This window comes from Mobula birostris, chromosome X (assembly GCF_030028105.1).
Source record: "Mobula birostris isolate sMobBir1 chromosome X, sMobBir1.hap1, whole genome shotgun sequence".
Classification (NCBI taxonomy): Eukaryota; Metazoa; Chordata; class Chondrichthyes; order Myliobatiformes; family Myliobatidae; genus Mobula; species Mobula birostris.
In genome coordinates, this window is record NC_092402.1 from 65,337,473 (window position 1) to 65,481,651 (window position 144,179).

General features: G+C 42.4%; 2 protein-coding genes across 3 annotated transcripts in view; both read left to right on the forward strand.

Moving 5' to 3' along the window:
* The first annotated feature begins 42,502 nt into the window (after positions 1–42,502).
* On the forward strand, positions 42,503–118,311 carry eif4ba (eukaryotic translation initiation factor 4Ba). 2 transcript variants are annotated; one of them, XM_072249646.1, is made up of 15 exons: positions 42,503–42,542; positions 55,344–55,481; positions 73,314–73,519; positions 74,829–74,945; positions 77,753–77,807; positions 83,090–83,224; positions 85,885–85,983; positions 87,778–87,975; positions 99,502–99,745; positions 108,541–108,635; positions 112,141–112,375; positions 112,900–112,937; positions 114,059–114,182; positions 114,603–114,672; positions 115,426–118,311. In XM_072249646.1, exons 1-15 carry the CDS (start codon positions 42,530–42,532, stop codon positions 115,495–115,497), a joined length of 1,839 nt encoding a protein of 612 aa, XP_072105747.1. In that variant the 5' UTR covers positions 42,503–42,529; the 3' UTR covers positions 115,498–118,311. The 2 variants fall into 2 exon arrangements, with proteins under 2 accessions (XP_072105747.1, XP_072105748.1); XM_072249647.1 differs by lacking the exons at positions 42,503–42,542; positions 55,344–55,481 and adding an exon at positions 65,317–65,476.
* A 21,734-nt stretch (positions 118,312–140,045) lies between these two features.
* pym1 (PYM homolog 1, exon junction complex associated factor) overlaps positions 140,046–144,179 on the forward strand; it is a 9,841-nt gene continuing 5,707 nt past the window's right edge. The window contains 3 exon segments of the mRNA XM_072249439.1: positions 140,046–140,069; positions 140,071–140,179; positions 142,602–142,695. Coding sequence (XP_072105540.1) covers positions 140,046–140,069; positions 140,071–140,179; positions 142,602–142,695 — 227 coding nt within the window.

Below are 144,179 nucleotides of genomic sequence, written 5' to 3' on the forward strand. Positions count from 1 at the left end.
AGGATCAGGACAGTGGAAACGATGGCAGTGAATTCCTGTAGACAGACTTCTCTGAAACCTACGAGGAGTATCTCGCAGAGAGACTGCAGAACACGAGTGAGCAGAAAATGATCAGTATAAATAGAAAAATAAATTGTTGGTAAATGATTGAAACAGGAAATTTGGTTACAAATCTGTAACCACAATATTTTCAGTCTGTACAGATTCCAGATTTGTCTTGGATTCTCTGTTGTATATTTGACACAAATTGGCTTATTTTGAAGTCTAGGTTGGGACAACCTCTTTTTTTCCCCCTTTTAACATTTTTAGCATCTGCTTTTGCAGAAAGTTGGAACTAACTTTAACTGGTGTTTTATACAAGTCTTTCCCTGCCACATTTTGCTACGTGTGTAATCTGAAACAAATCTATAGGCAGATAGTTCTGTAGTATTCTCCACACTTTTTGATAAAATGGGTTTGATTTTGGGGGTGTGATTTGCCTTTTTTTAAACCAATATTTTGTGTTCTTTCTGTCAGTTTATTGTCAATGTGATTCTCTGAAATGTTGTCAAATGTATAATGCCTCTGGTACACAGTCCTCAGCTTAGAGGAAGACCTGTCCCAAACTATTGAACTTGACGGTCTGGCATCCTAAAGCTGCTCGAGGTGACTGAGAGAGGTAAACACAGCCTCTGTCGTTCTGAGTTTCTTCATGTGGCAATGCTGCCCTCTGCTGTTTACATCGTGTCATTACCAGTTTGAAAGGAGCAGGACAATGCCTTGGTTCCAGGTTGTTGCCTCTAAGAAAACATGACAGTGCCTCTATTTTCTTGGAAGTTTGCAAAGATTTGGTATGTCATCTAAAACTTTGACAAATTTCGAAAGATGCACAGTGACCGGAAACAGTCATGCTCTTGAGCCGAAAAGCCTATAAAAAGGCTTTTCCATCACAAGTAAAACCCACCCAACCTTTGAGTACATCTTGAAGGAGTGTTGTCACGGGAAAACAGCATCCATCATCATAGATACACTCCAGTCCAGGCGTAGTTGTAGCTTGAAGGTGGTTTTATTGCTCTCCCGTACACAAGGAGTGAGTAAAAAGACAGTGCTTCATGGTGTTCTCAGGAGAGATGGATTCAAATATTAATTAAAATTAAATCACTTCAAATTGCAACAAAGTGCTTCTGACCAATGGCAAATGAATAAAATATACAAACAAGAGAAAATTTGCAGATGTTGGAAATCCAAGCAACACACACAAAATGTTGGAGGAACTCAGCAGGCCAGGCAGCGTCTATGGAAAAGAGAACAGTCGGCGTTTCAGGCCCAGACCCTTTGGCAGGACTGGAGGAAAAGCGATGAGGAGTTAGAGTTAGAGTTAGAATGCAGGGGGAGGGGAGAGGTAAACCAGGAGGAGAGGGGGCAGGAGTGAAGTAAAGAACTGGGAAGCTCATTGCTGAAGGAGATAAGAGCTGGAGAAGGGGGAATCTGAGAGGAGAGGACAGACCATGGAAGAAAGGGAAGGGGGAGGAGCACCAGAGGGAGGTGATGAGCAGGTAAGGAGATGGGCTGAGAGAGGGAAATGGGAATGGGAATGGTGAAGGAGAAGTTGGGGGCAATTACTGGAAGTTCAAGAATATAAGGTGTTGCTCCTTCAGCCTGAGTGTGGTCTCATTGTCACAATAGAGGAGGCCATGGACCGACATGTCGGAATGGGAATGGGAAGTTGAAATGGGTGACCACCGGGAGATCCCACTTTTTCTAGCGAATGGAACGTAGGTGCTCAGCGAAACAGTCTCCCAATCTACGCCGGGTCTCACCGATATACAGGAGACCACACTGGGAGCACCGGACACAGTATATGACCTCAACAGACTCACAGATGAGGTATCACCTCACCTGGAAGGACTGTCTGGGGCCCTGAATGGTAGTGAGGGAGGAGGTGTAGGGGCAGGTGCAGCACTTGTTCCACTTGCAAGGATAAGTGCCAGGAGAGAGATCAGTGGGGAGGGACGAATGGACAAGGGAGTCCTGTCGGGAGCGATCCCTGCGGAAAGCAGAGAGTGGAGGGGAGGGAAAGATGTGCTTGGCGGTGCAATCCCGTTGGAGATAGAGAGTTGATGTTATGGAGAATTATGTGCTGGACGCTGAGGCTGGTGGGGTGGTAGGTGAGGACAAGAGGAACCCTACCCCTGGTGGGGTGGCGGGAGGATGGGATGAAGGCAGGCATGCATGAAATGGAAGAGATGTGTTTCAGGGCAGCATTGGTGGTGGTGGAAGGAAAGCCTCTTTCTTTGACGAAGGAGGACATCTCCTTTGTTCTGGAATGAAAAGCCTCATCCTGAGAGCAGATGCGGCAGAGACAGAGGAATTGAGAGAAGGGGATGGCATTTTCACAAGTAACAGGGTGTGAAAAGGTATTGTCCATTTAGCTGTCAGTCAGTTATAATAAACATCTGTAGATAAGCTGTCTCCAGAGATAGAGACAGTGAGATTGAGAAAGGGGAGGGAGGTGTCGGAAATAGACCAGGTAAACTTGGTGAACAATAAAACCACCCTCAAACTACAACTGTGCCTGGACTGGAGTTTACCAATCTCCTTAGCTAAAGAAAATGGGGAAAAATCTTGAGTGAGGGCAGAATATTGAAAAGACACTCAACGGCTCCCGCATGACAGAAAGCTAAAATGTCGGCAACAGAGAAGAGAACCCATGAAACCAGGTCTGTGGTTTGTTTCATTCATCGAGATCATGGAGACAGACCAGCAGATCAGCAGCAAGCATGGCAGCACTGGAAACCCGTGCTGGGGCCAAAGCTGCACGAACCAGGGTGTCATTTGCACAAAGAGAGATTGATGTTAAAGTGAGACAGGCTGAATTGGAAGTGAAAAAATTCAACGCTGCTCTCAGCCGCATCTCTTCCATTTTGCACGTGTAAGGGGTTTCTTCTTTTATGTTACTGCTGAGGCTAATCAAAATGGCTTCTTTGCTATGTTAGAATAAAATGACTTCTTTGTTATGTTAACTGCTGAGAAAGTTCTCTCTCTAGCAGCTTGTTTGGGTTATATTACTGATAAGAGCATTGTATTCATTTGCTGACCAATTGGGATAGATGTTATTCTTTCTTGTGTGTCTGTAAGCTATTGTTTTCGTGGGCTTTGGTTCAGAAGGCGCGAAGGGGACAGAGAGAGGAGACACGATGCTGTAAGCTGGGTGGCGGGACGGATCCTGAGCGGGAGTCCAAGGCCTAGGGTCTTCGGCGAGGAGAGGAGATGAAGACAGACTCGTGTGGAGCGTCTGGTCGACCACCATGGTTGGTCCGAGACGGCGGGTCAAGGGGGTTGGAGGGGATCGAATGGTGGAAAGAAGACTCCATTAATTGAGCTCCAATTGTTGTGCATGAAGTGGTTGAACTTTGATAAGTTTGGTGCCTTTTACTTTCCTTTTATATTTTATCTCTATTAATTACATAGTTCCAGTAAGATCTATAAAGTGTAATCATTTAACCGCATATGGTGTATTGTCTGTTATTTGGTGTGGTGGGGTACATCACACAGCATCCACACAAACCTGATTACCCAGTTTGGCGGGGCCGGAGGCTGCTCCCCTAGACGAAAGCGAGCTGAGTGAGCCTGAGGCTTACCGGGGGGCAACATACACATGTGCCCTTACCCCACCCTCCCATCACCCTACCAGGGATAAGGTTCCCACCACCCCACCAGCTTCTACATCTAGCACCTAATTCTCCGTAACATCCTGCTACCTCCAACGGGATCCCACCACCAAGCACATCTTTCCCTTCCCACCCCCTCCCGACTTTCTGCTTTCTGCAGGGATCATTCCCTACACAACTCTCCGCACTATCCTTGCAAGTGGAACAAGTGCTGCACCTGCCCCTACACCTCCTCCCTCACTACCATTCAGGGCCCCAGATAGTCCTTCCAGGTGAGGCGACACTTCACCTGTGAGTCTGTTAGGGTCACCTACTGTGTTCAGCGCTCCTGGTGTGGCCTCTTGTGTATCTGTGAGACCCAACATAGATTGGGAGACCGCTTCGCTGAGCACTTACACTCCATCCGCCAGAAAAAGCAGGGTTGCCCAGTGGCCACCCATTTTAATTCCACTTCCAATTCCCATTCCGTTATGTCTGGCCTTGGCTCCCTCTCCTGTCACAATGAGGCCACACTCAGGTTAGAAGAACAACACCTTGTATTCTGTCTGGGTAGACTTCAACCTGATGGCATGAACATTGATTTCTCGAAATACACCGCTTGCCCCCCCTTCACTATTCCCCATCCCCTTTTCATTCTCTCACATTATCTCCTTCTGTGCTCCTCCCCCCTTTTCTTTCTTGCATGGCCTTCTGTCCTCTCATATCAGGCACCACCCCTCCCCCCCTTCTCCAGCCCTGTATCTCCAAACATCCCACCCTGCAAAAACTCATTTCAGGGAGGTAGCACCATCAATTTGCGGGAGACTCTCAAAACTTCCGGGTGAGGTGGGATGTCTGCAATAGAGTAGCTCCTTAGCAGCCAGCCAGCTAGTTTAAATAACGTTAGCTATGCTAATGAACGAATGACACCTGTTAAACTCACCTCAACATGTCTTTTACAGTCTTAACCCACCATGGGCAATAGAAAAGTCACTGTTGCAAACAGTGCAGCGAGCAACACTGTCATTATTTTCACCCCTATTAGGCAGGGGTACACTTTAGTGTAGTCTGGGGTGAAGTGCGTTTTATATTTTCTTTTTTTGGAACACTCTGCCATGGCGTGCGCTCTCTCTCTCTCTCTCTCTCTCGTGGTCAATCGCGTGCTCTCAAGCGCTCTTGCTTGCTTTCTCTCTCACTTGCCTGCTTGCTCTCGATTGCGGTCTCTCTCGTGGTCACTCTCGCGCTCTCTCTTGCTTTCTCTTGCTCGCTCTCAAAAAATTGGTTTCTGGGACATTGTATATAATTTGCGGGCATCAGGGAGCCACTATTAATATACGGGAGACTCCCGGAACTTCCGGGAGGGGTGGGATGTCTGCCTTTACAGATACAGGCGGGGAGTGTTGTGTCTCTCCTGGTTTGCTTTGCTATTTTATTTCTGGCCACTAGATGTCACTTGTGAGTTTACAGCTGTTGTTCATCACTTGTTGTTGTGTTACTTAGCAACTGACCTTCAACATCAGGTTGGCCATTTTATGATCATTTATTCATTTGCTATCGGTCAGAAGCACTTTGTTATGAGTCGATATTTGAATTCATCTCTCCTGAGAACACCATGAAACACTGTCTTTTCACTCAGCTCCTTGTGTACACGTTGGTGAGATGGATTCAAATATTGACTTGTAACAAAATGCTTCTGACCGACAGCAAATGAATAAGTGATCATAAAATGGCCGACCTGATGGCGAAGGTCAGTTGCTTAGCAACACAACAACTGTAAACTTACAAGTGACATCTAGTGGCCAGAAATAAAATAGCAAAGCAAACCAGGAGAGACACAACACTCCCGGCCTGTATCTGTAAAGGATGTCACCAACTGAACACAATCTTCTCCAATGATATCTTAGACAACAGTCTGTTGTAGTCAGCCTCTGGAACTATAGATAAAGCTGAACCTGTATCCAGCTCCATTTTCAGTTTTACACCAGACATCTATTGTGATATGTTGTCTGATTCTGTTTTGCATTTGGTAACTTTATGCATCTGCTTAGTTTTGTGTTTGAGACTTTTTGTCTGCCTTGCACATTCTCTCTATGACCTTGTCTGTAACACTTCCTGCGGTCTTTTTCCTTGAACCAACAGTCACTTGCATCATGAGAGGATTTGCCACATTGATAACACTTTTGGCTTTTTGCACCATTCAGGGATATTTTGTAGACTGGGCTGTATCTATTACTTTTTGTAGGATTTTCCATTCAAGGACATTGGTGTTTCCACACTAGACTGTGATGCAAACAGTCAATATTCTCTCCACTACTTTCCTCTTGCTTTCTTCATAATTGCACCTTGGTGTCTGGGCCCAGGAGAAGTACTCTGAAATAATAACACCCAGCAGTTTAAAGTTACTGACCCTCATCACATCTGATGAAGACCCGTTCATGGACCTCTGGTGTCCTTCCCCTGAAGTCAATGATCAGCTCCTTGGTCTTGTTGACACTGAGTGAGAGGTTGTTATTGTGGCACCTCTCAGCCAGGTTTTCAATCTCCCTCCTGTACACTGATTCATCACCACCTTCGATTCAGCAAACTTGAATATGACATTGGAGTTGTGCTCAGCCACACAGTCACAAGTGTACAGCGAGAAGAGCAGGGTCTATGCACACAGACTTGTCTTGTACCTGTGCTGATGGAGATCATGGAGGAGATGTTGTTGCCAATTCGAACTGCAAGTGAGGAGATCAGGGATCCAATTGCAGAAGGAGCTGTTGAGGGCAAGGTCTCAAATCTTATTGATTGGATTTGTGGGGGCAATGGTAATGAATGCCAAGGACTCTACAATTTCATTTCTCAATATTACTTATTGTGATTATTTTGTTTTTCTTTTTGTGTTTGCACAATTCGTCACTCTTTGCACAATGGTTCTTTGTCCGTCTTTTTTGCATTTTTTTTTCATTGTAGTGTTTCATGGTGTTCTCAGGAGAGATGGATTCAAATATCGACTTGTAACAGAGTGCTTCTGACCGACAGCAAATGAATAAAATATACTGTACAAGTGATTATAAAATGGTCGACCTGATGTCAAAGGATCTGTGGCCATGAACATCTGAACTTGTCCTCGGCTCTATTTCATTGCCCGATCTTTGACTCCTCTGTAATACAAAAAGAGGGTTATCTCCACATCTGGGGGTAGAGAAACCCAAAGATTCGCATTAACCTTAGCACATGAGGAGGCTGTTTGGCCCTTTGCCAGTTGATAAAGGAATGCCCATCTCCTTCACAATACTCATCACTATGACTATGGTCTGCAGGTCACAGCTTTAAGCCCTGTTTAAATGTGGGAGGGTTATGCCTCTCCCACTCATTTTAGACAGTTGAGATTCAGACCTTGCACATTCTGTGTAAAATTGGTTTTTAATTCTTCAAACAAATTTTTGCCACTTGGTTTTGGACTCTTCTGCCAAGATATAAAACACTGGTTAGGCCACATCTGGACAATTGCATTCCATTCTGGTTGTTCCATCACAGGAAGGATGTGGAGACTATTGATGGGATGCAGAAGAGGATTACCAGGATGCTGCCTGGATCAGGGGATATGATCCAGAAGGAGAGATTAGACAAACTTGGGATGTTTTCTCTGCTGTTGTAGAGGGTCAGGTGAGACCTGATAGAGATTTATAAGATGACGAGAGGCATAGATGGTGCAGACAGCTGGTATCTATTTCCCAGGATTGAAGTGTCTAATACAAACGGGCATGCATTTAGGGTGAAGGGGGCAAGTACAAAGGAGATTTGCAGGACAAGTTTTTTACACAGAGATCAGTAGATGCCTGGAATGTGATGACAGGGTTGGTGGTGGAGACAAATACGATAAAGGTGTTTAGGTGATTGAATGTGCAAAGAGCGGTGGGATATGGAGTGACTAGTTTAGTTGGACATGTAATTAACAGTTTAACTGGTTCAATACAACACGATGGGCAGAAGGGCCTGTTCCTGTTCCTGTATCGTTCTGTGTTCTATGTAAGTGCTGGTAAATGGGTTTAGTGTAGGTGGGTACTTGATGGTCAGTATGGACATGTTGGGCCGAACAGCCTGTTTCTGTCCTGTAGGGCTCTCTGACAGTGAGAAATAGACCACTGAGTCTGTGCTGGGTAACAGAGCAATCTCATTCCTGTGATCTACTCTCCCCACCCAGATTGTTCCCCTCACCTACACATTAGGGACAATTTACAGCGTTCAACTAACCCAGGTCTGGAGGCTGAAGCACCAGGGGAAAATCCACATGGTCACGGGGAGAACGTGCAAACTCCACACAGATAGTACCTGAGGACAGGATTGAATCTGGGTCTCTGGAACTCCTTGATTTTGCTAACGTTACAATGCAGAGCAAACATACACGGTGTTTGTGATTATCGTATTATTAATTATTATTTCAGAGGACCCGTCCTGTGCCCAGTTTGTACGTGCACTGATGAAGAAAGCGTGGCAGTGTCTCTATTAATTAGGATCTTGTGAAGATTCAGCATGACAGCTAAAAGTTAGACCAACTACTATTGATGTATAGAGGAGAGTGTATTGACTGTCTATATCACAGCCTGGAATGGAAGCACCAATGTTCTGCCCTTGCTCAGGAGTTTCCCCCATTTTCTCAAGCTCGGGAGAGAGGCAAACTCCAGTCCAGGCGGAGTTGTAGTTTGAAGGTGGTTTTATTGTTCACCAATGTGTTACAGTACACAAGGAGCTGAGTGAAAAGACAGTGTTTCATGGTGTTCTCAGGAGAGATGGATTCAAATATCAACTCGTAACAAAGTGTTTCTGACCGACAGCAAATGATTGTAAAATGGCCGACCTGATGTCGAAGGTCAGTTGCTTAGCAACGCAACAACAAGTGATGAACAACAGCTGTAAACTTACATGTGACATCTAGTGGCCAGAAATAAAATAGCAAAGCAAACCAGGAGAGACACAACACTCCCCGCCTGTATCTGTAAAGCAGGGGTCCCCAACGTTTTTTGCAACGCGGACCGGTTTATTATTGACAATATTCTTGCGGACCGGCCGACCCGGGGGGTGGGGGCATGGGGGGGGGGGGGGTTGCCAACGGACAAGAGTAGCAGTCAAATATGTTGTGCTTACCCCGAGAAAGACTACAATGATCATGAAGCCTTGCGCGGGCACCTGTGTGCGCATGAGTGTACGTGCCAATTTTTTTCTACAAATCGTTTTTGGCGATTCTGTTCGGAGGGGGGTGTTAATCACCACCGGAATATAGGTGATAAGTGGCTAATACACTACATTTCGTTTCTAAAAGGGTTTATCTAATGAATTTAATATTAAACACACAGCGCATATTTTCCTCGCATGAATATAGTGATAAGTCAATTATCAGTGGAGGACAGGGGAGCTTGAAGTAAGCGTTGAACGAACTTCCAGTAGAAGTGGTAGAGGCAGGTTCGATATTATCATTTAAAGAAAAATTGGATCGCTATATGGACAGGAAAGGAACGGAGGGTTATGTGCTGAGTGCAGGTTGGTGGGACTAGGTGAGAGTAGCGTTCAGCACAGACTAGAAGGGCCGAGATCGCCTGTTTCCGTGCTGTAATTGTTATATGGTTATATAAGTCACTTATAAGTCAATAGCATCATAACATTTTAAGTAACGTTTGGATATTAAACACACAGGACATGTTTTCCCCGTATGAACATATAAAATCATTGTACCACACCAATATCGCTGAATCAGTGGGAGCCCTGGGCTTGTTTCCCTGCAACAAGGTGGTGCCATCGAGGGGTGATGGGAGACAGCGATACTCGAAGGGAGTTCCTTATGTCCAGTCTATTCCGCAATTTAGTTTTCGTTGCATTCATTGTAGAGATATGTTGGAAATGGAAGCAACGTTTTCAGTGCTTTTGTGGCTATCTCAGGATATTTAGCCTTGACTTTGATCCAGAATGCTGGCAGAGATAGTATGTCAAGCATACTTCTCGGCCCGCCGTCATTTGCAAGCTCGAGGAGTTGATCTCCTTCCCGCGCTGACACGAATGATGCGCGGGTAATGACCTCGCATGCGTAATGGCTCAACAGTAGGTGTGACAAGGAATGAGGAAAGGTGCAGCTGACTCCTATCGCCAAATCATATCGTTTCTTCGCGGCCCGGTAGCACATGCTTTGCGGCCCGGTGGTGGTCCACAGCCCGGTGGTTGGGGACCACTGCTGTAAAGGATGCCACCAACTGAACGCAGGACATTCACAAAATAAACATTAAACAGAATTAGAGTTAATGCTCCTGATCAATTGAATAATGCAGTCAAATCCTAAAAACTGATAAAACCACTAATGAGATTTGAAACACAGGAGTAAAATTCTGTCCTTCAAGAGGGATCAACTACCCACTGGTTATAACAGCTGTTGGAAATACATGCACTTTAAAAAATAGTCACAGTTTAATGGTTTGAAACAGGCCTTCTTCTAAACTGAGGACTGTGTATCAGAGGCATTGTACATTTGGCAACATTTCAGAGAATCACATTTACAATAAACTGACAGAAAGAACACAAAATATTGGTTAAAAAAGGCAAAATCAAACCCATTTTATCAAAAAGTGTAGAGAATACTATAGAACTACCTACCTATAGATTTGTTTCAGATTACACACGTAGCAAAATGTGGCAGGGAAAGACTTGTATAAAACACCAGTTAAAGTTAGTTCCAACTTTCTGCAAAGGCAGATGCTAAAAGTGTAAAAAGGGGGAAGAAAAGAGGTTATCCCAACCCAAACTTTAAAATAAGCCAGTCTGTGTCAAATATACAACAGAGAATCCAAGACAAATCTGGAATCTGTACAGACTGAAAATATTGTGTTTACAGATTTGTAATCAAATTTCCTGTTTCAATCATTTACCAACAATTTATTTTTCTATTTATACTGATCATTTTCTGCTCACTCGTGTTCTGCAGGCTCTCTGCGTGATACTCCTCGTAGGTTTCAGAGAAGTCTGTCTACAGGAATTCACTGCCATCGTTTCCACTGTCCTGATCCTCCTCGTCCAGCTCTTCCTCCTTGTCCGTCTTGTCCGACTTGTTGACACTCTTGGGGCAGACGCTGGTGTTGAGGTCGGGCTCCTCCTGGTAGTGTTCATCTCCTCACCTTGCAGACCGAGAGTGATGATGCCCTTGGCTTGACCAAAGTCGCCCAGGGAGCAGGGACCCTTGTAGACGTGCCATCCCTTACAGTCGCTCTTTCCTGCCAATGATTCAACGATATGTGTGAGCCTTGCTGTGGCCTGTGACAGCGTCTGCCAACTTGAGAACCTCTGAAAGCATTTGTGTTCTAACCAGCTGCTGGAGATGTTAGTAGCACGGCTTGTGACCTGTGGGCTCAGATTCTGGGTCAATCAGGTCAAATTGTGGAACAGTGGCGTCCGTCTCAGCTGATCTGAACAAGACGCTGGACCTGTTAACCATGTGCCGTGAGCTAGATCACTGGCTGGAGCTGATCAGCATGTTCTGGTCAGTAGAGATGAATTTCCACTGCTCTGGACCAGCTGATCTCCTTACACACTGCCCCCTGTTGTTCACATAGATGTAGAAGCATCAGGATTCATTGTGACTCTACCCCAGGACCACCCTGGAATCAGAGTGGAGTGTCACGGCATCACGTTTGTCATCGATTTCATCAGTGATCACTTCTGCCACCTCTACCACTCAGACAGTGGCACAGAGTTCGAGCTGTGGGACTGTAATTTCGGGACACGGGGCAAGCTTGGCCATGCCAAATATAAAACCAAGATCCGAGCTGCCATCCTCATCAGGTAAACTGTGGCAATGATGGTGATCGTGGATGCTTCACGGAAATGCACATTTCCTTTCTGTGTGCTCGCCTGAGAGACACGGAGGTATACTGCGTGGATTAACTTGTTCAAGCTCCACTCCCTGACCCTTTCATCTGCCAGAGGAGCATCCCAATCACTGGTCTCCAGGGAAGTTCTGTAAGGAAGCTGAGTCCCTGAATGATTACTGGGGCAGCGAATCGAAACGGATCAAACTGTCGACTAAACTCCACGTCTGGTGTAGGGCTTCTCCACTGAAGAGGCAAAGTATCTTGTAACCGTCGTGTCTGTGCACAACTACATATCAATGAGATAAAAGCACGCACACGGGATATGGCTTGATCTGGTGTATTCACATTGCACAGAGAGAGAGAGAGAGAGAGCAGTGCGCATGCATTGACAACAGCGCTTCGCAAACAACAGTTTAGTATGTAGTGCTTAGTGGGGGTGTCATTGCTCTGAAGGAAATATACTCTGACATTACATTTCCTCCCCCTTTAGATTAATGCAACAGAAAACTGTGTATGTACAAAATGTTCAAATTCCCTTTTATAAACCCACATTCCAAATAAACAGGCTTTCACATCAGGTTTGGCTGGTGTCTTGCCAGCAAAACTTTCTCGTTGTGCTTCTGGACCTGTGCCTTCTTTATGACTACATCGATATGTTGGGACCAGGTTAGATCCTCAGAGATCTTGACACCCAGGAACTTGAAGCTGCTCACTCTCTCCACTTCTGATCCCTCTATGAGGATTGGTATGTGTTCCTTCATCTTACCCTTCCTGAAGTCCACAATCAGCCCTTTCATCTTGCTGACATTGAGTGCCAGGTTGTTGCTGTGGCACCACTCCACTAGTTGGCATATCTCACTCCTGTATGCCCTCTCGTCACCACCTGAGATTCTACCAACAATGGTTGTATTGTCAGCAAATTTATAGATGGTATTTGAGCTATGCCTAGCCACACAGTCATGTGTATATAGAGAGTAGAGCAGTGGGCTAAGCACACACCCCTGAGGTGCGCCAGTGTTGAATGTCAGCGAGGAGGATATGTTATCACCAATCCGCACAGATTGTGGTCTTCCGGTCATGAATTCGAGGATCCAATTGCAGAGGGAGGTACAGAGGCCCAGGTTCTGCAACTTCACAATCAGGCTTGTGGGAATGATAGTATTAAATGCTGAGCTATAGTCAATGAACAGCATCCTGACGTAGGTGTTTGTGTTGTTCAAGTGGTCTAAAGCCGTGTGGAGAGCCATTGAGATTGTGTCTGCCGTTGACCTATTGTGACGATAGGCAAATTGCAATGGATCCAGGTCTTTGCTGAAGCAGGAGTTCAGTCTAGTCATAACCAACCTCTCAAAGCATTTCATCACTGTCGATGTGAGTGCTACCGGGCGATAGTCATTAAGACAGTCCACATTATTCTTCTTTGGCCCTTTTGAAGCCAGTGGGAACTTCCGACTGTAGCAGTGAGAGGTTGAAAATGTTTCTGAACACACTTCCCAGTTGGTTGGCACAGGTTTTCAGAGCCCTACCAGGTACTCCATTGGGGCCTGCCACCTTGCAATGGTTCACTCTCTTGAAAGACAGCCTGACGTTGGCCTCTGAGACGGAGACCACAGGGTCACCGGGTGCTGCATACACCCTCATGGCTGTAGCATTATTCTCCCTTTCAGAGCCAGCATAAAAGGCATTGGGCTCTTCTGGGAATGAAGCATCACTGACAGTCATGATGTTAGGTTTCACTTTGTAGGAAGTAATGGCCTGCAAACCCTGCCTGTGTTAATGTACATCCAATTAGTAAATGCCTGGAATGTGATGACAGGGTTGGTGGTGGAGACAAATACGATAAAGGTGTTCAGGTGATTGAATGCCCAGAGAACAGTGGGATATGGAGTGACTAGTTTAGTTGGACATGTAATTAATAGTTTAACTGGTTCAATACAACACGATGGGCAGAAGGGCCTGTTCCTGTTCCTGTATCGTTCTGTGTTCTATGTAAGTGCTGGTAAATGGGTTTAGTGTAGTGGGTACTTGATGGTCAGTATGGACATGTTGGGCTGAATGGCCTGTTTCTGTCCTGTAGGGCTCTCTGACAGTGAGAAATAGACCATTGAGTCTGTGCTGGGTAACAGAGCAATCTCATTCCTGTGATCTACTCTCTCCACCCAGATTGTTCCCCTCACCTTCACATTAGGGACAATTTACAGTGTCCAATTAACCCAGGTCTGGAAACCGGAGCACCAGGGGAAAATCCACATGGTCACAGGGAGAACGTGCAAACTCCACACAGACAGTACCTGAGGACAGGATTGAATCTGGGTCTCTGGAGGTGCCCTGCTGTGCCACTGAACTCCCTCATCTCAACACCTATTTCCTGAATCTCTGTCCCACCAGGATGTTAGGGGAGGGGGTGAGACTGAGAGACAGACTTGTGGTCCCAGGAAAGGAACCGATCGTGATCTGGGTTGTCTCAGGATTGTTATTGACCCCATTGGGCAAATCCAAATCGATGCAAAGTCTGTCAACAATGGAAACAGGTAAAAACATAGCGGCCTCTGTCTCTGGCAGCTTTAAGTGACTGATTTACCCTGCAAAGCTGGGTGTTCATGAACCAGCTGTCAAAAGTTTAATTATTTAAGAGCACCAAACCATCAAATACTCCACGTCATCAATGAAAACATCCACCAGAATGTGAAATTGCCAGCAGCCAGGGAATTATCAACCTGCTTACATTAAATGTTTCCTCACCTTTATTGTATCAGCAAAGAAAATAAATTAATCTGAATACATTAGTGTTTTATTCACTTGCTCTAACTCCTGGGCTAATTTGACAGTCTGGCATCCCAGAGCTGATGGAGGTGACTGAGAGAGGAAAACACAATCTTTTACTGCCGGCTGCAGGGAAGATTTCAGCTCGTTCTGAGTTTCTTCATGTGGCAATGCTGCCCTCTGTCGTTCAAATCCTGTCATTACCAGCACAATGCCTTGGTTCCAGGTTGTTGCCTCAAAGTTGAAAGTAAATTTATTATCAAAGTACATTTCTATCACCATAAATTACCCTCAGATTACAATGTACATTACAATGATGGTGAGGCAGCCCCTCTACTTTGTTAGGAATTTGCGAAGTTTTGGCATATCACCTAAAACTTCGAGAGATGCACAATGGTGAGTCGACTGGTTGAATCAGTGCCTGGTATGGAAATACTAATGCCCTTGAATGGAAATTCCTACAAAAGTAGAGGATACAACCCAGTCCATCATAGGCAAAGCCCTCCCCACCATTGAGCACATCTACATGCGACGCTGTTGCAGGAAAGCAGCATCCGTCATCAGGGACGCCCACCTTCCAGACCTGATCTCTTCTCACTGCTGACATTGGGAAGGAGGTACAGGAGCCTCAGGACTCACGCCCCAGGTTCAGGAACAGGTATTACCCCTCAATCATCAAGCTCTGGAACCAACGTGCTTTCCCAGTGTACATGATGAAGAAACTCTTTTTGGGCTTCCAGTGATGAAGATGGCACAGTTTGCCATCAAAATGTCAATTAAAATCAATACCTGTACCCACCTGGAAGCCCAAGAAGAGTTTATTCAGAGTGGATAACTTCACTCACTCCAACGCTGAACTGATTCCACAACCTATGGGCTCACTTTCAAAGTTCAAAAAAATCTTAATATCAATGTGCAGATATCTCACCATTTACAATCCCAAGATTCATTTTCTTGCAAGCATCCTCAATAAATCCATAATAGAAAAACAGAATCAATGAAAGACGGTGTGCAAAATCAATCAATCAGTGTGCAAAAGACAGCAAACTGTGCAAATACAAAAATAAATAATAAATAAGCAATAAATATCGAGAACATGAGATGAAGAGTCCTTGAAAGTGAGTCAATAGGAACATTTCAATGCTGGGGCAAGTGAAGTTGATTTGTTTCAATGCCTGATAGATAAGGGGTTCCTGAACCTGGTGGTGCGGGTCCTGAGGCTCCTGGACCTTCTTCCAGACGGCAGCAGTGAGAAGAGAGCGTGTCCTGGGTGGTGGGACTCCCTGATGATGGATGCTGCTTTCCTGTGACAGCGCTCCATGTAGATGTGCTCAATGGCAGGGAGGGCTTTACCTGTGATAGACCGGGCCAAATCCACTACTTCTTGTAGGATTTTCTGTTCAACAGCATTGGTGTTTCTCTACCAGACTATGACGGAACCAGTCATTATACTCTCCTCTACACATCTATAAAATTCTGTCTAAATTTTAGGTGACACACCGATTCTTCACAAACTCCTAAGGAAGTAGAGGCATTGCCATGCTTTCTTCATAATTGCACTTGCGTGCTGGGCCCAGACAGGTCCTCTGAAATGATAACACCAAGGAAGTTACAGCTGCTGACCCTCTCCACCTCTGACCTTCTGATGAGATCCTAACCATAAGACCACAATCTGTGCAGATTGGAAATAACATCTCCACTTCGCTGGCAATCAACACTGGCGTACCTCAGGGGTGTGTGCTTAGCCCATTGCTCTACTCTCTCTACACCCATGACTGTGTGGCTAGGCATACCTCAAATACCATCTATAAATTTGCTGACGATACAACCATTGTTGGCAGAATCTCAGGTGGTGACTAGAGGGCGTATGTTAGAGTGGATTTCTTTTTGGGTAGATGATTTGTTAACACTTTAATGACTTTGGCCACCAGACTTCTATTTTAACTGTTTGACAAAGGACTATGGATTGAGTCCACCACAATGGGCTTCCTAAAAGGTGTGAATACCAGATGCTTCTGGTAGCTTGACCTGATGCTGTAGTTTCAAAGGCAGTATCATCTATACATTATAAATATTAATTGTCTTCTAAGTTAGCACGGGAAATGCCAAATAAATGTATCATAGACTTAACTTACATTCCGAAAGGCTGTAGATACCAACCCAGACATGTTGGTGTCAGGAGGAAAGGATGGTGTGAGATTTTGTATGTAACTTCAATAGGAAGCATTGTCTATGCATTGTCTATAACTTTTTAAGTAGCGATTGCCTTTGTGTTTAGCATATAAATATCGAGCCCACATTGGACTAGCAGACCTTTCTGCGGAAAGCGTCTCCATCCGTATGATGCCTGCTGTACCTTGTTGTGTCGAATAAAGAAGTTGCTTTGTATCTACCAGTGACTCTGTCTCTCTGTGATTTCATCCACGCTACAATAGTGTACAGGAGTGAGATATGCCAACTAGTAGAGTGGTGCCGCAGCAACAACCTGGCACTCAACATCAGTGAGACATAAGAGCTGATTGTGGACTTCAGGAAGGGTAAGACGAAGGAACACGTACTAATCACAGCACATTTGGAAAGTGGTGAAATCATCGGACAAAGTCAGCATGGATTTGTGAAAGGAAAATCATGTCTGATGAATCTCATAGAATTTTTTGAGGATGTAACTAGTAGAGTGGATAGGGGAGAACCAGTGGATGTGGTATATTTGGATTTTCAAAAGGCTTTTGACAAGGTCCCACACAGGTGATTAGCGTGCAAACTTAAAGCACATGGTATTGGGGGTAAGGTATCGATGTAGATAGAGAATTGGTTGGCAGACAGGAAGCAAAGAGTGGGAATAAACGGGACTTTTTCAGAATGGCAGGCAGTGACTAGTGGGGTACCGCAAGGCTCAGTGCTGGGACCCCAGTGTTTACAATATATATTAATGACTTAGACGAGGGAATTAAATGCACCATCTCCAAGTTTGCGGATGATACGAAGCTGGGTGGCAGTGTTAGCTGTGAGGAGGATGCTAAGAGGATGCAGGTTGACTTGGACAGGTTAGGTGAGTGGGCAACTTCATGGCAGATGCAATTTAATGTGGATAAATGTGAGGTTATCCACTTTGGTGGCAAGAACAGGAAAACAGATTATTATCTGAATGGTGGCCGATTAGGAAAAGGGGAGGTGCAACGAGATCTGGGTGTCATTATACACCAGTCATTGAAAGTGGGCATGCAGGTACAGCAGGCAGTGAAAAAGGCGAATGGTATGCTGGCATTTATAGCAAGAGGATTCGAGTACAGGAGCAGGGAGGTACTACTGCAGTTGTACAAGGCCTTGGTGAGACCACACCTGGAGTATTGTGTGCAGTTTTGGTCCCCTAATCTGAGGAAAGACATCCTTGCCATAGAGGGAGTACAAAGAAGGTTCACCAGATTGATTCCTGGGATGGCAGGACTTTCATATGATGACTAGGCTTATACTCGTTGGAATTTAGAAGATTGAGGTGGGATCTTATTGAAACGTATAAAATCCTAAAGGGATTGGACAGGCTAGATGCAGGAAGATTGTTCCCAATGTTGGGGAAATCCAGAATGAGGGGTCACAGTTTGAGGATAAAGGGGAAGCCTTTTAGGACCGAGATGAGGAAAAACTTCTTCACCCAGAGAGTGGTGAATCTGTGGAATTCTCTGCCACAGGAAACAATTGAGGCCAGTTCATTGGCTATATTTAAGAGGGAGTTAGATATGGCCCTTGTGGCTAAAGGGATCAGGGGTATGGTGGGAAGGCTGGTACAGGGTTCTGAGTTGGATGATCAGCCATGATCATACTGAATGGCGGTGCAGGCTTGAAGGGCCGAATGGCCTACTCCTGCACCTATTTTCTATGTTTCTATGTTTCAATGTAATCCTCATAGAGGGATCAGAAGTGGAGAGAGTGAGCAGCTTCAAGTTCCTCGGTGTCAAGATCTCTGAGGATCTAACCTGGTCCCAGCATATTGATGTAGTTATAAAGAAGGCAAGACAGCGGCTATACTTTATTAGGAGTTTGAAGAGATTTGGCATGTCAACAAATACACTCAAAAACTTCTATAGATGTACCATGGAGAGCATTCTGACAGGCTGCATCACCGTGGGGGGTGGGGAGGGGCTACTGCACAAGATCAAAGTAAGTTGCAGAAACTTGTAGAATTAGTCAGCTCCATTATGGATACTAGCCTCCGTAGTGTTCAAGACATCTTCAAGGAGCGGTGCCTTAGGAAGGTGGCGTCCATCACTAAGGATCCTCACTACCCAGGACATGGCCCCTTCACAATGTTACCATCGGGTAGGAGGTACAGAAGCCTGAAGGCACAAACTCAGCGATTCAGGAACAGTTTCTTCCCCTCTGCCATCCGATTTCTGAATGGACATTGAATCCCTCAACACTACCTCCTCGCTTTTTAAAAAAATGTGTTTTTTTAAAACTACTTATTTAACTGTTTACACTATATATATATACTTACTGTAAATCACAGTTTGTTTTCTCTCTATTATTATGTATTGTATCGTGCTGCTGCCGTAATGTTAACAAATTTCATGACCTATGCTGGTGATATTAAACCTGATTGTGATTCTGACTTTACTGCCGGCTGCAGGGAAGATTTCAGCTCGTTCTGAGTTTCTTCATGTGGCAATGCTGCCCTCTGTCGTTCAAATCCTGTCATTACCAGTTTGAAAGGGGCACGACAATGAGCAACACACAAATTGCTGGAGGAGCTCAGCAGGCCAGGCAGCGTCCATGGAAAAAAGTACAGTCGATATTTTAGGCATTTTGTGTGTGCTGCTCGGATTTCCAGTATCTGCAGATTTTCTCTTGTTTCGGAGCAGAACAACGTCTTGGTTCCACCTTGTTGCCTCAAAGTTCAAAATTCAAAGCAAGTTTATTATCAAAGTACATATATGTCACCATATACAACCCTGAGATTCATTTTCTTGCGGGCATACTCAGTAAATTGATAATAGAATAATAACCATAATGGAATCAATGAAAGGCGGCACCAGCCTGGGTGTTCAACCAGTGTACAAAAGACAGCAAACTGTGTAAATACAAAAAGAAAGAAATAACAAATAAACAAACAAACAAACAACAAAATATCAAGAACATAAGATGAAGAGTCCTTGGAAGTGAGTCCATAGGTTGTGGGAACATTTCAATGACGGGTCAAGTGAAGTTGAGTGACCTACTTGGTTCAAGAGCTGATGGTTGAGGGATAATAACTGTTCCTGAACCTGGTGATGTGAGTCCTGAGGCTCCTGTACATTCTTCCTGATGGCAGCAGTGAGAAGAGAGCATGACCTGGGTGGTGGGGGTGTTTGATGATAGATGCTGCTTTCCTGTGACAGCATTTCATGTTGTCCCCTTTATCTCCACATCTACAGGTGTCTCAGGGCCAAAGAGGATTACCAGGATGCTGCCTGGATCAGGGGATATGATCCAGAAGGAGAGATTAGACAAACTTGGGATGTTTTCTCTGCTGTTGTAGAGGGTCAGGTGAGACCTGATAGAGATTTATAAGATGACAAGAGGCATAGATGGTGCAGACAGCTGGTATCTATTTCCCAGGATTGAAGTGTCTAATACAAACGGACATGCACTTAGGGTGAAGGGGGAAAGTACAAAGGAGATGTGCAGGACAAGTTTTTTACACAGAGATCAGTAGATGCCTGGAATGTGATGACAGGGTTGGTGGTAGAGACAAATACGATAAAGGTGTTTAGGTGATTGAATGTGCAAAGAGCGGTGGGATATGGAGTGACTAGTTTAGTTGGACATGTAATTAACAGTTTAACTGGTTCAATACAACACGATGGGCAGAAGGGCCTGTTCCTGTTCCTGTATCGTTCTGTGTTCTATGTAAGTGCTGGTAAATGGGTTTAGTGTAGGTGGGTACTTGATGGTCAGTATGGACATGTTGGGCTGAATGGCCTGTTTCTGTCCTGTAGGGCTCTCTGACAGTGAGAAATAGACCATTGAGTCTGTGCTGGGTAACAGAACAATCTCATTCCTGTGATCTACTCTCCCCACCCAGATTGTTCCCCTCACCTTCACATTAGGGACAATTTACAGCGTTCAACTAACCCAGGTCTGGAGGCTGAAGCACCAGGGGAAAATCCACATGGTCACGGGGAGAACGTGCAAACTCCACACAGACAGTACCTGAGGACAGGTTTGAATCTTTGTCTCCGGAGGTGCCCTGCTGTGCCACTGAACTCCCTCATCTCAACACCTATTTCCTGAATCTCTGTCCCACCAGGATGTTAGGGGAGGGGGTGACACTGAGAGACAGACTTGTGGTCCCAGGAAAGGAACCGATCGTGATCTGGGTTGTCTCAGGATTGTTATTGACCCCATTGGGCAAATCCAAATCGATGCAAAGTCTGTCAACTGTGGAAATAGGTAAAAACATAGCAGCCTCTGTTTCTGGCAGCTTTAAGTGACTGATTTACCTTGCAAAGCTGGGTGTTCATGAACTAACTGTCAAAAGTTTAATTATTTAAGAGCAGCAAACCATCAAATACTGCATGTCATCAATGAAAACATCCACCAGAATGTGAAATTGTCGGCAGCCAGGGAATTATCAACCTGCTTACATTAAATGTTTCCTCACCTTTACCAGCACATGGAGATGTCCGTGGGAGAATGCTGCCGACTGGCACATTCTCGGCTGCAGGAGTATGTGCTGAGGGACGCACTGAAACTCAGTGCAGTCACCGCAAGGGCCCGGTGGGGAAGGACCACAGTATAGGGTTCTTCACCCGCAGGTGTGGGAGGGGTCGGGTGGTGGGGAGTATACCCCTCAACAATGGTATGGTAAGCTGAACAACAGAATGCCACATGAGTGGCTGAAAGTGCGGAAAGGTATAGACCGTAATGGAAACGTTGGTAAAGGAATGAGAGTAAACGACTAGTTTATTGTAAATAACTTTATTCTTGACTAAGGACTGAGAGTCAACGAATGATTTATTGTAAATAACTTTATTTTTGAATAAGGACTGAGAGGCAACGAATGGTTTTTGTAAGTAATTTATTTTGGAATATTTCTGAATAAAGTATATTTTTGAAAAGAAAATCAGCAAGGACAATAAATTAATCTGATACATTAGTGTTTTATTCACTTGTTCTAACTTCTGGTCTAATTTGACGGTCTGGCATCCCAGAGCTGATGGAGGTGACTGAGAGAGGAAAACACAATCTTTTACTGCCGGCTGCAGGGAAGATTTCAGCTCGTTCTGAGTTTCTTCATGTGGCAATGCTGCCCTCTGTCGTTCAAATCCTGTCATTACCAGCACAATGCCTTGGTTCCAGGTTGTTGCCTCAGATTTCAAAGTAAATTTGTTATCAAAATTAAATATATTACCCTCAGATTAACATTTTCATTACAATGATGACACAGTAGCATTCTATTTTCTTAGGAGTTTGTGAAGATTTGGCATGCCACCGAAAACTTTGTCAAACTTCTGTAGATACACAGTGGATATTAGACTGTTTGCATTACAGCCTAGTATGGCACTCGTCAGAAAAACAGCACCAAGACAACACTGGAGGACAGCGCCTTCAAGTGCAGTCGCTGCAGCGAGACTGTCACTCCCGTGTGGGACTCTACAGCCACAACAGACGCTGCTCTAACACAGACTGAAGCAAGACTTCCCAGGCGCAGATCCATGGTCTCGCCAGACTAACGGATGTCACCACCATTTAGTATGGAAATACCAATGTCCTTGAATGGCAAAGCCTATAAAAAGTATTGGATACGGTCCAGTCCATCACAGTTAAAGCCCTCCCCACCATTGAGCACATGTACAAGGAGAGCTTATCAAAGTACATATATGTCACCATTTACAACCCTGAAATTCATTGTTTTAGATGTGACAGAGCAGGAGGGATTGAAGGGGGAGGGGTGACGTTACTAGTCAGGGAAAATGTCACGGCAGTATTCATTCAGCACAGACAGGAAAACTCGTCCAGTGAGGTGTTATGGGTGGAACTGAGTAATAAGACAGGTATGACCACATTAATGGGACATATTACAGACCACCCAACAGTCCGAGGGATTTAGAGGAACAAATTTGTGGAGAGATCGCAGACTGTTGCAAGGAACATAAGGCTGTTGTAGTAGGTGATTTTCACTTTCCACATATTGACTGGGAATCCAATACTGTAAAAGGACTAGATGGGATAGAGTTTGTCAAATGTGTTCGGGAAAGTTTCCTTCATCAGTGCATAGAATTCCCAACAAGAGAGCGTGTGATACTGGATCTGCAATTAGGGAATGAGACGGGGCAGATGTCAGAAGTATGTGTAGGGGTACACTTTGAACCTTGTGGCCACAATACCATTAGTTACAAAGTAAGCATGCAAAAAGAAAGTTCTGGTCCGTGGGTTGAGATTCTAAATTGGAGAAAGGCTAATTTTGATGGACACAGAAATGATCTGGTAAGTGTGGATTGGGACAGGTTGGTTTCTGGCAAAGGTGTACGTCAAAAGTGGGAAGTTTTCAAAAGTGAAGTTTTGAGAGTACGAAGCTTGTATGTGCCTGTCAGAATAAAAGTTAAAGATAATGGCTTTAGGGAACCTTGGTTTACAAGAGATATTGAGACCTGGTTAAGAGCGAAAAGGAGGTGCATAGCGGGTATAGGCACACAGGAACAAATGAAATGCTTATGGAGTATAAGAAATACAAGAGAACACTTCAGAAAGAAATCAGGAGGGCTAAAAGAAGGCATGAGGTTGCTCTAGCAGACAAGGTGAAGGAGAATCTTTAGCTATTCTGCAGATATATTGAGAGCAAAGGGAATGCAGGGGACAAAATTGGTCCTCTGGAAGACCAGAATGGCAATTCATGTGTGAGCCAAAGCAGAAAATTATAGGCCGGTGAGTCTGACATTAGTTGTGGGAAAGTTATTGGAAAGTATTTGGATAGACAGGCACTGATTAAGGACAGTCAGCATGGCTTCGTGCGTGGTAGGTCGTGTCTAACCAATCCTCTAGAGTTTTTCGAGGAAGTTCCCATTAAAGTGGATGAAGGCAAGGCAGTGGATGTTGTCTACATGGACTTTAGCAAGGCACTTGACAAGGTCCCACATGGGAGGCTGGTCAAGAAGGTTCAGTCGCTCAGCATTCAAGATTAGGTTGTAAATTGAATTAGATATTAGCTTTGTGTGAGAAGCCAGAGAGTGTAGTAGATGGTTGCCTCTCTGACTGGAGGCCTGTGACTGGTGGAGAGCCACAGGGTTTGATGCTGGGTCCTTTGTTATTTGCCATCTCTATCAATGATCTGGGTGATAATGTGGTTAACTGGATCAGACACCAAGATTGGCGGTGTGGTGGACGGTGGGGAAAGCTGTCATGGTTTGCAGAGGGACCTGGACCAGCTGGAAGAATCGCTGAAAAACGGCAGATGAAAAGAAGTGTGAGATGTTGCATTTCGTAAGGACCAACCAGGGTAGGCCTTATACGGTGAATGTGGTAGAACAGGGGGATCTGGGAACACAGATCCATAATTCATTGAAAGTGGCATCACAGGGAGACAGGGTTGTAAAGAAAGCTTTTGGCATATCGGCTTTCATAAATCAATGTACTGAGTACAGAAGATGTGATGTTAGGTTGTATAAGACGTTGGTGAGGCCTAATTTGGAGTATAGTGTGCAGTTTTGGTCACCTACCTACGGGAAAGACGTAAACAAGGTTGAAAGAGTGCAGAGAACGTTTAGAAGGATGTCGTCGGGTCTGGGGGACCTGAGATATAAGCATAGATTGAATAGGTTAGAACTGTATTCCCTAGAATGTGGAAGATTGAGAGGAGATTTGATAGAGCTATACAAAATTATGTGCAGTATAGATAGGGTAAATGCAAGCTGGGTTTTTCCACTGAAACCAGAGGTCATGGGTTAAGGGTGAAAGGTGAGTGGTTTAAAGGGAACATTAGGTTAAATTTCCTGACTCAGAGGGTTGTGAGAGTGTGGAACAAGCTGCCAGTAGAAATGGTACATGCGAGCTTGATTTCAACGTTTAAGAGAACTCTGGATGGGTACATGGATAGCAGGAGCATGGAAGATTATGGTCGATGGGAGTGCGAAGTGTACATGGTCTTGGCATGGACTAGGTGGGCTGAAGGGCCTGTTTCTGTGCTGTACTTTTCTATGACTCTACAGTCCACCACTGGTGAATGCCTCCCCACCACTGAGCAGATCTACTAGGAGCACCGTCGCAGGAAAGCAGCTCTCATGATGAAGGATCCCCACCACCCAGACCATGCTCTCTTCTCACTACTGCCATTGGGAAGGAGGCAGAGGAGCCTCAGGTCCCACACCACCAGATTCAATCATCAGGCTCCTGAACCAGGGTGGATAACGCCACTCACCCCAACACTGAACTGATTCCACAACCTATGGACTCAATTCCAAAGTTCACAGTTCAAAATACATTTATTATCAGTGTACATATATGTCACCATATACAACCCTGAGATTTGTTTTCTTGTGGCAAACTCGGTGAATCTAAATTAGCGCAATAACCATAATGGAATCAACGAAAGACCGCACAAACTGGGGTGTTCAATCAGTGTGCAAATGACAACTAACTGTGCAAATACAAAAAGAAAGAAATAATAATAATAAATAAATAAGCAATAAATATCAGGAATATGAGATGAAGTGGCCTTGAAAGGGAGTCCATAGGTTGTGGGAACATTTCAATGCTGGGGCAAGTGAAGTTGAGTGACCCATTTGGTTTAAGACCCTGATGGTTGAGGGGTAATAACTGTTCCTGAACCTGGTGGTGTGAGTCCTGAGGCTCCTGTGCCTTCTTCCTGATGGCAGCAGCGAGAAGAGAGCGTGTCCTGGGCGGGGGAGGGGTCCATGATGATAGATGCTGCTTTCCTGTGACAACGTTTCATGTGGATGTGCTCAGTGATGGGGAGGGCTTTTTCTCAGCTCGGAAGCCTCTGTCGTTCTGAGTTTCTTCATGTGGCAATGCTGCCCTCTGGCGTTCAAATCGTGTCAATACCAGTTTGACAGGAGCAGGACAAAGCGTTGGTTATGGGTTGTTCTCTCAAAGTTGAAAGTAAATTTATCATCAAACTATGTACTGTATATGTCACCAGATGATAACCCTGAAAATCACTTTTTGTGGGCATTCACAGTAGATACAAAGAAATTCAATGCAACCTCTGAAATACTACATACAAAGACAGACGAACAACCAATATGTGCAAAAGATAAACTGAAAATACAAAAAAAAACAAAAAGCACATAACAATAATAATCATAATCATAAATAAGTGAAAAATAATACTGAGGACATGAGGTGTAGAGTCCATAGGTACATTCTTTGTTCATAAATGTACTTCAATCTTGAGTCTTGAATGGTCCGCATTCAGTACTTTTTGTAGGATTTTCCGTCCAAGGGCATTGGTGTTTCCATACCAGGCTGTGATGCAACTTGTCAATATACTCTCTATTGTATATACATAGAAGTCCAGCAAAGATTTAGATGAAATGCCAAACCTTTGCAAACTTCCAACAAAGTGGAGGTGCTGCCATGTTTTCATTGCAATGGCACTTATTGCTGGTCCCAGGACAGATGGTCTGAAATGATAACACCAAGGAATTTAAAGTTACTGATCTTCTCCTGCTCTGATCCCGATGAGGACTGGCTCATCGACCTCCGATTTCCTCCTCCTCTCGTCAATGATCATCTCTGTGGTTTTGCTAACGTTACAATGCGGAGCAAACCTGCACGGTGATTGTGATCATCCAGGCTTACAGAGACATGATGGTCCTGATGCAGGGTCAAGTTCAAAGCCAAGTTTATTGTCGCATGCCGAGTGCAGGTGTGTGCCGGTGTAATGAAGATCTTACTTGTAGCAGCAGCAGATAAGCAGCACTCACAGAAATAACATAAATTGTAAAAAATGCACTGCACACACATAAGAACAAGCACAATTGTAACAAAAACAAAGTCCATTGTGGTCATAGTGGTCGCAGTGTTTCTATACTGAGGGAGTCATTATCACTGTGCAAGTTGGTTCAGGAACTGAATGATTGAAGGGAAGTGGCTGTTCCTGAACCTGGTGGTGTGGGACTTCAGGCTTCTGTACCTCCTGCCCGATGGTAGCAGTGAGATGTTGGCATGGCTCGGATGGTAAGATGCTTGATAATACTAGTATTCTATGGATTTGCTGAGTATGCCTCAGGAAAAAGAATCTCAGGGTTGTATCTGCTGATATATATGTAATCTGATAATAATTTTAAATTGAACTTTGAATTATCAGCCTGCTTACACTACGTTTCCTCACCTCTATTGTATCAGCAAGGAAAATAAATTAATCTGATACATTAATGTTTCATTCACGTGTTCTAACTCCTGGTCTAATTTGACGGTCTGGCATCCCAGAGCTGATGGAGGTGACTGAGAGAGGAAAACACAATCTTTTACTGCTGGCTGCAGGGAAGATTTCAGCTCGTTCTGAGTTTCTTCATGTGGCAATGCTGCCCTCTGTCGTTCAAATCCTGTCATTACCAGCACAATGCCTTGGTTCCAGGTTGTTATGTCAAAATTCAAAGTTCAAATTTCAATGTAAATTATTATCAATGTACCTATATGCCACCATATATTTTAACTTAAGATTATTTTTTTAGGGCTGTCACATTAGATAGAAGGAAATCCAATACAACCACTGAAAAACTACGCACAATTAAAGGTAGACAACCAACCAATATGTGAATAAAATTAACTGTCAACATACAAATAATAATAATAATAATAAATAAGTGAAAAAAATGGAGATCATGAGGTGCAGAGTCTTTGAAAGTGAGCCCATAGGTTGTGAAATCTGTTCAGTGTTGGAATGAATGAATTTAGAACATAGAAACATAGAAAACTTACAGCACAATACAGGCCCTTCAGCCCACAAAGCTGTGCCAAACATTCCTTACCTTAGAAATTACCTAGGGTTACCCATTGTCCTCTATTTTTCTGAGTTCCATGAGACTCTGAAAAGACCCTATCACTTCCACCTCCACCACAGGCTCTGGCAGCCCATTCCACGCACTCATCACTCTCTGTGTAAAAAACTTATCCCTGATATCTCCTCTGTACCTGCTTCCAAGCACCTTAAAACTGTGCCCTCTCGTGCTAGCCATTTCAGCCCTGGGAAAAAGCCTCTGACTATCTACATGATCAATGCCTCTCATCATCTTGTACACCTCTATCAGGTCACCTCTCATCCTCCGTCGCTCCAATAAATAAAGGCTGAGTTCACTCAACCTAGTCTCATAAGGCATGCTCCCCAATCCAGGCAACATCCTTGTAAATCTGTAAACTGCCGATGGTGTGGAGCGATGTGCCCACGATGAGTCCATGACTCTCTGCAGCTTCTTAAATACCTGAACATTCAAATTCCTGTACCAGACCATGGTGAAATTCGTCAGGATACTGTTCTATTCTGAGAAATAGACCACTGAGTCTGTGCTGGGTAGCAGAGCAATCTCATTCCTGTGATCTATTCTCCCCACCCAGATTGTTCCCCTCACCTTCACATTAGGGACAATTTACAGCGTTCAACTAACCCAGGTCTGGAGGCCGGAGCACCAGGGGAAAATCCACATGGTCACGGGGAGAACGTGCAAACTCCACACAGACAGTACCTGAGGACAGGATTGAATCTGGGTCTCTGGAGGTGCCCTGCTGTGCCACTGAACTCCCTCATCTCAACACCTATTTCCTGAATCTCTGTCCTGACCAGGATGTTAGGGGAGGGGGTGAGACTGAGAGACAGACTTGTGGTCCCAGGAAAGGAACCGATCGTGATCTGGGTTGTCTCAGGATTGTTATTGACCCCATTGGGCAAATCCAAATCGATGCAAAGTCTGTCAACAATGGAAACAGGTAAAAACATAGCGGCCTCTATCTCTGGCAGCTTTAAGTGACTGATTTACCCTGCAAAGCTGGGTGTTCATGAACCAGCTGTCAAAAGTTTAATTACTTAAGAGCACCAAACCATCAAATACTCCACGTCATCAATGAAAACATCCACCAGAATGTGAAATTGCCAGCAGCCAGGGCATTATCAACCTGCTTACATTAAATGTTTCCTCACCTTTATTGTATCAGCAAAGAAAATAAATTAATCTGAATACATTAGTGTTTTATTCACTTGCTCTAACATCTGGTCTAATTTGACGGTCTGGCATCCCAGAGCTGATGGAGGTGACTGAGAGAGGAAAACACAATCTTTTACTGCCGGCTGCAGGGAAGATTTCAGCTCGTTCTGAGTTTCTTCATGTGGCAATGCTGCCCTCTGTCGTTCAAATCCTGTCATTACCAGCACAATGCCTTGGTTCCAGGTTGTTGCCTCAAAGTTGAAAGTTCAAAGTAAATTTACTATCACTGTAAGTGTATGTCACCAGATGTTACCCTGAGATTCATTCACAGTCGATACAAAGAAACAGAATGGAATCACTGAAAAACTACACATGAAGTTAGACAATCAACCAATATGTGCAAAAGAAGATAAACAGGCAGGTAGATCATCCCCACTTTCTCAAGGGCAATTAGAGATGGACAATAAATGTTGGTCTCAGCTGAAAGTGAATGGTATCAGGAACATACACCCCACTACTGGCCAGGCCTGTTCCCAATCAGCAAGCTGTTTAAATAGAGTTAAATTAATCAGGATCACAATTATTCTGAGGAATCTTAATAAGCAAATTCAAGGTGCTGCTGTTTTAATTTCTGCAAAATTTCACTGGGGAAACTCCCATTTATGTGGCACCCTAAACATAACAAAGCATCCCAAAGCACTTCGTAACAGGGATTTGTCAAAATAAAACTACAAATATTACATAAGGGTCACAGATTGAGGTTTAATGAGGATAAAGGACATACGAGAGGTTCTGAAAGGGAGCTCCAGAGCTGATGGCACCGATGTAGTGAGGAGGAGGCTTTACCAAGACCAAAATCGAGGGAATGGACAGTCATTGAAGGTTTGGAGTGAAATCAATCAGGGGCAGTCATTGAGCTTGGAAACAAGGTTGAGGAAAAAGGTCCAGAGAAGATCTGTGGGTCTGCACTGGATCTTTTTCAAAGGGCAAATGAGGGGTGAATGGGACCAGTGTGGGTTAGAACAGAGTGGACAGCAGAGTTTTGAATTATCTCAAGTGTACGTAGAAGAGAAGAGTCAGCCAGGAGAGTTTCAGAATAATTGAGCATGGTTGATTTGCATTGGGTCTCAAGGTAACCAGAACATGGATGAGAGTTTCAGCAGCTAATGGATTGAGATGGGGCAATGACATGTAAGTGAAGTAAGTCAGGATAGCAGTGTAAGGAAGAGTCCAATGCCTGAGATAATGGCTGCAGGTAGAGATAGTGACGGAGCAGGTACCAGGAGAATCGAGTGTGGGTTAGAGAGTCATTGAACATTACAGCACAGAAACAGGTCTTTCTGCCCATCTAGTCTGCACCAAACTATTAATCTGTCTCGACCCATCCACCTGTACCTTGACCATAGCTCTCCACACCCCTCCCATCCCTGTAGCTATTTAAATTTCTCTTAAATGTTCAAACTGACTCCACATCCACCTCTTGCACCGGCAGCTGGTTCCACTCTCTCACCACCCTCTGAGTGAAGGAGTTCCCCCTCATGTTCTCCTTAAACATTTCACCTTTCACCCTTAACCCATGACCTCCAGTCGTAGTCTCACTCAATCTCAGTGAAAAAACCCTGCTTACATTTATCCTCTCTACACTGATCATAATTTATCAAATTTCCACTCATTCATCTACGCTGTAGTCCTAACCAATTCTACCTTTACCTTTGACTCGAGTTCTGGCAACCTCCTTGTAAATTTTCTCTGCACTCTTTCAATATTACTTACATCCTTCCTGTAGGTAGGTGTCCAAAACTGCACACAATACTACAAATTAGTTCTCACGCATGTCTTATACAACTTCATCATAACATCCCAGCTCCTGTACTCAATACATTGATTTATGAAGGCCAATGTGACAAAAGATTTCTGTACAACCCTGTCTACCTGTGATAGTAAATACAGTATTGTCCTGGTGTTATCATTTCAGACTATCTGTCCTGGGACCAGCAATAAGTGCCAGTACAATGAAAACATGACAGTGCCTCCACTTTGTTAGATGTTTGTGAAGGTTCGGAATATCATCCAAAATTTTGACAAACTTCTATAGATGCACAGTGGAGAATATACTGACTTGTTGCATCATGGCCTGGTATGGAAACACCAACACCCTTGTATAAAAAAGCCTCCAAAAAGTAGTGGATATAGCCCAGTCCATCGTGAGTAAAGCCCTCTCCACCACTGAGCACATCCACATGGAGCACTGTCACAGGAAAGCAGCATCCATCATCAGGGACCCCAACCATCCAGGCCATGCTCTCTTCTTGCAGCTGCCATCAGGAAAAAGGTACAGGAGTCCCAGGACCCATACCGCCAGGTTCATGAACAGTTATTACCCCTCAACCAGCAGGCTTTTACACCAGATGGGATCACATCACTCAACTTCAACTGATCCCTCAAATGTTCCCACAACCACAATGTCCCAGTTTCAAGGATTCTTCTTGATCCTCAATTTATTTATGATCTCTGTATTTGCACGGGTTGTTGGGGTTGGGGTTGCATTGCTTCCATTCTGTTTCTTGCATTTACTGTGAATGCCTGCAAGGAAATGAATTTCAGGGTTGTAAGTGGTGACATAAATGTACTTTGATAATAAACCAACTTACAAATCGAGGCATAAATAGAGTCAGTGCTTTCCCCTGGGTGGATATATACAGGACATGCATTTAAGGTGAGAGGGGAAATGTTCAAAGGGGATGTACAGGACAAGAGTAGTGGGTGCCCGGAATGCACAGAGAGGGGTGGTGGTACGACAGAGACATTTAAGAGGCTCTTAGATAGGCTCATGAATGTACAGAGAATGGATGGATCTGAACTATTTGGGATTAGGTGTCGCTATCTTAAAATGTTTGGTACAACATTGTGGGCCAAAGAGCCTATTCCTGTACTGTGCCGGTCTATGCTTTATGAATCAACTGAGCATTGCTGATCAGCAGCACCCACCACAAAACATGAGAACTCCACAGCTCTTGGTGTTGAACTTTTCCAGGGTACCTCAATGCACAGAATGATCTGTCAGTATGGCATGCAAAACGCAAGCTTTTCGCTGTATCTCGATAGTAATAAACCAATACCAAGTGAGTTGGCAGCAGCAACTAAAATAAAACACAGTGACTGCCTGCAGTTACCACAACAGCACCAGTGTACGTAAAAACCGAGTAAAACCTACATTCAGTTCAGCACTAAATTGAACTTTTTCACTCGCTCATCAATTTTATTTTGTTCTCACTCAACCACCAGAGGGAGCCAAAAACAATAAAATGAAGTTGCCTTCAGGATTACATCTTCTCTATAGTATGGTCAAAACTTACAAAAATGTAAAATAAAGTCAAAAAAAATATACAATGCTACTACATTTACATGTACAATATACCTACAAATAATGCAGTTGGATTTACCATGGCATGTAGTCAGAGTTGACATTATCTTAAATGGAAGTCACTTGTACTGTAACAGTTCAAAGTGCATCTTAATCATTGAATTGGCCTTTGAACCTTTGTCTGACTCAGTGTGCTGACAAGCATGTGGCATGTCAAGAGTTATAAAGGTCTCAACTTCCACTAGCGTCGATCAGAAGGAAGGGGTATCTATTGATCCCTTCTTCTCTGTTCATTGCCATCTTCTAATCTCCACAGCTCATCCATTTTGTTTTGCCGATGCTGATGGTGCTATCTATTTGTATGGCAGAGCAGGCTGACAGGAAACTCAATCGGCTCGATGATACCCACTTCCTGCGGGCTCATCGGTGCTTCCCCAACCGTTTCCTTCAAGCCCAGGCTGTGCTTTGAATAACCAAGGCATAACCTTTCCTTTCAGGTGAATGCAAACACGAAGAAATCTGCAGGTGCTGGAACTTCAAGCAACACACACAAAAAATGCTGGTGAACGCAGCAGGCCAGGCAGCACCTCTAGGAAGAGGTGCAGTCAACGTTTCAGGCCGAGACCCTTCGTCCGGGCAGACCTGACGAAGGATCTCGGCCTGAAACATCGACTGTACCTCTTCCTAGAGATGCTGCCTGGCCTGCTGCGTTCACCAGCATTTTTTGTGTGTGTTGCTTCAGGTGAATGTTGGCTTTCATGCCTTGAGTGCTTCTAATGTTGTGATGTTCGAAGGTTCTAGTGATGTTGTGGGGATGGAACTGGACTCTCTGACAGTGGTATCTGAAAAGAGGATGCTGTCCAAGTTGCATGCCATCTTGGACAATGTCTCCCATCCACTACATAATGTACTGGTTGGGCACAGGAGTACATTCAGCCAGAGACTCATTCCACCGAGATGCAGCACAGAGCGTCATAGGAAGTCATTCCTGCCTGCGGCCATCAAAAGTTACAACTCCTCCCTTAGAGGGTCAGATACCCTGAGCCAATAGGCTGGTCCTGGACTTATTTCCTGGCATAATTTACAGATTACTATTTAATTATTTATCGTGCAACTGTAACGAAACCCAATTTCCCTGGAGATCAATAAAGTATGACTATGACTATGACTAAGTTCATTATAAACTTTTCCAGCCACTCAGGACTGATTCTACATGCTCACAATCTCTTGCCTTCCTGGCTGCTGGTTCCAAGCTATCAAATTTGGTGTTTGACCTGAGGACAATCAAAGAGGGAGCTTTGCTAATCAATCCTAATCGCTACCTCAGCACAGTAACACTATAATCACTTTGCTCTGAAATAGATTTAATTTGTTTTAATTGTCTTCTTTCTTGTAAAACTTGTTTGTTTTTTCTTGTGAATGTTGAACATCTAAGTGCATATGATGCTGCTGCAAGTATTTTTTTGCACTTGTGCACACATGTACTTAAGCACGTGATGATTAACTTGACTTTGACTTTGCTTCTCTTTCACCACTTTTCACTTCAACCTCACACATGTTGATCACCTTGAACCTTTCCTGGTAAACACTGGTGACATTGTCCCATCTGACATAGTCTCATACTTACATTCTGAAGCACCTTCTGTTGACACTTAAACATTTGTTTCTTAAATTTTCTTATGATCTAGGAGGCCTTTCAGCCCATCAAGTCTGTTAAATCTCAGAGTTAACCAGCCATTCTTATTTCTCCATTAATATACGAGAAATGCCTTCCTTCTCATACAACCATTAACTCTCTCAAATTCTACCAACATACACTGAGGTTAACTCACAGTGACCAATTAATCAGGGAGAATGTGCAAACTCCACACAGAGTTTGTGTGGAGGTCAGGTTCAAACCCAAGACACTGGTGTTGTGAGGCACTACTTGCTATACCACTGTTCCATTCAGAAATGCAGAAAAGCTCACTATAATTCCCAACAGTCTATACAATCCATCCAGGATCACCACCTTCTCTGCTCAGTTCGTGAGCTCACTGCTGCATATGGAAAGGAAAGATACATCGCATCCGGAGTTTCTCTGGTTGGCGGACGATTTCCCTCCACGCCTCTCTGACGTAGTGAGGAACCGCATACCAGGCAAGTTACAGCGGTGGTTTGCCATTGCCTTCTGCCAGGTGAGTTTCCACAGAGATCACCAGCTCGTAACCCAGCACGGATGGAAAGCGTGCAGGGGAACGGCTGGCTGGACGCTTTCGTCCCGAAGTCCGACGCTGATGCCACTGCGCCACCAGCCGGGTCACGCTGCTATGTATATTCCTCCCAGTAGACATTGCACTGCTTGATTGCCAGAGTTTGCCTCTATCTTGTTTTGCTCTCAAGCAGACTGTTGACAAATGTCCCTTGACACCACAGTTGTGGCAAACAAGTTGTGTTTGCAGTCACAGCTCACTGTCACATACTGCCACAGTGATAATACCAGCCTTACAGCTGGTGTCTGCCTTTAGCCAAAGATGTAGAAGACCTTAACCTCACTTACACTGCAGGCCTTTATTGGAAGATGTTGTTTCATTGACTGATGTCTCTATTATCCAGACAATAATAAATGCCTGCTTGAAATTCAGTCTCTTCTCACTGAGCAAAAGTCAAAGTAAAGTAAATTTATTATTGAAGCATATACATGTCAACATATACAACCCCAAGATTCATTTTCTTGCAGTCATTTTACAGGAAAATAAAGAAATACGATAGAATTTATGAAGAACTATACATAAATAAAGCCTGACAAACAAGCAACGTGATAAAGAGGATAGACTGTGCAAATAAATAAAATAAATAATACTGAGAACATGAGTTGTAGAGTCCTTGACGGTGAGTCTCTAAGCCGCGTGGGTACATGGCCGGTAGCAAGCTTTACATCTGTAAAAAAAAAAGTGTTGGTCTGTAGGTTGTGGAATCAGTTCAGTATTGAGGTGAATGAAGTTATCCACACCGGTTCAGGAGCCTGATGGTTGTAGGGTAATAGCTGTTCCCAAACCTCATGGTGTGGGACCCAAGGCTTTTGTACTTCCTAACTGATGGTAGCAGTGAGAAGACAGCATGGCCTGGATGGTGGGGTCCTTGATGATGGATGCTGCTTTCCTGTAGATGTGCTCCATAGTGAAGTGGGGCGGCTTTGCCTGTGGTGCACTGAACTGTTTCTTTATTAACACACACATCATGAATTCCACCAACTGGTGATCCCATATCATCTGCAAACTTGCACTATGTTCCCATTGTTCAACAGTTCATGTCAAACCTGCCTCAGACACTGCAATAGCTTCAATGGGGTGCTGGTCTCATCTGCTACACTGAAACCAGGGAGAACTAGAGAGAGACACTCACACTGTCCCAGTTTAAATAACATATCAAATGCCTTGTCTCCTGGCATGAAGAAGATAGCAATTCCGATAAGCACAAACAACAGGAATTCTGCAGATGCTGGAAATTCAAGCAACACACATAAAAGTTGCTGGTGAACGCAGCAGGCCAGGCAGCATCTCTAGGAAGAGGTACAGTCGACGTTTCAGGCCGAGACCCTTCGTCAGGACTAACTGAAGGAAGAGTGAGTAAGGGATTTGAAAGTTGGAGGGGGAGGGGGAGATCCAAAATGATAGGAGAAGACAGGAGGGGGAGGGATGGAGCCAAGAGCTGGACAGGTGATTGGCAAAAGGGATACGAGAGGATCATGGGACAGGAGGGCCAGGGAGAAAGACAAGGGGGGGGGGGACCCAGAGGATGGGCAAGGGGTATATTCAGAGGGACAGAGGGAGAAAAAGGAGAGTGAGAGAAAGAATGTGTGTATATAAATAAATAACGGATGGGGTACGAGGGGGAGGTGGGGCATTAGCGGAAGTTAGAGAAGTCGATTTTCATGCCATCAGGTTGGAGGCTACCCAGACGGAATATAAGGTGTTGTTCCTCCAACCTGAGTGTGGCTTCATCTTTACAGTAGAGGAGGCCGTGGATAGACATATCAGAATGGGAATGGGATGTGGAATTAAAATGTGTGGCCACTGGGAGATCCTGCTTTCTCTGGCGGACAGAGCATAGGTGTTCAGCGAAATGATCTCCCAGTCTGCGTCGGGTCTCGCCAATATATAGAAGGTTACATCGGGAGCACCGGACACAGTATATCACCCCAGACGACTCACAGGTGAAGTGTTGTCTCACCTGGAAGGACTGTCTGGGGCCCTGAATGGTGGTGACAGAGGAAGTGTAAGGGCATGTGTAGCACTTGTTCCACTTACACGGATAAGTGCCAGGAGGGAGATCAGTGGGGAGGGATGGGGGGGACAAATGGACAAGGGAGTCTCGTAGGGAGCGATCCCTGCAGAAAGCAGAGAGGGGAGGAGGGAAAGATGTGCTTAGTGGTGGGATCCCGTTGGAGGTGGTGGAAGTTACAGAGAATAATATGTTGGACCTGGAGGCTGGTGGGGTGGTAGGTGAGGACCAGGGGAACCCTATTCCTAGTGGGGTGGCGGGAGGATGGAGTGAGAGCAGATGTGCGTGAAATGGGGGAGATGCATTTGAGAGCAGAGTTGATGGTGGAGGAAGGGAAGCCCCTTTCTTTAAAAAAGGAGGACATCTCCCTTGTCCTGGAAGGAAAAGCCTTGATAAGCATGTATTTCATTACCTCTGTGCAAGCAAAATGGGCTTCTTCTCCCCTCTGCATTGTCATTTGCAGAGAAGTGTGTTCCATTCTTTCTACATATTCAATCCACAGCTACTTCCAGGACAACGGCGACATGTGGCGCATGTGGAAGGGCATTCAGGACATCACCAACTACAGGACAACACCACCTGCCTGTGCTAGCGATGCGTTGAATAACTTCTACACTTGTTTTGAGGCGGAAAATGACGTGGCGGCAAGGAAGACCACCCCTCCTCCAAACAACCAGGTGCTGTGTCTTACTTTATACTTTATACTTCAGTGTTGCCAAACAATTGATACCAGAACGTACAATCATCACAGCGATATTTGATTCTGCGCTTCGCGCTCCCTGGAGTACAAATCGATAGTATATATTAAAAATTTAAATTATAGATCATAAATAGAAAATAGAAAATGGAAAGTAAGGTAGTGCAAAAAACCGAGAGGCAGGTCCGGATATTTGGAGGGTACGGACCAGATCGGGTCAGGATCTGTTCAGCAGACTTATCGCAGTTGGAAAGAAGCTGTTCCCAAATCTGGCCGTACTAGTCTTCAAGCTCCTGAGCCTTCTCCCGTAGGGAAGAGGGATGAAAAGTGTGTTGGCTGGGTGGGTCGTGTCCTTGATTATCCTGGCAGCACTGCTCCAACAGCGTGCGGTGTAAAGTGAGTCCAAGGACGGAAGATTGGTTTGTGTGATGTGCTGCGCTGTGTTCACGATCTTCTGCAGCTTCTTCTGGTGTTGGACAGGACAACTTCCATACCAGGTTGTGATGCACCCTAGAAGAATGCTTTCTACAGTGCATCTATAAAAATTAGTGGCCGATGTGAGGAGAACCCTGTGCAGGGTCAACCCACGGAAAGCTGCTGGACCAGACAATATTCCTGGCAGAGTGCTTAGAGGATGTGCAGACCAGCTAGCTGAGATTCTCACTGACATCTTCAACATCTCCCTGAGCAGCGTCGTCGTTCCTACGTGCTTCAAGGCTGCCACCATCGTCCCCGTGCCGAAGAAGTCTTCAGTGTCCTACCTCAACGACTACCGTCCTGTTGCACTCACGTCCATCATCATGAAGTGTTTCGAGAGGCTCGTCATGAGGCACATCAAGACCCTGCTGCCCCCCTCACTGGACCCCCTGTAGTTCACATACTGTCCCAACTGTTCCACAGACGCCATTGCCGATCACTCTCCACCTGGCCCTCATCCACGTGGACAAAAAAGACACATGTGTTCGAATGCTGTTCATAGACTTCAGTTCAGCATTCAACACAATCATTTCTCAGAAACTGATCGGAAAGCTGAGCCTACTGGGCCTGAACACCTCCCTCTGCAACTGGATCCTAGACTTCCTGACTGGGAGACCTCAGTCAGTCCGGATTGGAAGCAGCATCTCCAAAGCCATCACACTGAGCGAGGGGCCCCCCAGGGCTGGGTGCTCAGTCCACTGCTGTTCACTCTGCTGACCCACGACTGTGCTGCAACACACAACTCGAACCACGTCATCAATTTCACCGATGACACGACCGTGGTGGATCTCATCAGCAAGAATGATGGGTCAGCATACAGAGAGGAGGTGCAGCGGCTAACGGACTGGTGCAGAGCCAACAACCTGTCTCTGAATGTGAACAAAACAGAAGAGATGGTTGTTGACTTCAGGAGGACACGGAGCGACCACTCTCCGCTGAACATCGACGACTCCTCTGTAGGGATCGTTAAGAGCACCAAATTTCTTGTTGTTCACCTGGCAGAGAATCTCACCTGATCCCTCAACACCAGTTCCATAGCAAAGAAAGCCCAGCAGCGTCTCTACTTTCTGCAAAGGCTGAGAAAAGTCCATCTCCCACCCCCCATCCTCACCACGTTCAACAGAGGTTGTATTGAGAGCATCCTGAGCAGCTGCATCACTGCCTGGTTCGGAAATTGCACCATCTCGGATCGCAAGACCCTGCAGTGGATAGTGAGGTCAGCTGAGAAGATCATCTGTAATGCCATTACAGACATTTATACCACACGCTGCATCCGTAAAGCAAACAGCATTATGAAGAACCCCATGCACCCCTCATACAAACTCTTCTCCCTCCTGCCATCTGGCAAAAGGCACTGAAGTATTCAGGCTCTCACGACCAGACTATGTAACAGTTTCTTCCCCCAAGCCATCAGACTCCTCAATACCCAGAGCCTGGCTTGACACCAACCTACTATACCCTCTACTGTGCCTATTGTCTTGTTTATTATTTATTGTAATGCCTGCACTGTTTTGTGCACTTTATGCAGCCTTGGGTAGGTCTGTAGTCTAGTGTAGTTTTGTGTAGTTTTACATAGTTCAGTGTAGTTTTTGTATAGTTCATGTAGCACCATGGTCCTGAAAAACATTGTCTCGTTTTTACTGTGTACTGTACCAGCAGTTATGGTCGAAATGACAATAAAAAGTGACTTGACTTGACTCGACAATTGCTATTGACATGACCTAAAGTAATGACTGGTCATTCCTAGTTGTTACATAAAGTCATAAGAAGCAGGAGTAGACCATTCAGCCTCTCAAATCTACATGCTATTCAATAATACCATAGCTGTTACATCAACTCAGTGCCATTTTCTGCATAGGACTAGAATACCATAAAGCATAGGAGCAGAATTAGGCCATTCCATCCATTGAGTCTGCTCCATCATTCCATCATGGCAGAATTATTCTCCGCCTGAACCTCATTCTCCTGCCTTTTCCTCATAACCTTTGACACCCTGACTACTCAAGAATCTATCAACCTCCACTTTAAATATACCCAATGACTTGGCCTCCACAGCCATCTGTTCACCACCCTCATCTCTTGATATCCCAGGATGTGGGGATATTCATGATCCGCATATCCCTTGATTCCTTTGAAACCTCAAATGGCAGAACGGAGAGAGCCTCATGGCATGGTGTCAAGGCAACAATCTTTCCCTTGATGTTGGCAAAACAGAGGAGTTGGCCATTAACTTTAGGAAGTGGGGTGGAGGACATGCTGCAGTCTGAGGTGCTGAGGTGAAAATGGTTGAAGATGACAGACAGCTTCAAATACCTAGGTGTAAGTATCACTAATACCTTGACCTGGTCCAGCCACGTAGACTCTATGGCCAAGAAAGCTCGCCAGCACCTTTACCTCCTGAGAAGCCTCAGGAAGTTCAGCATGTCCACGATAACCATCACCAATTTTCACAGGTGTATCCTAGAAAGTACCTAACTCGAATGCCCAATTGGTACGGCTAATGCTCTGCCCAAGATGGGAAGAAAATGTACACAGTCATAAACACAGCCCAGATCATCACGCAAACCAGCAATTCAGTCTACACTTCCTGCTGCCTCACTAATACTTTCTTAATGACCTGCACTTGTTTGCAAGACCGGCATTTATTTCCCATCCCTAATTGGCATTGACCGGCTAATGTATTTCCGGGGAAAGTGTTTCCACAATGCTGTTGCTGAATTGTGTTTGGGGGGGGGGGGCTGTAGAGTGTGGGTGTTTCAGGATTTACAATGTTGGAATGAAGACTATGTTCTATAATACAATGGTTTCAGTCCAGCAGATGGAATCAGTACCCCATTGAAGCTATTGCAGCCTCTGAAGCAGGTTTGAGGCAAACTGTTGAACAATGGGAACATAGGCAAAGCCCCCCCCCCCCCCCACTATGGAGCACATCTACAGGAAAGCAGCATCCATCCTCAAGGACCCCACCATTCAGGCCATGCTCTCTTCTCACTGCTACCATTGGTCAGGAGGTACAAAAGTTTTGGTTACTACACCATGAGGTTCGGGAACAGTTATTACCCTACAACCATCAGGCTCCTGAATCGGTGTGGATAACTTCATTCACCTCAATACTGAACTGATTCCACAACCTACAGACCAACACTTCCTCAAATTTTTTTTTTACAGATGTGCGGACCAACCGTTGCTCTGAGCAGGTAATTTTTACACGGCCTGAAAACTGCGCAGCACTTTACTAAGATATTATATCAGGAAAATTCCAGCAGTGCAGCAACAAAGGCTATGTGCGGAGGAGCATTTGACCAATTAACCTATGGACCCTCATGTCTTTGGGATGTCGGAGGAAATACTTTATACTTTATTGTTGCCAAACAATTGATACTAGAGCGTACAATCAGCACAACGATATTTGATTCTGCGCTTCGCACTCCCTGGAGTGCAAATCGTTAGTAAATAGTAAAAATTTAAATTATAAATCATAAACAGAAAATAGAAAAGGGAAAGTAAGATAGTGCAAAAATTCCGAGAGGCGGGTCCAGATATTTGGAGGGTACGGCCCAGATCCGGGTCAGGATCCGTTCAGCAGCCTTATCACAGTTGGAAAGAAGCTGTTCCCAAATCTGGCTGTACGAGTCTTCAAGCTCCTGAACCTTCTCCCGGAAGGAAGAGGGATGAAAAGTGTGTTGGCTGGGTGGGTCGTGTCCTTGATTATCCTGGCAGCACTGCTCCAACAGCGTGTGGTGTAAAGTGAGTCCAAGGACGGAAGATTGGTTTGTGCGATGTGCTGGGCTGTGTTCATGATCTTCTGCAGCTTCTTCCGGTCTTGGACAGGACAACTTCCACACCAGGTTGTGATGCACCCCAGAAGAATGCTCCTGGGGGAAACCCACATGGTGACAGAGATGTAACCGCCACACAGACAATCCAGAGGTCAGGTTCGAACCTGGGTCTTTGGTGCTGTGAGGGCACAGCTCTACCAGCTGTACCACTGTGCTACCCAGTCATTTGGAATGGCAAAGAATTAAATGTATGGCAAAAGGAATCATGGAGCTGGATAAATATGCAACTTTGGTGATTTCTTAAACCATGCATTGCAGGGTAGAGTTATGTGTGGTTTAAATAATGAATGGATGCACAAACAGCCCTACATTTGGCCTGGCTTGCAAAATTAAAACCTCGGTGAAAATGCCAGCAAAAAATACCAGAGATGAGTGATGAATTTGTTCCAGAAGTGGAGAATAGAACCAGCCATGAAGAGGAGACATGTGTCAATGGTGAGTTGTGTCAGAATGTTACAGACTAAGAGATAACCTCAACACCAGAGACACAAAGATGGATCAGAAAGTCCACATATCTGACAAAGCTAGCAAACAGCCTGAATTGTGCATATGTGAAACATCCTTTCAACAATGGAAAACAATGTGATATGTAAACAGGTCAGTTGGGTGTGATGCCATAGTAATGTTGGAAATAAGGAAACTGAAGCAGAAGTCGTCATTCATTCCTTTGGTCTGAGCCACCATTCAACGTGATCATGACTGATCTCCCACTTCTGAACTCCAATGAACATGAGCCTACTTAACTCAATCTCTCCTAATATATCAGCTCAGCTATCCCAGGAATCAGTTTGATAAACCTTTCTTGCACTTAAGCATATTTAGTAGCTAGTTAGTCTCCAACAAAAAAAGTAAAAGCATGGTTTGAATCTCCAGGTGTATCCTTATCATTCCCAATGATGGTAAATGTCAGCTGAGGTGAGGGAGAATTTCTTCTCTCAGAGGTTCAGGAGTCTTTGGAATTCCTTGCCACAAAGCAGTGTTTAGGCAGAGTATTTGCCCTCTATATTTGAGAGGAATGGATTAAGGGTTCTAGAGAAAGGGCAGTAAAGTGAGCTTGAAGAGAGTTGAAGCAGCAATTCTTATTGAATGGCGGAGCAGGCACGACGTGCTGAATGGCCGAACCCTTCTTATGCTTTCTGTGCTGGCCCTATCTACCTGACTCGACAGTTTCTTCTGCCAGCTCGTTCCCATTACCCTTTCACCTTAAACCCGTATCCCCTAGCTTTAGACTCCCCTATCCAGGGAAAAAGATTGTGATTATGAAAAAGAGAAAATAAAATGCTGTAAATATTAACTGGCCACGTTTCTTCAAAAACCTTCTGAGTATCTCGAGTTGAACATTTCCAGTTATCTGAATCGGTAAAACAATTGTAATATAACAGCACATTTCAGGTAATTTCGAAGAAAAAAAATGAGCGCTTTTTTTGCGGAATACAAAAACGCGAACCACAAGATACATTTCCCAACCACTGTGAAGCGGGGTGTCACGTGATTTCGATATCCGGGTCCTGTCAATGGTCATTCTCCAACATGGCGTCTTCAGGTAAGCGGTTGGGAGCGCGGAGTGGGGCGGGAGAAAAGAAACAGATCGGTGGCGGTTTCTGTTGGTATAAGCCGGGTTTTGTGGGAACGGGCTTGATGAATTCCGGGGGGATGATGTGATGGGCGCGTGGTTGGCCGGCTGGCTAGTCGGCCTTTCAGCCGACGGCGGCGTGTAGTGCGAAAGGGAACGACCGAGCGAGCGGGAGGGAGGCGTGCGGTGAGCCGGCGGGCTGGGGGGCGCACTGAGGCGGCCTTCCCCACTCACTGAACATGCTGCGTCCCGTTCAGCCGGGGGGGGGGGGTGGGGGAGGCGCGGCATGGGGCGACCATGAGAGAAACTTCACATTTCCAGCAGTACTTCCAACTCCTGAACCAGCATTTTGGCCTGCATTCGTCACGTTGTACGTGGCGTCTGCCAGAACTTTTGCCAGTAGCAGTGGCGTTGTACCTGCCATCAAACAACGTCGCATATCGTGAAAACGGAAATTCTGGAGATCTGCATGTTCTGTGATTCGGCAACTCGAAATTACACCTGTAGCTTATGAGCTTGAAACGGATCATTTGTTATGTGATGTAAATCTAACCCATGCTTACGGTCATCATCTTCATCCTCCCATCTTGATTGTTTTCTCTACTACTATTGCCTCACACGTAACAAGGTCATCTCTCTGATCAGTTTGTCCTCTGTTGTAATACTTATGCACATACAAATTGATGATCCCAGTAGAATCCCTTTTCTTTTTCTCTTTCTCCCCCCCCCCCCAAATGATCGCAATACCACAGCAATAAATGTTGTAAGGAAAATGGGCTTGAATATATGTGGAATATTACATTAAGCACAATTTTTGTGTTCCCTTGACTTTTGAAAGCTTTAACAAGTTATCTAATTAAGTTGCTTTAAAGTTGAAGGAGACTTGTACAAAGATGCATTGAAACTTTCTGCTGATGGGTAACCATGAACAAAAGTATATTATGTTAAACTTTTCCTCCTAGGGAGGTAATCTACAATTCTTTATTCTAGAAATCAGGCTTCTCCGTTAAAAGCTTTTTGATGCTATAATTGGAGTTCTCATGGCTGTCATGTGTATTTGTATGAAGAGATAGGAGCCGATCAGGTAAATTGAGTCGAGATGCAGATCAACCTTGATTTCATTAAACGAGGGAGCAGGTTCCTGATCCTTTATACAACCCGAGATTGGTCATCCTTATTGGTCAGCCTTCTTCTCCTACCACCTTCACCTGTGTCAAGAATTGTCACTTCAAAAATGGACTGTCCATTCAACGATCTCTCTGGTGTTCTTTTCTATTGCTTGCCTGTCTTAATAAAGCTAAGCATTCATGTCTCTTTTTCTTTTCGCCGCCTTTTTCTCTGTAAGCTCATGTTTGTGAGGTTCATGGTTCACTTTCTGCTTATTGGGCATTTTTAGCAAACTGTTGACCACCCAACTCCTCTTTAGTTTCTCTGCTCTTTTTTTAAATAAGTTTTTTTCCTCTTGCTACATCAGCCCCCCCCCCCCAGCTGCCATCATGCCTCTCCTAGGAAATATACATCTGCAGTCATTCTCTCCTTGCAACCTAACTTCACTTCTCCAAAGGTCTCAAATTTTCACCTTGCACTTCTGTGTATTTGAACCTTCTCTGTTTGAGATTTCCCCATGCCACTACACTGAATGGACTTGTACAAAGTCACAAATGTCACATCACAAATATCATCTTCGTGATCAAACCCTCCTCTGCGCTCCAGACTGTTCTTGTCTGCTTCCATAGTGACTTCATATTTTAAAAAGAGTGTGACATTATCTTGTGTGGTTGGTTAAACAATTGGTTTGGGTTTGAGTATTTGATCTTCCACGATATTCCACGTGGGAATTTAAACTGGAGGTGGCAGTGTTTTTTTATGAGGTCGTGTTGTGAGCGTGACACCAACCCAGCACGGATGAAGAGTGCGTTCGGGAGTGGTCTGTCACTGGATCGAACTCAGGAACCTCCGTACTCGAGCCCGGTGCTGATCTCACTGAGCCACCAGCCGACGGTTGAATGTGAACTGGTCAAAGCTGGTATGGGGTTGGAAGGAGAAATTCAAGTCCAACAAATCAAATTAAGATTTCAATTATTGTATTAGATCAAGCCATGTTATTTATCTGATGAAGGACTTGGTGATAAATAAAATGCATGGAATTGGAGGCAACATCAATTTGGGCACGGAAATGTGTATGTGATAATGGACAGAGAAAGGGGATAATAGTTGTACATTCCAGTTGATAGGGTGTGACTAGTGCTTCAACTTTTCATTAGTTTATACATAAGGGAATAAAAAGCTGTGTAAATCTGAATTTTCTAACAATAATTAGGTGGTCAAATTTGAATCAATGAAGGATGCTTTGACAGTTGTGGCAGACCTTGAATGCTATCACCTCTTACTAAGTTAAATCAAGCAAAGCAATGTTTTAATCTTCAAAACATCGAGGAACCATCACAAACTCCCACCCGTCCCAATGATCTTGTGATTTCAGTCTCAGAAGCCAACGTGCTAGCGGCCTTCAGGAGGGTGAATCCATGAAAAGCATCCAGCCCAGATGGGTTACCTGGCCAAAAACTAAAGACCTGTGTTGATCAGCTGGCTGGAGTGTTCATTGAGATCATTAACCCCTTGCTTTAGTAGTGTGTGGAACCCACATGCTTCAAGCAGATTTGACTTACCCGGTGCCTAAGAAGAGCACGATGACCTGCCTCAATAACAATCACCCAGTAGCACTAACATCCACAATGAAGAAGTGTTTTGAGAGCTCGGTGATGAAACATATCAACTCCTGCCTGAGAAGTGACTTGGATCCACTCCAATTTGCCTACCGGAGCAACAGGTCCACAGCAAATGCCATTTCATTGACTCTTCATTCAACCCTAGAACATCTGGACAGCAAAACTGCATACGTCAGGATGCTCTTTATCAACTATAGCTCGGCATTCAATACCATCATCATCTCAGAACAAATCAATAAGCTCCAAGACCTTGGCTTTAATACCTCATTGTGCAATTGGATCCTGCATTTCCTCACTTGCAGACATCAGTCATTTTCGATTAACAACAACATCTCCACGATCTCCATCAACACAGATGCGCCGCAAGGCTGTGTACTTAGTTCCCTGCTCTACTCACTTTACGCTTATGACTGTGTGGCTAAGAACAGCTCCAATGCATACTCAAGTTTGCTGAATCAAAAGGTGGTGCTGAATCAGTATATACAAGGGAGATTAAAAATCTGGCTATATGGGGTGTCCGAACAACTACTTTGTACTCAATGTCAACAAGGCCAAGGAGCTGATCCTAGACTTCAGGAGAAGGAAAGCAGGAGTCCATGAGCTAGACCTCTTCGGAGGTTCAGAGGTGGAGAGGGTCAGCAGTTTTAAATTCCTTGATACTATTTCGAAGGACCTGTCCTGGCCCCGGCCTGTAAGAGCAATAATGAAGAAAGCATGGCAGTGCCTCTATTTAGGAGTTTGGTATGACATCTAAAACTTTGGCAGATTTCTATAGGTGTATAGTAGAGTGGGTATAGAAACACCAACGTCCTTGAAAGGAAAATCCTGTGAAAGGTAGATTATTACGGCCCTGTCCATCACGGTAAAGCCCTCCCAACCATTGAGCACATCTACATGAAACGCACCATCAGGGACCCCCATCACCTAGGATATGCTCTCTTCTCACTGCTGCTATCACGAGGAAGGTACAGGAGCCTCAGGACTCACACCACCAGGTTCAGGAACAATTGTTACCCCTCAACTATAAGGCTCTTGAACTAAAGGGGATAACCACTCAACTTCATTTGCCCCAGCATTGAAATATTCCCACAACCTATGGACTCACTTTCAGGGACTCTTCATCTCATGTTTGATATTTATTGCTTATTTATTTATTATTATTTCTTCTTTTTGTACTTGCACATTTTGTTGTCTTGTGCACTCTGGTTGAGCGCTCAAGTTTGGTGGTGTTTCATTGATTCTGTTGTGGTTATTCTCTAGATTTACTGAGTATGCTCGCAAGACAGTGAATCTCAGGGTTGTATATGGTGACATATATGTACTTTGATAATAAAATTTGCTTTGAACTTTGGCACTGTAAATTGTGTTGAGAATGGTTGCATATGGATGAAATAGTGGCAATGCAGAATCACGCAGATAAAATTGAAGCTAGAAGCATTAAATCAGCTTGGGACCCACAGATTCTTGTATTCCTTAAATGGAGAAGCTTAATACTGGTTCATTTGAGCTGTGCAAAGTGATTTAAACAATTTGGTAGGTCCAGTAAAACTCTCTTAACCCAGCATGCTCACGAATTCAGTCCCAGAAGAGCAGGTCTTCAGACTTTTTTTTGTCTGTCCCTTGCCCACTCCATCCCTCAATTAATGATCTAAACACATTTAATTTACTTTGTTTTTATGAAGTTATACAGAATGAAATTTCCAGTGAACCTGGTAAGTCTCAAGGCAGCACAGGATACAGAACTAGGTAAGTTTCAAGGGCAGTAACCAAGGTCCAATGTGTGCAAGGGAGAATGGAAGTTGCACCAGGTCCCAGTGAGGCCTAACCATCAGAATTTCCAAATAATTGGTTAGCATGTTATTGGTGTTTTATTGTAGATGGAAGCTTTCCTGTGACAGTAGTGTCCAGAACACTGGCTCTGACAACGTGCCAGTGGGAAAACCTTGGGCACTAGACTTGTATCTGCTCTTTCATGAAGCTAATCTAGTTCCAATTCTGCAATATCATTTGTCTTCAATGTTGTATTAGCTCATCTGAATGATTCAGCCATGCCTTCTTTACTTACAGATTCTATTATTCCAATGTTTTTGTTAGCATTCATTTTATGCCCTCTACAAATTTGAAGAGAGCAGAAACACTGCAGTCCAAATCCTGTATTTGCCCTCAATCTTGTTCTTGCTCACCTATCTTGGCTCCCAGTGTACAATGTCTTTATTTTAAGTGTCATACTTGGGTCCAAATTCTTCTTATTTCCCCACCCTTTCAATTCTTCCAACTTTGGTTTTTAGATTCAAAAGGGCAAGTTCCAAATGACCAGGAAATTTCAGTGAAAATTGCTTAGAATTACAGCTTAAACATACAGAAGTTTTCAATTTCAATATCAACATATGTGTGTTTATGAAACTTGCCTTTTTTATTGTGCCATCATGTTCATAATGCCATGAGCTGTTTGAAATAGAAATGTTTGATGTATGTCCATTACCAACACTTTAAGCCGGTGGGGAGTCTGAGCTGATAAGCATTCTGAAAAGATGTTGAATGGGTTTTACCCTTGTGATTATTCTGATGTTTACCTCTTTCACAAGGCTGCAGGGGACCAAAGTCAGACTTGCTGAAACCATCTTTGTTGTTATTAACTTTTATCTGTGGGCTCAGATAATGTGGGTAGTTAAATTGTAACAGTATGAACGAGCAGCTTCTTCGTGTCCTTTCAGTTTACGGCCTGTTTTAAATGTTCACTTGAGTTCCTCGTGGCATGCTGGGATAGAAATTACTGGCAGCGCAAGAGTCCATGGCCTGGAGAATTGAATTGACGGGCAATAGGAAGCTTGGGCTCAGCCCTGTTGACTGAACATGGGTGCTCCACAAAGCAGTCTCTCATCTGTTTTGCCTTCTTTTCATTGTAGAAGAGAGCATGTTGTGAGCACTATGGTCACAATGTCTGTGGCTAACCCTGTTGGTATGGGTATGTTATTTAAATTTAAAACTCCTAATATTGGAGCTAATCTAGGAGTAGACATTTTGTGAAGTGTTGTCAGAAATGTGTAACATACAGTGGGGATCTGCAGTGAAATGAGTGATTACGGACCACTGCAGTAGAACTCATTGACAATAGATTAGGGAAATTTTGTATAATGTCTGTCCCCAAAATATCTGTAGTTAAGACTTTTTAACGCTGTTTGTATATAACATTGCAAGTTGTTAATTCAGTATAATAAACATAATGGTAGGGTTGAGTTTAAGTGCAACTCTTAGCCAGACTTGCATGAACATTGTTCTTAGCATCTACAGAGCAGTAAGTCTTGCTTTATAGTTCCACAGATTTCTGGTACTAAACTTGAATGTGAGTTAAAGTTGAGTACAAGCTCAAAAGTAAGATTGCTCCAGCAGTCCTTCGGAATGAAATTATAATTTCTTGTTTGTTAGAATGTTACTGCAGCTGGTGACCCTTTCCAAAAGGGCAATGGCAGCAGAGTCTAAATATTTTAAAGCAGAGATGGATTGATACTAGATGTGCAAGAGGGTGAAAAATTGCCACAAGTAGACAAGAATGCAGCCATGATATTATTAAATGATGGGTCTGAGGGACCAAGTGACCAACTCTTAATTCTTAACTATGTGTCAATTTATTAGTGCATTACAAAATGTAAAATGCTAAAAACACACCGTTACATCTTTGCCCAGTGTCAACATTGAAACAGCTCTGATCAGTAAATAATACTGCCTTCTGAATATCACTGGATTAACTTCCTGGAACTTTCCGCACCCTTTGTGGTTGACACAACCATCAACATTTACTATTGTACGTATTGTAATTCCATTCCTAACTATTAATTTTTATACATGATTCTATGCCCATGCCCTCCAAAGTTTGACCTTCAGATGCATTGATTAAAGTGCGCAAAATTTCTTTGGTTTTACTGTATTCACTTAAGATTTTTAGCATGGGTAGATTCTTTTTTTCTGCTATGTGTTTATTGCATAGTTTTTCAACTGTTTTGAAAATTTGGCCTTTGTGACATGCTCCTTTAAATTCCAAACGAATCTGAATGGCTAAAGAGGGTGACTAGCTGATCACAGAAGTGGATCAATGTATTTTTCTTCCATTTCACCAGTATATTTGGGGCAGTAAAAATCAGTGTACAATGGTGAATGTTCTATTAGTGAGAATTGATAAAAGCAGCTACTGTTAAGTCCAGATGATTATTTTGAGAGAAATAATGTGTTTAAAACTTTCAGTTGTAAAAATAAAATGCCTAAATTTTATCAATATTCAGTACTTATTTCTTAATGCTACTTTTTCAAATAGCCATAATTTGAACTGAGGAAGCTTGCCTGGCTAAACCACAAGCAGCTATATTCAATAAGTCTGCTGAGAATTCATTATTAGCATTTTAGTAGCTGGTTGGTTATTCTGTTAAAATTCAAGACTTCCAAAAAGTTTAAAAACGCAAACAACAGGAATTCTGTAGATGCTGGAAATTCAAGCAACACACATCAAAGTTGCTGGTGAACGCAGCAGGCCAGGCAGCATCTCTAGGAAGAGGTACAGTCGACGTTTCGGGCCGAGACCCTTCGTCAGGACTAACTGAAGGAAGAGCTAGTAAGAGATTTGAATCTGGAGTGATGTTAATTTTCCCAGGTAATAAAAGCTGTCCAAAATTCTATATAATAACACTGGTCCCGTTGTATTAGTGTTCTAACGTTCTCTTTTTATGTCATAAGTGCTTATCCTAGAACAGCAGTTCCCAACCTGGGGTCCACAGGCCCCTCAGTTAATGGTAAGACTCCCATGGCATAAAGAAGGTTGGGAATCCCTGTTGTAGAGGAACAGGTATGAGGTTTAATATTCATTCTCATAATATAACTCATTTATCTAGTATCTTTTATGATCTCAAGATGTCCCAATGCACTTTCCAGCTAATTAAATTCAAAGGATTCAAAGTATGTATAAGTAATGCAACCTAGACATTCGTCTGCTTACAGGCAGCCACAAAGTAAGAAACCTGCAAGAATGATCAGAGAAAGCGGGGGGGAGGGGGGGGGAACACAAGTCGTGTAAACAATAAAAGCACTAACAATAACAGCATTCCAAACCAAATTGAGTCTGTAGACCTGAATCCTGGAGTAGGCCCATAGCCTCTGTCTCAGTTCATCATGTAATGGGGTGAATTGCCACAGAACTCGCAGACACAAAGCGTGTAGTAGCCAGAGCAGTCTCAGCCTCAGTGCCAAGGACAGTGGAGTAAAATGTCATGGAGCAGAGCTAGATGGACCCTCGCATCCTCTCCCAACATCCTGCCCTTTCAGTTGATCTCGCCCGGCACTTAAATTGTCCAAACACCAGGTCGTCCCCCACACTCAGACGCGGGCCCCTTACTGAAGTGCAGTCACTAATAATGAGCATGATTTAGCAGACAATTTAAAGACAGCATGTTCCTCCAACAACAAAATAATAACCCCATTTGTTTTGATGCTTATTAAGGGGTAGATATTATCCAACCCACTTGGGAAAATTCCCTGCTATTTTGAAATAATGCTGTGGGATCTGTAACATCCACTTGAGCAGATGTAGGGATTGGCTGAATGAGTCCTCCAATATGCAATCCCTTATGATCAGTGCAGCACCAGAGGAGAGCTGCACTGAGTGTCAACTTGGATTTTTGTGTTATCTGTGGAGGCCTTTTAAACTAACAACCTTATGACTGGAGTGAGAATATCATTCTAAGCATGAATTACATTCATTTTGTTCTTTAGTTACTTGATCCAAATGGAGCTTTTTAAGTGTTTTACTTTATTTTAAAAGAAGGAAATCTTATTTAATACTCAAGGGGAATTGGAACCTTTAAAAATTGAGAAACTGAAGTAGTAAATTCTATACACACCTTTCCTATTGGCAACTTTACAGGAGTTGGTTTGCAGTTTGTGGTGAATTGTGTTTTAAACACTGCCATGAGGGTCACTGGGCACTCATGGGGAAATGTGACTTAGCAGGTTTGTTATCTGTTAGGCTGTGAAAGGACGATGCACCTGGGGTACTATGCAGTGAATGTGATTTTCTTTTTATTTGCTATCTGTTAACATGTAATTTTGAGTCTTGGATTACTGTATAAGAGAATGCATATTGCTATAATGTAAGTGACATTTTTTTTAAACTGCAGATAGGGTGGTGGCTTCAGCTGCCTTAAGTTGCCATCTTTCACTCTATTGAACAGCTTTCTGAGTGATTTGGAACTCCATTTGTTTATTGTTTGCATGATATTTAATTTGGAGAAAAATAAACATTTTGACATTATTAAAGTAAACATGTATGTTTATTGGTTTGTACGTGTCAAATTTAATGTTTAAAGTTATGGAAGTGATTTTGTGATTGTATGGTATTGATCACAGTTGCAAACTAGTCCCTTGAGCATTCTGTTTTGCAGCAGAACTGGTTTGGATTAGATTTGTTCATTTCATTTCCTGGCTTTTATTTCTAAATGTGAATCTTATTCAATCCTGAATCTCCAATCATCTCTTCCTTGCTTTCCAATTATGGCATACTTATGACCTTTCACTTGATGTGAAGTTTGCATATAAGCTGGTTAAACCCAACCTTAATGACTGAAATTAATTATTAGTCATGATCTCCATTAAAGTTTTACTCTTTCAGTTTATATGTAATTGTCTGTATATTGATATTGAGTTGGACTTGTCTTTTAATGGTCATATCTGACATTGATATCATTATAAACCCTCTGGCAGAAAAAACAAAGTATTGTGATCTTCGGAAGAACATACAACACGAGTATGACCTCTTCCCAATTTAGAAGAAAGGCCAAGTACCCAAAGCCAGTCTGATGACATTTGTTGCCCAAAGCATGTTGCTTTAATAAGTTACAGTGCTTGAAGGAGGGGAAATTACCTTTATAGCTTGGTACAATCAAACATTTCTATGTGCTTTAATATGGGAGTGTACCAAAGCAGAGAGCCCTGGGGAGTGGTGTATAGTGTGCCAAGTTTTCATTATTGAATCTCTGTGACTTGGGTCTTTTCCTTTCATGGTGGCTTTAAACTGAAGTTCCTCCATCTTTAGAAGCCTGGTTTAAACTGATAGTGTTGGCAGATGTGCTATTTTTCTGAGAAATTGGGAGTGGGTGGGGAAATGATTCTCATTTTCTGTACAGTGCAAAGAAAGATGTGGTAATTTTCTTATCACAGTTCATGCATGCATTTTCCTGAATTCTATGGATGCAAACCTATCCAATAAGAGTTACGCCAGTTGCAAAATTTTTAAATAATTTCCTTGTGTATCCAAAAGCACAACGCTCTGCTCTCCACTCCCTCTGCACTAATCCTAACCTTACTATAAAACCTGCTGACAAGGGGGGTGCTGTGGTAGTCTGGCATACTGACCTCTACCTTGCCGAGGCACAGCGACAACTCGCGGATACCTCCTCTTATTTACCCCTCGGTCATGACCCCACTGAGGAGCACCAGGCCATTGTCTCCCACACCATCACCAACTTTATCCGCTCAGGGGATCTCCCATCCACTGCTACCAACCTTATAGTTCCCACACCTCACACTTCCCTTTTCTACCTCCTACCCAAGATCCACAAACCTGCCTGTCCTGGCAGACCCATTGTCTCAGCTTGCTCCTGCCCCACCGAACTCGTTTCTGCATACCTCAACACTGTTTTATCCCCCCCCCCCGTTCAATCCCTTCCTACCTATGTTCGTGACACTTCTCACACTCTGAAATTTTCTGATGATTTTAAGTTCCCTGGCCCCCACCGCTTTATTTTCACCATGGATGTTCAGTCCCTATATACTTCCATCCCCCACCAGGAAGGTCTCAAAGCTGTCTGCTTCTTTTTGGATTCCAGACCTAACCAGTTCTCCTCTACCACCACTCTGCTCCGTCTAGCGGAATTAGTCCTTACTCTTAATAATTTCTCCTTTGGCTCCTCCCACTTCCTCCAAACTAAAGGTGTAGCTATGGGCACCCGTATGGGTCCTAGCTATGCCTGCCTTTTTGTTGGCTTTGTGGAACAATCTATGTTCCGTACCTATACTGGTATCTGTCCCCCACTTTTCCTTCGCTACATCGACTGCATTGGCGCTGCTTCCTGCACGCGTGCTGAGCTCGTTGACTTTATTAACTTTGCCTCCAACTTTCACCCTGCCCTCAAGTTTACCTGGTCCATTTCCAACACCTCCCTCCCCTTTCTGGATCTTTCTGTCTCTATCTCTGGAGACAGCTTATCTACTGATGTCTACTATAAGCCTACGGACTCTCACAGCTACCTGGACTATTCCTCTTCTCACCCTGTCTCTTGCAAAAATGCCATTCCCTTCTCGCAATTCCTTTGTCTCCGCCGCATTTGCTCTCAGGATGAGTTTTTCATTCCAGATGAAGGAGATGTCCTCCTTTTTTAAAGAAAGGGGCTTCCCTTCCTCCACCATCAACTCTGCTCTCAAATGCATCTCTCCCATTTCACGTACATCTGCTCTCACCCCATCCTCCTGCCACCCCACTAGGAATAGGGTTCCCCTTGTCCTCACCTACCACCCCACCAGCCTCGGGGTCCAACATATTATTCTCCGTAACTTCTGCCACCTCCAACGGGATCCCACCACTAAGTACATCTTTCCCTCCCCCTCCCCCCCCTGCTTTCCGCAGGGATTGCTCCCTACGCAACTCCCTTGTCCATTCGTTCCCCCCATCCCTTCCCACCGATCTCCCTCCCAGCACTTATCCTTGTAAGCGGAACAAGTGCTACACATGCCCTTACACTTCCTCCCTCACCACCATTCAGGGCCCCAGACAGTCTTTCGAGGTGAGGCGACACTTCACCTGTTAGTCAGCTGGGGTGATATACTGCGTCTGGTGCTCCCGATGCAGCCTTCTATATATTGGTGAGACCCGACGCAGGCTGGGAGACCGTTTTGCTGAACACCTACGCTCTGTCCGCCAGAGAAAGCAGGATCTCCCAGTGGCCACACATTTTAATTCCACATCCCATTCCCATTCTGACGTGTCTATCCACGGCCTCCTCCACTGTCAAGATGAAGCCACACTCAGGTTGGAGGAACAACACCTTATATTCCGTCCGGGTAGCCTCCAACCTGATGGCATGAACACTGACTTCTCTAACTTCTGTTAATGCCCCACCTCCCCTTTGTACCCCATCTGTTATTTATTTTTCTATATATATATATATGTATGTATGTATATATATATATATATATGTATGTATGTATATATATATATTATATATTATAGTTTCTCTCTCTCTCTTTTACTCCCTCTGTCCCTCTCACTATACCCCTTGCTTATCCTCTGGGATTCCCCCCTCCCCCTTTTCTTTCTGCCTAGGCCTCCTGTCCCATGATCCTCTCATATCCCTTTTGCCAATCAACTTTCCAGCTCTTGGCTCCATCCGACCCCCTCCTGTCTTCTCCTATCATTTTGGATCTCCCCCTCCCACTTTCAAATCTCTTACTATCTCTTCTTTCAGTTAGTCCTGACGAAGGGTCTCAGCCCGAAACGTCGACTGTACCTCTTCCTATAGATGCTGCCTGGCCTGCTGCGTTCACCAGCAATTTTTATGTGTGTTCCTTGTGTATTCTGTAGTTTGCAGGTTTAAGTTGTCTTCTGGTTATTTTTCATGTTTTGTCTTTTCCAATGGAGGAGGTTTACTTTGTTTTTTGTTTCATTTATCACCTCCTCTGGTTCTGCCTTTATCTTTGTAGTAATTCGTGGTACATGAGCTCTGCATCAAAGAAATCCTGCCCGATAATGTTGGCAGAGGACAAGGGCAGCTTAGTTAGCTGAGTAACAACTGTTAAGGATTGAGATTTTATATTTGTGTAAACCTGGAGCCATAAAATATGTGCATCCAGTTTTTTTTTCTCTGAGGGTAGAAGGTGCAGGGCAGGAGTTGAGGGGAGAATTATCAAAATGTCAGCCAGGTAGTATCGGCAAACAACGTTTCCTAGTGCAGAACATTAATGTTGTAAGTTAGTTTTCAAATTTTGTGTCTGTCTCCCACTTTAGGGAAGAAAAAGCAGAAAAAGGGAAAAACCCTTACCTTAACTGACTTTCTGGCAGAAGATGGAGGAGGGAATGCCCCAGTCTACATTCACTCAAAGCCAGTAAGTTGGGCAGATGAGACAGATGACTTGGATAACGAAGGTAAGATCATTTAGCAATTAAGAAATCCTGACTTGTGGCCCATAATATGAAATACTTGCAACCTGTGGCTTCATCAGTTGATTGTTTGCTGGATACTGTTCTGCAGTCCACAGTACCTCTGGAGCATACTTCTAACACGGCCTTTCTAAATGTGAGTTCTTTGTTTTTGGGGTTTCATGTTAAATCTTTTTTTTGCTTTGGAGCTGCAGGTCATTCTTGCAAGATGTTTAAGCTGGCATTTTTTTTAACATCGCGTCCATCTCCAAGTCCATTTTGACAAGAATTCCACACCCTGCACTGATGAACCCTACTGCTGTCTCCAACCCACCACCACCTCTTCGCCACCCTGCTCTGGGTCTTTTCATCTTGAATTGCTGACAAGACAATGTCCATCTTGCCTTCAGTACTCCTCTCTCATCCTCTGAACGTACTACTATCCACACTATCAAACCTGCAGACAAAGGGGGTGCTGTTGTAGTGTGGCGGACTGACTTCTACCTTGCTGAAGCCAGGCGGCAAAACTCAGACACCACCTTATAGCTACCCCTTGAAATAAAAACCCCGTTCCAGGCTATCAGAAAGCTATCTCTGACACCATCATGGACCTCATCATCTCTTGAACTCCCATCCACTGCCAGCAAATTCATAGTTCACTTACCCTGCACTGCTCACTTCAATTTCCTACCCAAAATCCACAATCCTGACTGTCCAGGTAGGCCTATTGTCTCTGCCTGCTCCTGTTCCACTAAATTCGTGTCCTCCTCATACCTCAACTCCATTCTATCCCCTTTGATTTAGTCCCTTCCCACCTACATTCGAGACACATCTCATGCTCTTGATCTCCTCATTAACTTTCATTTCCATGGCTCTAACTCTCTCATTTTCACCATGGATGTCCAGTCCCTGTACACTTCTATTCCCCCGTCAGGAAGGCTTGAAACCTCCTCCACTTCTTTCTCAATAAAATAACCAGCCCTTCTCCCTCCACCACCATCCTTCATCTGGCAGAAGTGGTTCTCATCTTCAACAATTTTTCCTTTGGTTCTTCCCACATTCTTCAAACTTGGAGTAGCCAGGCGCACAAGGTATGCTTGCCTCTTTGTTGACTACTTAGAACAGTCCAAGCCTTCCCTGGTACTGCTCCCCAACTCTTCCTCCACTACATTGATGACTGCATTGGTGCTGCTTCATGCACCTACGATGAGCTTGTCAACTTCATCAAGTTTGCCTCTAACTTCCACCCTGTCCTTAAATTCAAATGGTCCATTTCTGACACCTCCTTCCCCTTTCTCAATCTCTTTGTCTCCATATCTGGAGATAACTGTCAATTAACATCTTTTGTAAACCCACTGATTCCCACAGTTATCTTGACTATGCCTCTTCCCACCCTGTCTTTGTTAACAAAATAATCCCTTTTCTCAGTTACTTCGTTTCCATTGCATCTGTTCCCAGGATGCAGCTTCCCTTTCCAGGACATCAGAGATGTCCCCCCTCCTTCAAAGAACAGGGTTTCCCTTCCTCCACCACTGATGCTGACCTCACCCACATCTCCTCCATATCCCGAACATTCACGCTCACTCCATCTTCCCACTGCCTTAACAGTGATAGCGTTCCTCTTGTCCTTAACTACCACTTCATCAGTCTCTGCATCCAGTATATCATCCTCCGCAACTTCTGCCATCTCCAAAGGAACCCCAACCACCAAACATATCCTTATCCCCTCCCCCCCCTCACTTTTCACAGGGATCGCGCTCTCTTTCATTCCCTTCTCCATTCGTCCCTCCCTACTAATCTCCCTCCCAACATTTATCCCTGCAAGCTGCCAAAGTGCTACACCTGCTCCCTCACCTCCATTCAGGGCCCCAAGCAGTCATTCCAGGTGAGGCAACATTTCACCTGCAAATCTGCTGCGGTTGTTCATTGTGGCTGGCACTCCTGATGCGGCCCCCCCTGCTTTGGTGAGACCCATTATAAAGTGGGGGACCGCTTTGTCAAGCACCTTTGCTCCGCTCGCCAAATGCTAAACTTCCAGTGTCCAAACATTTTAATTCCCATTTCTGTTCCCCTTCTGACATGTCGGTCCATAGCTTCCTCGTGTGCCAACGTGAGGCCACCCTCAGTGGAGGAGCTGCACCATAAGATATAGGAGCAGAATTAGGCCACTTGCCCCATTAAGTTTGCTCTGCCATTTCGTCATGTCTGATCCATGAACACCTTACTTTCCATCTGGGTAGCCTCAAACCTGATGGCATGATTATCAATTTCTCCTTCTGGTTTAAAAAAAATCCCTCCTTCTCCCCTCTTCTTTGATTTCCCACTCTGGCCTCCTATGGTCCACTCTCTTCTGATTCCTTCCTCTACAGCCCTTTATCTTTCCCACCCACTTGGCTTCACCTATCACCTTCTAGCCACCCCCACCAACCTTTTTATTCTGGTGTCTTCCCCCTTCCTTTCCAGTCCTGAAGAAGCGTCTCAGCCTGAAAAGCTAACTGTTTATTCATTTCCATAGATGCTACCTGACCTGCTGAGTTCCTCCAGCATTTTGTGTGTGTTGATATGCTCCTTTATGTAGTTTAACAGAACTGCAGTGCAATTTTATTTAGAAAGGTGGTCTAAATGTACTGATATGATTCTGGTTCCAAGCAGTAATTAATAGATAGCATGCTGTTCTCCTTGATATATGTATTTCATCCACCTGCTGAAAATACAAAGGTTTAAAGGAAAATTCACACCTTGTGCTGTAAAACCAGTATCGTCAATTAGCTGATTTCTACATGTTAGCCTGATTTATTTAGCAGGCAATATATTAAATGTGGAATTCCATGAATGGTCTGCAAAATCCTTAGGAAACCCATAATTAACGTAAAGGCTGCAGAAATTTATCATATTTATCCCCTGGAATTGTAATGAATACAAGAGCCTGCCTTTCCTTTGTCAGTTTGTTTTGACAATTGCTTGCGGTACTTGCTGCAATCTGAAATCTGGAACTGTGTAACACCATGCCGCCTTGTGTATTGCCTTAAGAGTTTGCACCATGAGTAGATTGCTGCAACCAGATGGTCTCAGGCAGACTTCCTTTAATAACCAAACCTGTGATTTGAGCATTCAAGTTAATTCTTAGGAGTAAATGGGTATTGCAGGTAAAATTTGAAAACTGTCAAAATCCAGTTCTTGTTTTTAATCCTGGGCAGGTGATTCAGCACAGTGATACTGTAGGTAGTATAGCCAAAATATAGCTCAAGCAACCCAGGTTTGAGCCTGATTTCGGATGTTGTCTTTGTGGAATTTACATGTTCATTTTGGCTTTCCCTAGATGCTCCTGTTTGCTCCCAAATCCCAGCTATGTGCAGGTTAGTGGGTGACTATAAATTACCATTGCTGTAGATGGCTGGTGGGAGAATGGTGTTTCAGATAGCATTTGTGAGAGAATATGTCACAGGGAAGTAAGTGGGGAACAGGATGGCTCTGAGAGCTGACATTGACTGTGGGGTTAATGGCCTCCTTCGAAGTATAAATTATGGCAAAGCCTGATTCTGTTTTTGCCTAATAATTGTCCAGGAGTTGTCTGCTTGAACTAGTCCCATACCCCTCTCAACCCTTCCTATCCATGTATCTATTTAAATGTCTTTTAAGCATTACAATTGTATCTGTCTCAACAGCTTTTGTTTTCTGGCTTCTTGTTCCATATACTCACCACCCCCTGGAAAAAGTTGTCTCTCTGGCCTCTTTAAATCTTTCCCCTTGCCTTAAATCTATGCCTTCTTGTTTTAGACTCCCCTATCCTGGGGGAGAAAATAAACTGACTATTCATCTAATCTATGGCACTAATGTCTAGTATCCTTGGAATTGTGCATCTTTTAATAAGATCACCTCTCATTCTTCCTATCTCTAATGAATAGAGTCTTAATTTGCTTAACCTTGTAAGACATGCCTGGGAGCATCTAGGTGAGCTTTCTCTGGATTATCTGTAATAGTATCATATCTTTCCTTAAATTGGAAGCCGCAAGTTGTTCATAGAATTCAATGTGATCTCACAAGTGTTTTTGTGCAATTTTTGTTTGTAGCTGAACTAAAACTGAGTCGCATGGAAGCTGTAACTGGGAAATATAAAAGTCTTTAATCACACAGTGAACCTCCAGGAGAGTCCAAGAGAATCTCACTTTCCTGACACAATGTTTTATACTTCAACACAGAGATAACAATGAACAATTAACTACAGTTTCAATTCCAGGGAAGGTGGGACCTGTACAGAAGGGATAGTTTGCACCTGAACTGGGATGGCAACTGGTATCCTAGCAGGAAGGTTTGTTAATGCTGCACAGTGGGGTTTAAACTAGAGTTGCAGGGGGATGAGAACCAGAGTGCTAGAAAGTTAGTGGAGAGGTTGTGGAGGCAGATGTTAGTAAGACTTCAGACAAAGTTAGGAATCAAAAGGTTGAGCATGATGCGACTAGTGTCCTGAGCTGCCTATATTTCAATGCGAGGAGTATCATAGGAAAGGTGGATAATAGTGCTGAAGATGAGGTAGCTGGTTTACAAACAGAGGCAATGTGTAGTGAGGAGAGGCTGTTGATAGGGCAAACTTACAGTCAACAGGATGAGTTGCAACGTAAAAGGCGGACAAAACCAAAAAAGGTGAATACAGGACTGTAGATATTGTCTCTGTGCACAGTATACAGAATAAGGTCAATGAACTTGCAGCACATTTGTAGATTGGCAGGTATGATGTTGTAGGCATCACTGAATCATGACTGAAAGATAGCTGGGTGCTTAATGTCCAAGGATACACATGGTATCAAAAAGATAGGCAGGAAATTGTGCTGTTGGTAAAACGTGAAATTAAATCATTAGAAAGAGGTAACGGGGTTGGACGGGGTTGGAAGGTGTTGAATCATTGTGGATAAAGCTAAGGAACTGTAAAGGTGAAAAGACCCTGATGAGAACTGCATGCAGACCCCCAAACAGTAGTGAGGATACGGCCTACAAATTACAATGTGAAATAGAAAATGCATGCCAAAAGGAAAATGTTGTAATAGTCATGGGGGACTTCAAAATGCAGGTAGGTTGGTAAAATCAGGTTGGTGCTGGATTACAGAAGGTGGAATTTCTAGAGTGCCAATGAGGTGTCTTAAAGTTGGAGGTATCAGTATTGCAGTGAAGTAAAGGGAATTAAAGAGGCACGAGAGAGAGGAGTTGACTAGAATAGATTGCAAAAGAACACTGGCATGGATGAGCAACAATGGCTGGAATTTCTGGAAGCAATTTAGACAGCACATGATATATACATCCCAAAGAGGAAGAAGTATATGTTGGGGAGGCTTTAAGCTAATGTGGCAGTTGGATGGGAACCCACACAGAAAAGAAGAGGGAAGTGATGCAGAGACCAAAGCTAGAGTTAGTGAAGAAAAAAGTAAGAGTAGAGTAAAAAGCAAAAATCGCATAGGTCACTAGATTCTAAAAGGACAATGAGTATAAGGGCACTTTATCTAAATGCCCGTAGTATTAGAAACAAGATTAGTGAACTTGTGGCACGGATCAGTACCAAGGCATATGATTTAGTGGCCATTACAGAAACCTGGTTGCAAGGTGGAGATGACTGGGAATTAAATATCCAAGGGTATCAGGTAATACGGAAAGATAGGCACGAAGGCAGAGGAGATGGGGTGGCGCTCTTAATTAGGGATGAGATCGGCGATTGTGAGAGAAGATATAAGATCTACGGAACAGAATGTTGAGTCCATCTGGGTAAAGATTAAGAATAATTAAGATTAAGATTAAAAAAATCACTGATGGGTGTTGTTTATAGGCCACCTAATAAAAATATTGCAGTGGCAGAGGCGATTAACCAAGAAATAACTGAGGCTTGTAAGAACGGAACGGCAGTTGTCCTGGGGGATTTTAACTTCCACGTGAATCAGGTTGGTCAAGGAAGTCTTGAGGACTTCATAGAATGCATCCGTGATGGCTTTCTTGAGCAGCATGTTAGTGAACCTACAAGGGTGAATACTATCTTGGATCTAGTCCTGTGCAATGAGACAGGTAAGATTAACGATCTTGTAGTCAGGGATCCTCTTGGAAAGAGTGATCATAGTATGATTGAATTTCGCATTCAGATGGAGGATGAAATAGTTAGATCTAAAGCTAGTGTATTATGCTTGAACAAGGGAGACTACAACGGGGTGAGGGAGGAGTTGGCTAATGTGGTTTGGGAGGATAGTTGAGGAACAGTGGAATACTTTCAAAGAGATTTTTCACAGTGCTCAACAAAAGTATATTCCAGTCAAAAGTAAGGACAGTAAGTGTGGGGAGAGTCAGCCTTAGGTAACTAAGGAAATAAAAGATAGTGTCAAATTAAAAGCTCGTGTACAAAGTCTCAAAGAGTAGTGGGAGACTGGAGGATTGAGAAAACTTTAAAAAGCAACAGAGAACAATTAAACATGAAATAAAGAAAGGGAAGATGGAGTATGAAAGTAAATTAGCACAAAATATAAAATCAGATCGCAAAAGTTTTTATGAATGTATAAAGCGGGAGAGGGTGGCTGAAGTCAACGTAGGTCCCTTGGAAGACGATAAGGTGAAATTGATTTTGGGTGATAAAGAAATGGCTGAGGCATTGGACGACTATTTTGTATCGGTCTTCACAGTGGAGGACACATCTAATATGCCAAAGAAGGTTGTTATGGATGAAATGGGAGGTGAGGACCTCGATAAAATCACTGTCACTAAAGAGATAGTGATGAGCAAACTAGAGAGCCTGAAGGTAGATAAGTCCCCTGGTCCTGATGGGATGCATCCCAGGGTGCTGAAGGAATTGGCGGAGGTTATAGTAGACACGTTGGTAATCATTTATCAAAACTCTCTAGACTCTGGGCAGGTCCCGGCGGATTGGAAGACAGCAAATGTCACGCCACTTTTTAAAAAAGGATGTAGGCAAAAGATGGGCAACTATAGGCCAGTTAGCTTAACATCTGTAGTCAGGAAAATGCTTGAAGCTGTCATTAAGGAAGAAATAGCGAAACATTTAGAAAGGAGTGTTTCCATTAGACAGACGCAGCATGGATTCAGAAAGGGCAGGTCCTGTTTGACAAACTTACTGGAGTTCTTTGAGGACATAATGAGTGCAGTGGATAGAGGGGAACAGGTGGATGTCATATACTTGGATTTCCAGAAGACGTTTGATAAGGTGCAGCACAAGAGACTTATAAATAAGATATGGATACTTTATACTTTGGAAGAAGTGTATTGGCATGGATAGTGGATTGGTTAACCAACAGAAGGCAGAGAGTTGGTATAAATAGGTGTTTCTCCGGTTGGCAGTGGTGAGTGGGGTGCTGCCGGGGTCGGTGCTGGGCCCGCAGCTGTTTACCATTTATATTGATGATTTGGAAGAGGGGACTGAGTGTAGCTTAGCAAAATTTGCTGACGACACTAAACTGAGTGGAAAAGCAAATTGTACAGATGATGTGGAGAGTCTGCAGAGGGATATAGATAGGTGAAGTGAGTGGGCCAAGGTCTGGCAGATGGAATACAATGTTGGTAAATGCGAGATCATGCACTTTGGAAGGAATAATAGAAGCAGATTATTATTTAAATGGTGAAAGATTGCAGCATGCTGTTGTGCAGAGGAACTTGGCAGTGCTTGTGCATGAATCGCAAAGAGTTGGCTTGCAGGTACAACAGGTTATTAAGAAGGTAAACGGAATGTTGGCCTTCATTGCTGGAGGGATTGAGTTCAAGAGCAGGCTGCAACTATACGGGGTACTGGTGAGGCCGTACCTGGAGTACAGGGTGCAGTTCTGGTCTCTATACTTGAGAAACTTTGGAGGCAGTGCAGAGGAGGTTCACCAGGTTGATTCCAGGGATGAAGGGGTTAACCTATGAGGAGCGATTGAGTCGCCTGGGACTATACTCTGGAGTTCAGAAGAATGAGAGGGGATCTATAGAAACATACAAAATTTTGAAAGGGATAGATAAGGTAGAAGTAGGAAAGTTGTTTCCATTGGTAGGTGAGACTAGAACTAGGGGACATTGTCTCAAGATTCAAGGGAGAAGATTTAGGACGGAGATGAGGAGAAACTGTTTTTCCCAGAGAGTGGTGAATCTGTGGAATTCTCTGCCCAGGGAAACAATTGTGGCTTCTTCACTAAGTATATTTTAGAAACAGTTAGATAGGTTTTTACATAGTAAGGGAATTAAGGGCTATGGGGGAAAGGCAGGTAGATGGAGCTGAGTTTACAGATCAGTCATGATCTTATTGAATGGCGGGGCAGGCTCAGTGGGCTGGATGGCCTACTCCTGTTCCTATTAAGTTTTTTTTTCTTAAGTATTCTAAAGGCAACATGACAGAATTGTGGCTAATAAGAGAAGAGTCAAAGCCAAAGAGAGGGCATATAATAGAGCAAAAAATTAGTGGGAAGTTAGAGGATTAGGGAGCTTTCAAATACTAATAGAAGGGAACTGAAAAAGGCATTGAGAATGTGAAGAAAGGAATATGAAAGTAAGCTGGCCAGCATTAAAAAGGATGCCAAGAGATTTTTTTTCCGCAGATACATAGTGTAGAAATGAGGCGAGAGTGGATATCAGATTGCTGGAAAACGTTGCTGGAGAGGTAGTAATGGGGGACAAAGAAATGGCGGACAAACTGACTTAAGTATTTTGCATCTGTCTTCATTGTGGAAACACTAGCAGTATGGTGGAAGTTCCAGGTGTCAGGGAGCATGAAGTGTGTGAAGTTACCATAACTAGAAAGTTCTTGGGGACACTGAAAGGTCTGGAGGTAGATTAGTCACCTGGACCAGATGGTGTACATCTTAGAGTCCTGAAACGGGTGGCTGAAGAGATTGTGGAGGCATTAGTAATGATCTTTCAAGAATCACTAGATTCTAGAATGGTTCTGGAAAACTGGAAAATTGCAAATATCACTCTACCTTTCAAGAAGGAAGAAAAGAAATTATTGGCCAGTTAGTCTAACCTCAGTGGTTGGGAAGACGTTGCAGTCTATTATTAAGACTATAAGACATAGCAGCCAAATGTACCATTGGCCCATTGAGTCTGCTCCACCATTCAATCATGGCTGATCCTTTTATCCACTCCTCAACCTTCTCCCAGTAACCTTTGATTTCCAAAGTGTCTAATCAAAAACCTACCAATCTCTGCCTTAAATACACCCAACGATCTGGTCTCCACAGCTGCCTGTGGTAACAAATTCCACAAACTCACCAGCCTTTGACTAAAGAAATTTCTCCACATCTTTGTTTTAAATGGATGCCCCTCTATCCTGAGTCTGTGCCCTCTTGTTCTAGACTCCCCCATCATGGGAAACATCCCTTTCCACATCTACTTTAGGTCTTTCAACATTTGAAAGGTGTCAATGAGACCACCCTCCCCCCCCCCCCACCCCAAAATCCTTCTAAATTCCAGCTGGTACAGACCCAGAGCCATCAAAAGTTCCTCGTGTGATAACTCTTTCATTCCCAGAATTATCCTTGTGATCCTCATCTGAACCCACTCCAATTCTAGCGCAGCACATCTTTTCTTAGATGAGCCCAAAACTCAAGGTCTTATAAAGCATCAACATCATATTCTAGACTTCTTGAAATGAATGCGATCTTCCTCACTGCCAACTCAGCCTGCAAGTTAACCTTAAGGGTGTTCTGCACAAGGACTCCCAAGTCCCTTTGCATCTCAGATTTTTGGATTTTCTCCCCATTTAGAAAATAGTCTGCACATTTATTTCTACTACCAAAGTGCATGGGCATGCATTTTTCAACATTGTACTTCATTTGCAACTTTTTTTGCCCATTCTCCTAATCTGAAGGATGAAGTCTCAGGGTACTTGGAGACACGGGATAAAATAGGCCATAGTCATCATGGCTTCCTCGAGGGAAAATCTTGCCTGGCAAATCTGTTGGAATTCTTTGAAGAAATAACAAAGCAGGATAAACAAAGGAGAATCGGCTGATGTGTACTTGGATTTCCAGAAGGCCTTTGTTAAGGTACCACAAATGAGTCTGCTTAACAAGCTACGAGCCCGTAGTATTACAGAAGAGATTCCAGCATGGATAGAGCTCTCTCTCTGACTATCCATCCCATAGGATGATGATGGTTCCTTTCAGTCAGTTAGTGGGGTGGTATCCCACTCCTCAGAAAGGAACAGCATATGCGTGAGTGGATCTTAGGTGAGTAGGGGGTTGCACAAGTCCAGACCCATCCTCTCGACATCCCCTCCCGGATCCAGCAGCATGGTGGAGTCCAAGACGGCTGGGGGGGAGTTCTGTTGCAGTGAATGGACAGACCAAGCTTCAATGCAAGGGATGCCCTTTCCGAGCTTCACGGCACATGTTTGCTAGATGGCCGTTGACCCTACGAGAGGGTTCATCCGCCCTTTAACGGGTCTTGTTTGTCGTCCTGCAGGGTGTCTAGCCACACTCCTCACCAGGCAAGCCTGGCGGGGGAGCCGGTTTAGTCGCCGACCACACGACAGGTAGTACTGGGTTACATGGTACCAGTAACACTCAGACGAGTGACCTGACCAGAATAGAGCATTAGCTAATTGGCAGGAGGTAAAAAGTGGGAATAAAGGGAGCCTTTTCTGGTTGGCTGCTGGTGACTAGTAGTGTTCCACAGGGGTCGGTATTGGGACTGATTCTTTTTGCGTTATATGTCAATGATTTAGTTGACAGAATTGATGGCTTTGTGGCAAAGACAGAGTAGAAGAATGGGCAAAGAAGTGGCAGACGGAATGCATTGTTGGGAAGTGTATGATTATGCACTTTGGTAGAAGAAATGAAAGGGTTGACTATTTTCTAAATGGAGAGAAAATATAAAAAACTGAGACGCAATGAAGCTTGGGAGTCCTTGTGCAGGATTCCCTGAAGGTTAATTTGTAGGTTGAGTCTGTGGTGAGGAAGGCAAATGCAATGTTAGCATTTATTTCAAGAGGAATTTCAAAGCAAGGATGTAATGTTCAGACTTTATGAAGCACTGGTGAGGCCTCACTTGGAGTATTGTGAGCAGTTTTGGGCCCCTTATCTTAGAAAGGATGTGCTGAAACTGGAGAGGGTTCAAAGGAGGTTCACGACACTGATTCCAGGATTGAATGGCTTGTCATGTGAAGAGTGTGTGATGGCTCTAAATTCGCTGGAATTCTGAAGAATGAGGGGTCACCTCATTGATATTTATTGAATGGTGAAAGGCCTTGATAGAGTGGACGTGGAGAGGATGTTTCCTGTGGTGGGAGAGTCTAAGACCAGAGGACACAGCCTCAGAATAGAGGGACATCCATCTAGAATGGAGATGAGGAATTTGTTTAGCCAGAGAGTGGTGCTTCTGTGGAATTCTTTGCAACGTGCAGCTGTAAAGGCCAAGTCACTGGGTATATTTAAGGCAGAGGTTGATAAATTCTTGATTGGTCAGGGCATGTAGGGATATGGGGAAAAGGCAGGCAATTGGAGCTGAGTGGGAAATGGATTGGCTGTGATGAAATGATGGAGCAGACTCGATGGGCGGAATGGCCTGGTTCTGCTACTTTTTCTTATGGTCTTGTCTTAGTCACCTACTTTTATGCTTTGAATATCTTGGGTAAATTTACAGAATTACATATTTAAAATGATATCACATCCCAGCTAGCAGAGAGCCTTTATTATCCAATGTTGATGTTTTTTCCAAAAGTCGTACACTCCAAATGTACTCCTTTTTTGTTAGTGTTGAAGGATGGCATCATGAACATATAACAAGCTGTAAGGTTAAGAGATAAAACAGATCTGTCCTGCACTGTCGATTAAGAGGCAGGTATATACCTTTAACAGTGTGCTGAAAGTAGGAACATTCATCTTTTGTCACCTCTGTAGTTTCAATGGGACAGAGTCAGAATATCCTATTAAATTGTGTACAGGTTTTATTTCTTGAAGAATTATTTTAGTTAATGCAGTTATGCTATCCATAATGTCATAATGCCAGAATGATCCCCAACAGTCGTAAGACTTCCCTATGCTCCATCCCACTTGAAACGAATGCCAGCATTCCATTAGTCTTCCCTATTTCCAGCTATACTTGTGTGCAAGCTTTACCTTTCAGGACCTCCAAAATCCCTGCTTTTTTGTAGTGTTTGACCACTAAAGTAAGACTATTTTAATTTTTCCAAATTATACTTCATTTGCCAACTTTTTGCCCACTCACCTAATCTATTAATATCTCTGTTAATATTTTGTATTGTCATAGCTGGCCATACCACCAGAGACTGAAAAGTGGAACTCAGCCAATTTGTATTCATGGCAGAAGTGTAGCATTTTAAAAGTTTTGATAGTCTGAGAACTGAAAGCTTGTTTACCTTTAGACGGTGTTCTCTGCCCTGGAATATAAGTAGTAGAAGTAGGAAGTAGATTATTCAGCCACTTGTTCCTCCTCCATTATTCACTAAGTTCATTGCAGTTATTTTACCTTGGTGGCACTTTCCTACATCAGCTCCAGATCCCTTGATGTCTATAATGTACAAAATTTGCTGCTCTTCCTTCATTGTATTCAGCAGCTGTGTCTCCACAGCCCCCTTAAGTAGAGAATTCCAAAGATTCACTGCCCTTTGGTTGAAGAAATTTTGTCCTATCTGTCAGTAATGGCTACCTCAGCCAGGGGAAACATCATTCCTCATCTACCCGGTCAATAGCTGAAAGAATTTTGTAGTTTGATGAAATCGCCTCTTGTTCCTCTAAACTGCAGAGTATATATAGGTTCAGTGTCTGACTAATTTGTCCTATAGGAATTCCCCATGCTAGAAATCAGTCTGGTGAAAGGAATAAGCTACTGTTCGAATTGTTCACTTTGTTCCTCCATGTTTTTATAAATGTTTAATGAATTTGTGGGGGTGGGGTGGGGAGGGATAAAAAGTTGCAAATTGCCAATTGTTCATTGAAATTTTGATGCAGGCAAGCTAGAAAAATTGGCTGTGCTAAGAGCACTATGAAACAATTTAGGAGTCTGTGCAGCACTTTGTCATAGACATTGTTTCATGTAGCTAAGTTGAGTATCAGCAAAGTAAGCTAATACTTGCACAGCAGATCTAAAACAATAAAGTTAGCAAATTTGTTGTGAATACATATGGAAGATGTGAAAATCAACCCAGAAAAGAGTTAATCAGAAAGGATTAAAATGGCATTGATTATTTTGTTTATGCAACTTCTTCCTGAGTGAAAAAGTTATGGGTATATTATCTACATGTTCCTTGAATAGTAACCTGTTCTTAGTCTTGAGCAGAGAATGTGCACTTTTGCTTGGCAAAGCGGGTATGGAGGGTCAGGTGATGTAGCTCGTGCATTTAGCAGCTATGTGTTTTCCAGCATGGTACAGACCTGAATGTATCTACTGCAGTTTTGGAGATGTGCTTGGTAGAACCTGAGGCACTGTTCATGATCCATTTTGCTTGTGGTTAAATGTGTGTTAATAGGAAAAGTTTGAAAGGAACATTTAAGTACAGTGGCATGCAAAAGTTTGGGCACCCCGGTCAAAATTTCTGTTACTGTGAATAGCTAAGTGAGGGAAAAAAAATGAACTGATTTCCAAAAGGCATAAAGTTAAAGATGACACACTTCTTTAATATTTTAAGCAAGAAAACTTTTTTTATTTCCATCTTTCACAGTTTCAAAAATAAAAAAAGGAAAAGGGCCCAAAACAAAAGTTTGGGCACCCTGCATGGCAGTACTTAGTAACACCCCCTTTGGCAAGTATCACAGCTTGTAAGTGCTTTTTGTAGCCAGCTAAGAGTCTTTCAATTCTATTTTAACTTCATCAGTCCACAAGACTTGTTTCCAAAATGCATCAGGCTTGTTTAGATAGAACATAGAATAGTACAGCACACTACAGGCCCTTTAGCCCACAATGTTGTGATGACTCTCAAACCCTACCTCTCATATAACCCCCCACCTTAAATTCCTCCATATAGCTGTCTTGTAGTCTCTTAAACTTCACTAGTGTATCTGTGTATCTCCACCACTGACTCAGGCAGTGCATTCCACGCACCAACCACTGTCTGAGTAAAAAACCTTCCTCTAATATCCCCCTTGAACTTCCCACCCCTCATCTTAAAGCCATTTCCTCTTGTATTGAGCAGTGGTGCCCCGGGGAAGAGCCGCTGGCTGTCCACTCTATCTATTCCTCTTAATACCTTCTATATCTCTATCACGTCTCCTCTCATCCTCCTCTCCAGAGAGTAAAGCCCTTGCTCCTTTAATCTCTGATCATAATGCATACTCTCTAAACCAGGCAGCATCCTGGTAAATCTCCTCTGTACCTTTCCAATGCTTCCACATCCTTCCTATAGTGAGGCGACCAGAACTGGACACAGTACTCCAAGTGTGGCCTAACCAGAGTTTTATAGAGCTGCATCATTACCTCGCAACTCTTAAACTCTATCCCTCGACTTATGAAAGCTAACACCCCATAAGCTTTCTTAGCTACCCTATCTACCTCTGAGGCAACCTTCAGGGATCTGTGGACATGTACCCCCAGATCCCTCTGCTCCTCCTCACTTCCAAGTATCCTGCCATTTACTTTGTACTCTGCCTTGGAGTTTGTCCTTCCAAAGTGTACCACCTCACATTTCTCCGGATTGAACTCCATCTGCCACTTCTCAGCCCACTTCTGCATCCTATCAATGTCTCTCTGCAATCTTTGATAATCCTCTACACTATCTACACCACCAACCTTTGTGTCGTCTGCAAACTTGCCAACCCACCCTTCTACTCCCACATCCAGGTCGTTAATAAAAATCACGAAAAGTAGAGGTCCCAGAACAGATCCTTGTGGGGCACCACTAGTCACGACCCTCCAATCTGAATGTACTCCCTCTGCCTCCTGCAGGCAAGCCAATTCTGAATCCACCTGGCCAAACTTCGCCGGATCCCATGCCTTCTGACTTTCTGAATAAGCCTACCGTGTGGAACCTTGTCAAATGCCTTACTAAAATCCATGTAGATCACATACACTGCACTACCCTCATCTATATGCCTGGTCACCTCGTCAAAGAACTCTATCAGGCTTGTTAGACACGATCTGCCCTTCACAAAGGCATGCTGACTGTCCCTGATCAGACCATGATTCTCTAAATGCCCATAGATCCTATCTCTAAGAATCTTTTCCAACAGCTTTCCCACCACAGACGTAAGGCTCACTGGTCTGTAATTACTAGCACTATCCCTACTACCTTTTTTTGAACAAGGGGACAACATTCGCCTCCCTCCAATCCTCCGGTACCATTCCCGTGGACAACAAGGACATAAGGATCCGAGCCAGAGGCTCAGCAATCTCTTCTCTCGCCTAGTGGAGCAGCCTGGGGAATATTCCATCAGGCCCCAGGGACTTATCCGTCCAAATGTATTTTAACAACTCCCAACACCTCCTCTCCCTTAATATCAATAGATGTTCCTTTGAACCTTTTGAATAGAACTTTTTGGCCGCAATGAGCAAAGGTATGTTTGGAGAAAAAAGGGTGCAGAATTTCATGAAAAGAACCCCTCTCCAACTGTTAAGCATGGAGGTGGATCGATCATGCTTTGGGCTTGTGTTGTAGCCAGTGGCACAAGGAACATTTACTGGTAGAGGGAAGGATGAATTCAATTAAATACCAGCAAATTCTGGAAGCAAGCATCACACCATCTGTAAAAAAGCCGAAGATGAAAAGATGGCTTCTACAACAGGATAATGATCCCAAGTACACCTCAAAATCCACAATGGACTACCTCAAGAGGCGCAAGCTGAAGGTTTTGCCATGGCCCTCACAGTCCCCTGACCTAAACATCATCGAGGATCTGTGGATAGACCTCAAAAGTGCAGTGCATGCAAGACAGCCCAGAATCTCACAGAACTAGAAGCCTTTTGCAAGGGAGAATGGGCGAAAATCCCCTAAACAAGAATTGAAAGACTCTTAGCTGGCTACAAAAAGCATTTACAAGCTGTGATGCTTGCCAAAGGGGGTGTTACTCAGTACTGACCATGCAGGGTGCCCAAACTTTTGCTTCCAGCCCTTTTCCTTTTTTGTTATTTTGAAACTGTAAAAGATGGAAATAAAAAAAAGTTTTCTTGCTTAAAATATTAAAGAAATGTGTCATCTTTAACTTTATGCCTTTTGGAAATCAGTTCATCTTTTACTCACTTAGCTATTCACAGTGACAGAAATTTTGATCAGGGGTGCCCAAACTTTTACATGCCACTGTAATTCCCTTTCTAAGTATTAGTCAAAAAACTGAAGCAATTTGTCAGCAGCTCTTTCTAAAGGTTGTGTACTCCCATTCATCTTTCAGCTGCAGTTTGAAAGGAGCCAATATTGGACAGTTTGTTTGGCATTGCTAAATGTTGGATGAAGAATGGTGTTCCAGTTGTTTACTGAAACATGAATGAGACTCAAATTTAGAAAATTATTTTGAGTACACAAAAAATTTAACAGACTTCGTCAAGATTAAAGTATAATTGAGTTTCCATTTCTATGTAATCTGGATTTGAGTTAATTTAACCTCATTGGTTATTCTGAAATAGAAGGGATACTTTTTTTTTCTTCCACTGCCTGCCTTGCTCTGCTACATCAAGATCAAACATGTTTTAAGTTTTCTCCCATGACAGATCAGTAACCTGAAATGTTAATTGTTTTTCCTTTCTCCACAAATGCTGCCTGGGCTGAGTACTCTTCTGTATTTCCAGCAACTGATTTTTCTTTTCAATTTAGAAATGCTGTTTGGGTCTGATGAGACCTGGAAGGTTGATTGTGCGCAAATCTTCAACACTTGGAGTGCAACAGTTCAAGAAGGCACCATGTCACCACCTGGAGAACAATTAGGGATAGACAATAAACATTTGTTGAAGTGTCCATAATCCCTTGAAATTATTTTAAAGATGGTGGCAGTGCTTTAACACATTTAGTTTGCTCATCAAGCAACTAAAGAATTTCTGATGTTTGATAATTACTTTCCATTACTCTTGACAATAGCATTCGTGATTGGCCAACCTATGTAATGGAGTTTTGAAGGCCATATTGTTGCTTCTGGATACCCATTTAGGAAATAACTTAACGATCCCAGCTAGACGAACAGCTAGTTATTTAAACTTCACCACCTAAATCAAAGTGTTTGTACAATTTTTTTACTTCATAAAATGCTTCAGTGAATTACAATTTTGTGTTTGAAAACCAGGAATATTGAACAGCAGCATCAGGCAATATCCAATAATGGTGAAATTGACAAACCAATAACATCTTGTTTCACTATCTAAACTCCAGTTTTAAAGGAGAGACTGTTTGGAAAGAGTTATAACATTCTGTGATCGGAGCTAATTTTGGAATGTGACTGGGAGATACCCATCTTTAATTATTTGATTGCTGCAACCAGGAAATTTCATTCTTAATGTGCTTTGGTTTGTATTTAATTATCAAAATAAAAATAATGTGTATAGGAAGTCCAGAACTTTGATTCATTAACAAAGAAATATTAATTGGCAAATTATTGGCTATCTCCTTTCACAATAGCCAAAACAACCAACTGAAGTGACTTTTTTTAAAAAATCATATTTTGAAATTTTTAATTATTATATAATTTTTGGTCAGGAAAGCTGGCAGCAAAAGCTATTTGCTGGTGATCTTTATGACCACTACAGAAACCTGGGGAACGTCAAAGCAGACTAAACATTGCAGTTCCTTGTTATGACCACCACTGCTTCTATCTTTCACACTGCATCTATTCCTATACATGCATTTTAATCTTGAAAAATTGTAATATCAGATGCAGCGTATTTTAAAAATGTGTTTTTTGGAGGGACCTTTTATATGCTTAATGTTTCTTTTGCTCTTTTTGGTAGTTTCCACTGCTTGGCCTGGTGTTGATGATGATGTTTACAAGCCTGCCATTAATAGGGCATTACTGCCAACAGCACCTCGGGCAGCTCGAGCACCAGATATTGATATGAACCGTATTCCTAAGCAGCCACCATACACAGCTTTTCTGGGCAACTTGCCTTATGATGTATCTGAAGAGTCCATCCGCAAGTTCTTCCATGGAATGAATGTAAGTAAATGAAGGCATTGGTAAATTTACTGAAGGCCATAATGTTATTATAAGTTAGGGGTTGCTATTTTCTGGCCTCATTGTTGTGCGAGGTCAGTGTTAGACTTGGCTTTTACTATTGAAAGTTTAAGGTTTTTACCCCTTTATGAAGATTGTAGGCTACCTGATTGAGGTATGGAGTAGTTATGAAGAGTTGACAATTCTACAGCAACTTGGTACAAGTATGTTGCTACTTTTAGGGAAATAAAATTATTTCTGTGTTAAGTAATGTAAAAATCCTGAATGTATCAAAAATGCACAATTACAAGGAGTAAAATGGTGCCGAATTATGATAGTCATGCCTTCAAGTGATTGTAATGTTTTCCTCACAGTAATTTCACTTTTGAAATTAGTTCCTTGGTTTTGGAGGAAACATTTGGAGGACTTTGCTGATTCTGAGGCAAACAGTACAAATAGATCATTGTCATTTCGTCTTTCCAATCTGATTTTTGTATCCAATGAATTAAATCTTTTTTCATGATGAAAAAGATTTCTAGTAAAATAAAAACTGAACATTTTCAGAATAACACGAGTCTGGTAAAGGTTAATAGTAAACAAAATTAAAAAGGATAGGAGAAAACAAAAAGATGTGTGAGGTGGTAGAAAATGGGAAGGATTACATAATGAAATGGATGGTGCAGGGTGATGGTGACTCAGTATATCAGGTAACCCCTGCATTATGGGATGGTTCTGTTCTTTGAAAACAGTATGTGTCATAATTTTCCATAACACAAAACCAGGTCAGGAAACGCAAACAGGAGGAAATCTGCAGAATGTAAGTTTGGGAAAAAATTATGCTTTGTATTTTTACCTTTATTCACAAGTTTTGTTTGAAAGTAAATTTTATTCCATCTTTCACGTTCTTGGGTAGTAATTTGTGAACTCTCTAAGGGTAAATTTCCATTACCTAAATGGCTGTGTTGTGGGGTCTCCTATATAAAGCAGTAAATAGCAGCAGGAGTATCTGCTCTACTTGTGCCCAAGTCAGTGATAAATACCTGGACGCATGAGAATATTGGCAGAATTAATGCTCTTTACTGTCACTTTGCTGTTTGACATTTATGCACAGTGATCAGTTTTAATGTGACACCAGAGGGAAGTTGGTGAGCTTTGACCCAATCCTTGGAGAGAGCACACTTCAGGAGGAAGGTTGGAAGATGTATAGTTTGATAAATTCACTTCATGAAAAGTATTTGGTTTTAATATAGCTTTGTGAAGTTGTGTATAGTAAGATGGATGTATAATTTGCTGTGATGTTTTGTACTTAAAGATCAGTGCTGTGCGTTTGCCAAGAGAGTCCACCAACCAGGACAGACTGAAGGGATTTGGTTATGCTGAGTTTGATGATGTGGAATCGCTGATGAATGCTTTGAGTCTCAGTGAAGAGGTACAGTAAATGTATTCAAAATTTTAATGTGTCATGTTTCTGTTAAAATACCAGGGTATTCCAAGTTTCTGAATCCATTCATTATTGTTTGTATTGAAGCTGATTAGGAATGCGAGATGTTACATCTAATGTGTATGGTATCGGTTTTTAGCACCATTAAACTATTTTCAATGCTAACTCCAAGCTACTCATTCTCTAAGTAACAGTGGCTTTATTTTTATTTTATTGTTTTGTGGTGTCACACCATATCAACCAACATTAAGAATCACCTTTTGATTTCTTGGCCAATTTTCACTGCACCTCAAAAGTTTTTTTTTCTAAAATCCATTTTTTCCCACCTTATGGACTTATTGCTTGCTCAAATCAGAATGCATCATCTTTGTAGAATGTCCACTACTGGAAGTGAAGATCCATCATTTCTTCAGAACGCCAATAAATTCATGATGAACCACATCTGTAGTGCCTTGTAAGAGTCTTCAGCCCCCACCCTTTGTTTACTTAAATGAATATTACAACCAGGGATTTTGTTAAATTTAGCTGAGAATTTTTATTTGTGTATCACCTTTTTTCCCCCACAGTAGAGCCCAAAAGACAGGGATAGTTGTTGGAACATAGAAGATTGGATGAGGGGTGTAAGTATGGTAGATGCAAGTTGAACTATAGCAGCAGTTACAGACAGTAGTCCTTTTGAATCAATCTTTATTAGCTTTACACAGGGTAATGGAGCAAGATTTACTCATTCCTCCTTGCAAAATTGCTCAAGTTGTGCCAGGTTCGTTGGGAAGCAGCAGGGGCCAGCAATCTTGATGTCTTGCCAAGAGATGCTTGATCAGGTTAAGGTCAAGACTGACAGGGCTACTCAAGGACATCAATTTTCTTCATTTGAGTCCATTCCATGGTTGCTTTGGGTCATCGTCCTGCTGAAAGACGAACTTCCTGCTTTCTGGCAGAGGCTAGTAAGCTCTCTCTGAATTTAGCAACCTTCATCTTCCCATCAATCCTGACCAGATTTCCCATCCCTGCTGCTGAAAAGTATCCCCATAGCATGATGTTACTTGGTTGATGTGCAGTATTAGGTTTACACCATACATACTGCTTAGTGTTGAGGCAAAAAGCTCTACTTTTGTCTCATCAGACCACAGCGCCTCCACATCTTTACATTATCTTCTAAATGATACTTTGCATAGTCTTTGTGGGTAAGTAGATGCTTTTTTTTAAGCCAGATTTTCTTCCTTGGCATAAATATACTATTGTGCAAGGCCTCGGATATTATGGAGCAATGAACTTGATCGCCACTGACATCTGCAGCTCACTCAGAGTGACTTTTGGTGTCACAATAGCCTCTCTTACAAGTGCCATTCTTCTCCGGCATCTTAAGTTTAGAAGGGCAGCCTGACCTAGCCAGTATGGCTATGGTTTCATATTTTTTCCACTTTCTCATGACGGATCTCACTGAGCTCCAAGGTATGTTCAGTGCCTTTGAGATGCTCTTATCCCCTCCCCAGATCGTGCTTCTCTATTATCATTTTCCTAACTTGTCTTGAATGGTCTTTTGTCTTCTTTTTGGTTTGGCCTGTTGAAAATCTACCATACTGTTGGGCCTTACAGAGAGAGGAGATATTTATTCTTATGAATTCACTCAAAGCAGGTGATCCTCCAATTTTCTGCAATACATCAACAAATTGGGTGAGTTGGTAAGGTAATATGTATATTGCACCTCAGGAAAGTTAGTGTAGTATTAGAAAGGGGATGAATACTTTTTCAGTTTTCCAATTTTCATTTTTAATTTTCAGTAAATTGTTGACAGGTTTTGGATTTTTTTTTCTTTTGATTTGACATGATACCCAATGTTTTGTAGGTTAGCTTAAAAATCCTACCTCAATATATTTTAGACTTGGAAATTGAGACATTAAAATGTGATAATAGTTATGGAGGCTGAGTACTTTTTTAAGGCACTTGTAGTCATATTTTAGCATACTTTCCCATAAGTTACCCACATGCACTAAAGGCTAGCTGAGCAATAGTTCCTATGCTGCTTTTTAAGAAAATAAGCATTGATGTTAATTCTTGTCAGTGCTCCCAGTTCTAATGATTTTGTACAGATTAAGGCAAGGATGAGAATTCCTCCACTGGTTGCATTTCTTATATGAAGTTAATCTGAGTTGTGCATTTTATAGTCCATCAGTCCAATCTTTGCCTCAGTTGCCTCATGTCATTCTCTACCAGAGAGCTTGTTTTGTTTTAGTGGGAAACAAGAAATGCCCCCTTTTTTTCTTTTCTAGTTATTCTGCTCCTAAGTTTGCCAGCTCCTGTCATGGTGTGCGATCCAGAGATCGATTTTAACGTTTAGCCTTCGTCTGAAACTTCCATTTTACTCATTCCTGCACAAAATCTGCAATTTTCTTCATTTTCAGAAACTTTTCACTTGATTATGTTCTTCAGGTTTTTGCCTGGGAGAGGAAATTTTTGCAACTTTGTCTCTTGTTCTTGTAGTACTTCTTTGCCTCTTAATGCAGTGGCCATGTTCTTCAGTGCAATGCTTTGTGCCTCAATTATTATTCTTCTGGTTGTAATGTCTGTAGACAGCTTAACACCTCCCAGGTTTAGCTTTTACTTTCTGAGGTGTAATCTTTTAAAATGTCCCTTACCCTCAAATTTGAGTTTTCCCAATGTTTTTGGCCTTTGTTCAAAGTGATTCTTGAATTGTACAAGATTTTGTGCAGATTAAGGCAAGGTTAGGACTGTTCCCACTGGCTGTTTTTCTTATACGAAGTTACTCTCAGTTGTACTTTTCATTCTTGTTTTAGATGTTGCAGAACCGAAGAATCAGGGTGGATATTGCTGATCAAGCTCAGGAAAAAGGTGTGATTTTTTTTGTACTGTATAGCACTGATTCTTGAGGCTTTGAAAACATGGCCCACTAAGAAAAGTACTAATTCCATTGAAAATGATTAACATTTTCTTATTTAAAATGATCAGGGTTGATCATCTGAGGGTCTTTTGCACAAATACAACATTTTTTCTTATGTTTGTTTTTAATTTTATAGATTATATGATAGCCCAGTACCCACAAAATCAGTTGTCCTCAGACAAGAGATTATCATTTCAATTTGGATTTTAAAAAAGTGTGAAAAAAATCATTTAAAATGTTATATATATGTGTGTGTGTGTATATATATATATATATATATACACACACACACATATATATATATATATACACCAGATGAAAGAGTAGAGTGAAAAACCTCTTTAAAACTAAAAGCAGTGAATTTTCAACAATACTTTTATTTTGTGGTTGCTCAAAGTGTGTCCCAAGTTTTTGTAAACACCGTCAGATATTTATTTTAAAAAAAGCAATAAAATCCCCTCTCCAGCCTCCACATCTGCTGAATGCAACAAAGTCAAACAAGCTCCTGTAAGTTTGCTATTTTTTCAATAATTTTTACATATTTATTGATGTTGCTACTGTCACAACCATGATGTGTCAACACTTTCTTTTGTGTAGAAAGAATTATTTTAAATTATGATGTAAATTTGTGCATTTTTCAGTAGAGGCCAGAGGCAGCTAGCAACAGAGGGAAAACAAGATGGCTCCTGTATACAACTCCTACATGTCATGTAAAATAAAGTGTGTTTTGTCACCACTGTCAGACGTCAAAACCGTGGTGACACATAGTTTGATGGTGTTGACAAATCATCCTCAATGGAGGCTTGAGTATAATTTATGATCACAATAAATAGTAATATGGCTTGTAATGTTTCATTAACTTCTTTATTTATAATATACATAATTTCCCCTTTATTTCTTCCACACACAGGCCTACAATATTTCCTTACTATATGTATCCCCAATGACTAAAACCATAAATGAATTTAGTTGCACCATTTCATAATCATTTTATAAAATTTCACCAAATTAAACATAATTAAATTCATAGTAATTCTGCACAATTTCATAGTAATTCCATTAAATTCTGACCTTCCTTTTATGTATTTTAGGAAGTTATGGCTAGGCAGCAGCTATCAGTGGAGAAGCGAAGAAGAAACAGGGAATACCAAAAAAAGCGGCGAGAGAAAATATATAGTGAGCCAGAGTTAAAGGAGGAATACCTGAGAAAGGAAAAGCAAAGATGGAAGAAGAGAGTAGAGAATGGAAAATCAGTGAGTTGATTGAAAGGGAAAAGAGGAGTAAGAGAAAGGTGTGGAAAGGTAGACAGCAAGAGTCAAGAGAGTGTAAGAGAAAGGGCCTAGAACGCCCAGAAACTCCCCCAGATTGTCCATTGGATCAGACTATATAGGAGCCAGCTCGCAGTAGGCAGTCCTATAGGAGGGGAAAGGGAAAGAAAGAAAAACGAGCAAGATACTTGAGAGAGATGAAAGCTTTGAAAAATAAACTTCAAGAGATAATAAAAGATAGGAACAAACTGAAAAAGCGTTGGCAACGTGAGCAAACTGGAAGTTAAAAAAACACAAGAATCACCAAGAAGAAAACAGAGCAGATGCTACAGGGAAGTAAAATCTTCCATGAGATGGTTGGGAGAAGGCTTTGCAGTACTCAGCTCTATCATATTGCTGAAGGTGACGTGCAGATATATGATGCACTCCTTTCTCAACCACTAAAACCTGTACCGGCAACGAGGAAAATCCATTAGGTCATACCTTACGGAAACAGCATCCATTACAGATCATTGTCATGTTTCTGCAGTGAGCTACAGATGTGCCAGTTTTTCAGCCCAACAACTTTTCAGTTGACTGAAAATACACATGCCAGGGTACAGGCTGAGGAGACTGATGGCCCTACCACAATGGGAAAGAACAGAGGGCCTTTGGCAATGCTGATGGAGGAAATAGAGTAGGCACCCCAGAGTGGTCCTGACGGGGCTACGACAGATATATCTGCTGGTTTCATTAATTGTGGAGATTGGCTTGCAGTCATTTATGACCAAAATTGGTGGTTAGCAAAGGCTGTCACTGTGGATGCTCATCATCAAGATGTTCAAGTGGAGTTTTTCCACCCTCTTGGGCCCAACACACGCTTCCATCCAAAACCAGGTGGAAAGGATATGTGCTTCGTATCAGTTAGAAATATTCTGGTCAAACTGATGGAGCCATCATCACCGGGTCATGCAAGCAGGACGAGGGAGATCTACCACCTGTCTGCTGATGTCATGGACTTCATAGAGGAGGAGCATATTAATCGTCTACTTCCTGATAAAGCTGACTGAACGTTTTCGAAGATTTTCAAGCCCAGAAATGGATGGAATTTTTCTTTTAAGTTCCTGGTGTGTTTTCTGATGTTTATGCTTAAACATTGCAGTTATACGATCGTTTTTGCAGTTTACCATTGTTAATATTTACAGAAGGATAAAATGTACATGACAAATTGTTATTTGTTGTTCCAAATTGTTAAATAAAGTTGTTAAGCAAGGAAGCATTGACTTGAGTGGTGAAAAGCTTGGAATTGTTTGTTGTAATTAGGCCACTGCCACCACCGTCAGGTCTCAGTCACCACTGTCAGATGGAACTTGCTTTGTTTTAAATATCTACTGGACAATGGGGTGACCCGTTGGGGCACCCTTTGAGAGAGGGGTAGTGTAGTCTGATGTGAGCAGAATGAACATTAAATTTTCCTGAGTGCTATTGGTATCACTTTGCTTTAGAAACTGAAGTAGTAAACCTCAGTTTATTAAAGAAGAACGACGCGTAGCAAGGTAAATATAGCTCCTTGTTTAACGAAGGACACTTTTGATGGAATCATTTCTGGTTGATCTGCCATCCTTTTGCCTCTTGTCATTCTGGAGACGTGCAGTTCTTTCATCTGCCATCTCTTCATCTCTTCTGCTGTTTGTTGTTTGTCTCTGATCCTGGAGATTTGCATTTCTCAGCTCCTTTTTCTCTTTGTCTCCTTCTTCTATGCCATTTGGTATCATTTTGGAGGCGTGCACGCCTCTTCTCCTCCGTCTCTTCTCTCATCTTTTTTTGTCCTGACACTTTGATCCTGGAGTCGTGCGGCCCTGGCCTCATCCGATTCTTGTTCTCTCCATCTTGTTGCTGCTTCCCAACTACATTTGGTGCCATCTCTTGACCATAATGTCCCCCTTCTCTTCCATGCGGCATAATTAGGCTGACCATATTTTTTTTTTTACCCTGATGCTGGATAGAAGATACGAAGCAGTAACACCAAAGCCTCCAGGATGCTGATTATTCTTGATGATGTGGTTGGCGCTCTCCTAAATGGACGTGATATAGTCACCGCTGTCCTTTGACTGCAGCAAAGGGTTTTATGGGTGTCTGGAAGTACGTTATTAGAATAAGATTTAGTTATCTCTTATTGATGAGTCTCAGTTGGATCTGTCCCAATCCTGCACATGCTGATGGTGATTAACAGAAAGTGACCACTCGAAACAGAGCTGCCCTGCCCTTTTGCCCTGGTTGGTGTTGCTGCAGTGAGCATCGTGAGTCGCTTCTGAGGCTGGTCATGTGCATGCGTCGTGTCACGGTTTCCATCATGGCTGACATCGGCTGTCGGGTGAAAGTGGGGCTGTTGATTTTGGCGTGTGAGCAATTTTATATTAATATATAACCCTGAACTTTGCCTGCATTCTGTACATTAGCGCGTTTTAAGTCGATTTAGCCAAAAATAGTGCCGTTTTAATGCACCGTTTGCACTCACTGGAGGTCACAAACAGACTTTATACTTGATTGTCGCCAAACAATTGATACTAGAACGTACAATCATCACAGCGATATTTGATTCTGCGCTTCCAGCTCCCTGGAGTACAAATCGATAGTAAATATTAAAAATTTAAATTGTAAATCATAAATAGAAAATGGAAAGTAAGGTAGTGCAAAAAAACCGAGAGGCAGGTCCAGCTATTTGGAGGGTACGGCCCAGATCCGGGTCAGGATCCATTCAGCAGTCTTATCACAGTTTAAAGAAGCTGTTCCCAAATCTGGCCGTACGAGTCTTCAAGCTCCTGAGCCTTCTCCCAGAGGGAGAAGGGACGAAAAGTGTGTTGGCTGGGTGGGTCACGTCCTTGATTATCCTGGCAGCACTGCTCCGACAAACATCGTGAGAGTTTTAGTAGTATATAGATACTTACAACCTGTTCCTCCAAAACAGTTGATTTATTAAAGTAATTGTCTCTTTAAAATTAAAAATGTGTTTTTTTAAGTCCAAAATTGTTATTTTGTATATTTAATGCTAATGATAGAAGTTGCATGATGTAAGAGTTTTTAAAGCAGTACATGTGAAATAGTATAAAACATGAACAAAAGTGAATATTCAACATTTAACAGCATAATGTGTACCTATGGTGTAGACACAATGATTTGAAAGCTCTAAATCTATATAAGACTAAATAAATAGGAATAATTAGCTTTTTATTGTGTCTGACTGTGTTGACAAAGACTAAGTAATGACAGGAAAAACACATATTTGATGGAAGAAAGATTACAAAATCAGGAGGTTGCACCGAAATATTGCTTGATTGCTGAGACCTTGTTCTATAAACATATAAGTTTAGATTTCTTAACATTTAAAATTTTTTCTTTTCAAAATTAAAACCTGTTTCATCCAAATTCTCAAGAGTCAGTGAAAGGAGAATATATCATGACTTGTATAAAAGGTTGCAAGTACCTACAGGAGTTCAATCTTCTAATTGGTAGTTTGAATTAAAAGCAGGATTTAATCAGTCTTCAGGTGGAGATATTTTTTTCTTTTCTTTTTGCTGGCTTTGATTTATTCTTCATGCAATACCATGTATTTATTGTTGAGATTTTTGAAGTAAATTTACATTAATTCTCTCCCCCCCCCCCACCAATAAATGTTTGTCTAAAACTACTATCAACTTTGATTTTATATATTTCCTCAGTATTTTTACAGAGCAAATCGCAATGTGAGCATTTTATATTACATTGCCCCTTGAACTAAAATTGTTTTGAAGTAATGAGTGTGAGAACCCAGCTTTGAGCAATCTAATTGATAACGAGTCTGGATGATTTACTTTTCCTTTGACCTTGGCCCTGAATGAAAGACTGCCCTTTTGTACTTCATGGCTAGCTGAATTATAAAATGTTGATAAAGCCCACCAGTAACTCTAATGATAAAACTTTGTTTCCTATCTCTGCATGCAACACAGAAAGGGAATCAGGTAGAGGAGGAGATCGGGACAGAGCCCGTGATGCAGAGATGGAGTCTGACTGGAGGGCTCGGCCAGCAACTAATATCAATGATGACTATCCATCAAGAAGGATGGAGGATTCATTTGGCGACAGTGAGTTGATCAGATAAACATTTCAATGCTTTCACGGGCTAATGCAACTTGTCAATGTGCTGAGCTTTCATCTGTTGTGCTGGGTTTAAATCTAGTCCATCCAAATGCAGAATAGTCCCCCCTTCTATCCCTAATTGGGGCGGGGTTGTCTAGTGTGAGATTCATACTAAGCACAGGCTCACTGTGCACAATTCATTGGAAGTTAACAATCCTATGCCAGTACAATATTGACTCTCAGCAAATTTAGAGCTACTGCATAGTAGAAAGCAATGCAGCACTCAGAGCATTTAATTGTGAAACCAGCTGTCACAATGTTGAAATCTTTGATTAGTTCATATAAACATTTCCCCAAGAAAAATATGTATATGTAAGAAGGTTATCAACAGAGGTTTTTGTTTGGAAGATGTAGGGAACGTACATGCTTCACAACAGCCATATTTTTAATGAACTAAACCTAGTGGTTGTGTAGTCCCTTTGTGTATGAATAGCTTTAGCTATATTGTACTTGCATAACTGTATACTTTTTATGACCTTGATTTTTTTTTTTGTTGTCACGAACGTTAAAACTTAAAATGACAGTTTGCACACAGCAAATTTGCATAAATAGTAATGTGATAATGACCATGTGGTTGTATTTTGTGATAGTTAAGTGACACATTGCCCTGCCCTTTGAAATAATGTCACAATCAGGACTGTGGTTCAAGGTTTCATTCAAAAGATGGCACTGTCAACAGTAGAGGTTTGCCTCAGTACTCCACTGAAGTGTCACTTAAATTTCTCTGCTAACTGGCCAAAGATTTGAACCCAAAATCTTCTCAGAGACAAGAGTGTTAACATTTAACAATGATTCACCACTTTTTATTCATCACTATGTATTAAAGCCTTGCTGCTTTAAACCCATGAGAAAAATCCAAAAATCCCATAGATGGTTGACATTTGCTCCTCAGTTCAAAGTATATTTATTACCAAAGTATGTATATGTTGCCATATACTACCTTGAGATTCATATTCTTGCAGGCACTTGCAGGGGAAAAAGAAATCCAATAGAATTTTACAGAACTATACATAAACAGAAGAACATCGACAAACAGCCAAGGTGCAAAAGGAGACAAACTGTGCAAATAAAAATAATACTGAGAACATGAGTTGTAAAGGGCCCTTGAAAGTGAGTCTGTAGATCATAGAATCAGTTCAGTGTAGTGGTGATTAACGTTATCCATGGCAGTTCAGGAGTCTGATGGTTGTCAGATAATAAGTGTTCATGAATGTGGTGGTGTGGGGCTTAAGGCTTCTATACCTCCTACCCAATGGTAGTAGTGAGAGCAAGGCATGGCCTGCATGGTGAGGGTTTTTGGATACTGCTTTCCTGCACTGGTGGGGAGGGCTTTGCCTGTGATGGACTGAGCTGTATCCGCCACTTTCAGTTATCTTTTTCATTCCTTGGCATTGGTGTTTCCATACCAGGCCTTGATGCAACCAGTTAGGTTACTCTTCATGTGCATCTATAGAAGTTTGTCAAAGTTTTTGGCAATAAATAATGAGTAATACAAAATATTCCATGCCTTTGTGTCAGTGTCCAGCTCCAGTTATTATTGCCCTGCCTGTTTTATTCTTTATCCAACCCCTAATAAAGTGCATCTTTTCCTGTAAAATACATTTCCTTTTCTCTTGTTTCCTAAATGTTTAGTAATCCAATCTGCCCCACATCTTGGCCAATAGCTATTAGCCTCTAGGCTGTATTTCCCTTCTTACATAGGATTGACATCAAGTCATACATGTTCAAAGAAAAGTTCAAAAGTACATTTTTTTATGCATTCTACAACCTTTAGATTCGTCTTCTAACAGGCAGCCACAAAACTAAGAAACCCAAAAGTAAACATGGAAAAAGAAGACTACCATACACCCAATGCATAGAGGGGGAAAAAAATCAAATCATGCAAATAGTATTCTGAACTGAAGTCCACAGAGTCCATTCACATACCTTGGTTCAGCGCAGAGTGGACCAGCAAGCTGAACAGGCTCGACTTTCACCTCCAGTCCCGACACCCTGACCATTTCAATCTGGTCCGGCACCTAAATTGTCATCCAAACATCAGGTTCAGCCACTTCGATACACTTTGGGATCTGGACCTCGTTGTCTCAATTTGGTCCGGCGCTTAAATCAATTGAACCTCTGATCTTGCTCACTCTCGGCAGCATTGGAGCTGGACACTGATAGGAGAAAAGGAGGGTCTGAGAGAAATGGAAGAGGAGAGGGAAAAGTACGAAGAGCGTTAGTTGTGTGTTAGCAATATTCAGTAAACCAAACTTAATGAGTTCTGCATTTTGTGACAAAAAGATATTGCTGCTTTTGTGAACTGAACAGTAAATAGAAACAAGTCTTTGGATTTTGTAGACCTCCAATTACAAATGCATACAGAACATCATAATATACACTAATTTCTGTTCACCAACAGTGTGCATGATATAATGCTTACAGCTTGCTCTTAACGTTTTGTGTCATCCAGTTTAGAAGCCTGTTATAACAGGATGCATCACTTAATCTTTCATATCAAATCATTTGTTCCCATTGATTATTTTCTAATTTCACTGGTAACTATTCTTTTCATGTATGTCTTCTTCTTGTAATGTTTTAAGATTTGCGGATTCTGCTTTTCTAGGAATTAGGGACCGTTATGACATCCGTGATCGGGATGGTTCTCGGCGGGATGGAGATAGGTACAGGGATGATGGTTTCCGGGACCGTGGTTATGATAGAGGTAAGCTGACCTATGGTTAAAGCTATATATACTTTCATAGTGAACAGTGAAGCATCTGTCTGCCTCTATATCGTGAGCCATTTAGTTTGTTGCAATGAGTCTGTATTGGGAAAACAACTAGTTTGGTTCTGTTTCAAAAGAATGGTCAAATTAAAATGGGATGATCAGCAATATTCATTAATTGAACCTGTAAGAATGATACTACTTCAACTGTCACATAAAGAAAGCTATTTGGAATATGGAAATAAAATTGGAATGCATCATGCACATATTGATATCACCAGGAATAAAAGTCTAATTTTGTATTAATATATTAAGAACATCCCCAAACCCAACTATTTGCAATTAAGTAAGAACTTCTAGATGTACATTGCTTGGTAAATTATTAGTAAAGCTATCACCCATTTAAAACGGATTTGTTTGGTTTTATGTCAGGTGGCTTAAGTGGGGTATTGCAAAATAGAGACCGTAAACCATACAAGTGCTTCAGGCTATTTAGCCATTCAGTAACTCATTAAGGTTGAAGGCTGTTGGACATTGGATCCTTAGCTGTAGTTTGCTATATGTTGTAATTCTACTGCTTTTAAAGACAATACATCAAATGGATTTAAACTCATTTTATAATGTGTTAGCAATGCCCAAATTTATTTCAGTAATTTAATGTGATTCTAATCATTGGCTACAGGATATTTTTCACAATTGCTACAGGATCTCTTTTCCCCCTCTTGTTTGTTGAATCCAAGGCCTATTTTTTTCTAAAGCCTTTTTTGACTTCAGTGTATAAAAATGGCCAATTTTGATTAGCTTTAGGGACTTGGATTTTTATATTCCCTTGATGCTGGAAACCTCACGATGCAACCCATTCTTACAAATGGGTCCAGAATCACTACCATTTAGCACATTTCATCTCTAGTTTGAGAAGTTTTCCTCAGTGTCTTTATGTTTTTGAAGGGGTAAGTATAGTTATTAAGATAGCACACTTAGTTCCATATATATCAAAAATACCAGCAAAAGATCTAATGTATTAGTGCAAAGGGGCGATAGAACTGGCTTTTTAGCTCTCTTCAGTGACTATGCCTAGTATATTTGTAAGAAAAATACCATTACCTGAGTGAAATTTCTCTTTATTGTTCAGGTTCAGCAAGTAATGTGTGATTTAGACTTAAAAGAAATTTTGTATCCTGTGAAGCTCGGGTGAGCTGGAAAGGATTGTCTTGTCATTCTGTACTTTCATGTGTGTGTGTTTTTTTAAAGTGTCTGAATTACTACAAGTCCATCCTCCTTATGCAAGTCACGTACTGCATTCAGACTTTCTAAATGTTGCTTAGGAATTTCCAACCATTATTATTCTGCTGCTAACTTGGCAGTAGGATATCATTGTTCTGAGATGACTATTGTATCTATAATTATTCCTAAAGTTATCTCTTTCAGTAAATCGTTTATATACTTTCTGGACTAATTTCTTCAACTACGTTAAATTAGCTTACTACATTTACTGGTTAATGGACTCGGAGGTCTTTATGAATCTAAGAGAATGACATTTTGAAATATTGGCTAATAATATTGCATAAGTGAAGTAGATTATGTAAATTTTGATCAATCAATATAAATGCACTGAACTTCTCATACAAAGAAGCATTCTGTAGAAATGTTCTATCCATATTGCCCAGTGTAAAAGGAGTGCTACAGTTTAAAAAAAACGCATTTCATTAATCAACAATAGAGAGATTCTCCACAAGTGACAATTTGTTCAGTAATGACTGCGATGTTTTAATGAAGTGAATTGTTTTATAGGCAGCCGGCGTGTATTTGGCAGCGGATTCAGGAGAGACAATTATGATGACCGGCGGAGTGATGATTATCGTGCTGGTGGTGATCGTTACATTGACCGCTACAGTGACCGTTACAGTGATGGATTTGACCGCTTTGACAGAAGAGACGACAGGAGAAGTGATTATGGCTCAAGAGATGAAATGAAGCAGGAAGATAGAGGTAACTGATTTATATTACTACCAAGAAATATTTTTGCAAGGAAGATTTAAAAGAAATTGGGGAGACCATTGTATGAGCTCACATTGCATTTTAAGTCTTGCCCATTTTGATACCTGAGCTAATATTAACGCTAAATATTTCATCTACCATCTGTTGTGCGACAAATGGAGGTAAGGTCTTTCATACAATGCCAGCAGTGCATGCTAACACTTCATTTCTGCACACTTAAGTGCTGACTAAAATAAGCCAATGAGACTTGAATTTGTGCTGAAGCAGTTTTAATGTACTGTTCTATTGGGAGTTATGGGTTAGAACGTATGGGAGAGTGTTTTGCAAGCTTGGCAGGCTGTAATCAGCATGAGAGGTCTTTCGTTGGAGCCACAGCATGAGGTTTAAAAAGAGCTCAGGTACTTCTCAGCTCTTTTCCAGCAGGCTGCAGTTAGCGTGAGGTTGTTTATTCGTGATGCAGTGCAAAGTTTAACAAGAACTCAGCCAATTTTTTTTTTGAAAAGTTGGGGGTGGGGATGTAAGTGGGTGGCCATTGTGTGAGTGTTAGAGTGGTCCAGTTTTGGCTCAACAGATTTGGGCAAGCACAGGTGTATTTTTTTCTCACTTAGTACATAGCTAGTATGCTGAGAATGAGTCTGGAAATCATGGTATGTTTGTTTGAGATGTGGGTACTCTGGGAGGCCCCTGATAACTACAACTGCACAAAGTGCATTGAGCTGCAGTTCCTTTGAGACCATGTTAAGGAACTGGAGCTGCAGCTTGATGACCTTCAGCTCGTACGGGAGAATGAGGAGGTGACGGATAGCAGATACAGACACCCTTTAGTTGCTGGAGGCAGGTGCCTAGGTCACTGTCAGGAGAGGGAAATGGAATAGGCTGCCAATGCAGAGTATCCCCGTGTGGCCATTCCTCTCATTAATAAGTATACCGCTTTGGATACTGTGGTGGGGAGGCGAGTGGCGGCGACCAGGTTTCTGGCATTGAGTCTGGCTCTGTGATTCTGAAGGGAAGAGGAGTGCAATCTTAACTAGAGGAGCAGAAAGCAGATTCTGTAGACGTGGCACAGACACGGGTGGTATGTGCCTCCCAGGTGCCAGGTCAGGGATGTCTTGGATTGGGTCCATGGCATTCTAAAGGGGGAGAGTGAGCAACCCGATGTCGTGGTGCATATTGGTCCCAATGACATACAGGTAGGAAAAGGGAAGAGTTCTTGAAAAGAGAATATGGGGAGTTAGGCAGAAAGCTGAAAAGCCTAACTTTCAGGGTAGTGATCTCTGGATTGCTGTCTGTGCCATGTGCCACTGAGGGGAAGAATAGGATGATTTGGCAGATGAATGTGTGGCTGAAGAATTGGTGCAGGGGTAGGTTTTCAGATTTCTCGATTATTGGGATCTGTTCTGCGGAAGGTATGACCTGTACAAAAAAGGATGTGTTACACCTGAACCCAAGAGGAATAAATATCCTTGCGGGCAGGATTGCAAGAGCTGTTGGGGAGGGTTTATACCAATTTGGCGGGGGGGGGCAAGAACTGAAGTGATAAGACTGGCAATGGAGCAGTTGGTACACAAATAGATGCAGTGCGTAGTGAGACTGAAGAAGAAGAGGCAGACGCTGGGGCAAAATTGCACTCAGTGTGATGAGTTAAAGTGTAATCGAGGGCCAAAATCAAAAGGGTGAACAATACAGGACTAAAGGTGTTATATTTGAATGCACACAGTAAACGGAATAAGGGAGATGATCTTGTAGCACGTTTAGAGATTGGCAGGTGTGAGCATCTCTGAATCGTGGCTAAAAGAAGATCATAGTTGGCAGCTTAACATCCAATGATACAGTGGACAATCAGTAACTGGGAGCAATGGAAAGTGTTGGCTGATTGAGCACATAAGGCATCGATCTGCAGCAGTTACATGTTTGAACAGCAGCCAGTCAGTGATTGAGATTGATTGGCAAGAATAGATAGAAATAAGCTAGGGGCTAGTGGAGCGGCCTTTGTTGGGGTGGACAGTGTTAGAGTGGTTATTTGAGGCTTCAGTGAGGAGAGGCTTGAGCAAGAGAAGGCAGTAAAGCTGTAGGTAGATTTTTTTTTCCTGTTTATTTATTGTTTCCTTTATATTTGCACAGTTAGAACAGCAGTGATGCCAGGCAGGACCCAATGCTCCTTTTGTGGTATGTGGGAAGGTGAGGAACTTCCAATGTCCCTGAGGACTTCACCTCCAAGAAGTTCATCCAGCTGCAGCTTCAGACACTACGTTAAGGAGTTGGTGCTGGAATTGGATGAATTCTAGATTATTTGGGAGGCTGAAGGATGATAGATAGGACATACAGGGAGGCTGTAACTGTCAGGATGCAACACAGAAGACTGGAAGGGGAAAGGGGTTGAACAGTCAGTGCAGAATACCTTTGTAGCCATCCCCTTCAAAAACAGGTATACCACTTTGGAAACAACAGGAATTCTGTAGATGCTGGAAATTCAAGCAACACACATCAAAGTTGCTGGTGAACACAGCAGGCCAGGCAGTAAAGATGCTGCCTGGCCTGCTGCGTTCACCAGCAACTTTGATGTGTGTTGCTCGTATGCCACTTTGGATACTGTTGAGGGAGGAAGACCTAACAGAGGTTTAGGTCTGATAGTGGCATTACTTGTCAGGGAAAATATCGTGGGAGTGCTAGGTCAAAGCAGACTGCAGAACCCATCTAGTGGGGCATTGTGGGCGGAACAGGAATAAGAAAGGTATGACCACGTTAATGGGAATATATTATAGGCTAGTCAGCAGTCCATGGGGTTGAGGGGAGCAAATTTATAGAGAGATCGCAGATGGGTGCAAGAAACCTGGTAGATGATTTTAACTTTCCACATTGGCTGGGACTATCATTACTGTAAAGGGACTAGATGGGATAGAGTTTGTCAAATGTGTTCACAAAAGTTTCCTTAGTCAGTAAGTCAAAGTCCCAACAAGAGAGTGTGCAATACCTGATCTGTGACCTTCCCTGTCCCACTCCCTAATAGCAGATCAGGTATTGGCATTATGAGCACTGGATGCAAAGTGTTCCTCTACGCAAACTTCCATGACCTGCTCTGTCTCATTCCCTAATAGCAGAAGTTTGTGTAGGGGGAACACTTTGCATCCAGTGATCATAATGCCATTAGTTTCAAAGTAAATATGGAAAATGGTAAATCTGGTTCATGGTTTGAGAAAGGACAATTTTGATGATATCAGGAAGGATCTGGCAAGTGTGGGTTGGGACAGGATGCTTTCTGGCAAAGGTATACTTGGTAAGTGAGAGACCTTCAAAAGTGAAATTTTGAGAGTACAAAGTTTGTATGTAAAATACAAGGTAAGGATAACTGGTTTCAGGAACCTTGGTTTTCAAGCGGTATTGAGACCCTGTTTAAAATTCTTTTTAAAAAAGGAAGTGCATAGCAGGTATAGGCAGGTAAGAACAAATGAGGTACTTATGGAATATAAGAAATGCAAAAGAACACTTAAAGAAATCAGGAGGGCTAAAAGAAGGCATGAGGTTGTCCTAGCAGACAAGGTGAAGGAGATTCTACAGATATGTTAAGAGCAAAAGGATTAGAAACTTAGAAAACCTACAGCACAATACAGGCCCTTCGGCCCACAAAGCTGTGCCGAACATGTCCTTACCTGAGAAATTGCTTAGGGTTACCCATAGCCCTCTATTTTTCTGAGCTCCATATACCTGTCCAGGAGTCTCTTAAAAGACCTTATCGTATCCACCTCCACCACCATCTCCGGCAGCCCATTCCACGCACTCACCACTCCCTGCGTAACTTGCCCCTGATATCTCCTCTGTACCTACTTAAAACTGTGCCCTCTTGTGCTAGCCATTTCAGCCCTGGGAAAAAGCCTGTGTTTATCCACACGATCAATGCCTCTCATCATCTTATACACCTCTGTCAGATCACTTCTCATCCTCCGTCACTCCAAGGAAAAAAGGCCGAATTCACTCAACCTATTCTCATAAGGCATGCTCCCCAATCCAGGCAACATCCTTGTAAATCTCCTCTGCACCTTTCTATAGTTTCCACATCCTTCCTGTAGTGAGGTGACCAGAACTGAGCACAGTACTCCAAGTGGGGTCTGACCAGGGTCCTATATAGCTGCAACATTACCTCTTGGCTCCTAAACTCAATCCCACGGTTGATGAAGGCCAATGCACTGTATACCTTCTTAACCACAGAGTCAATCTACGCAGCAGCTTTGACTATCCTGTGGACTCGGACCCCAAGATCCCTCTGATCCTCCACACTGCCAAGAGTCCTACCATTTATACTATATTCTGTCATCATATTTGACCTACCAAAATGAACCACCTCACACTTATCTGGGTTGAACTCCATCTGCCACTTCTCAGCCCATTTTTGCACCCTATCAATGTCCCGCTGTAACTTCTGACAGTCCTCCACACTATCCACATCACTCCCAACCTTTGTGTCATCAGGAAATTTACTAGCCCATCCCTCCACTTCTTCATCCAGGTCACTTATAAAAATCACAAAGAGTAGGGGTCCCTGAGGCACACCACTGGTGACCAATCTCCATGCAGGATATGGCCCTTGACAAAGATTAGAACATTAGCAAATTTGCCAATGACACAAAGCTGGGTGGCAGTGTGAAATGTGAGGAGGATGTTATGAGAATGCAGGGTGACTTGGACAGGCTGGGTGAGTGGGCAGGTGCATGGCAGATGCAGTTTAATGTGGATAAATGTGAGGTTATCCACTTTGGTGGTAAGAACAGGAAGGCAGATTATTATCTAAATGGAGTCAAGTTAGGAAAAGGGGATGTACGAGATCTAGGTGTTCTTGTACATCAGTCACTGAAAGCAAGCATGCAAGTACAGCAGGCTGTGAAGAAAGGTAATGGCATGCTGGCCTTCATAATAAGGGGAATTGAGTATATAAATAGACCATTTAGAATGGAGTTGAGGAAAAACTTTTTCACCCAGAGAGTGGTGGATGTATGGAATGCTCTGCCCCAGAAGGCTGTGGAGGCCAAGTCTCTGGATGCTTTCAAGAAAGAGGTGGATAGAGCTCTTAAAGATAGCGGAATCAAAGGTTGTGGGGATAAGGCAGGAACTGGATACTGATTGTGGATGATCAGCCATGATCACAGCGAATGGCGGTGCTGGCTCGAAGGGCCAAATGGCCTACTCCTGCACCTATTGTCTATTGACCCATCCACAATCACTGTTTGCCTTCTGCGGGCAAGTCAGTTCTGAATCCACAAAGCAATGTCCCCTTGGATCCCATGCCTCCTTACTTTCTCAATAAGCCTTGCATAGGGTACCTTGTCAAATGCCTTGCTGAAATCCATATGCACTACCATCATCAATATGTTTAGTCACATCCTCAAAAAATTCTATCAAGCTCGTAAGGCGTGACCTGCCTTTCACAAAGCCCTGCTGACTTTTCCTAATCATATTATGCCTCTCCAAATGTTCATAAATCCTGCCTCTCAGGATCTTCTCCATCAGCTTACCAACCTGAAGTAAAACTCACTGGTCTATAATTTCCTGGGCTATCTCTACTCCCTTTCTTGAATAATGGACTTTCTTGATGCTTTCCAAAAGCTCCTGCACATCCTCTTTCTTAATATCTATATGCTCAAGCTTTTCAGTCCGCTGTAAGTCATCCCTACAATTGCCAAGATCCTTTTCTGTAGTGAGTACTGAAGCTTAATTATTCTGCTGTTTCCTCCGGTTCCATACACACTTTTCCACTGTCACACTTGATTGGTCCCATTCTCTCGCATCTTATCCTCTTGCTGTTAACAATATTTGTAGAATGCATTAGAGTTTTCCTTAATCCTGTGTGCCAAGGCCCTCTCATGGCCCCTTCTGGCTCTCCTAATTTCTTTCTTGAGCTCCTTCCTGCTAGTCTTCTGGCTCTCTATCACTACCTAGCTTTTTGAACCTTTCGTAAGCTCTTCTTTTCTTCCTGACTAGATTTACAAGAGCCTTTGTACGCCACGGTTCCTGTACCCTACCATCCTTTCCCTGTCTCATTGGAACATACCTATGCAGAACTTCACGCAAATATCCCCTGAACATTTGACACATTTCTTCCGTACATTTCCCTGAGAACATCTGTTTCCACTTTCAAGTTCCTGCCTGATAGCTTCATATTTCCCCTTACTCCAATTAAACACTTTAACTTGTCTGTTCCTAACCCTCTCCAGTGCTATGGTAAAGGAGATAAAGTTGTGATCACTATCTCTAAAGTGCTCTCCCACTGAGAGATTTTGACACCTGACCAGGTTCATTTCCCAATACCAGATCAAGTACGGCCTCTCCTCTTGTAGGCTTATCTACCTATTGTGTCGAGAACCTTCTTGAACACACCTAACAAACTCCACCCCACCTAAACCCTTCATTCTAGGGGCATGCCAATCAATATTTGGGGAATTTAAATCTCCCACCATAATAACCCTGTTATTATTACACCTTTCCAGAATCTGTCTCCCTATCTGCTCCTGGATGTCCCTGTTACTATTGGGAGGTCTATAAAAAAACACCCAGTAGAATTATTGACCCCTTTCTGTTCCTAACTTCCACCCACAGGGACTCTGTAGACAATCCCTCCATGTCTTCCTCCTTTTCTGCAGCAGACACACTATCTCTGATCAACAGTGCCACACCCCCAACTCTTTTGCCTCCCTCCCTGTCCTTTCTGAAACATTTACAGCCTGGCACTCGAAGTAACCATTCCTGCCCCTGACCCATCCAAGTCTCTGTACCGGCCACAACATCATAGCTCCGAGTACTGATCCACACCCTAAGCCCATCCACTTTGTTCATAATACTCCTTGCATTAAAATAGACACATCTCAAACCATCGGTCTGAGCGCGTCCCTTCTCGATCACCTGCCTATCCTCCCTCTCGCATTGTCTCCAAGCTTTTTCTATTTGTAAGCCAACTGCCTCTTCCTCTGTCTCTTCAGTTCGGTTCCCACCCCCCAGCAATCCTAGTTTAAACTCTCCCCAAAAGCCTTAGCAAACCTCCCCGACCTGATATTGGTCCCCCTGTGATTCAAGTGCAATCCATCCTTTTTGTACAGGTCACTCCTGCCCCAATAGAGGTCCCAAGATTGCAAGGGACAAAATTGGAAGATCAGAATGGTAATACATGTGTGAAGCCAAAAGAGATGGGGGAGATCTAAAATGGACTTTTTTTACATCTGTATTTACTCAGGAGATGGATGCAGAGTCAATAGAAATTAGACAAAGTGGCATCAACTTTATGGAAAATGAAGAGGCAATAGGTAGAAGTCCCCAACAAAAGAGTATGCTGACTTGAGGCAAATTAGAGTGGATAAATCCACAGGGCCTGACAAGGTGTTCTCTCGGACCCTGTGGGAGCCAATTGCAGGGGTCCTAGAAGAGATATTTTAATCATCCTTAGTGGCAGGTGAGGTACTGGAGGATTGGAGGATGGCTAATGTTGTTCTGCTGTTTAAGAAAGGCTCTAAAAATAAACCAGGAAATTATAGGCCGGTGAACCTGACATTAGTAGTGGGGAAAGTTATTGCAAAGTCCGGATATGTGAGCATTTGAATAGTCATGGACTGATTAAGGATAATCAGCATGGATTAAAGTGGATGAAGGAAGGCAGTGGGTGTTGTCTACATGGATTTTAGCAAAGCACTTGACAAGGTTCCACATGGGAGGTTGGTCAAGAAGGTTTGGTTGCTCGACATTCAATACAAGACAGTAAATTGTATTGGACATTAGCTTTGTGGGAGAAGCCAGAGACTGGTAGTAGAGGGTTGCCACTCTGACTGGAGGCCTGTGATTAGTGGAGTGCAGAAGGGATTAGTGCTGGGTCCATTGTTGTTTGTCATCTATATCAATGATCTGGATGATGTGGTTAACTGGATCAGCAAATTTGCAGAAGACAACAAGATTGGGGATATATTGGAAAGCGAAGAAGACCATCAGAACTTGCAGAGGGATCTTGACCAGCTGGAAGTTGGGCTGATAAGATGGCAGATGGAATTTAATAAAGACAGGTGTGAGGTGTTGTACTTTGGTAGGACCAACCAGGATAGGTCTTGCACAATAAATGGAAGGGCACTGAGGAGTGTTGTAGGACAAAGTTATCTGGGTGTACAGATTCATAATTCCTTGAAAGTGGCAGCGTCAGTGAATAGGGTTGTAAAGAAAGCTTTTAGTGCATTGGCCTTCGTTAATCAAAAGTATTGAGTACTGGAGATGGGATGTTGTGTTGAAGTTGTATATGACATTACTGAGGCCTAATTTGGGGTATTGTGTGCAGTTTTGGTCACCTACCTGCAGGAAAGATGTAAGTAAGGTTGAATGAGTACAGAGAAATTTTACAAGGATGTTGCCAGGTCTAGGGGATCTGAGTTGTATGGAAAGATTGAATAGGTTAGAACTTTTATTCTTTAGAACATATAAGATTGAGAGGAGATTTGACAGAAGTATACAAAATTATGAGGGCTATAGATGGGGTAAATCAGGGTATTTTCACTGAGGTTGAGTGGGATTACAACTAGAGATCATAGGTTAAAGGCAAAAGAAAAATTTAAGAATATGAGGGGAAACCAATTGAAGGGTCGTGAGAGTGTGGAACGAGCTGCCAGTGCAAGTTGTACATGCGGGTTCGATTTCAATATTCAAGAGAAGTTTGGATAGGCACGTGGATGGAAGGGAGTATGGGGGGGGGGCTATTCTCCAGTTGTAGGTCAATGGGGCTGGGCAGTTTATATGGTTTGGCACAGACTAGATGGGCCAAAGGGCCTGTTTCTGTGCTGTACTTTCCTATGACTTTATGATACGCATTCTATCTGATAGACAGGCAGGTAAGCAGAGGGCATGTGGTGGCTTTGTTGCTTTAAAAAAGAATGAAATCAGATCCTTGGATAGAGGTGACGTAGGATCTGCAGATGTAGAGTCCTTGTGGGTAGAGTTAAGAAACCGCAAGAGTAAAAATACCATGATGGGAGTTATGTGCAGGCCTCCAAGCAGTAGCCAGGATATAGTCTACAAATTGCAACGGGAGATAGACAAGGCACGAAAAAAGTGCAGTATTGCAATAATCATGGGGGATTTCAATATGCAACTAGATTGGGGAAAATCAGGCTGGTGGTGGATCCCAAGAAAGGGAATATGTAGAATGCCTACGAGATTGCTTTTTGGAGCAGCTTATGGTTGAGCCCACTAGGGGAATAGCAATTCTGGATTGGGTGTTAGGCAATGATCTAAATTTGATTAGGGAGTTTAAGGTAAAGGAACTGTTAGGAGACAGTGATCATCATAATATAGAATTCACCTTGCAGTTTGAGGAGGAGGAGGAGCTAAAATCAGATGTGCCAGTATTACAGTGGAGTAAAGGGAATTACACAAGCATGAGAAGCTGACTAAAGTTGATTGCAAGGGTCACAAGCAGGGAAGACAGTAGAACAGCAATAGCCCCAGTTTCTGGGAGTAATTTGGAAGATGCAGGAAAGATATATTTCAAAGATGAAGTATTCTACAGGGAGTGTGAGCCAACCGTGGCTGACTAGATTCAAAGGTTCAATTTAATGTCAGAGAAAGTATACAATATACATCCTGAAGTGCTTTTTCTTCACAAGCATCCACGAAAACAGAGAAGTGCCCCAAAGAATGAACGACAGATAAACATGAGAACCCCAAAGTCCCTCCCCCCAGCTCCCCACTCCCGCACATAAGCAGCAGCAAGTAACGAGGTTAAAGACAGCACTAAAAACAAAAGAGTGGGCATGTAATATAGCAAAAAATAGTGGGAAGGCAGAGGACTGGGAAGCCGACAGAAAGCAACTAAAAAACCATAAAGAGAAAAAGATGAAATATGAAGGTAAGCTAGCCAATATAATCTAAAAGAGGATACAGAAGGTTTTGCAGGTATATGGAAAGTAAAAGAGATGAGAGTGGATATTAGACCGCTGGAAATGGGACAAAGAAATGGGAGACAAACTGAGTAAGTTTTTTGTCAGTCTTCACTGTGAAAGCACTAGCAGAATGCCAGAAATGTGAATGTGTCATGGGGCAAAATTGAATGTCATTGCTATACTAGAGAGAAGGTTCTTGGGAAGCTGAAAGGTCTGAAGGTAGACAAGTCACCTGGACCAGATGGCCTACACCCCAGGGTTCTGAAAGAGGTAGCTAAAGAGATGGTGAGGGCATTAGTAGTGATGGTGGGGGCATTAGTATACCTTAAAGACTGGAAAATTGCAAGTGTTATTCCAGTCTTTAAGAAGGAAGTCAGGAGGTTATGTTGCAAGTTTATAAAACTCTGGTTAGGTCACATCTGGAATACTGCATACATTCTGGTCACCCCACTATAGGAAGGATGTTGAGGCTTTGGAGATGGTGCAGAAGAGCTTTACCAGGATGCTGTCTCATTTAGAGGGCATTATGTTATCACTAGAGGCTGGATCACCTTTGGTTGTTTTCTCTGGAGCACCAGAGGCTGAGGGAAGATCTGATAGAGGTTTACAAGATCATGAGAGACATAGAGTGGACAGAGAGTGTCTGCTTCCCAAGGTTGAAATGTCTAATACCAGAGGACATGCATTGAAGGTGAGAGGGGGTAAGTTCAAGGGGGATGTGGGATGAGTTTTTACTCAGTCATGGATGCCTGGCATGCGCTACCTGGAATGGTCATGGAGGCAAATACATTAGAGGCTTTTTAAGAGATGTATGAATAGGCACATGAATGTAATGCCTTTGGAGAGGACTCGGAGGATGTTCACGTGAATGATCCTGGGAATGAAAGGGTTAACATACAACGAGTGTTTGACTCGGGCCCTGTACTCACTGGAGTGTAGAAGAATGAGGAGCAGATCTAACTGAAACTTATCGAATATTGAAAGGCCTAGACAGAGTGGATGTGGAGAGGATGTTCCCTATAGTGGGGAGGTCTAAGACCAGAGGGTACAGCCTCAGAATAGAGGGGCATCCATTTAGTACAGAGATGAGGTAAAATTTCTTTTGGCCAGAGGGTGGTGAATCTGGAGTTTACTGCCACAGGTGGCTGTGCAACCCAAGTCATAGGCTATATTTAAGGCGGAGGTTGATAGGTTCTTGATTAATCAGGGTGTCAAAGGTTATGGGTAGAAAGCAGGAGAATGTGGTTGAGAGGGGTAATATATCAGCCATGTGGAATGGCAGTGCAGACTTTTATGAGCCGAGTAGCCTAATTCTGCTCTTGTCTCCTTGTGTCTTTTGGTCTGCTTCTAGCAAAATAAACTGTCTATAACCATGGATCGATCACCATGTTATAATTTTAGTATCTTGGGAATAATCATGTTAAAGACGCTATATTTCAAAAGCGTACACCTGGAATTATCTCTTCACTGAGAATATATGTACTGACATTTGCTTCCACGCTGATTTTTGTATGCATGCATTTACAGCTTTATATCCTGATTTGGGGTTTTGTGCACCACTACTCTGAATAAATTTGAGAATGTGTGACATTTTGAACAATTGGTGAAATTGTACCTATAGGACCTGTACAGAGGCCTAAATTGAACCTGAAACCTCGCAGCATTCCAAAAGAAGAGGTTGTACGTGCTCCCCCTGCAGCATCATCTGGAAGATCAGCATCCATTTTTGGTGCTGCCAAGCCAGTGGATACAACAGCTAAAGAGCGTGAGGTTGAAGAGAGATTGAAGAAGGAGCAAGAAAAATATCAGAGGCAAATAGATGATCAAGAAAGAGGGATTAAAGGGGTTAAACAGCCACGAGAAAGGTAAGCATTTTTCCCCAGGATAAAGGAAACTGTTTCAATAATAATAAGTGTGGTAGATGAATGCATGTGCAGCTTTTTTATTTTGTCAGAAATGTTGAGGCCTAGAAGTGTTGGTGCTTTTGGTGAAGGTCTTGAAACCCAACACAGCTGTTTCCTTTGGGTAGAGCTGCTTTACTCTAGCCTGAAGAATTGATGTTCATCTTGCAGAGCACCCTGCAGAAGCTAAGTGTTCTGTTGAAACACGCCACTTTGAAGGTGATGAAGTGAAATCTTAATTAAAGCAATATGTTTAGCAACATCTTGTGAAAACTTTCAATTTGTAGCACTGGTAGTTCAAAATCTGTGGAGCACAGCTTATAGTTTACAAGCTCTTGACAACAAAGATAGTGCATGTATTCTTGGCATTATAGAGGTGACCACCTACTAAAAAGAAGTGTACTGATCTAATTTACTTTCATCTATTTTTTTAAAGCTATCAGTGGGTTTAAAGATACGACGCTTTCCATCATTGATTTCAACTTGTGCCATCTGTGATGGCATGCAGAGTAATCAAATTTTGTCCATTTTTAATTATATTTTCTAAAATTAGGTGTAAATTTCACTTTAGTGATGCACAAAATAACCATTATTACGTTTTGAAGCACATGCAGCAATTCAGTATTCATTCATAAATTACTCTTTGGGTTCTTAAGTTATTTTAAGTTTTGTGACAGGAACTCATTTTACTTTGGTTCTCTTGTTAATTTAAAATATTTAGAACTAGTTTATGCAAGACCAAAACTTATCAGTGGAATTTTTCCACTTCAGTTCTTCAATAAAAATTTTTACTGTTGACATGAAAGAACTTGCTAAATAGCACAAAGAATAAGAAAAGTTTATCAAAGAGTATGAACTTTTTTCTCCTTGAGGATGATAATAGTGATAGATTTAGCAAAATTTCTAAAAGGGTTAGGGATTTGAGAAAGCAATCTTTATATATAGACAGGCCGCTTAGAAGAGAGACCGTACTGGATCTGGTGCTAGGCAATGAATCTGGTCAGGTGACAGATCTCTCAGTGGGTGAGCATGTCGGAGACAGTCATCATACTTCCCTGACTTTTACCATAGCCTTGGAGCGGGATAGGAGCAGACAGTATGGGAGAGTATTTAATTGGGGAATGGGGGAATTATGATGCTATTAGGCAGGAACTGGGGAGTGTAAATTGGAAACAAATATACTCAAAGAAATACATGATGGATATGTGGAGGTTGTTTAGGGAGCACTTCTGTGGAGTTCTGGATAGGTTTGTCCCATTCAGGCAGGGAAAGGGTAGTAAGGTGAAGGAACCATGGTTGACAAGAGATGTGGAGCATCTGGTCAAGGGGAGGAATCGAGATGTCCAGGTGCGAACTCCAGAAAGCCATCTCACAGGCAAAGTGACAATTCCAGATGAAACTTGAATCAATGAAGGCTGCTCGAGAGTTATGACAGGGCTTGGATACTATCACCTCTTATAAAGTTAAATCAAATGACATAGGCAAGAACAGGGCATCACTTCCAGAGGAGCTCAATGCCTTCTGTGCTCACTTGCACTGTCAAAACATGGAGGAACTATCACATATTCCCCCAGACCCCCCCCCCCATGATCCTGTGATTTCAGTATCTGAGGCTGATGTGTGAGCAGCCTTCAGGAGGGTGAACACACGAAGCACATCTGGCCCAGACGGTACCTGGCCAAGTACTAAAAAACTTTGATCAACTGGCTGTAGTGTTCATGAGATCTTCTCACTCTAACAGTGTGAGGTACCCACCTGCTTCAAGCGGGCTTCAATGATACAGGTGCTTAAGAAGATCATGGTAACCTGCCTCAATGACTATCGTTCAGTAGCAGTTATGTCCACAGTAATTAAGTGTTTTGAGAGGATAATGATGAAACACATCAACTCCTGGCTTAGAAGCAACTTGGGTCTGCTCCAATTTGCCTTCTGGTCCACAGCAGATGCTATCTCACTGGCTATTCACTCAACTGTGGAACATCTAGACAGCAAAGATGCATGCATCAGGATGCTCAGCATTCAATATCATCATCCCTCAGAACTAATGAATAAGCTTCAAAACCTCAATACCTCTTTGTGAAATTGGATCCTGGATTTCCTCACTTGCACTGTGTGGCTAAGCACAACGCTCATATTATGTTCAAGTTTGCAGATGACACCACTCTTGTAGGCAGAATCAAAAGTGGTGATGAATCAGCATATATGAGTGAGATTGAAAATCTGGCTGAGTGATGCCACAACAACCTCTTGCTCAATGTCATGAAGACCAAGGAGCTGATTATCGACTTCAGGAGAAGGAAACCAGAGGTCCAGCCAGTCCTCATTGGGGGATCAAGAAGTGGAGAGGGTCAGCAAATTTAAATTCCTCAGTTTTACTATATCAGGGGATCTATCCTGCGCCCAGCACATATGTGCAATTACGAAGAAAGCACGGCATGACATCTAAAACTTTGACAAACTTCTATAGGTGTGTGGTGGAGCATATATTGACTGTCTGCATCACAGCTTGGTATGGAAACACCAATGCTCTTGAACAGAAGATCCTACAAAAAGCAGTGGAGGTGGCTCAGTCCATCACAGCTATAGCCCTACCCACCATTGAGCACGTCTACACGAAAAATTGTTGCAGGAAAGTAACATCCATCACTGGGGACCCCCACCACCAAGGCCATGCTCTCTTCTCATTGCTGCCATCAGGAAGAAGGTACAGGAGCATCAGCGCTCGCACACAAGGTTCAGGAACATTGAAATGTTCCCACAACCTATAGACTCACTTTATCACTTTCAAGGACACTTCGTCTCTTGTTCTTGATATTTATTGCTTTATTATTATTATTACTACTTTTTCTATTGCACAGTTCTTCACATATGTGAAGAACAGGACAACGACTAGAGTGATCGGGGATAGAAGGGGAAACTTGCTTGGAGTCAGAAGAGGTAGGGGAGGTCCTTAATGAATGCTTTGCTTTAGTATTCAGTTGTGAGAAGGATCTTAATGTATATGAGGACACTGTAAACAGGCTGATATGCTAGAACCTGTTGACATTAAGAAAGAGGATATTTTTGAGGATTTTTGAAAAACATTAGAATAAAGAAGTCCCTAGGTAGGACAGGGTATTTCCCAGGTTACCTCAGGAAGAGAGGGAAGAGTTTACTGTGTCTTTGGTGATGATCTTGGCGTCCTCACTGGCCACAGGAGTAGTACTAGATGATTGGAAGGTGGCAAATGTTATTCCTTTGTTGAAGTAAAGAAATAGAATAACCCTGGGAATTAGAGACCAGTGAGTCTTGCTTCAGTGGTGGATATATTATTGTAGAGTATTCTTAGAGATAGGATTTACAAGCATTTGGAGAAGATGGTCTGATTAGGGATCATCAGTATGGCTTTGTGAGGGGTAAGCCATAACTCACTAGCCTAATTGAATTCTTTGTGAATGTCAAGGCACATTGAATGTAGAGCAGTGGATGTGGTATATATGGTTCTTAGTAAGATGTTTAATAAGATTCCCTATGGTAGGCTCATTCAGAAACTCAGGAGGCATGGGATTCGGAAACCTGGCTGTGTGGATTCAGAACTGGCTTGCCCATAGAAGGCAGAGGATGGTTGTAAATGGAGTGCATTCTTCCTGGAAGTTGGAGACCAGTGGTGGTCCACAGGGATCTGTTCCGGTAGCCCTGCACTTTGGGATTTTTATAAATGACTTGCAGGAGAAAGTGGAAGGGTGTGTAAGTTTGCAGATAACAGAGGTTGTAGGAGTTGTGCATAGTGTGGAAGGTTGCTGTAGGTTATACAGAACACTGACAAGACTGAGAGCTGAGAAGTAGCAGATGAAGTTCAACTTGGAAAAGTGTGAAGGCAGAATACAGGATTAATGGCAAGATACTGAGCAGTGTGGAGGAACAGGGATTTGGGGTCCATGTCCAAAGATAAATCAAAAGTTGCTGCGGAAGTTGATAGGCTGCTTAAGAAGGCGTATGGTGTGTTAGCCTTTATTATTCAGGGGATTGAGTTCAAAAATTGTGAGGTATGTTGCAGCTCCATAAAACACTGGTTACACCACACTTGGAGTATTGTGTTTAGTTCAGGTTGTCTCATTATAGGAAGCTTTAGAGAAGGTGTAGAGGAGGTTTACCAAGGCGCTGCTTGAATTAGAGAGCATGTTTTATGAGGATAAGTTGAGCAAGCTAGGGCTTTTCTCTTTGGAGTGAAGGAGGATGAGAGATGACTTGATAGAGTTGTACAAGATGGTAAGCACAGATCAAGTGGATAGCCGGAGATGTTTTCCCAGGGTGTGGGAATAATATATAAGGGGGCATGATTGGAGAAAAGTGGTGGGTGAATGGAATTCCCTGTCGGGTGGTGGTAAAGGCAGATACATTAGGGCATGTAATTTAAAAAAAAACTCTTAGATTGGCACATAGATGACAGAAAAATGGAGGGCTATGTAAGGGGAAAGGGTTAGACTGATCTCGGAGCAGGCTAAAAAGTCAGCACAATATTGTGAGCCGAAGGGCCTAAGCTGTGCTGTAGTGTTCTATGGAAAAAAATATACATAAATAGACAAAGACTGACAAACAACCAGTGTACAAAAGAAGACAAACTGTGCAAATAGATATAATACTGAGAACATGAGTTTTAAAAGAGTCCTTGAAAGTGTGTCTTTAGGTCATAAAAATTGGTTCAGAGCAGTGGTGAATGAAGTTATACATGGTGGTTCAGGATCCTGATGGTTGTAGGGTGATAACTGTTCCTGAATCTGGTGAACCTAGTGCTTCTGTACCTCCTTCCCGATACTAGTAACAGGAAGAGGGCATGGGCTGGATGGTGAGGATCATTGAAGGTGGAAGCTACTGTTGGGAGGGCTTTGCCCGTAATGGGCTGGGCTGTATTCACTACTTAATGTTGCATTTTCTGTTTCTGTGCATTGGTGTTTCTATACCAGGCAGTGATGCAGTCAGTTAGGATACTCTCCGCTGTACATCTATAAAGGTTTGTAAGTTTTTTTTGTGACAAATTTCTAAGAAAGTAGAGGCACTGTTATGCCTCCTTTGTCATGGTACTTCCATGCTGGTCCCAGGATAGATCCCCGAAATGATATTGCTGAAGAATTTAAAGCTGCTGACCCTCCCCACTTCCATTCTCCTAATATAGATAATTGGGCAGTTTTCCAGGGAAGGTGGGACCTGTTTCGGTGGGATGGTTTACATCTGAACTGGAGGGGGACAAATATTCTTGCAGGTAGGTTTGCTAGAGAGGCTCCAGTGGATTTAAACTAGATACAATGGGGTAGGGAACCAGAGTGTAGGAACAGATGTAGGGGAGAAGGAAGAAAAAGAAAATAGTAAAGTTGTTTGCACCATTAGTGATAAACAGAGAGTAAGAGGTGGAAATTTTCTTAAATGCATTTATTTTAATGCAAGGAGCATTATAAGAAAGGTGGATGAGCTTAGAGCATGGATTGATACCTGGAAGTATGATGTTGTAGCTATTAGTGAAACATGGTTGCAGGAGGGGTGTGATTGGCAACTAAATATTCCTGGATTTTGTTGCTTCAGGTGTGATAGTATTGGAGGGACAAGAGGGGGAGGTGTTGCATTGCTTGTCAGAGAAAATATTACAGCAGTGCTCTGGCATGATAGATTAGAGGGCTCGTCTAGGGAGGCTATTTGGGTGGAATTGAGGAATGGGAAAGGTGTAGTAACACTTACGGGTGTATTATAGACCACCTAATGGGGAGCGAGAAGTGGAGGAGCAAATTTGTGAGGAGATAGCTGATATTTGTAGTCAGCACAAGGTTGTGAATGTGGGAGATTTTAATTTTCCACACGTTGACTGGGAAGTCCATACTGTAAAAGGGCTGGATGGTTTGGAGTTTGTAAAATGTGTGCAGGATAGTTTTTTGCAGCAATATATAGAGGTACCAACTAGAGAAGGGGCAGTGTTGGATCTCCTGTTAGGGAATGAGATAGGCCAGGTGACGGAGATATGTGTTGGGGAGCACTTTGGGTCCAGTGATCACAATGCCATTAGTTTCAATATAATTATGGAGAAGGATAGATCTGGACCCAAGGTGGAGATTTTTGATTGGAGAAAGGCTAACTTTGAGGAGATGCAAAAAGATTTAGAAGGAGTGGATTGGGACAATTTGTTTTATGGGAAGGATGTAATGGAGGTCATTTAAAGGTGAAATTTTGAGGGTACAGAATCTTTATGTTGAAGGGAAAGGTTAAAAGTTTGAGAGAGCCATGGTTTTCAAGGGATATTGGAGACTTGGTAGGAAAAAGAGATATCTACAATAAATATAGGCAGCATGGAATAATTGAGGTGCTTGAGGAATATAAAGAATGTAAAAAGAATCTTAAGAAAGAAATTAGAAAAGCTAAAAGAAGATACAAGGTTGCTTTGGCAAGTAAGGTGAAAATAAATCCAAAGGGTTTCTACAGTTATGTTAGTGGCAAAAGGACAGTGAGGGATAAAATTGGTCCCTTGGAGAATCAAAGTGGATGGCTATGTGCGGAGCCAAAAGAGATGGGGGAGATTTTGAACAATTTCTTTTCTCCAGTATTCACTAAGGAGAAGGATATTGAATTGTGTAAGATAAGGGAAACGGGTAGGGAAGTTATGGAAACTATGATGATTAAAGAAGAGGAAGTACTGGCGCTTTTAAGGAATATAAAAGTGGATAAGTCTCCGGGTCCGGACAAGATATTCCCTAGGACCTTGAGGGATGTTAGTGTAGAAATAGCAGGGGCTCTGACAGAAATATTTCAAATGTCATTAGAAATGGGGATGGTGCCGGAGGATTGGCGTATTGCTCATGTTGTTCCATTGTTTAAAAAGGGTTCTAAGGGTAAACCTAGCAATTATCGGCCTGTAAGTTTGACGTCAGTGGTGGGTAAATTGATGGAAAGTATTCTTAGAGATGGTATATATAATTATCTGGATAGACCGGGTCTGATTAGGAACAGTCAACATGGATTTGTGCGTGGAAGGTCATGTTTGACAAATCTTATTGAATTTTTTGAAGAGGTTACTCGGAAAGTTGACGAGGGTAAAGCGGTGGATGTTGTCTATATTGACTTCATTAAGGCCTTTGACAAGGTTCCACATGGAAGGTTAGTTAGGAAGGTTCAAACATTAGGTATTAATATTGAAGTAGTAAAATGGATCAGCAGTGGTTGGATGGGAGACGCCAGAGAGCAGTGGTGGATAACTGTTTGTCAGATTGGAGGCCGGTGACTAGTGGTGTGTGCCTCACGGATCTGTACTGGGTCCGATGTTGTTTGTCATATTCATTAATGATCTGGGTGATGGGGTAGTAAATTGGATTAGTAAGTATGCAGATGATACTAAGATAGGTGGTGTTGTGGATAATGAAGTAGGTTTTCAAAGCTTGCAGAGAGATTTAGGGCAGTTAGAAGAGTGGGCTGAAAGATGGCAGATGGAGTTTAATGCTGATAAATGTGAGGTAGGACATTTTGGTAGGACTAATCAAAATAGGACATACATGGTAAATGGTAGGGCATTGAAGAATGCAGTGGAACAGAGGGATCTAGGAATAATGGTGCATAGTTCCCTGAAGGTGGAATCTCATGTGGGTAGGGTGGTGAAGAAAGCTTTTGGTATGCTGGCCCTTATAAATCAGAGCATTGAGTATAGGAGTTGGGATGTAATGTTAAAATTGTACAAGGCATTGGTAAGGCGAAATTTGGAGTATTGTGTACAGTTCTGGTCACTGAATTATAGGAAAGATGTCAACAAGATAGAGAGAGTACAGAGAAGATTTACTAGAATGTTACCTGGGTTTCATCACCTAAGTTACAGAGAAAGGTTGAACAAGTGGGGTCTTTGTTCTTTGGAGCGTAGAAGAATGAGGGGGGGCTTAATAGAGGTATTTAAAATTATGAGGGGGATAGATAGAGTTGATGTGGATAGGCTTTTTCCATTGAGAGTGGGGAGATTTAAACAAGAGGACATGAGTTGAGATTTCGGGGGCAAAAGTTTAGGGGTAACATGAGGGGGAACTTCTTTACTCAGGGAGTGGTGGCTGGGTGGAATGAGCTTCCAGCAGAAGTGGTTGAGGCAGGTTCGATGTGGTCATTTAAAGTAAAATTGCATAGCTATATGGACAGGAAAGGAATGGAGGGTTATGGGCTGAGTGCAGGTCGGTGGGACTAGGTGAGAGTAAGAGTTCGGCACGGACTAGAAGGGCCAAGATGGCTTGTTTCCGTGCTGTAATTGTTATATGGTTAATGAGGACTGGCTCTTGAACCTCTGGCTTGTTCCTCCTGTAGTCAACCTTTGGTTTTGATGTTGAGTGAGAGGTTGTTGTGATACCATTCAACGAGATTTTCAATCTCCCTCCTATATGCTAATTCATCACCATTCGCCCAGTAACTATTGTGTCGTCAGCATACTTAAAAATGGCATTGGAGCTGTATTTAACTGCATAATCATAAGCATAGACTAGAGCAGGGGGCTAAGCACTTACCCCTGCAGTGCATCTGTGCCAATGGTAAGTGTGGAGGAGATGTGTGGGTTGGCAACAACTGACCAGGGTCTGTCAGTGTGGATACAGTTGCACAGGGACTGAAAATCTCAAAAATTACTGAGTTACTTTGGTGGCTTTGCCTTATTACTACCACAAAATCACCATTGACTTGCCTGACTCGAATGTTAACCAATTTGGATTTTTTCTGGTAATTGGCACTTAAATCAATTTGATGTCATTTTGTGAATGTCCTTTGGTTCAATGTAGACATCCAAGCTGGCGCAATGAAGATCAGGTGGAGCGTTCAAGGACTGCCAGTGACTCTTCACAGCCAACTGATACATGTGTCCCTGCAGGTCGAGGTAACATTTTAAATATTCTGAGTTTTTATAATCTCTTAGAAGAGGTATGAATATCAGTAGATGTAAAGTGCTGGCTGCCTGCTTTTTTGTATATGTAAATGATTTGAATATTAGGACAGAGTAAACTATGAATTTGATGAATTCAAACTTAAAGGTCTTTGTAACACCGTTCCCCCCCCCCCCCCGCCCCCAAAACCCCCTTTCCTCTTCCTAGGCTAGCAGAGAATGCATTTTGGCAGATAGGATCAGGCAAGCCAATAGATATATTGACAGAGATCATAAAAGTATGCAGAATTAGGGGTAGGACGGGTCAGTGTGCTGGATGTTTGAGAGAGTAGTTAGCAAAACAAACTGGATCTTAGACCTGAGAAGGGATATTGTGTACAAAAGCAGTGAAGGTAACTTGAATGTTTATAAACACTGGTTAAGCCACAACTGATCACATTTCAGAAAGGCTGTGAAGGTCATTGAGACGTGCTGATGAGATTTACCAGTTTTTGGATAGGCACAGTCACTGTTTGAAGAGGAGCAGGTGAATTGTCCTCTCATGGTTCCTCAGGAGATTATCAGGTCATTCAAACACTACCTATAGAAATGTTTCTTTCCATTTCAATTGGTGCATGCAATCATGGCTGTGTTTTAGCTCATTCCCAATCAGATCCAGCATAATTACATATTTACAAATTTGGTTTACACCCAGAACAAGCATTAAAATGGAACCTGCACAGTTCCCAGCAGACTAGGCTCGGCTGAAAGCAGCTTCCAACACTCACTGCTCACTGATATAGAAGGGTTTTGGCTCTTAAAGACACACTCCCCTAAGCAGCTATTCACATTGTGGCAACAGTGAAGGCTGCAGGGAGAAGCTCATAAATTTACTGATGGAGACAAAAGTTCTAATGAGTGTGATACAAAGCAGGATGAAGATCCTTTGCACCAAAGGGGCCAGAAGACCATTCTGCCTGAACAAGGAAGAACATGGCTGCAAGTGGCTTCTGAAAATCACTCATTCAAGTAATTACAGAATAGTCTTTGGAGCTCTGTTGAATTCAACAATTTCAGATAATTCACTTTGTCTTCAAAACTAGCTGGTTCTGCTGTTGGTCAATTATCTGTAATATTAACTTAGATTTTCCTTGCTCAATATCGATTGCCTCATCTGTTGGACATTGCCAGCATTCTCCCTTTTGGTTTCTATTCAATCGCCGACTTGCATTTCACAGCTTTTACATATGTGTCTCCCAAAACTAACTTGTCTTCTCTTTTCCCTGTTCTGCTGAAGGGTTTTTGACCTGTCATGTTAACTGTTTCTGTTTCCACAGGTGCTGAGTGACCTCAGTGTTTCCAACATCTGCAGTTTTTTTTATTTTCACTTGTCAATTTATCTTTATACAGACCTGTTAAACTGCTGTTTGGAAGAGTTGATCATTTTGCCTGAATGGATGTAGCCTTAAACCACTGAAACATTGACTCTGGTTTGTTATATATATAAAAAAAATCTGGCACATTGTTAAATGACTAACGTGACCTCCACAGGATAATTTACTTCATTTGTAACCTAATGTCAGCATTATGCTAACTGAAGCTGAAACTGATCCTCTGCTGTTTCTTCGTACATGCTTCCTAATTGTTTTGGGACTTCAAAGATAGAAGAATACAGTTGCAAAGCAATATAGGTAAAGCTTTGACTGTTGTGACAATTTTAAGAAGAACCCACTGCAGCTACAAACCAAGATTACCGTGTGTATTTCTTGGATACAGGTTTAAATAAGACAGTTTGTTGCTATACATAGATGGAGCCTGAAAGATTCTTTCACTGGTCATTGTAGCATAGATCTAAATCCATGATATTGGTAGAGTCATACAAAAGTGCAGTACAGAAACGGGCTCTTAGGCCCATCTAGTTCACGCCGAGCCATTTAAGCTGCCTATTCCTATCGAGCTGCACATGGTCTACAGCCCTCCATACCCCTACCATCCATGTACCTAACCAAACTTCTGTTAAATATTGAAAGCGAGCTTGCAATCACCACGTGAGCTGCCAGCTCATTCCACACTCTCAAGACCCTGCGTAAAGAAGTTTCCCTCATTCTTTTCGCCTTTCACCCTTAACGGATGACCTCCAGTTATCCCACCCAAACTCGGTGGGGAAAGCCTACTTGCATTTACCATATCTATACCCCTCATCAAATCTCTCAGTCTTCTGTGTTCCAACAACTATCCCTGTCTTTTGGGCTCCTCTGTGTTGGGGGGGGATGCGAAGAGGTGATTCACAAATAAAAATTCTCAGCTACATTTAAACAAATCTCTGGTTGTAATGCTCATTTATGAAAACGAAGGATGGGGACTGAAGACTTTTACAAGGCACTGCAGATGTGGTTCATCATGAATTTATTGGCGTTCTGAAGAATGATGGATCTTCACTTCCAGTAGTGGGCATTCTACAAAGATGATGCATTTTGACTTGAGCAAGCAATAAGTCCACAAGGTGGAAAGAAATGGATTTTAGAAAAAAGCTTTTGAGGTGCGGTGAAAATTAGCTAAAAAATCAAAGGGTGATTCTTAGAGTTGGGTTGACATGGTGTGACACCACAAAAAAAAACCTTTTACTTAGAGAATAAGTAGCTTGGAGTTAACACTGAAAATAGCTTACCGGTGCTAAAGTACCAACGCCATACACATTAGGTGTAATATTTCGCATTCCTAAACAGTAATGAATGAATCAAGAAACTTGGATAATATTATGAAAATTAAATTTAGAAATTTCCAAAGTTATTTTCTAGATTTAAAAAAAATTAAATATCACACCCTGGTATTTTAACAGAAACATGACACTATAATCTTGAATACATTTACTGTACCTCTTCATTGAAACGCAAAGCATTCATCAGCGATTCCACATTATCAAACTCAGCATAACCAAATCCCTTCAGTCTGTCCTGGTTGGTGGACTCTCTCAGCAAACACACAGCACTGATAATCATCCCTTAGGAAAATGTAGAACCATTTCCCTTCTGATAAGGAGAATGCAGATGTAAGCTTGGAGATTGTTTTAGTTCCTGTCCACTATACAGTAATGTATTTTGCAGAGTATAGTATGATTTTTTTTGTTTGCTATTGCCACAATTATGCTACTTTTATAATATAATCAATGTAGTTCACAGATATATTAATCTGTGTATCTATTGTAGCTTGTGGAATATTCAGAATTGTGTTTATTATCACTTAATTGACATGAAATTTAGTGATAAAGATACAGTGCAAAGATCTAAAAATTACCGATTTACAAAATAGTGCAGAAGAGAAAAGGAATAACATTTGGGTTCATGGCAGTTTGCAATTTCAGTAAATATGAAAAAAATGATCAGCATTCACATGCAGCACCAGTCATATTTGTAGAGTTGGGAGGTGTTACTGTTAAGTTAATATATTTGTTTTAAATTGTGATTTTTGATCTGGAAGTATTCCTTCTAAAGCAACTAATTTTCTATATTCTCATTTCAAGCTACAGTCAGAAGAGAGAGTGAAAAATCATTGGATAATGAAGTGTTCAGCAAAGAAGAGGAGCCGCACTCACCAGTGTCCAAATCTTGTAAACCAGACCAGCTTCGACTTAAGGTTGTACCTGCCCCTCCACCTAAAGAAAATGCCTGGACAAAGCGAAGTAGTAATCAGAACACTGAGACAGAGGCCACAATGCCCCTTTCACCGAATAGTGTGTCGTCAAGTAAATCACTCAGGTATAGATTGCAATTTTTTCCTGAATTTATACACTGGTCCATCAGTTAAAGATGCCACTGTGCTTCGCATGAGTGCTGCTTGGTTGAGGTATACAAACTGCTAGAATCAATGGAATTGTCTACCTCTATATTTGTGCCTTCAAGAGAGAGAAACTGGAAGTAGGAAAATAACTATTGTTATTTTGACTGTGAAAATTGAGTTGCAACATTGTTGCATTTGGCATCATAAAGGATGTAATTTCCTGAATAAATTAGTATCACTTTTAAATGGAGCAAGTTTCTGGAGTCACTTTCAAATTTTGGGCATATTTTGTTGAAAGATGCTGGGATGAGGGTGGGGATGGGTAGAGAACCAGCTGTTGTGTTCCTAATGATGCTCAAAAGCATCATTATGTTCAAATAAATGTACAATTTTTGTAATATCTATTACAATTTGAATTTTATCTAGTATTAAAAAAAGTTTGTTGTTAATGATTAAAACATATAGTGAATTTACAGTACATTGTGATCTGCCTTCTGAACAGGTCACCAAGTGGCAAAGCTGGACCAGTTCCACCAACAGGTATGGAATAAAGGCACTATTTAAGAGTATAGCAGTGAATAGTATAATAATACAAAGTTAAAACTGGAGGTGTATCTCTGTTAATCATAAGTTTTTGTTACTAGGAAAAAGTAATAATTTGTTTGTAACCAATTGATAAATGACTGATGGGTAACATTATTTTGTTTCTTCCTACCTCCTTTGCTAAGCAATTTCACACTTTAAAGATTATTTAATTGTTCATTCACATTGTGAAATTTGGGCATTCCATGCTTTGACTTCGATGGAAGAAGGCAGTTATTAATACCTAGTTTTCCCCTCAACTGCATAAATCAGTATTTGAATCAAGAATTGCCTGATGTTATCGTAACCTTGTTTAAAAGTTGCTCAGCCATTAATTTTCGAGGATCTCTTGATTAATATGGTGCGTCTTTTGTGTGGCCATTTTTGGAAATGTGCAAACACTTAATAATTTCTGAATAATTACAATTATTAGCATTTGGTTATGCTATGGGGCCTGTATTTTCAGAGTGTCTCACCTACTGTAGAGTAAAGAACTTAAGGAAATCTAGCATTGTGGTTTTATTAAGATCAACCATATAGTTTTTGTTTGCAGGCAAGCACTGGGCAATCTGGCTTCATGAGCTGATAGGTCCTGATAAGTAGTAGGTGTGTTGAGACATAAGCAAACAAGTCATCAAGCTATATTTTCCTTTAATTTAAAAGTGATTATGTCAAGCCTTGATGCAGTTAGTAAGTGTAGTTTTATAAAGAAGCTATGGACAGAGTTTTCCGACTAATGTAAGGATACTGGAGTATTATTAGAATACAAGGGCTATTATAATGGACTACAGCAGAAAACTTTCATTGCACTCACTAGAAAATAAAATGAGTAAGTTATTATATATGAGGCAGAACTTGCAGATATTTTCCAGTTCTACTCTGGGCAAGATTGAATTTTGCTTTTCAAAGTACTTAGCAAGTAGACACCAACTGTTAGAAAGCAAGAAATGTGTATAAATTAGTGTTTTATGGGATCTCTGGCTTAATGATTCAAGGCAATCTATTACATTGTTAAATCACTTCTAAATTACTGATCTGATCAGAACTGAGATTTTAATAAGCATTTTTTAAAATTTTAGATGATAAAGCAGAATATGAAATAAAAGACAAAACTTCACCCAAAGAACGCGGCGGAGCCAACAGTGCTGTGAGTCGGGGTCAGAATGATAGCATAAACAAGGACCGAAGGAAGGAATCAGAAAGGTTCGTCCTTCATAGCTGTTTTGTTTCAATAGTTTGCTATTTTCTCATTGTCAAGTTAGAAGATTTCCCCTCATCATTGCAGATGTAGTTCTGACCAACCCATTTGCACTACAGCTCCCTGAAGCTAAGCATGTGAAGGAATGATATTTTAATTTGTGAAATTTGATATTGCTAACACCAGCATGTCTTGTAGTGTGTATTAGCTTTAGCCTGTGATCATACTATCAGTAGGAATGATGGTGTACTTACTCCCTGACACTGGAAATAGAGAACATTGCCAAATTTTAATCTGTACTCTTGATTGTACATGGTGCATCAGCAGGACAGTTGATATTCTAAATATAACATGTGTTGCAAAAGACCTGATTTTATTATTTTCTAATGCAGGATCAATACATAATGTTTGCTTTTCGTCCACAGGAAAGACAAAAAGGGCCGTGATTCAAAACCTATAACTGAGCCAAAGAAATACGAAGAATTGCCCACTCCTGTAAGTCATAGAAGTAATCTTAATTGGAAAAGCATTATCTGCAGTGTAGAAACAAACTCTTGCATTCAACAAATCGTTAAGCATTGTTTTAACCAAGTTAAGATGTGTGTTTCTTCTCAGATATTCAAACAACTGTATAAATAATTTGGGATTCTAAGTCCTGTGGGTTAAGTATAGACATGGGTGATCAAAGTCACCTGCTTAGTCAACCTTCAGGGAAGGTATTCAATATCTTGGGGCGGCGGGGGGCGGGGGCTTAGACCAAGAACTCAACTGGCACAGCTATATATAACCAAGAGCAGATTAGAGGCAGGATATCCCGTGACAATCTTTTATCAATTGCCCTAAATAGTGGAACTCCTTCCCCAACAAACTCTGGGTGCACCTTCACTAGAGGAGCTGCAAGAGTTCAAGAAAATGGTTTACTACCAGCTTAGACAGTCAGATATGGACAACAAATGCTGGCCTTACAAGTGATGCCTACAGTAGATCCCTTCATGGGGACCCAAAATATAATTGTACATATTATGTATGTGGGCATAAACAAGCAATGGTAAGGGTGCAATTTATCTTTCCACTAATAGAATATTGGCAAAGTTCCCTTTGGTTCTCTGTGGTTCAGAATGCTGTAGCCTCTATGGGATCATCATCAGCATGAGTAGTACTTGGCACCTTCAGGACAGAGATGGGGAAAGAATTGTGTATTGGAGCGTTTTAACTTATCCTGTGCTGTATATTGCCATCTTTCTGTAGAAATTCAGCTCGGCTAGCAAATATGCTGCTTTGATGATTGATGCTGATGAAGAAGGAGACAGTACAGACTAAAGTTCTGTTTGAGGAAAACGTATCCACTTCCCCTTTTCAAAGAACTGAAAGAATGAACTTCAATTAAAATGTGACTGTCAACAACCCATATGGCTTACATCTCCCGGAACTTTTTCTTGCATGCTGCTGCAGCCATTGAATATGAAACCTATGGAGATTTCATCTACCACTTAATATGTTGGCCTCTGGCTTTTGAGAAAACATTGTGTGCAGTAGTTAGAATGGTATTTTACATTTGGATGTCCCTCTTTTTTTTAAAAAAGAAAAACCTAATAAGGCTGAAAGTGAATAGTGGTCCATAGAGGAAAAGAAATTGTAATTGATGGTGCACTTTTTAAAATAAAATTGGCTAGTATGATTGGTACAAACAGTTGACACAATTTTGATGCCCCTTCCAAGATGTCAGATGATATTTTAAAATAAATTGGGATTTGGGTCATAGTCAAATAATTGATAACAGTGGGTTAACAGTTTTCCTTACCCCACCATAACCAAATTGGTCAACCTGCTACTGGGACTAATCTTGAAATTCTACAGCAGTCTGTTGATATTACTAAACTCCCAACATTATTTGTTTCTCCCCATAAATTTGAGAGTATTATGCTGTTGCTGTACAGCTGATTTGCTGGTATTTCAGGTGAGAGTTGTTGGGGCCAAATTTGCTGATACATCCCTCTATGAACAGATGTGTATTGGAATTAGTGGCCAATAGATGTGCCATTGAGTAGCTTAAAAGTAAAAACACACTTTGTACACAGCGTACACATATATTGCCACAAGAAAATGGCTCCTCTCCTTCACGCAGGTTAAGATCTGGATCTTTTTGATGTCTGACATCGTAGACAAGTTTAAACATCTTAGTCTGCGCATCTTTTTCATCTGATCTATTCTATAATTTTTTTGAAATCCTTTCCAGTAAATATTGGAAACTGCCAACTCCAGGCTTATTCAGTTGTGACATTGTTTTGATTGTACATAAATATTGACATACAAACAGATTTCCAAACAATAGAGTGCAATTTGCACCAATCAAAAGTGAAGTTTTCTACTGGAAAGTGAATTAAAATTACTGCATGTCAGATATTTGAACATACTGGATCAGGTATCTTTTTCTTTTGTTTTCACTGCTTTCATGAACAGATTAAATATATAAGGGTCTCTGATATTTTTAAGGTCTATCTGACTGCAAGCTGAAGTCCTAGATATTTGTAAGACTGCCATAAAGAATTGTTTTGACATGCATATACATGATCTTGGAAACCTGCAGATTGTACTGGTACAGTTTCTAGAGTCTTGTAGTATCATTGGATGAGTACTTTTAATTAATTAATTCAAGTTTCCATTCCAGTAACCTCGAGAAATCTCAATTTACCTTCCTGGCAAATTTCAAGTTCACTGGATGTTACTCATTATTACATGTCACGGGTTGTAAAAGCAAGGACAGGTGCTTTATCAAAGTGAACATTGTAAAGACAGCTGAACACTGTCTAAACTGCTGTGCTTGAACTAACTGCAACACAGTTCAGAAAACAGTATCCCTTCACAAGTTAACACTAGAAGCATGTTGATCTTTTTACTAAAAACTACCTTACAAGTCCCTAGGAATGTAATAAATATGTTGCATTTTTGTCTACTTAGTCTGGTTTACAACCAATCCCAGATCATGAAGGTTACAGCTTTTTTTGCACTTGACAACATATTCTAGTGGAGCTGAAAGAGCTGAAATTTTTTACATCTCATTGTACAGTGCAAACATTTTAACAGTTGCATTCTTATATTTTTGGGTGATCAGGTTTAGTTCTCGAAGGCATTTATATTGAAATGTTTGCTTGAACAATTGGCTTTGGTGTTCTAACAATTGATAGTTCTGAAAATAATAGGACATAAAGATCAAAGATTGGGTTCTAATTAAATTCTCTTCAGTCACATTGAGTCTGGATACTGTTGGGAATATTGATATTGAGACTTCTGCTTTTCAATATGAATCCTGCATGATCCTTTTATTTGTTTAGTGCTGCAGCAAAGGGACTGTGTATTTAAATATGCATCACTGAGTCTGTAATCAAGACCTTCTGATGAAAAGCAAGTGCAAAATGTGACCACGATTAAAAGATATATAAAAAAAGCTTTTTAAAAAACAGCATTTCCTACTTTTAACTTTATTTGCCCAGAATTAAAATGATCCTCAATGCACTATGCTGATTTGCCTAGTCACTAGCAGTTCAAACTGGGTTTCAAAACAATTCAATCAAGCCCTCTTGATTCTTTTAACCCTTTCCAGCAGTAGCGGACTGTGTTTTACTCTTTACCAGCTTGAGTGATTTTATGCTGCAATGGTTTGTATGGATAATAAAGCAGTTTCATTTGACAGAAATAAATTTGCTGCGTTCATAGTATCATCTGAAGAATTTTGATGGAGAAAAATTGGACATTTTGTTTATTAAAATTGCCTGAAAGAAATCAAATTTAGAATTCCGGGGTTCGAGTTAAATAGTACTACAGTCTGTGTTTTAAGAGAAATTCAGCTTTAAACACAGGTATTTATTGGCGATTCTCAGAAATGAGTTTTTTCTCTCTTAATTCCTTTCCACCCCACTGCCACGACCACCACTACTACCCCTATATAGAAAAAAGTAATGAATTAGTTTACACATTACACACTGAGAGGACTTATGTAAAATTTGTATAATACCTTCTATTAAAAAAGATTTGTACTCTATAGTCTGCTTTCCAGGAGATGTCTTTTATTATCATGTATAATGCCCCATCCGTTTTCCTTCAAAATAAACTAATCTTTGGAATACCTTCACTATTGCTGCTGCTTAACTTCTGTGTGTCCTTTCTTTTGCCTTGTATAGTTCAAAACTTAAGATTCCCCACAGTTTTTTTTGAGTAGATTAGATTCAACTTTATTGTCATTGTGCCAAGTACAGATACAAAGCCAATGAAATGCATTTAGCATCTGACCAGAAATGCAAAGAATAGTGTTATTTACAAAATAACTGGGAATAAAAGAAAGTGCTACAGCACACAAATACAAAAGTACTGAGACAGTACAATACGGATGCAATACTGCTTAGCGCTGTGATGAGAGGTTCAGCAGTGTCACAGCCTCAGGGAAGAAGCTCTTCCTGTGCCTGCTGGTGCGGGAGCGGAGGCTCCTGTAGCGCCTACCGGATGGGAGGAGATCAAAAAGTCCATGGTTAGGGTGAGATGCATCCCTGATAATGCTTTTTGCCTGGCTCGGGCAGCATTTATGGTAGATGTTCTCAATGGTGGGTAGTTTTCACCACACGCTGGAGTGCTTTGTGGTCCAATAAAGGACAATTGCCATACCGCACTGAGATGCAGTTGCTGAATATGCTCTCGATGGTACAGCAGTAAAAGTTCGTCAGTATCCTGGGACAGAGGTGAGCTTTCTTCATGCTCCGCAGGAAATAAAGGCGCTGTTGCACCTTTTTGATCAGGATGGAGGAGTTCAGGGACCAGGTGAGATCCTCGGAAATGTGGACACCAAGGAGTTAAAGGGGAAAGTATTGTCTGATGTTTGAGTTTTCACAAGGTGCTTGATGGTATAAGATTTTCTTTGAGCCCACTTCCTCTAATGTTTATCCATTCATCCTGCTGGAGACTTTTTACAGAGATGCCCACTATTCCTCTGACTTGAAGTGTATCTACCATCTACAGTGTAACACATGGCCCACTGCAGAGGATTCTAATCGCTTTAATTTGCCACTGTCATAAAGGGCTTCTTTATGTGTTAACAGGTTGTATTTGACATTCCACTTGCAGGATGAATGAATGGTACATTCCAGATACTCACCAGTGTTGAATAAATCCCTATTAAGTAACATTGTAAAAGTGAGCAAAAAGTGCAAGTCCCACACTTGTCAGAACTCTGTTGACAGGAGTTCAGAAGCAGTCACAAAGGACAAAGCCCTTGTGCTGTGGGAGGTTTTGAGAGGGGTGGAGGTGGGAAATCAAAACCTAATGGTGCAGTCAGGAGGGATCCTAATTGGTTGTTGGGAAGCCTGGAGGTGGGACATTGGTGTGGAAGTCAAACATCTCAAAGCCGGCAGTAATATTAGCAGCAAACTATCGATCATAAGGATTTTTACCAAAAAAGTATTTACAGTATAGTCAGCAGTTACATCAAAGGTGGCACTGGGCACCTGAAACAGGTTAAACCACTTACCTGGTTCAAGTATAGGTGAAGAATGGCTGGCAAGGACATTTTGTAAAATAAGTTTACAGCACAGGATTTTGACATTTAGCATCTGAAAATCGTGCTTATGGCCCAGTGTGTCCAGGTATCTGGAAAAACTAAATCAATTGGTTTATTTATTGTAGCCTACATTGTTGGTTTAAACATTTCCAAAGATCCTTGCCAAAGATGTCCAATAAAGGAATATATACCCCAGAAGACTATACACTGATGGACAAAATGAAACACTTTTGATCTGTCACTGCCAGTGCAATATTAGCATTTGTTTCAAAAGCATTAGAATATAAAAGCAAGAATGTAATGCTTCTTAAACAGAGACACTATGAAAGTGGATCTAAATCTATGAAAATACTGGCGTGGAAACTGAAAACAAAAGATAGCAGAAAATACAATTAATAGAATTAGGGATCCAAGAACAAAAGTGGTAAAAAAAAAAAAGCGCTCAGTAAAATTCAAGAAGCTTTTGAAATGTTTTACAAAACTCTATATTCCAAAGTTCCAGGGGGAAGCATAACCCAAATTGACACCTTCCTGAATTCTTTAGAGTTACCCACTTTAAGCAAAGAACAAAATAGAACGATAACTGCTGACATAACTGAAGCTGAACTAAAAACTGCAATTAGTAGGCTTAAATTAAGCAAGTCAGCAGGATCAGATGGATATATGGCTGAGTGGTATAAAGAGTTTAGAAGTGAGTTAATTCCTGTTTTACTCCCCACACTGAACTGGGCCTAAGAAAGGCACAAATGCCACCCAGCTGGAAGGAGGCAAGGATAAAATGGAATGTGGGTCATTTAGACCAGTATCTGTTCTTAATGTGGATTATAGAATATTTACCTCCATCATGGCCAAACGATTAGAAGATTTTCTACCCACACTGATACATAATGATCAGACAGGTTTTATACAACAATGCCAAACACAAGACAATATACGAAGGACACTTCACATTATGGATCATATTAAAAAAATGAAATTGAAGCAATAGTGATAAGCGTGGATGCTGAAAAGGCATTTGATTCAGTTAATTGGAATTTTCTTTACAGAGTTTTACATAGATTTGGTCTACATGACACAATTATTAAAACTATACAGGCACTATACAACAATCCTACTGCCAGGATTAAAATCAATGGATATTTATCAAATAGTTTTACCCTAGAAAGGGGCACGAGACAGGATTGTGCATGGTCACCACTACTCTTCACATTATATCTGGAACCATTAGCTCAATACATCAGACAAAATGAAGATATCAGGGGAATTACTATTAAAGGGACAGAGCATAAATTGGCCTGTTACGCAGATGACATTTTGATCTATCTAGGGCAAGCAACATACTCTTTACCTAAATTGATGTAATCCTTTGAACCATATGGCCAATTATCAGGATACAATATCAACATAGATAAAACCCAACTATTTTCATATAACTATAGCCCACCAAGAGAAATTGAAAGTAGATATCCCTGGGCATGGCAGAGTCTGTCAAGTATTTGGGCATCATTATGCCAAAAGATTTGGCAAAATTATCAGCCTATATATAATAAAATTAAGTAAGATATAACAAGATGGAACCTAATTCCTTTTCTTGGTCTCAGTTCAAGGATTGAATCTATTAAAATGAATATACTGCCCAGACCACTATATCTCTTTCAGACCCTACCAATAGAGATGAACCAAAATCAATTCAATGAATGGAACAAGATGCTATCAAGATATATATGGCAAGGTAAAAGGCCTAGGGTTCGTCTCAAAACTTTGTAATTAGCCAAGGAAAAGGGGGGGATGGGGCCTACCTTCTCTTAGAGATTATTATTTTGCAGCACAGTTGAGAGCTGTGATATGCTGGTGCAACCCATCATATGACGCTCAATGGAAAAACATTGAGGAGGGGATACCTCCCGTCCCCATACAGGAAATTTTGGCTGATAACAACCTACAAAGTTACATAAATAATATTGACAACCCGTGGGTGAAATGGACTCTTAAAGTATGGAAAACTATTATAAAAGAATATAAACTAGAGAGAGACATTGCAATTCTAAAATGGTGTGCATATGACTCGGATTTTACGCCGAACAAACTGGATGCTAGATTTAAGGACTGGACAGCTAAAGGAATAACAGCTGTTTACAATATAATGAAAGAAGGAACACTGTTCAGTTTTGAAATGCTCAAAGAGAAATGCTTATTAGAAAAATGACTTTCACCAGTATTTACAGATGCAACAGTATATTAATAGGATGGTTAAAAATGTAACCAAGGCAAGTACATGTCTGATAGGGCTATTTAGAAAAGCATATAATTCAGACAATGGTAGTAGAATAATTTCAAACATTTATAAGGGTTTGTCAAATCTTAAAACACATTCGACTTCATACATTATAACAAAATGGGAGAAGGAGGGAGGGATAATACTATCTGAGGAAGACTGGACAATAATATGGAGGTATCAATGGAAGTGTACCAGTTCACAGAAATGGAGGGAGTTTGGGTGGAAAAACTTGATAAGATATTTTATTACACCCTCTCAGAAATCCCATTATGATAGTAACCTCACTGTTTGCCGGAGAAATTGTGGAAATCAAAATGCAAACCATTATCATATTTTCTGGGAATGCCCCATTATCAAAGACTATTGGAGTGGGATACACAATGCACTACAAGACATCTTTAAATGTGAAATACCCTTAGAGAGTAAGACCATATATTTTGGGTATATACCTCAAGAATGGTTGAAAAGAGATAAATATTTAATGAATATACTGCTGGTGGCTGGTAAAAAGATCCTTACCAGGAAATGGTTATCACAGGAGAGCCCAACTTTAAATGTATGGTTGGAAATTACAATGGACATTTACAAAATGGAGAAGATAACAGCATCTGTTAATCATAAATTGGAACAACTTTATTCATACTGGAAAAAATGGTTTAACTACGTAACACCTCATAGGCCTGATTTTATTCTCACAAGTCAATGAATATATTGTAAAAAAAATCACTCCCTACTCTGTACATAGTTTTCTTCTTTCAACTGTTGTTTCTTTCCTCTCCTTTCTATAAGTGTATACCTCACATAAATATTATGTGGAGATTTGTGACAAATATGATTATATGATTTGAAATACATCTTATGTAAATGTTTGATGATGAAATTCAATAAAAAGTAAATTACAAAAAAAAAGGATGAGGTCTCAGGGTACTTCAGCATGATTTCCTCAAGGGAAAATCTTGCCTGATAAATCCGTTGGAATTCTTGGAAGAAATAACAAGCAGGATTGACAAAAGAGAATTGACTGATGTTGTGTACTTGGATTTTCAGAAGGCCTTCGACAAGGTGCCACACATGAAGCTGCTTAACAAGTTAAGAGCCTGTATTACGGGGAAGATTCTAGAATGGATAGAGCATTGGCTGATTGGCAGGAGGCAAAGAGTGGGAATAAAGGGAGCCTTTTCTGGTTGTCTGCCAGTGAGTAGTAATGTTCCACAGGGGTCTGTGTTGGAACCAATTCTTTTTATGTTGTACAGTATGTCAACGATTTGAATGATGGAATTGATGGTGTTGTTGCATAGTTTGCATATAATAATGAAGATAGGAGGTGGGGCAGGTAGTTTTGAGGAAGTAGTGAGGCTACAGAAGCACTTAGACAGATTAGAAGAATGGGGAAATAATATAGTGTATAGTCATGCACTTTGGTAGAAGCAAATACAAAAAACTGAGGCACAGAGGGACTTGGGAGTCCTTGTGCAGGATTCCCTGAAGGTTAATTTGCAGGTTGAGTCTGTGGTGAGGAGGGCAAACAAAATGTTAGCATTCATTTCAAGAGGACTAGAATATAAAAGTGAGGATGTAATGTTGATCCTTTAACAAGTATACCGCTTTTGATACTTTTGTGTGGGATGACCTCCCGGGAGAATGCCACAGTAACCAGGTTACAGGCACTGACCATGGGTCCGTGGTGCAGATAGGAAAGAGAGAGAAGAAGGGAGCGGTAGTGATAGGAACAGTCAGGAGATTCTGTGGATGTGAACGGGGCACCCAGATGGTATGTTGCCTCCCAGGTGCCAGGTTCAGGGATGTCTCAGATCGTGTCCACAACATTTTGGAGGGGGAGGGGGAGCAGCCAGCTGTATTGGTACAAATTGGTACCAATGACATAGGAAGGAAAAGCAATGAGGTCCTGAAAAGAGAATTCAGAGAGCTACGCAGAAAGCTGAGAAGCAGGATCTCCAGGGTAGTAATTTCTGGATTGCTGCCTGTGCCACGTGCCAGTGAGGGTAGAAACAGGATGATTTGGCAGATTAATATGCGGCTGAGATGCTGGTGCAGAGGGCAGGGTTTTAGGTTCTTGGATCATTCAGATCCCTTCTGGGGGAGGTACAACCTGTTCAAAAGTGACTGGTTGCACCTGAACTCCAGGGGAACCAATATTCTTGCGAACAGGTCTGTTAGAGCTGTTGGGGAGGGATTAAGCTAATTTGGTGGGGGGTGGGAACTGGAGTGAAGGGACTTAGGATAGGACAGATGGTAAAGATAGTGTGCAGTCAGACTGTCAGGAAGGGCAGGCAGGTGATGGGACTTAGTTGCAGCCAACAGGCTGAGTATCAAAACATTATGAAAGAAGATTATGAGAGAAAACTGGCAGGGAACATAGAAACTGACTGTAAAAGTTTTTATAGATATGTGAAAAGAAAAAGATTGGTTAAAACAAATGTAGGTCCCCTACAGACAGAAACAGGTGAATTGATTATGGGGAGCAAGGACATGACAGACCAATTGAATAACTACTTTGGTTCTGTCTTCACTAAGGAGGACATAAATAATCTTCCGGAAATAGTAGGGGACAGAGGGTCCAGTGAGATAGAGGAACTGAGGGAAATACATGTTAGTAGGGAAGTGGTGTTAGGTAAATTGAAAGGATTAAAGGCAGATAAATCCCCAGGGCCAAATGGTCTGCATCCCAGAGTGCTTAAGAAATAGTGGATGCATTAGTGATAATTTTTCAAAACTCTTTAGATTCTGGACTAGTTCCTGAGGATTGGAGGGTGGCCAATGTAACCCCACTTTTTAAAAAAGGAGGGAGAGAGAAACCGGGGAATTATAGACCGGTTAACCTAACATCGGTGGTGGGGAAAATGCGAGTCAGTTATCAAAGATGTGATAACAGCACATTTGGAAAGCGGTGAAATCATCGGACAAAGTCAGCATGGATTTGTGAAAGGAAAATCATGTCTGACGAATCTCATAGAATTTTTTGAAGATGTAACTAGTAGAGTGGATAGGGGAGAACCAGTGGATGTGGTATATTTGGATTTTCAAAAGGCTTTTGACAAGGTCCCACACAGGAGATTAGTGTGCAAACTTAAAGCACACGGTATTGGGGGTAAGGTATTGATGTGGATAGAGAATTGGTTGGCAGACAGGAAGCAAAGAGTGGGAATAAATGGGACCTTTTCAGAATGGCAGGCAGTGACTAGTGGGGTACCACAACGCTCAGTGCTGGGACCCCAGTTGTTTACAATATATATTAATGACTTAGATGAGGGAATTAAATGCAGCATCTCCAAGTTTGCAGATGACACGAAGCTGGGCGGCAGTGTTAGCTGTGAGGAGGCTGCAGGGTGACTTGGATAGGTTAGGTGAGTGGGCAAATTCATGGCAGATGCAATTTAATGTGGATAAATGTGAGATTATCCACTTTGGTGTGTTACGTACCCCGTGACTGGGTTGCCAAACCAGCAGAAATGGACCACTTAGTTGGAGTCTGGTTTAACAGAAACTAATAAAGTTTTATTAAAGAAATAAGTAACACAGTACTCTAATCGTAAGGATATAAATGCAACAGGTTGGCAATGATAAAACACACATGTACACAGAACTAGGATAATAGGAATCAAACAAGCTCTATCGCAGTCTAGGGGTAAAATGATCAGTCTCAAGTGACGCAGAGTTCAGTTCAGCTTAGTACAGTTTGCAGTAATCGCTGTTGTGCCGTTGGAGAGAGAGAGAGAGAGAATATGCAAATCTGATTCAGCAGACCTTTGATGTTCTTCGCAGTTGGCTCTCGGGCGGACCCTTTTTTATGTCTCCTGTGGTCACTGACTGTGACCCCTCCGTTCCGGATATGACTGTTCTTCCGCGGTGAACCCGGCACCCAGGCAAGGGCGGACACACACACCAGGTTCCCGCAGATCATACCCTTTCACCCTGTGCGTCTATGGTCGGTTCCCGCGACCAGACCTCCAAACTCACACCAACTTGTGGGGGCACACCGCTCTTCCAGGGTCTCGTTATCTCGTGATCTCGTGGTGTGTGTCATGCCTTAGCGAACCTCTTCTTTTTATCCCCCTGCTGGGGTATCGCCTGTCTATCAAACTTCAAACAGTTCAGGTTCAAAGCAACCGGTCTGTCAATATTCTGAAATGTGTCTTTCTCGTTAATCTCTCTCTTCTCTCTTACTAGCATTTTGAATGTTTCTCCATTGTCTCACTTATCTCTTTCATCAGCATCAATCTTCTGATAACTTGGTTTGTCGTCACAGGTGACAAAAACAGGAAAACAGATTATTATCTGAATGGTGACCGATTAGGAAAAGGGGAGGTGCAACGAGACCTGGGTGTCATTATACACCAGTCATTGAAAGTGGGCATGCAGGGACAGCAGGCAGTGAAAAAGGGGAATGGTATGCTGGCATTTATAGCAAGAGGATTCGAGTGCAGGAGCAGGGAGGTACTACTGCAGTTGTACAAGGCCTTGGTCAGACCACACCTGGAGTATTGTGTGCAGTTTTGGTCCCCTAATCTGAGGAAAGACATCCTTGCCATAGAGGGAATACAAAGAAGGTTCACCAGATTGATTCCTGGGATGGCAGGACTTTCATATGAGGAAAGACTGGATCGACTAGGCTTATACTCTCTGGAATTTAGAAGATTGAGGAGGGATCTTATTGAAACGTATAAAATTCTAAAGGGATTGGATAGGCTAGATGCAGGAAGATTGTTCTCAATGTTGGGGAAGTCCAGAATGAGGGGTAAGGATAAGGAAGCCTTTTAGGACCGAGATGAGGAAAAACTTCTTCACACAGAGAGTGGTGAATCTGTGGAATTCTCTGCCACAGGAAACAGTTGAGGCCAGTTCATTGGCTATATTTAAGAGCGAGTTAGATATGGCCCTTGTGGCTAAAGGGATCAGGGGGTATGGAGAGAAGGCAGGTACAGGGTTCTGAGTTGGATGTGAGGAGAGTGAACAAACTGAGCTGGAAATAACGACACAACTGGCAATGAATAAAATCTGAATAGTTGAAGGATTTGGCACATAGTACATTTTATTAATGGAAATCCACCTCCATAATGCGATGACCCAGCACAGAAAGAAAATGTCATGCCTGTAGCATCATCTAATCAGGCTAATCCGTCATACCACTGCTACACATACTCCCCACAGATATCTATGAAGGCAAAGGAATAGTCAATATTTTGTGTCAAAACCTTGCATTTGCTCCAGATTCCAGCATTAATAGCCCCTTGTGTCATCTTTTCCTCCCAAATGTCCTTGAACATTGCTCTGGGTGTTTAAGCTCTCACCTGACGATCTGAATGACTACATCAGGGTTGTTACAGACTTTATTAAAACAGTTGTAGATGAATGTGACCCCACAAAATCGTTCAAGGTTTAACCCAATCAGAAGCCCTGGATGAACCATGAAATCCATAATTTGCTGAGGGCCGGATCAGAGGCATTCAAGTCTGGAGATCAAGAATGCAACAAGATGTTCAGGTACGATCTCCGGAAAGCCATCTCATGGGCAAAGTGGAGATTCTGGACTAGAATGGAATCAACAAAGGATGCGGGGTTTGAATGCCATAACCCCCTACAAACTTAAGTCTAGCAACATGGGGGACAGCAGAGCTTAACTTCCAGATGAGCTCAATGCCTTCTGTGCTCATTTTGACCACCAGAACAGGGAGGAATCATCACACACCCCCACATCTCCCGATGATCCTTTGGTCCAAGTAACTGAAGATGATGTGCGGGCTGCCTTCAAAGAGTAAATCCAAGGAAAGCATCTGGTCCAGACAAGGTACCTGGCCGAGTACTGAAGACCTGTGCTGACCAACTGGCTGGTACGTTCACTGAGATTGTTAACTCCTCGCCTTGGCAGTGTGCGGTACCCACCTGCTTCATGCAGGCTTCAATCATACTGGTGCCCAAGAAGAGCGTGGTAACTAGCCTCAATGACTATTGTCCAGTGGTAGTTACATTCACAGTGACGAACTATTTTGAGTGGCTGGTGTTGAAATATATCAGCTCCTGTCTGATTGGTGGCTTGGATCTGCTCCAATTTGCCTACCAAAGCAACAGGTCCCAGCGGATGCCATCAGATTGGCTCTTCACTCAATCCTGGAGCATCTGGTCAGCAAGGGTGCATACATCAGGATGCTCCTTATCGATTACAGCTCAGCATTTAAAACCATCATCCCCTCAAAACTAATTAGTGAACTCAAATACCTGGGCCTCAATACCCCCTTGTGCAATTGGATCCTGGATTTCCTCACTTGCAGACTCCAGTCAGTTCAGATTGGCAAAAAAAAGGGGGAAAGGGAGGACATTAGGAATTGGAGACCCGTCTCTCTCCTGAATGTGGATTACAAGATCCTGTCCAAGGCTATCGCCAACAGGGTCAGGTCTGCTCTGGGACAGGTGATCCACCCGGACCAAACCTGTGCTGTACCGGGCAGGAAGATCTCAGACAGCCTCGCGCTGCTGAGGGACACCATCGCCTACGTGCAGGACAGGGGGGTGGACGCCTGCCTGGTCAGCTTGGACCAGGAGAAAGCCTTCAACAGGATATCGCACACGTACATGGCGGACGTGCTCTCCAAAATGGGATTTGGGGAGGGAATCCGGAATTGGATCAGACTGCTCTACACAGACATCTGTAGTGCAGTCCAGGTCAACGGGTGGGAAACAGACAGCTTCCCCATCAGGCCTGGAGTCAGGCAGGGCTGTCCCCTCTCCCCTGTCTTGTTTGTCTGCTGCATAGAACCCTTTGCGGAAGCCATCAGGAGGGACGAGGGCATAAGAGGGGTGACGCTGCCAGGCAGTGGAGGGACCCAAGTGAAAACCTCCCTGTACATGGACGACGTCACCGTCTTCTGCTCTGATCCGAGGTCAGTTCGCAGGCTGATTAGCATCTGCGAACAGTTCGAGCTAGCGACGGGGGCCAGGCTCAACCGCACGAAGAGCGAAGCCATGCTCTTCGGCAACTGGCCCAACCGATCCAGTGTCCCCTTCACCATCAGGTCTGACCACGTGAAGGTGTTGGGGATCTGGTTCGGAGGGGCCGAGGCGTGCAACAAGAACTGGCGGGAGCGAACTGCCAAGGTGAAACAGAAACTGGGACTGTGGGGAGGGCGCTCCCTGTCGATAACGGGCAAGAACCTGGTCATCAGGTGTGAGGTGCTCTCAGGGCTGCTGTACTTGGCGCAGGTCTGGCCCGTCCCCCGTTCCTACAGCTCGGAAATCACCCGGGCTGTCTTCAGATTCGTCTGGGGATCCAAGATGGAGCGGGTGAGACGGACCGTCATGCACAAGTCCCTGGACAACAGGGGCAAGAACGTCCCCAATGTCGCCCTCACCCTGACGGCCAGCTTCGTGTGTGGCTGCATCAGGTTGTGTGTAGAGCCCAGGTATGTGGGCACCAAGTACCACTATGTGCCCAGGTTTTACCTGTCGCCCTGGCTACGAAGGATGGGTCTGGCCCCACTCCCGCGCAACGCCCCAGTCAGCCGGTCGTTGCCTCCATACCTGTCCTTCGTAGAAAAGTTCTTCCAGGAGAACGCCTTTGACCACAGGGCCATCAGGCAGTGGTCGGCACGTAATGTCCTGCAGGCACTGCAGGAGAAGGACGTGATGGACACAGTGGGGTGGTTCCCTGAGCAGACCGTCCAGTTCATCTGGCAAAATGCCTCATCGCCAGATCTCACCAACAGGCACCAAGACCTCGCCTGGCTGGCGATGAGAGGGGCCCTCCCAGTCAGATGCCTCCTGTACGCCCGGAACGGTTCCTCCACACCCCACTGCCCACGGGAGGACTGTAATGGGGTGGAGTCGGTGGCTCACCTCTTTGCACACCGTGGGTTCGCAAAGAAGGTGTGGAAGAGAATGGAAGGGACAGTAATAAGATTCATCCCCAGCAGCTGCGTTACCGAGGACTCCGTGATCTACGGGCTGTTCCCGGGGACGCACACGGAGACCAACATCCGGTGCTGCTGGCAGATCATCAATTTGGTGAAAGACGCTCTTTGGTCGGCCCGAAACTTGATGGTCTGCCAGCTGACGGAGATGTTCGTGACTGAATGCTGCCGACTGGCACACTCTCGTCTGCAGGAGTACGTGCTGAGGGATGCACTCAAACTTGGTGCAGCCACCGCGAAGGCCCGGTGGGGAAGGACCACAGTTTAACGTTCATCACCCGTGGGAGTGGGAGGGGTTGGGTGAGGAGGAGACCTACCCTCATCAGCGGTGTGGACAGATAATCAACATGGTGCCCAAGGAGTGGGTGGAATTGTTAATTTGGGAAAGTATTAGAGCCATTGCCTGCCTTTATTGTTGAAAATTTTGATTGTTAATAAGTCTTAACACTTGACCAAGAGTTGAGAGTAAACGCATGATTTACTGTAAACATCTTTCATTTGTAAATGAACAGAGTCAACGCAAAATTTTTATTGTTAATAACTGTATTGAATAAGGACTCACAGTCAACGAATGGTTTTCTTTTCCTGTATGTAATTATTTTTATTTTGTAATATTTCTGAATAAAGTATTTTTGGAAAAAAAAGATTGGCAAAAACATCTCCCCCACAATCTCCATCAGCACAGGTACACCACAGGGATGTGTACTTAGCCCCCTCCTGTCCTTGCTTTACACCAATGACCGTGTGGCTGAGTACAGCTCCAACACCATGTACAAGTTTGCTGATGTCACCACTGTTGTGGGCCGTATCGGAGGTGGTGATGGATCAGTATACAGGAGGGAGATTGAAAATCTGGCTGAGTGGTGTCATAACAACTACCTCTCACTCAATGTCAGCAAGACCAAGGAACTGACTGTAGACTAGACTTCAGGAGAGGGAAACCAGAGACCCATGAGCCAGTACTCATCGGAGGATCAGAGGTGGAGAGGGTCAGTAAATTTAAATTCCTGGGTGTCACTATCTCAGAGGACCTGCCCTGGACACACCATATACTGTAAATGTAATTGCAAAGAAAGCACAACATCACCTCTACTTCATCAGGAGTCTGCAGAGATTTGGCATGTCATCAAAAACCTTGGCAAACTTCTATAGATGTGTGGTGGGAAGTGTGCTGACTGGCTGCATCACAGCTTGGTATGGGAGCACCAATGCCCTTGAGTGGAAAATCCTATAAAGGGTAGTGGATTCAGCCCAGTACAACACGGGTAAAGCCCTTCCAATCATTGAGCATATCTACATGAAACGTTGCCAGAGAAAAGCAATGTCCGACATCAAAGATCCTCACCACCCAGGCCATGCTCTTTTCTCACTGCTGCCATCAGGTAGAAGGTACAACAGCCTCAGGACTTGCACCACCAGGTCCAAGAACAGTTACTACCCCTCAACCATCAGGCTCTTGAACAAAAGGGGATAACTACAGTCATCTGCCAATGATCTCACTTTAAGGACTCTTTATCTTGTTATTTCATGCTCTTGTTCATTTCCACTGTATTTATTTATATTTGCATTTGCACAGTTTGTTGTCTTCTCTGCTCTTGCTCTTTCATTGATCCTATTTACAGTTACTATTCTATAGATTTGCTGAGTATGTCTGCAGGAAAAATAATCTCAGGGTTGTACGTGATGAATATATGTACTCTGATAATAAGTTTTACTTTGAACTTTTATGGCAGCACTTCTTCCTCACATCTCCAGTAACCTGTGTTCAATCCTGACCTTAACTGAGGCTGTGCAAAGTTTGCATGTTCTCCCTGTGACTGTAAGTGCTCTGGTTCCATCTCATCTGCCACCTCCCAGAGATATGCTGGTTGGTTAATTGACTGCTCATTGTAAATAAGTGGCAAAAGAATCATAGCAGATGTGATGGTCATGTAAGAGCTGGCTACAGGGAAATAGGAAATTGGATCGATTGAATTGTTCTGCTGTTTGCTAGCATAGTCTGATGAGCTAATGTCTGCTTTCTGTATCAGAATAAGTAAATTGTCTTCCAAATCTGTCTCTATCCTGATTGAGAAGTTGCAGAGCTTGGGCCTCTGTACCTTCCTCTGCAATTGGATCCTCGAATTCATGACCGGAAGACCACAATCTATGTGGGTTGGTGATAACATATCCTCCTCGCTGACGATCAACACTGGCGCACCTCAGGGGTGTGTGCTTAGCCCACTGCTCTACTCTCTATATATACATGACTGTGTGGCTCAAATACCATCTCTAAATTTGCTGATGATACAAGCATTGTTGGTAAAATCTCAGGTGGTGACGAGAGGGCGTACAGGAGTGAGATATGCCAACTAGTGGAATGGTGCCACAGCAACAACCTGGCACTTAATGTCAGTAAGATGAAAGAGCTGATTGTGGACTTCAGGAAGGGTAAGACAAAGGAACACATACCAATCCTCATAGAGGGATCAGAAGTGGAGAGAGTGAGCAGCTTCAAGTTCCTGGGTGTCAAGATCTCTGAGGATCTAAGCTGGTCCCAACATATCGATGTAGTCATAAAGAAGGCAAGACAGCGGCTATACTTTATTAGGAGTTTGAAGAGATTTGGCATGTCAACAAATACACTCAAAAACTTCTATAGTTGTGCTGTGGAGAGCATTCTGACAGGCTGCATCACTGTCTGGTATGGAGGGGCTACTGCACAGGACCGAAAGAAGCTGCAGAAGGTTGTAAATCTAGTCAGCTCCATCCTGGGCACTAGCCTACAAAGTACCCAGGACATCTTTAGGGAGCGGTGTCTCAGAAAGGCAGCGTCCATTATTAAGGACCTCCAGCACCCAGGACATGCCCTTTTCACACTGTTACCATCGGTACAGAAGCCTGAAGGCACACACTCAGCAATTCAGGAACAGTTTCTTCCCCTCTGCCATCCGATTCCTAAATGGACATTGAAGCTTTCAACACTACCTCACTTCTTTAATAAATAGTATTTCTGTTTTTTGCATGTTTTTAAAATCTATTCAATATATGTATACTGTAATTGATTTACTTATTTATTTATTTTTCTCTTCGATATTAGGTATTGCATTAAACTACTGCTGCTAAGTTAACAAATTTCACGTCACATGCCAGTGATAATAAACCTGATTCTGATTCCTATCTTGCCAGAAACTTCATTTTTCCATCACAGCAGTTGCTTCCCTCTGCCTAGTCTGATGCCTGAATCCCTCAAATACTGAAACGCTCATATACACCAACTAAGAAGTATAATTACCTTTTTAAATTTGCCATACTGATAAGGATAGAAGTCAGCATTACATACAAACAAAACTAATCTCAAGTTCTGTTGGTCAGAGCACACAAGTTCTCCCTCATGTCCAGGAGGCAATCTTAACCAAAATCTAAAACTCAGATTGTTTCATCATTTATTATTTGCTGCATGTGGAAATTGGCTGCCCTCTTCTTCAGAATGGAACAGTCTATTATTTAAAAAAAGATTTACTTGGCAGGGTGTAGTTCAGGACACTGAGGTTGTGAAAGGCCTTGCAAGTTTATTCATTGATTTATATAAATACAAATTGATGTTGTTATAAGACAAATAGTACAGAGAAGGAAGTTAATGAGAGACAGCTCATATCTAACAGTGGACATGAATGGAGGAAGGATTGTTTGTTGTGTTCAATCACATGCAAATACACACAATCATGAGATAGTCTGCAGATGCTGGAAATCCAAGCAACACACACAAAATGTTGGAGGAACTCAGCAGGCCAGGCAGCGTCTATGGAAAAGAGAACAGTCGGCGTTTCAGGCCCAGACCCTTTGGCAGGACTGGAGGAAAAGCGATGAGGAGTTAGAGTTAGAGTTAGAATGCAGGGGGAGGGGAGAGGTAAACCAGGAGGAGAGGGGGCAGGAGTGAAGTAAAGAACTGGGAAGCTCATTGCTGAAGGAGATAAGAGCTGGAGAAGGGGGAATCTGAGAGGAGAGGACAGAAGACCATGGAAGAAAGGGAAGGGGGAGGAGCACCAGAGGGAGGTGATGAGCAGGTAAGGAGATGGGCTGAGAGAGGGAAATGGGAATGGGAATGGTGAAGGAGAAGTTGGGGGCAATTACTGGAAGTTCAAGAATATAAGGTGTTGCTCCTTCAGCCTGAGTGTGGTCTCATTGTCACAATAGAGGAGGCCATGGACCGACATGTCGGAATGGGAATGGGAAGTTGAAATGGGTGACCACCGGGAGATCCCACTTTTTCTAGCGAATGGAACGTAGGTGCTTAGCGAAACAGTCTCCCAATCTACGCCGGGTCTCACCGATATACAGGAGACCACACTGGGAGCACCGGACACAGTATATGACCTCAACAGACTCACAGATGAGGTATCACCTCACCTGGAAGGACTGTCTGGGGCCCTGAATGGTAGTGAGGGAGGAGGTGTAGGGGCAGGTGCAGCACTTGTTCCACTTGCAAGGATAAGTGCCAGGAGAGAGATCAGTGGGGAGGGACGAATGGACAAGGGAGTCCTGTCGGGAGCGATCCCTGCGGAAAGCAGAGAGTGGAGGGGAGGGAAAGATGTGCTTGGCGGTGCGATCCCGTTGGAGATAGAGAGTTGATGTTTTGGGCCAAGACCTTTCTTCAGGACTGAGAAGGAAGGAGGAAGAAGCCAGAATAAAAAGGTGGGTGGAGGGGAAGGAGGCTAGCTGGAAGGTGATAGGTGAAGCCACGTGGTTGGGAAAGGTCAAGGGCTAGAGAAGAAGGAATCTGATAGGAGACGAGAGTGGACCATAGGAGAAAGGGAAGGAGGAGGGGACCCGGGGAGAAGCGATGGGCAGATGAGAAGAAGTAAAAGGTCAAAGTGGGGAATGGAGGAAGTGGGAGAGTGGCGGGGGGGGGGGGTTGAATTTGTTTATCTGAAAGAAAAATATATTCACGTCATCAGGTTGGAGGGTACCCAGGCAGAAAAGAAACTTTTGCTCCTCTGCCCTGATGGTGGCCTCATCGTGGCACAAGAGGAGCCCATAGATTGACACATCGGAATAGGACTTAAATCGTTTGGCCACTGGGAAGTCCCACTTGCGACAGATGATGCGAAGGTGCTTGACCAAGTGGTCCCTCAATTTATGACGGGTCTCACCAAAGTAGAGGAGGCCACATCAGGAGCACTGGACACAATAGATGACCCCAGCAGATTTGCAGGTGAAGTGTTGCCTCACCTGGAAGGAGTGCTTGGGGCCCTGAATGGAGGTGAGGGAGGAGGTGAATGGGCAGGTGTAGTACTTAGGCTGCTTGCAGGGATACGTGCCGGGAGGGAGATTTGAGGGGAGGGACGAATGGCCAAGGAAATCGTGAAGGGGGTGATCCCTGCAAAAAGCAGAGGGAGGAGGGAAGGTAAAGATATGTTTAGTGGTAGGATTCCTTTGGAGAAGTGTAGATGGCGGGAGTTGCAGAGGATAATGTGTTGAATGCGGAGGCTGTTGGGGTGGTAGGTAAGGACAAGAGGGGACTCTATCAGTATTAAGGCGGTGGGAAGATGGGGTGAGCACAGGTGTATGGAAAACGGAGGAGATGCAGGTGAAGGCAGCATCAATAGACACAATGCTTCTAAGAGTAGCCATCAGAAAAGTCAATAATATTACCCTAGGTTCTCTTGCATCACCAGGTAACCTTTGTTCACCTTCACAAGACCTTCTCATAAACATTCCCTTTGCTGACATAACAGCAGTGACAGATGCTATTGAGAAGAAAGCCCTAGAAATGGGTTCTTTCCCTCAATTCTCTCAGGCCATGTAGCTATGAATAACCGCCACTGTTCCACTTCCTGTCTCAAAGTTTCTCCTTTCATCATGTTACCACAAAAAGAAGTCAACAGGCACAAATTACATATCCTGTACTCTCAGCAAAAGCTTATCTCTCCAGTAATCTCTCAGGGTAAAGAATAAGTTGCTTCTACTCCATTCTATAGATTTGATAGTGCCACATGAGGTGCAGTGGGTGCATCATGGATGCTGTGAACTCCTGCTATTTGTGCACGATCTCTGCATGCTCACGGCATTGACATTCAAGATTGTGCATTCACAGGTAAGGGCTTCCTATGAGTTATGGAAATTTTGAGAACATTTTGAAGTATTTTCTCTATCTGGAAGTCTCTCACCATAATGGAATTTGAAGTATTGTGCTTGTTTCAGGACTCCTCTGTTAGGCAGATGGATAATGTGGCCTATTGTAATTGGTTGAGTGTGATTGGCTAGGAATGTTCTGGGAGAGGATGGTGAACATTGGTTTGCATTTCCTACCAATGGATTTAGAGTACTTTGTACGGTATTGATGGTCCTCCTACACTGTTTTGAGATGCCTACTGTCAGCTGTCCAGGTCTTAGATGCTTACAGGAAGACTGAAAACATAGAAAACCTACAGCACAATACAAGCCCTTTGGCCCACAAAGCTGTGCCGAACATGTCCTTACCTTAGAGATTAGCTAGGCTTACCCATAGCCCTCTATTTTTCTAAGCTCCATGTACCTGTCCAGGGGTCTCTTAAAAGACCCTATCGTTTCCGCCTCCACCACTGTCACTGGCAGCCCATTCCACGCACTCACCAGTCTCTGCGTAAAAAAAACTTACCCCTGACATCTCCTCTGTACCTACTTCCAAGCACCTTAAAACTGTGCCCTCTTGTGCTAGCCATTTCAGCCCTGGGAAAAAGCCTCTGACTATCCACACAATCAATGCCTCTCATCATCTTATACACTGCTGGATCACTGCTTCCTGGGAAACCATTAACTATGTGTCAGATAAACTGTATATAACCTATGGTACAAATACACAAACCTTTCAAAATTATTTTTAATTGTGGTATTTCTTGTTTTGAGATTGTGTGTTTTTATTGTGATTGTTGTGTCTCTAATGCTATATTCCTGTGATGTTGCTGCAAAATTTTAATTGCACCTGTGCACACATGTACTTGAGCATATCACAATAAACTTGTCTTTGACTTTGACCTGGTCAAAGAAGAAACCAAAACTTGAATCATAGGGATGGTTCCTAACGCAATTTATTTATATATGTAGGCCACTTTGATTCATACAAAAAGGGAAAAATGCTTACTTATTCCAACACATATAATGTCACGTCAGCCTCTGGCTGCAGGGAGCAATCCCATTACCCTTCTCTTTACTTACCTATAGTTCAGCAACTTATTCTGTCTCTCACATGCCCATCAACTCCCCTTTATTTTTTTGGGCCACTTCTCTATCTTAAGGGACTATTTACAGCAGCCAATTTACCTGTCCATGGAACATGTGATGAAACCAGAATTACCTGGTGGGAATCCACTCAGTTACAGGAAGAATGTGCAGACTCTGCCGAAACAATGCCCGAGATCAGGATCAAACCCAAGCTGCTGGAGTTGTGAGGCAATGGTGCTACCTGCTATGCCACTGCGCAGTCCATTTAGATTATTCCTCCAAAAACAACACCTGTTAACGACAAGGGAAATATTTATAGACAATAGGGTGAGAGGGAAAATATCATCTCTAGAGGGTGGGTCCACATTGCCTGTGGAGTGGTAATTGGACAGGTGGAAAGAGTAGCCTTGTCAACTGGGTAGCAGCTGACTCACAGTAAATAGATTTTTGAGTAAGTACCAAGCTGCTAGCAGAAGTGCATTGACCAGCTAGTATTAAGGTGACAGTTCAAGAGTATTCTCTCAGTTCCAAGCTGGTGGCAACATTTTCTGGTAGAACCTGCCAGGTTGCCATCCTCTCTCGCTTATAGTTTGATGACATTAAGATTTTAGAGGCTCAGCTTCACATTAAAAGGTCAAGTGAGCCAACATTTAACAAAGTCTCCAAACAACATAATGCAGGTTGAAATTTTACAGCTTTGTTATTGTAAATTGGACATATTGGAGGGCCTGCTTGATGTAATTAAGGCCTTTTGCCACACATGGGAAATGCAGGACGAAAGTCTTGTTCTATGGCTTTGTGAGTCCATTGACTTGGAAATTTATTTCAATTTCTTCAGTGTCAGTAGGTCAAAATCCTGGAATGCCTTCCCCAGCAGCACTGTGGGACTATCTTCACAGGAAGCACTGCAGTCATTCAATAAAGCAACTCATCTTCATTTTTTCAAGGGTAATTAGAGATGGGCAGTAAATACTGGTCTTGCCAGTGTTGCCCAAATCCTAATAAAATAAAATTATTCCAGTGTAACACACACAAAATTCTGGAGGAACTTAGCAGGTCAGGCAGCATCTATGCAGAGGAACAGGGCCGGTGTTTTGAGCCGAAGCCCTCAGTACGACAGGAACGGGTGGGGGGGGGGTGAATCTAGAATAAGAAGGTGGGGGAGGGGAAGGAGTACAAGCTGGAAAGTGATAGGTGAATCTAGAAAAGGGAGAAGGAAGGTGAATGGGGAGGGAGATAAGGTGAGAAACTGGGAGGTGATAGGTGGAAAAGGTAAAGGGCTGAAGAAGAAGGAATCTGATAGGAGAGAAGAGTGAACCATGGGAGAAAGGGAGGGAGAGGGGCACCAGTAGAAGGTGATGGGCAGGTGAGCAGAAGGGGTAAGAGAGGAGCCAGAATGGGGAATGAGACAGCAGAGAAGAGGAAAAGGGGATAAATTACCAGAAGTTGGAGAAATTGATGCTCATGCCATCACTTGGCTTCACCTATTACCCTCCAGCATGTACTCCTTTCCCTCCTGCTACCTTCTTTTTCTGGCTTCTTCCCCTTTCCTTTCCAGTTCTGATTTAGTGTCTTGGCCTGGAAAATTTCTGTTCCCCCTCCATGGATACTGCCTGACCTGCTAAGTTGCTCCAGCATTTTGTGTGTGTTACCCTGGATTTCCAGCATTTGCAAAATCTCGTGTTTAAAATTATTCCAGTGCTCTCCTGAATAGACTCCCACCTTGCACTCTTCATTAATTTCAGGTCAATCAAAGCTTTGCTGTCTGTAGCACAGTTCACACCAAGTCTCACGTACTCATCATTAACTCCAGGTCCTGCAATGGTTTACTTCTAAATTTCTTATGTTCTTATCTTTTTCTGATGATAACATAACGGTCTTTATCAGATTTACCCAATATGGTATATACCATTGTTCATACTTACTATAAGCTTCCTCACAACCCTCTTCATCTATTGTCATACCTTTGTAACCTCACACAGCTCTGGAATCCTCTATCTTTACATTCTCCAACTGCCAAACATAGGCATTTAATGGTCAGTATAGGCATGGTGGTCTGAAGGGCCTGCTTTTGTGCTATCACTCTCTCCTCAGAACCATACAGCACAGTACAGGCCCTTAGGCCCACGAATTTGTGCTGACCTTTTAATCTACTCCAAGATCAATCTAACCCTTCCCTCCCACATGACCCTCCATTTTTCTATGTAAGAAATCTTAAATGTCCCTAACATATCAGCTTCTACCACCACTGTGCAAAAATAAAACTTCAGTGAAGTTCAGTCACTGAAGGTTTAAGGAGACTGGTGAGATATGGTCTGGTTCAGACCTTTGAAACTACTCTCTTTGGCCGTTGTCCAAATAATTCCTTTATATGACTTGTGGTTAAATTATGTGTCTACATTAGAAATGCAATATGGGGAAGCTGTATCACTTAATTTCTCAAGCTTGTTTTGCCACTGCTGAACTGTGACCTAGCTCCATACACTCATCCTTTCCCCAAATCCATCATACTGCTGTCTCTCGTCAGTCATAAAATTAACAAGGATCTGTTAAAATGAAATTTTAGAGTACAAAAGCAGGGAAGTTACGTTGAACCTGTATAAAACATAGGTTAGGCTAAAATTGGAATAATTTCTGGTAGAAAAAATGCAAAGGTGCGAAAGAGAGTGGAGGGAAAAATTACCATAATGGTTCAACAGTGAGGGTTAAAATGTAGATACGAATCTTTGAGTTTCTTCTCATTGGAGCACGCAGGATTAGGTGGAGTAACTGGAGATAATGACCCCACCAGCAGATAGTTTAAGAATTGGGCGGGGGCAATTTAAATATAGGGTTAAAGATATAGAAGGGATACAAGGTAATATATTTAAATATTAAAAAAAATAAAGGGACGTAATTAATTATTTCTAGTCATGTGACGCGCATTGAAACGGCGAAGTTTATGTTTGGGCACGCCTTTTGCCGTGTTGTGTTGTGTCGTGTCGTCCCCGAGCGCGGCCACACCCACTTTCGTGCTTCAATTCAAATCGTTACATCAGAAAATCGCCATGGAAGCTGTTCCCGTCGCTGATTCTGGTAGGGCTCGCTGTTTTGTAATTTTTACTCAAACAGGCGGCGACATTTTATTAAGGTTGAGAATTCCTTGTGTGTGAAGGTGTTCGAGCGGATGAGCGTAATGGAGGAAACAAGGTCACTTCTACCAAGTGAAAATTGAGGAAGGTTTGTGGGAGGGCGGCGGCAGCAGGGCCTTTAGCGCGAGCCCCCAACATGGCAGGAAATGGTGATTGGGGGGTGGGTGCAATGCGGTTTTGGGAGTGCGGCAGCCCTTTGTGGCTCACTTGGCACTGTAGTTCGATGCCCTTGACAAAACCCGAGACGGTTCGATCAGGGCTTTTGGTTCACTTTGACTTTGTCGTCGTCATCGTTGCCCTCTCCGCCATGAGAGGTGAGTGGCGCAACTTCCGGCGCGTGCATCATGGCGGCTTTTTATATGACGGATGAGACGGGTGAGAGTGTGGGTTCTTTACCCCTTTTTGTCTACCCTATTGTCTCTCCGCTATCGTTGGTGGTGGAGGGGCCCTCTGGAAAGCAGCGTATTCTGGTCCTTGCTTTTTCTGCTCGCCATTGCGCTATGGATGTCGATCCCGGCTCTTAGGCCGCGTGAACTGTCCCCGCCTTGATGGCGGGCGGAAAGCTTTAAGAAAGTGCGTGGCGCCGATTGCGGCCTAATGCAAAAATTCTCCATCGGTACCTTGCCCAGTACCCGAACTTGAAATTGTGAATGTTTCCGAGGCACATTGCTTAGTGCAAACTTAGATGCGATTTTTTTTTTTACTGGGGTTTGGGATATTTATAATATAAATATTAAATTCCGATGTTTTGCGCTGATGCCGAGCTATTAATCCTAAAATACCTTTATCCACCATTTTTATCATTAAATATTTTGTTTAAAATTTAGATGTTATAAAATAACTTTGAAGCTGTACTGTGCCTGAGGTTGCACTTCAGAATACAATTAATTGCGCAGTTTCGTTATACGTTTTTAATGGTGATGTTTTTAGTTTAATTTTAACACTTAGTCAATCCTTTTTAAGTGTGCAATTTTAACTATTTTAGTTTGATGTAATGAAGTGGGCAAACTTTGTTTTCGCTCTCGTTTGGATATCCTGATTTTTTTTTCCCAATATGGGGAATCTTGAGTTAAAACCAAGTACTTATCGCGAAGGAAGGTGAAATTGGTGGTTATGTTTCCTTAAAACGACTAAAACCTTCAAGCTATTGTAAATGGTGGTGAGGCCCTGGTAGAGACTTGGAAGCAAGCTTGTTCCTGTCTTCAATCGGAGGTGGTTGTGAATTTTAGGGTACAAAACAGGGAGATAATAGTAACTTATGAAAAAAATGTTCTAACTTTATGCCAATTTATAATATTTTTAAAAATTGACTACATTCTATTGGGGTTTAAATTGTCATTTATTTGGTTAGTGCATGAGATACAGTTGTACCGGCACTTAAGAGTTACTGTTACCTAGGGAATTGGAATCCTGTATTAACGTTTACTTGCCACCAGGAAGCCTTTGAAAACGTTGTTCAATGAAATTTGCTGCTTTTGTTTCTGAGTGCAAGTATTATAATGTAGATATCTGGTATTTTATCCACTTCTTTAACCCAGTCAGACTATTGGCTCTATCATGAAGCACAAATAGATCAAAGGCCATGTTGAATCTACCACACAATGGTTCAGCAGTACCTGGAGTTGTTAGCCAATTTTGGCACTTTGCCTGAAAGGGTGTAGAAAGGATGGTATATGGATGAGTAACCCTCATTTTCTCTCTCTCTCTCGCTCTCTCTCCTCCCTTCCCCCTCCCCCCCCCCAACCAAGTTTTAATCACATCCTTCCAGTGTGTCAACTAGACTTTCCAGGTGCAGTCTTGCAGTCTGAGAGAATTAGTGTAAATTCAAGTATAGAAAAGTGGAGCTGTTCTTCAGACCGGCGAAGAGGAGACTTGATAGAGTGTTTGCAGTCATGATTACTAGCACAATATTGTTAATTGGAGAATACAGATTTGAGGTGATTAGACAGCATGAGGAAGGAGCTCTTTCATGCAGTGAATGGTTGGGATTTAACATTCACTGTAAAAGTGTGCTGGAAGCAGATTCAATTGTGGCTTTCCAAAGGACATTGGAAAGTATTTGCAGTGGTAGAGACACTTTCAAGTATTGGACTAACTGGATTGTTCTTTAAAATTGTTCAAGTTTAATATGCTGTAACAATTCTGATTGTAACACCAGCGCCACCCTTTTTTAAAGTTGGCAGTATATAGGATGTTAATTTTTGAGCTTTACTTTTGTGCCAATTGCTGGAACGTGAGGTGATTTTTTTTTTGCCTGAAGTATTCCTTTTAAGTATGAATATTTAACTGTAAATGGAGTACCCTCTTAAATCACAGTGGACACCAAATGTATATATTCAAAACTTGTCTTTCCTCAACATTTGTAGGAAAGTATATTCCAGCATCACAGCGTCCTGACGGGACTTGGCGAAAACCAAGGCGTGTGAGGGAAGGATATGTGCCTCAGGAGGAAGTGCCAGTGTAAGTAACATTTTGAGGAAACTGAATTTTTTGAAGTGAAATTGTTTCTTTTTTATATAAAAAAATTATGGTAAAGTGTGCACCTTTTCTCATTGTCTGTGTTCAGCCTTGGTTCACACCCAATGCCTCTGAACACCTGCCATCTTCAACAATGGCACCAATTGTCACACCAAATTATTAACTTGTAGAATACCAAAGTGTTTCAGCTATCAAAAGTTTAGCTTTTTTATTTGACATGTTTATCTATAGTTCTGCAGTTAAATTTTAATAGTCAGTGAAATAGTACTTCGCTTTGGGGAGTGACTAGGTGCCCACAGAAATGACTGGCCTCAGTTGTCTACTGTTAACATCTGCAAGTACAACTGTTGCAGATTCATTTTGACTATTCCAACAAATCTTTGAAAAGTCTTGTATTTTTACAAGTAAAAATAGCTGAATTTCAGTATGATTCTCCAGCTTGTCCTCCTGTAGTGACATTTTCAATAAAAATACTTAATGACCATATTAAGTACAGTGGTGCTAGAAAGTTTGTGAACCTTTAGAATTTTCTCTTTTCCTGCGTAAATGTGAGCTAAAGTATGATCCAATCTTCATGCAAGTTCAAAAAAATATTTAACCCAAATACAAACATTATACTTATTCATTTATTTATTGGAAAAAAAGATGCAATATGTATTTGTTGGAAAAAGTATGAACCTTCCTGCAACTGGTGTGCCGCGCCCCCCCCCCCCCCCCAACCATACAACAAAAACTTCACCCAAGTGTTTCCAGTAACTATTGATCAGTCCTGAACATCGGCTTGGAGGAATTTTAGGCCATTCCTCCTTACAAAACTGCTTCAGCTCTGGGATGTTAGTGGGCTTTCTGCATGAACTACTTGCTTCAAGTCCTTCCACAACATTTCTGTAGGATTAAGGTCAGGACTTTGACTTGGCTATTCCAAAACACAAATTTCTTTTTAAGCCATTCTGTTGATTTACACTTGTGTTTTGGATCATTGTCTTGTTGCATTATACAACTTCTATTAAGCTTCAGGTGACTGACTGCTACGGTAACATTCTTCTGTAAAATGTCTTGATACAATTTTGAATTCATTGTTCCCTCAACAATTTCAAACTGTCCAGGTCCTGAGGCAGTAAAGCAGCCCCAAACCATGATGCTCCTTCCACCATGCTTCACAGTTGGGATGAGGTTTGGTGTTGGTGTGCAGTGCTCTTTTTCCTCCAAACATAGCAATGTGCATTTCTGTGTGTATGTGTATATACATGTGTCTATATATAAATAAAACAAAACAATTTGGAGAACAGTGGTTTCCTCCATGGTATCCTTCCATGAATACAATTCTTGTTCAATGTCTTTCTTATAATAGTGGACACATGAACAGTGACTTTAGCGAGTTCTGGAGATTTCTGCAGGTTTCTTGCTGTTACCCTTGAGTTCTTTTTCACCTTCAGCATTGCACGTTGTGCTCTTGATGTGATCTT

Coding starts and splice junctions, on each gene's coding strand:
- eif4ba (XM_072249646.1), top strand. Junction 77,808..83,089: donor TGATCAAGCTCAGGAAAAAG/GTGTGATTTTTT, acceptor CATGCAACACAG/AAAGGGAATCAGGTAGAGGA. Junction 112,376..112,899: donor TCGTCAAGTAAATCACTCAG/GTATAGATTGCA, acceptor CCTTCTGAACAG/GTCACCAAGTGGCAAAGCTG.